The sequence below is a fragment of the Oncorhynchus tshawytscha genome, linkage group LG26 (genome assembly GCF_018296145.1).
Source record: "Oncorhynchus tshawytscha isolate Ot180627B linkage group LG26, Otsh_v2.0, whole genome shotgun sequence".
NCBI lineage: Eukaryota > Metazoa > Chordata > Actinopteri > Salmoniformes > Salmonidae > Oncorhynchus > Oncorhynchus tshawytscha.
Genome location: NC_056454.1, coordinates 26,353,559 through 26,497,737, shown reverse-complemented (window position 1 = coordinate 26,497,737; position 144,179 = coordinate 26,353,559). Strand labels below are relative to the sequence as shown.

General features: G+C 43.2%; 7 protein-coding genes across 15 annotated transcripts in view; 4 read left to right on the top strand and 3 right to left on the bottom strand.

The window, feature by feature from the left end:
• LOC112225447 (calsequestrin-2) overlaps positions 1-2,832 on the bottom strand; it is a 6,261-nt gene extending 3,429 nt beyond the window's left edge. The window contains exons 1-2 of the mRNA XM_024389428.2: positions 2,227-2,832; positions 9-93 (exon numbers count right to left, since the gene is read on the bottom strand). Of these exons, the coding sequence (XP_024245196.1) occupies positions 9-93; positions 2,227-2,463 (322 nt within the window). The 5' untranslated portion in view covers positions 2,464-2,832. The remainder of the gene's footprint in view (positions 1-8; positions 94-2,226) is intronic.
• Positions 2,833-9,920: 7,088 nt separating this feature from the next.
• Positions 9,921-31,136, bottom strand: LOC112225445 (potassium voltage-gated channel subfamily E member 2). Its single transcript, XM_024389426.2, has 3 exons — positions 31,037-31,136; positions 11,450-11,527; positions 9,921-10,412 (listed from the first exon to the last, which is right to left on the bottom strand). The coding sequence occupies exons 1-3, from the start codon at positions 31,109-31,111 to the stop codon at positions 10,074-10,076; spliced, it is 492 nt and encodes a 163-aa protein (XP_024245194.1). The 5' UTR covers positions 31,112-31,136; the 3' UTR covers positions 9,921-10,073.
• Positions 21,238-31,113, bottom strand: LOC112225443 (sodium/myo-inositol cotransporter). Of its 3 annotated transcripts, none has more exons than XM_024389424.2 (2): positions 31,037-31,113; positions 21,238-25,022 (listed from the first exon to the last, which is right to left on the bottom strand). In XM_024389424.2, exon 2 carries the CDS (start codon positions 24,965-24,967, stop codon positions 22,817-22,819), a length of 2,151 nt encoding a protein of 716 aa, XP_024245192.1. In that variant the 5' UTR covers positions 24,968-25,022; positions 31,037-31,113; the 3' UTR covers positions 21,238-22,816. The 3 variants fall into 3 exon arrangements, with proteins under 3 accessions (XP_024245192.1, XP_024245190.1, XP_024245191.1); XM_024389422.2 differs by lacking the exon at positions 31,037-31,113 and adding an exon at positions 27,393-27,644 and having other exon boundaries at positions 21,238-25,239; XM_024389423.2 differs by lacking the exon at positions 31,037-31,113 and adding an exon at positions 27,393-27,644.
• A 31-nt stretch (positions 31,137-31,167) lies between the features above and the next one.
• On the top strand, positions 31,168-41,978 carry LOC112225444 (ATP synthase subunit O, mitochondrial). Its single transcript, XM_024389425.2, has 7 exons — positions 31,168-31,279; positions 31,730-31,774; positions 31,971-32,081; positions 32,254-32,383; positions 33,052-33,164; positions 34,822-34,908; positions 41,755-41,978. Exons 1-7 carry the CDS (start codon positions 31,172-31,174, stop codon positions 41,863-41,865), a joined length of 705 nt encoding a protein of 234 aa, XP_024245193.2. The 5' UTR covers positions 31,168-31,171; the 3' UTR covers positions 41,866-41,978.
• A 2,767-nt stretch (positions 41,979-44,745) lies between these two features.
• LOC112225442 (carbonyl reductase [NADPH] 1-like) lies at positions 44,746-46,733 on the top strand. Its single transcript, XM_024389420.2, has 2 exons — positions 44,746-46,047; positions 46,480-46,733. Exons 1-2 carry the CDS (start codon positions 45,814-45,816, stop codon positions 46,492-46,494), a joined length of 249 nt encoding a protein of 82 aa, XP_024245188.1. The 5' UTR covers positions 44,746-45,813; the 3' UTR covers positions 46,495-46,733.
• Positions 46,734-47,360: 627 nt separating this feature from the next.
• On the top strand, positions 47,361-92,399 carry LOC112225441 (protein dopey-2). Of its 3 annotated transcripts, XM_024389418.2 has the most exons (36): positions 47,366-47,627; positions 53,226-53,400; positions 54,513-54,694; positions 54,873-55,043; positions 55,193-55,382; positions 55,734-55,832; positions 56,044-56,167; positions 58,281-58,390; positions 58,605-58,716; positions 66,230-66,350; positions 68,857-68,976; positions 69,098-69,209; positions 69,291-69,518; positions 70,062-70,405; positions 70,747-71,162; positions 72,972-73,243; positions 73,547-73,699; positions 75,858-75,958; positions 76,229-76,419; positions 76,538-78,213; positions 78,345-78,536; positions 78,666-78,791; positions 80,135-80,269; positions 80,386-80,441; positions 80,568-80,672; positions 83,016-83,082; positions 83,318-83,474; positions 84,309-84,391; positions 84,471-84,730; positions 84,857-84,918; positions 84,999-85,127; positions 88,753-88,889; positions 89,035-89,090; positions 89,241-89,381; positions 89,497-89,629; positions 90,913-92,399. In XM_024389418.2, the coding sequence occupies exons 2-36, from the start codon at positions 53,263-53,265 to the stop codon at positions 91,162-91,164; spliced, it is 6,951 nt and encodes a 2,316-aa protein (XP_024245186.1). In that variant the 5' UTR covers positions 47,366-47,627; positions 53,226-53,262; the 3' UTR covers positions 91,165-92,399. The 3 variants fall into 3 exon arrangements, with proteins under 3 accessions (XP_042162284.1, XP_024245186.1, XP_024245187.1); XM_042306350.1 differs by lacking the exons at positions 84,309-84,391; positions 84,471-84,730; positions 84,857-84,918; ... (4 more) ...; positions 89,497-89,629; positions 90,913-92,399 and adding an exon at positions 83,898-84,078 and having other exon boundaries at positions 47,361-47,627; XM_024389419.2 differs by lacking the exons at positions 47,366-47,627; positions 53,226-53,400; positions 54,513-54,694; ... (4 more) ...; positions 58,281-58,390; positions 66,230-66,350 and having other exon boundaries at positions 58,612-58,716.
• Positions 92,400-93,883: 1,484 nt separating this feature from the next.
• On the top strand, positions 93,884-142,303 carry LOC112225440 (MORC family CW-type zinc finger protein 3). Of its 5 annotated transcripts, none has more exons than XR_002949600.2 (19): positions 93,884-93,964; positions 112,562-112,634; positions 114,341-114,473; positions 114,879-115,117; positions 115,316-115,463; positions 115,729-115,888; positions 121,235-121,363; positions 121,725-121,844; positions 122,910-123,007; positions 123,188-123,295; positions 123,380-123,508; positions 126,671-126,745; positions 127,448-127,490; positions 128,781-128,883; positions 128,986-129,100; positions 129,272-130,076; positions 130,303-130,529; positions 130,687-130,888; positions 142,262-142,303. XR_002949600.2 is itself a non-coding variant. In XM_024389416.2 (18 exons), the coding sequence occupies exons 1-18, from the start codon at positions 93,932-93,934 to the stop codon at positions 130,832-130,834; spliced, it is 2,886 nt and encodes a 961-aa protein (XP_024245184.1). In that variant the 5' UTR covers positions 93,884-93,931; the 3' UTR covers positions 130,835-131,087. The 5 variants fall into 5 exon arrangements, 2 of the variants coding, with proteins under 2 accessions (XP_024245184.1, XP_024245185.1); XR_002949599.2 differs by lacking the exon at positions 142,262-142,303 and adding an exon at positions 138,516-138,683; XR_006080025.1 differs by lacking the exon at positions 142,262-142,303 and adding an exon at positions 132,575-132,690.
• Positions 142,304-144,179: the final 1,876 nt, after the last annotated feature.

Genomic DNA, 144,179 nt, shown 5'->3' with positions numbered 1-144,179 from the left:
TTCCTTACCCAGCTTCTTGGCAACCTTGGTGTCTTTGTGGGAGTCTACCATTCCAAACCCAATCTCCTTTTCCTCCATAACCTGAGCAGCCAGCTAGAGATGAAGACAAAAGTCAGTTAGTGACATTCTTTCAACGTCATCATAACACTTAAATTGGAACATTGTCCAATAGAGCCCTTGTTGTTCTACACTCAGGAACTATGATCCAGGTTGAAGCATGTTTGGCAGGGGGACAGACAAACAAACAGGGCTGAGATGAGGCTTAGTTGGAGTGACGTTATTGAGTAGATAATGGTCCAGAGAACAGAACAGCCCCAAGGCAACACACACACACACACACACACACACACACACACACACACACACACACACACACACACACACACACACACACACACACACACACACACACACACACACACACACACACACACACACACACACACACACACACACACACACACACACACACACACACACACACACACATCTATATATATATATATATGATGACTAGAAGTGCCATGCTCCATATCCATGCCAGAAACCTATCAGCCATTGTGGTCTCAATAGGTGAGGGTCTGCCAGCCAAGGCCTTGAGCTCTGACAGATACCAAGGCAAATTGAGGCTAAGAATACCCGACTGACCGAAATATCAGGAGGGGAACAGTGATTAGTCTGTCTTCATCCAGATAATACGTTGACAGGTGATCATTCAGGGCTTTGAACATCATGTTTGAAAACCACTTTATGAATACAGTTATCGGTGTTAACATTTAGAAGCATAGACTCTCCATTGGTTGTAGACAAGAAGAAAGTCTTTGTCATACTTTTGACAACTCAGCAAAGCGGTACATTTTTCAACCTTTAGCAAACCCAAACAAAGAACACATAGGCCTAGACAGAATACAACACAACATACATTACCACATGCAACATGGAACAAGTAGCCATTATCAAAGCATGAGTTACTGTATGTTGATGAAACACTGACAAAGTGATGAAGAAAGGCCAGAAGTGGACTTTTCAAACAAATCTCACTCTGTTGGCTCCTTATAAAATAATGGAACATGGATGCAATCCTATACAGATAACCTGTAGCGAAGCAATAGAGCAAGTAATTATGTTAATTATGATGACCCAGGGCCCTAACCCTAGTCCAGTCCACCTGTGGTGAGTTAAATATCTGGGGCTATTAGGAGTGAGAGACTGTGCTCAGGTTATCTGCTGCACATCATACTCTAACTCAACACAAGAGATGAGGAGCACAGGACAGCTAGAGAGGGGAGATTAGGCCATAGTAGTCCGCTGTCACAGCTCTGCTGAAGTGGGATAGTAACTGACACTTTACTTGAAGTAGCTTCAAATGAAGTACTCTTTACCTTATAAATGTATTCATAGCACATTATAATATAGATGCCGTCATAGAACATTAGCGAATGTTATAATCAGTTAGCCAACCTTCTAGTTAATAAATATAGCTGTCGTTGTCATAGTATTTTAAGACCGACTCAATCTAAGTGTAAAAGCAAAACAGGGAGAGAGACAGACCTACTGCATTGACCTTCACATGTATAGCTCAATAACATAAAGGGCATGTGTGCCGCTCCTATTTGTGCCTGTGGCAGAGAGCTGGGGTGAATGATATACATTACTATGGGAAGTGCCGAATGAACTCTCTCTCTCTCTCACACACATACCTTGAGAGCAACACACTGCACATAAACATTAGTATCTCAAAGTCATAAGAATCACTGATTGACTTGTGACGGGGTAGCTCAGCCTGGGTGTATGTATTCAATCAGAGTTGATCATGTTTAATTGAATGACAGTCATTTTTTGACAAAGTTTTATTACAGTCTCTCATTCTAGCTCTCCCTCTTAACCACTTCAGTAAATTGTGGGTTCTGTGCCCATTGGGACACTCTAATGTCTAGGGACTGTAATGATTTATGGAGTGGGTCTAGCTGACCCAGTGACCCCAGATTGTTAAATCACCTCAGTCCAGCCCAGGTGCTCCCCTCCCTAGTGACTCTTCTCTTTCTTCTCTACCCACCATCTCTTTCTTCTCCTCCTTATCTTTCTCTCTCTGCCTTGTCCTCCTTCATCTTTTCTTCACCATCTCGTTCCTAGACTCCTTCATCCCCACTTCCACCTCCCTTCATCTCTCTTCCCCTACCTCCCTCACCATCTCCCTTTTTCTCCCTTCCTCCTCCTCAGGCTTACCTCCAGCACCATCTCAGTCATCAGGTGTTGTTTCTGCAGCTCCTTCCCGTCAGGGATGGGTTTGTGGTACAGCAGACACATCATGGTGTACTTCTTCATGGCCTTCTGGTAGTTCTTGTTATTGATGTCGATGACTCTGTCTTTCCCGTCATAGCGAGGGAACTCCAGTCCCTTCTCAGTCTGAACGAGCGGCGACAGAGACAGGCACGGGAGCAGGAGCAGCCACAGGGCAAGCATGGTCTAGGGACGTGTTATGAATGACCACACACCCCGAGAATCACAGAGTAACCTTTAATCACTAGATACGGCCTCCACAAGAGTACTTAGGCTGAGGAAGGTCAATAAACTCCCCAAAATTGAAAAATACTTTTTTTTTTTAAACAATAGATAGAGAGGTGTAGAATAACACGTTGCTCTTAAATTATAGTATAAATCTCCTTGAGTCTCCTTCCAAGCAGTCCTCTATAGTCCAATGCCCAAAGCTTGTTTAGGAACCAGCGATCCTCTCTCTCCCTGTTTCACTCCCTTGCTCCCTCTCTCCAGCCGAGACAAAGGGAAAGAACAGACCTGACAGACTTGGAGCGCTGGGGGGCTAGATACCGTACATAGCAGCGACCCTCTCCCCCTGGCCACCACACACAGGCCCATTTTTAGGAGACCAGTTGTTTAGGTGCTAAAAATAAATAGGTGAGTGAAAGAGATAGAGAGAGAAAGAGCACGAGAGGAGAGAGGAGATAGTGGGTTTTAACAGGCCTCTGCTCTCTGCTCACACTCTCACACCATGGCGTTTCTACTTGGCATGTTGGGAGGAATGAGAGAGAGCTGTGCTGAGGAGATTTTGGGATGATAGCAATCTGGGGTCTGCATATCTACAGTTCTAACAGTCACTATAGATTGGGTTTGTAACCATGAGCATAAAAAGAGACTCCTGAACAGTGCTCAGCACCGTGAAACGGGTGTTCCCAACAGGTTAGCATTATGCTAACGGTGTCCCACTCCACAACGTCTAGTGTATGTTGATAGATGCATGCAGTGACAGGCTAATGGACAGCGCCTGAATGCAACTAGAATATAATTGCGATAGCTTTATAGTGGCTACTTTAACACTAGCTGTCCCATTGCTGTGGTAGTTGGTGTAGTTAGTTGTCTGTTAGAGCATACTGTTGGAATCAGACTAGGGTAGGGGGAGGTGTTGGCTGGGGGTTACAGTTACAGTCAAAAGGAATAATCAGACAAGGAGACTCTGACGTTGTGTGTGTGCGTGCGTGCATTCGTGTGCCTGTCGACAGCCTATGGAGGGAAGGTAAATGTACTCTCCTTTGAGAGGGTAGGCTTAGCTGGGATATTAGGCAGGGTTGGGTAGGTTACTTTCTAAATGTAATCCATTCCAGTTTCTAGTTACCGGTCCAAAATTGTAATTAATGACTTTCTCCATAAGAAGCATCATTAGTGGTTTCTGACTTGTGGTTAGACTTCAATGCTGAATTGAATGCCATTGAGAAAACAGAAAGGTGTCATATAATGTATTTTTCCCAAACATCCTTTCTGAATTTAAAAGTAATCCATAAGTAATCATCTAGTTTTTCAAAAGTGTCCCCCAAATGCTTTGACACTGAAACTTTTCCCCTGACCCTTGACCCCAGGGATGTGTTGACAATCACTGAAACAGCTGTGCATACATGTGTGCATATATCACAGGGGGTTGGTGGCACCTTAATTGGGGAGGACGGGCTCGTGGTAATGGCTGGAGTGGAATAGGTGAAATGGTATTAAATACATCAAACACATGGTTTCATGCATTTGATACCAGTCCATTTGCTCCATTTCAGCCATTATCATGAGCTGTCCTCCCTTCAGCAGCCTCCTGTGGTATGCATGTGTGAGCATGTAGTTTACCCGTTGCCAATGACCATATCCAAAGCAAAACAAAGGCTTGATCTCAGCAAAATATAAAACGTGTGACCCAGGCACCATTTTCTTTGAGTACACTGCCTGTGTGACTATGTGTGTCTCTGGGTAGTCTAACTGACGAGGACAGTAACATGAGTCTTTTTTGTCAAGGTTTGTTTTCAGCCTTGCAGAGACAGTAACCCGATCTCTCTGCTTTCTCATTGTCACTGGGGCTAAAATGGAACAGCCTGGGCTTACAGTACATTGTATGGCTCAGAGTCTCTGATGAAGAAGTAACCTGCTAGCAGGCCGTGCTTGGTGTTATCACAACTTCAATGTACTGTAAATGGATAGTGATTACTATTGCTAAGTTTTATACTGGCAAAAAAGGAAGGTTGTGTGTTTGTTGAGTTCACTTGCAGGAAATATCACAGAGTCAACTCCATACTTTACCATCCCTGCTGTAGGAAGAGGAGAATTGCAGCTTGTCTTCGTACTTGTGAAACCTGGACTCGGGGGTAGATATAACATAGTTAAAGTCAAAGAAATCAGCCAAGACCTCAGAAAAAGAATTGTAGACCTCCACAAGTCCAGTTCATCCTTCTGAGCAATTTCCAAACACCAGAAGGTACCACATTCATCTGTACAACCAATATAACGCAAGTCTAAACACTATGGGACCACGCAGCCGTCATACCACTCAGGAAGGAGATGCATTCTGTCTTCTAGAGATGAACGTACTTTTGTGCGAAAAGTGCAAATCAATCCCTGAACAACAGCAAAGGACCCTGTGGAGATGCTGGAGGAAACAGGTACAAAAGTATCTATATCCACAGTAAAACACGTCCTATATCGACATAACCTGAGAGGCCACTCAGCAAGGAAGAAGCCACAGCTCCAAAACCGCCATAAAAAAGCCAGACTACAGTTTGCAACTGCGCATCGGGACAAAGATTGTACTTTTTGGAGAAATGTCCTCTGGTCTGATGAAACAAAAATAAAACTGTTTGGCCATAATGACCATCTTTATGTTTGGAGGAAAAAGGGGGAGGCTTGCAAGCCGAAGAGCACCATCCCAACCGTGAAGCACGGGGGTGGCAGCATCATGTTGTGGGGGTGCTTTGCTGCAGGAGGGACTGGTGCACTTCACAAAATAGATGGCATCATGAGGAAAGGAAAATTAGGTGGATATATTGAAGCAACATCTCAAGACATCAGTTAAAAATTGGTCACAAATGGGTCTTTGAGAAATAAATCATTCTCTCTACTATTATTCTGACTTTTCACATTCTTAAAATAAAGTGGTGATCATAACTGACCTAAGACAAGGAATTTTTACTAAGACTACATTTCAGGAATTGTGAAAAACTGAGTTTAAATGTATTTGGCTAAGGTGTATGTAATCTTCCGACTTCAACTGTATTACGAATTGCAATTCAAATCAAATCACATTTTATTGGTCACAGACACATGTTTAGCAGATGTTATTGCGCGTGTAGCGAAATGTTTGTGTTTCTAGCTCCAACAGTGCAGTAATATCTAACAAGTAATATCTAACAATTTCACAACAATACACACAAATCTAAGTAAAGGAATGGAATTAAGAATATTTGGACGGGCAATCTCAGAGCGGCATAGACTAAGATACAGTAGAATAGAATACAGTGTTTACATATGAAATTGGTAAAGCAAAATATTTAAACATTATTAAAGTGACTAGTGTTCAATTATTAAAGCTGCCAGTGATTCCAAGTCTATGTATATAGGGCAGCAGCCTCGAATGTGCTAGTGATGGCTATTTAACAGTATGATGGCCTTGAGATAGATGCTGTTTTTCAGTCTCTCGGTCCCAGCTTTGATGCACCTGTACAGACCTTGCCTTCTGGATGATAGCGGGGTGAACAGGTAGTGGCTCGGGTGGTTGTTGTCCTTGATGATCTTTTTGGCCTTCATGTGACATCTGGTGCTGTAGGTTTACTGGAGGGCAGGTAGTCCCAGTGTTTAGGATCAGCAAAGTGGACGTGTTGTTTCCTACCTTCACCACCTGGGGGCGGCATGTCAGGAAGTCCAAGACCCAGTTGCACAGGGCGTGGTTCAGACCCAGGGCCTCAAGCTTAATGATGAGCTTGGAGAGTACTATGGTGTTGAATGCTGAGCTATAGTCAATGAACAGCATACTTACATAGGTATTCCTCTTGTCCAGATGGAAAGGAAAGGGATATGGCAGTGTGCAGTGCGAGGGTGATGGCATCGTCTGTGGATCTATTGGGGCGGTAAGCAAATTGAAGTGGGTCTAGGGTGTCAGGTAAGGTAGAGGTGATATGATCCTTGACCAGTCTCTCAAAGCACTTCATGATGACAGAAGTGAGTGCTACGGGGCGATAGTCATTTAGTTCAGTTACCTTTGCTTTCTTGGGTACAGGAACAATGGTGGCCATCTTGAAGCATTTGAGGACAGCAGACTGGGATAGGGAGAGATTGAATATGGCCGTAAACACTCCAGCCAGTTGGTCTGCGCATGCTCTGAGGACGTGTCTAGGGATGCCGTCTGGGCCGGCAGCCTTGTGAGGGTTAACACGCTTAAATGTCTTACTCATGTCGGCCACAGAGATGGAGGTTGAGTCGGGCTGCATTGTGTTATCCTCAAAGCAGGCGAAGAAGGTGTTTTTTGTCAATATTTTTTTATTTCACCTTTATTTAACTAGGCAAGTCAGTTAATTATAAACAAATGATGGTCTTCCAGAAGGCAAAAGGCCTCCTGCGGTGACAGGGGCTGGGATTAAAAATAAAAATATAGGACAAAACAAACATCACGACAAGAGAGACACCACAACACTGTCATCGACGTGGCTGGTTTTCCCTTTGTAGTCCGTAATTGAATGTACACCCTGCTACATACGTCTTGTGTCTGAACCGTTGATTGTGACTCCCCTTTGTCTCTATACTAACGTTTTGCCTGCTTGATTGCCTTATGGAGGGAATAACTACACTGTTTGTATTCGGCCATATTCCCAGTCACCTTGCCATGGTTAAATGTGGTGGTTCGTGCGTTCAGTTTTGCGTGAATGCTGCCATCTATCCACGGTTTCCGGTTAGGGTAGGTTTTAATAGTCAGAGTGGGTACAACATCTCTAATACACTTCCTGATAAACTCAGTCACCGTATCAGTGTATTAGTCGATGTTATTCTCAGAGACTTCCCAGAACATGTCCCAGTCTGTGTGATCAATACAATCTTGAAGCGTGGATTCCAATTGGTCAGTCCAGCATTGAATAGCACTTAGCACAGGTACTTCCTGTTTGAGTTTCTGCTTATAGGAAGGGAGGAGCCAAATGGAGTCTTGATCAGATTTTCCGAAGGGAGGGCGGGGAGGGCCTTGTAGGCATCCCGGAAGTTGGAGTAGCAGTGGTCAAGTGTTTTAACAGCGCGAATACTACAGTCAATGTGTTGATAGAACTTCGATAGGTTTTTCGTCAAATTTGCTTTGTTAAAATCCCCAGCTACAATAAATGTGGCCTTAGTTTGCATAAAGTCCAGTGAAGTTCTTTGAGGGCAATCAAGGTATCGGCTTGAGGGGGAATATACTTGGCTGTGACTAAACCGAAGAGAATTCTCCTGGTAATTTCGATTGGCATTTGATTGTGAGGTATTCTAGTTCGAGTGAACAAAAAGGACTTAAGTTCCTGTATGTTATCACAATCACACTATGAAACATACACCCCTGCCCTTCTTCTTCCCGGACAGATATTAATTCCTGTCTGCGCGATGAACTAAGACCCCAACTGGCTGTATGGACTCAGAGAGTATATCCAGAGAGAGCTTTGTTTCCGTGAAACAGAGTATGTTACAATCCCTGATGTCTCTCGAGAAGGAAATCCTCACCCTGAGCTCATCAACTTTATTATCCAGAGACTGAACATTAGCAAGTAACATACTCGGAAGCAGTGGGTTGTGTGCGTGGGTCCACTCCGAATATCTCTTCTCCACCGGCTGTGTTATGGATCAGCCTCTGGAATCATTTAAATTACCTGGGGGGTACGAACAAAGGGTCCAATTCGGGAAAGTCATATTCCTGGTCATAATGCTGGTAATGCTGGTGAGTTACCGTCGCTCTGATATCCAAAAGTTCTTCCCGGCTGTATGTAATAACACAACAAAATTCTGGGCTAATAATGTTGCCTAGGGGCTAGAATCTACCCTATCTATCTGCACCATTTTCCTGTTTCGTACAATATGTTAGGAATTTGCAATACATATGATATGTTAAGAATTCCAATTTGTTGTGGCTAACGTTAGCTAGGTGACTGATGTTAGCTATGCTAGTGGTTAGGGTTATGGGTTAAGGTAAGTGTTAGGGTTATGGTTAAGGTTAGGGTTAAGGGTTAGCTAACATGCTTCGATTTTATTAGGATCTCTTTTGGTCGTCGTTTGGACTAATTTTCCAAGAGTTCATGCTTAGTTGCTAAGTAGCTACAGTGCCTTCAGAATGTATTCACACCCTTTTGACTGTACGGGTTGCATTAACTATGCTGTGATATGCTAAATTGCTAATACCTGCATCAGTATTCTGTCAGTAAATCTCTCTCTCAAAACACACACATCCATGAGGGCAGTCAGAGCAGGCAGTGTTGTAGGGTAGCAGCTGCACCTCTATTTTATACTGCTCTTATTATTCCTCTTTCTCTCTACTCCTGTCTGTCACCCCTTTCCCGTCTCTCTCCAGTCTACCTCAGTCTCCCTCTCTCTTTGCTCTCAGTTTGTCTTTGTAAATATATTTTTATTCAGTGTGTGTGTGTGTTGCTCTCTACTGGGCACTTGTGGTTTGACAGCCCTGTTACTTTTCACCTACTTCATTAGCGCAGACATAATCTTAGTCAGAGGCCAGATAACCACATCAGTATTGATAGATCCACTTTTTTAATACAATCCATGATTAACCTATTAGTTATACATTGACTACAACACATTTGTTACTAATGGATACCACAAGATTATTTAACTTTTGGACCATAGAGCTCACCAGTTTTTAATCCCAAAACCCGGAAATTAGTTCCTCTGGTTCGTTCAGACATTCCTATGGGGGAAATTAAGGGGAAAGAATTGAGTTTTGGTATAAATGCCGAAATAAAAGGTCTGAGGTTAACAGATTTAGGAGATTTTATATGTTTTGTTCTATGAGATCATATTGTTTTACCTAAATGCTTCAAAATTCACAAAAAATGTTAGCTAATGAAGATTATCTCAGAGAACAAAACATATAAAATCTCCTAAACCTTATTTTTGGCATTTATCTAAAAACCCTACAAAAAACTAAATGTATTTTCCCATAGGCTTTGTCCAATACAAAAAGACAGTATTCATATTCCTCTCTATGTGCATGTGTGTGTGCCTGTGTGTTTGTCAGTGGTCAAAGTGCTTAAGTAAATATACTATAAAGTACACCTTAAGTAGATTTTTTGGGTATCTGTACTTTACTATTGATATTTTTTACTACATTCCTAAAGAAAATCATGTACTTTTTACTCCATACATTTTCCTTTTGAATGCTTAGCAGAACAGAAACATTGTCAAATTCACACACTTAACCTCTGATCTGGCAGACTCACTAAACACACGTGCTTCATTTATCAATTATATCTGAGTGTTGGAGTGTGCCCCTGGCTATCTGTAAATAAAAAATTAAAAAATGGTGCAGTCTTGTTTGTTAGTATAAGGAATTTGAAATGATTTATACTTTTACTTTTGATACTTAAGTATATTTTAGAAATTACATTTAGTTGTGATATTTAAGTATATTTAAAACCAAATACTTTTAGACTTTTACTCAAGTAGAATTTTACTGGGTGACTTTTACTTGAGTCATTCTCTATTAAGATATCCTTACTTTTACTCAAGTATGACAATTGGGTACTTTTCCACCACTGGTGTTTGTATATGGCGGGTGAATATACATTGGGTTAGTTGGCCGTGGGGTTGTTGATGACGAAGCTCTGCTGTTGGAGCTGGGCGGTCCAGTCTTCCTCAATGTATTTATGGTAGGGGTCGTTAGAATGCTCACGCCGCTTTGACTTCACCGTGCTCACCAGGATCGCCACGACGATGAAGGCAAACATTCCGATCATCACTATCAGATACCATATGACATTCCTGAAGTTCTCCTCTGCCAGAGTGTTGTCCAGAGCCTGTTCTGCCTTCGAGGAGTTCCGGCTCCAGTTGTCAAGATAATGGCCCAGGGCACGGGTCAGAGAGTCCTCCAGGTGGAGGGTCATGTTTGACCAATTAGGCAGCATGATCACCTGGTGGGCGGGGTAAAGAGAGTGAATTTGATCAGTGACAGGGGTGAAGACATTGACATTGTACTGTCTTCCTGTGATCTGTGCACTGAATCTGCATATGAGAATACACTACCAAGCACATACACAGACAATACAGTATATACAGAATCAGACAGTGAACCTTCATATTGCATTTACAGAATCAGACAGTGAACCTTCATACTGTACATACAGAATCAGACAGTGACCCTTCATACTGTATTTACAGAATCAGACAGTGAACCTTCATACTGTATTTACAGAATCAGACAGTGAACCTTCATACTGTATTTACAGAATCAGACAGTGAACCTTCATACTGTACATACAGAATCAGACAGTGAACCTTCATACTGTATTTACAGAATCAGACAGTGAACCTTCATACTGTATTTACAGAATCAGACAGTGAACCTTCATACTGTATTTACAGAATCAGACAGTGAACCTTCATACTGTATTTACAGAATCAGACAGTGAACCTTCATACTGTATTTACAGAATCAGACAGTGAACCTTCATACTGTACATACAGAATCAGACAGTGAACCTTCATACTGTATTTACAGAATCAGACAGTGAACCTTCATACTGCCCAGTTTACAGAATCAGAAAACCTTCATACCTGTTTTACAGAATCAGGTTTCATACTGTACATTCAGGGTCAGACAGTGAACCTGTCATACATTTACAGAATCAGACAGTGAACCTTCATACTGTAAGATACAGAATCAGACAGTGAACCAACTCAGCCAAACCTGCCTATACTGTACACAGAATCAGACAGTGAACATAACATACAGAATCAGACAGTGAACTTCATACTGTACATACAGAATCAGACAGTGAACTTGTGTGTATGAATCAGACAGTGAACTTGTGTGTATTTACAGAATCAGACAGTGAACCTTCATACTGTACATACAGAATCAGACAGTGAACCTTCATACTGTACATACAGAATCAGACAGTGAACCTTCATACCGCCCAGTTGTGACTTAAACAAGAAAATATCTGACCTGTTCAGGGTTTCCTGTATCGCTCCAGGGAGGTTGAGAAGATGTTACAATCACAGGCGTTGAGAAAGAGGCAGGGTCCTTGAGGGGGGAAGTAGGACGAGAAAGAGACAAATACCACACAATCAACCAACTAACCAGCCAACCTCAGCCTAGGACAGACAGAAAGGTACAAAAAGAAACACTGCTCATATTTGATCTACAGTGTTTGCTTGTGTGTGTGTTTGCTTGTGTGTGTGTGTGTGTGCAAGTGTTTCTGATGACCTTGAGAAAAGCATCAAGCTCAGCTGATATGGAAAGGGGAGTAGAGAGTTGAGGGTCACTCTCACCCTGCCACACAAACACACACTGTAGCCTATATTGGATTCCTAAACAGTGGCACTACTATCAATTGTGAAATAAGTTGTAATACTTGAAGTCATGTACTCAAAAAGGATCTCAAACATGCTAGTATTCAAAACAATAGTGTTAAGTGTAATAGTCTTTGCAAACATGTTTAGGTAAAGTTTAGTAGTGGGGCTGTTCTATAGCCTTTTGCAATTCACCTAGTACTGACAATGTTCCTGCTTGTGAAATTCCATAGCAGTACCCACATTTGCCACTAGATAGCAGACAACTTCTCCTGGTGTACTGTCACCACGTGTACCTCAGGGATTAAATTGGGCATTCGGAGGGTTTAGGGTTGAGCCAGGGTTAAACATACATTAAGGTTGAACATAAGAGTTCATATTATGGCTAGGATTGAATTGGGGCGTGGACATGAAGCTAGGGTTAGTGTTAGGGTTGAATTGGGGCGTGGACATGAAGCTAGGGTTAGTGTTAGGGTTGAATTGGGGCGTGGACATAAAGCTAGGGTTAGTGTTAGGGTTGAATTGGGGTGGACATGAAGCTGAGGGTTAGTGTTAGAAGCTGGGTTAGTGTTAGTTAAGGTTGAATTGGGGTGTGGACATGAAGCTAGGGTTAGTGTTAGGGTTGAATTGGGGTGGACATGAAGCTAGGGTTAGTGTTAGGGTTGAATTGGGGTGGACATGAAGCTAGGGTTAGTGTTAGGGTTGAATTGGGGCGTGGACATGAAGCTAGGGTTAGTGTTAGGGTTGAATTGGGGCGTGGACATAAAGCTAGGGTTAGTGTTAGGGTTGAATTGGGGTGGACATGAAGCTAGGGTTAGTGTTAGGGTTGAATTGGGGCGTGGACATGAAGCTAGGGTTAGTGTTAGGGTTGAATGAAGCTGGGGCATGGACATGAAGCTAGGAAGTTAGTGTTAGGGTTGAATTGGGGTGTGGACATGAAGCTAGGGTTAGTGTTAGGGTTGAATTGGGGTGTGGACATGAAGCTAGGGTTAGTGTTAGGGTTGAATTGGGGCGTGGACATAAAGCTAGGGTTAGTGTAAGGGTTGAATTGGGGCGTGGACATGAAGCTAGGGTTAGTGTTAGGGTTGAATTGGGGTGTGGACATGAAGCTAGGGTTAGTGTTAGGGTTGAATTGGGGTGTGGACATGAAGCTAGGGTTAGTGTTAGGGTTGAATTGGGGTGTGGACATAAGCTAGGGTTAGTGTAAGGTTGAATTGGGGCGTGGACATGAAGCTAGGGTTAGTGTTAGGGTTGAATTGGGGTGTGGACATGAAGCTAGGGTTAGGGTTGAATTGGGGTGTGAACATGAAGCTAGGGTTAGTGTTAGGGTTGAATTGGGGTGTGGACATGAAGCTAGGATTAGTGTTAGGGTTGAATTGGGGTGTGAACATGAAGCTAGGGTTAGGGTTAGGACTTTTATCCTACTTTCTATCCTACTCCTCTTTTGAGGTTCTGGAGCTTTGCTTCACCTATCTCTCTCTTTGACCCAAGGTGCAAAAGCCCAGAACCAGCTGTACCTCACCAGTTCCTCACAGATTTGTGTTAGGCCTTAAGCTGTTCACCTGAGGATGGTTATACTGTATTACTGTACATAACCAGACAGGACTCGGTGTTGTCCAGGGAAAAGAGTTGAGGAATGTTGCTGAACCTGTTCACACCCCTGCCACTCTTCTTGGGTGGAGGACATGGAACATGACAGGTACAGCACTAATACATCTGAGGTACTCTTTGATGTGGCTGAGAGCCAGCAAACGCACACACACTGTGAGTCACTCTGGTATGAGTTTGAGGCCTTTTATGTGAACAATGACACAGGTTTACCATCAGCTTAGTCTATGCAATCAGGGGAGGATCCAGAGAGCACCACTGTATAGTAGCTCCACTACATGGAAGGGCTAGCCCTCTCACCCTGCAAAACCACCACTATCTTTTATGTGCAAATTAAATATATCTACAGATATGCTAATGTTCAGTACAATACATGCATTCACAGTGTGCTCTATTCTCTCATCTCAAAGGGTCAGGTGTCTATCAGTGTGTCCAACAATCTGTTGGTGGGAATTGAGAGGTATAACAAGACTGGAAGGTCATTTGATGTGTCTTACCCCAAGATGACTGGAGGGACAATTAAGAGGTTGACCGGAATAACAGAGAAGAGCTGGAGGAAGGACTATGTTATGAGAGCAGCAACCCAGGAACCAATGTGTCATGGGCCTCCTATTAGAGACGCATGTTACATAATCCGATAAATGGATGCACCAACTCCACATGCCCACAAACACGCAGTTAACCATATGGTTGCCATAGTGATTATGCATAGTAGACCTTTTTAAATGTGCTTGGTTTGTGTATGAAGAGTTACAGATTGCGCGACAGAAACGTACATTTCCGATTTTGACAACTGAGCTGACATATGCAGCATTTACCATGAATACAGTCTCCTCTAACGCAGGAACATTGCCTTTAAATTGCAATCACACTGTAACGCTGAACTTCAGCAATGCAGATTGAATAGAGCCCTAAGTATGGTGTTGCTATTATGCTATTATTGTGCTCGCATAAACAGTAAACAGCTTTGAGGGTTGAGTGTCTGAGTCAAAGGTACCAATTATACAATCCCACATGGAATTATGCATGTCCTGTATCTGTGTACATATGTCTGTGTGTGTCTGTGTACGTGTTGAGACCTAACCTCGATTTATCAAACCCAATTCTTCCTGTGTCTCTGTCCCTTGTCCCTATTTCACAATGTCATTGCCTCACCACACACACACACACCACAACCCCCACCAATGTTAGGCACACAAGAGGAACTATGTACATTGTCAAAACATCATTGGCTGTGGAATCAAACAATACATGAAGAGGAATATGACTAGCTAAGTGTGCTGAGCTTATGATAAACCTCAATGACTGTCCACTGATTCCTATGTCCCTAATAGACTGCTCATTCCAACACCGATTCCAAAGAGAGAGATTTTTTTCCTTTTGCCATTGAGGTCTTTTTTCTGTGGATTAATTTTAGAATCTGCTGAATCCCAGACACACCGCCCATAGTTTGGTCAGGAGTGTGTGGTATGAGTGGAATGCGTTGGTTGTGTGTTTGCGGTATATTCCACAGCGTTAGTTAATGCTCGGACCACATTCCCGCCATGGTTGATTCCGGACTGTCACCCCCATGAGTGGGAATACCTGGGAATTGTTTATGTTCTAATAACCATTGATCAATGACTCACTCACTGGTGTAGGACATTCTCAATCACATAAGGAAGTTTACTGTACAGAGTACTGCATATCAAATTAATATTTATTTGATTTTATCATTCAAGTCACTGACTAACCAGGAAACACTGTTGATGTCATGTTCCCAGTGAATTTCCTTCTCAGTTTGGTGGGGAGTGGGCTCTGATGGGCTTTGACACACACATGTATTGTTAGGATGATGTGATGTTCCCAGTGAATTTCTCTCTAAGCTTGGTGGGGAGTGGGCTCAGATGGCTCTGCAGTTGAACCTCTGCTGAGCGACAGGCAGCAGGTAGAGCACCAACATCCATCCAGCTTTGTCGGTCTCTAACACATCATGGAAAGTGACTACTGCGTGAAAAAGTTCACCTTCACGCAAGAGATTTAGACAAGTTCAGAGGAGCTCTCTCTTATCCACGTCTGGCCCTGCTGTGACGTGATTGGTGTATTGTTGTCAGAACCAGACCTTGAGGCCATTCTTCTCAACCCTGTCATGGGCGTCTTCATGGAGGCAGAACAGAATTCCGGAGCTAGACTGATAAGTGGTGTAATTGACTTTAACATACTATAATGATTTCTTAAAACATTGTGTATTTAAATTTAATATACTTGTAATATTGGCTACCTATATTTTTACCAACAAGAATAACAGGAAAAAGAACGAACACTAATGTAATAAACAACAATAAACAAAGAGTGGCCTGATTGCCAGTACTTTTCCACTGAGGATGACGATATCATTGGTTTCTGCTGGGGAGGGGCAGATGACTGATCCCAACCAATGAGAGAAACAGTTACATCCTGTGGATTTCACTCACTTTGAGAATGTGAGACTGAGACACCATTGACACAGCAGCAGCAGAGGGTCAAATACCACCCTGCAGGCAGCATGTACACACTCAGATGAAACAGGGAGCTTAGTCAACCAAGAACAGGCATTCATTAGGCTAGCTGAGAATATTAACAGCAGTGTTGAAGCATGGCCAGCTAAATACAGATACTTGTAGGAATATCAGACAACGATATATTTATGTGAATAGTCCAATAGGTGAGGTTGTGGCTTGGTTTGGTTACGTTGTCACCTGTCCCCTTTCAGAATCCCTGGAGCATTACTTGTATTAGCGAGGCAGTGTTCATGTGTATCATCCCCGTCGCAATTTCCTGTGTGGCTTCCATAGAAATGAAATAGGCTTGAAACACATATGAGTGTGGTACAAAGGTGTTGATCATATGCATGGTGGTTTCTATGTGTTTGATGCAATTCCATCAACTCCGTTCCAGACATTATAAGCTGTCCTCTGGTTCATTCATTGAGCCATGGAACATAGCGTAGGACTCACTCATCAGGCCGTCCATTGACTGTGTATTCTATAATCATGGTTACAAAGTATGAAGCAATTTGTTTGACTTAAAAGCAGTGTTTTACTGCAAACGTCAGGAATGTCACTCTACTGTGGAAAAGTACAGAGGGAGAGGGAGAAGAAACAGTGGAGCATGATAAAGATATGGAGGAGGCAGGGAGAAAGCTGGCACTGTCCCTGTATATAAACTCAGTAACCAGGACCTGTCTTTCAAAGATAATTCGTAAAAATCCAATGAACCATAAACAATTAATGAACATGCACCTGTGGAAATGTCGTTAAGATACTTAAAAGCATACAGACGGTTGGCAATTAAGGTCACAGTTATTAAAACGTAGGACACTAAACGAGGCCTTTCTACTGACTCTGAAATACACCAAAAGAAAGATAGCCAGGGTCCCTACTCAACTGCGTGAACGTGCCTTAGGCATGCTGCAAGGAGGCATGAGGACTGCAGATGTGGCCAGGGCAATAAATTGCAATGTCCGTACTGTGAGATGCCTACGACAGCACTACAGGGAGACAGGACGGACAGCGTGGTGGCAGACCACATTTAACAACACCTGCACAGGATCGGTACATCTGAACATCACACCTGCAGGACAGGTACAGGATGGCAACAACAACTGCCCGAGTTACACCAGGAACGCACAATCCCTCCATCAGTGCTCAGACTGTTTGCAATAGGCTGAGATAGGCTTGTAGGCCTGTAGGTGATGTCTGGTCCTCACCAGACATCACCGGCAACAACGTCACCTATGGGATCGATTTGGAGGTGGAGGGTCCGTCATGGTCTGGGGCGGTGCTGCCATGGTCTGGGGCGGTGTCACAGCATCATCGGACTGAACTTGTCATTGCAGGCAATCTCAACGCTGTGCGTTATAGGCAAGACATCATCCTCCCTCATGTGGTACCCTTCCTCCAGGCTCATCCTGACATGACCCTCAGGCATGACAATGCTCCAGCTATACTGCTCGTTCTGTGCGTGATTTCCTGCAAGACAGGAATGTCAGTGTTCTGCCATAGCCAGCGAAGAGCCCGGATCTCAATCCCATTGAGCACATCTGGGACCTGTTGGATCGGAGGGTGAGGGCTAGGACCATTCCCTCCAGAAGTGTCCGGGAACTTGCAGGTGCCTTGGTGGAAGAGTGGGGTAACATCTTACAGAAATAACTGGCAAATCTGGTGCAGTCCATGAGGAGGAGATGCACTGCAGTACTTAATGCACCTGGTGGCCACACCAGAAACTGATTTACTTCTGATTTTGACCCCCCTTTGTTCAGGGAAACATTTCATTTCTGTTAGTCACATGTCTGTGGAACTTGTTCAGTTCATGTCTCAGTTGTTGAATCTTATGTTCATACAAATATTTACACACTTTAAGTTTGCTGAAAATAAACCCAGTTGTAGGTGAGAGGACATTTCTTTTTCCCCCTGAGTTTAGCTTCTGGTCTTATTTCTTGTGTTTTTTGGTTTGTTCTACTATTTTGATATTGAATACTGCACTGTTGGTTAGGGCTTGCAAGTTAACAATTTCACTGTACTTGTGAAAGATACAACTTGAAATTGGAGAGCTGATGAGAGACATTCCTGAGAAAATGATCATCTGTAAAGAAGCCTTGAATCATCAAATCCCCTCCAGCCTTGGAACAAATGACTAATAGGGTTACATAACCCGTCAGTCAGGTGCCACAGAGGTACTAAGCCCAAGGGATTCATGGGAAACACTTAAAAGACACACCCTATCCCCTCAGCCCTCAAATTAAGTGGACACATTTGATGACGTATCATGACATTTGACGAGTATACACTTGCAGGGCAAGGGAGGAATGAATGATTGAATGATCCATTGATGTTAAGTTTTCGCTGACTTTTCTTTGCGGATGTACAATCGTCGCGAATTGAATTATGGGGAGTTTCATGCCCCAGAGTGAACATAATTGTACACGCAAAGCCGACTAAAAACGAGGGCTGAGGGACTTACGAGGCAAACATCCCTTGCTCAGCTTATCATTTGGACCACCCGCCAAGATAGCGACGGGGATTCCCCCAAGGGCAAGTGGACGAGGGTGTGTCTAAGTGTTTGGACCGAAGACAGTGATTTATGAACTTGTCATATGACAACCATGTAATTTTTATACCCTTTACATTTAAAAGAAATACATTTACTTATTTTCCACAGGAACTTTATTTGTAGACGTCTAAAAATAAAACCCATAAAAATAAAATTTCTCGGAAAAAGAAAACGTTTTAAGCTATTTCGTCTCAATCCAGTTTTTCAAAAGTTAATCGAAAGATTAAATGCATCAATTATATTTCTAGCCATTTAAGCATTTTAGAATAATATATATATATATATATATATATATATATTATATATATATATATATATATAAATATTATATATATATATATAAATATTATATATATATATATATATATATATATATAATATATATATATATATATATATATATATATATATATATATATACACACACACACACACACACATATAAACACACACACACACATATATATAAACACACACACACACACACACACACACACACACACACACACATATATATATATATATATATATATATATATATATATATATACACACACATACACACTGCTCAAAAAAATTAAGGGAACACTTAAACAACACAATGTAACTCCAAGTCAATCACACTTCTGTGAAATCAAACTGTCCACTTAGGAAGCAACACTGATTGACAATAAATTTCACATGCTGTTGTGCAAATGGAATAGACAACAGGTGGAAATTAAAGGCAATTACCCAATAAAGGAGTGGTTCTGCAGGTGATAACCACAGACCACTTCTCCGTTCCTATGCTTCCTGGCTGATGTTTTGGTCACTTTTGAATGCTGGCGGTGCTTTCACTCTAGTGGTAGCATGAGACGGAGTCTACAACCCACACAAGTGGCTCAGGTAGTGCAGCTCATCCAGGATGGCACATCAATGCGAGCTGTGGCAAGAAGGTTTGCTGTGTCTGTCAGCGTAGTGTCCAGAGCTTGGAGGCGCTACCAGGAGACAGGCCAGTACATCAGCAGATGTGGAGGAGGCCGTAGGGGGGCAACAACCCAGCAGCAGGACTGCTACCTCCGCCTTTGTGCAAGGAGGAGCAGGAGGAGCAATGCCAGAGCCCTGCAAAATTACCTCCAGCAGGCCACAAATGTGCACGTGTCTGCGCAAACGGTCAGAAACAGACTCCATGAGGGTGGTATGAGGGCCCGACGTCCACAGGTGGGGGTTGTGCTTACAGCCCAACACCGTGCAGGACGTTTGGCATTTGCCAGAGAACACCAAGATTGGCAAATTCGCCACTGGCGCCCTGTGCTCTTCACAGATGAAAGCAGGTTCACACTGAGCACATGTGACAGACGTGACAGTCTGGAGACGCGGTGGAGAACGTTCTGCTGCCTGCAACATCCTCCAGCATGACCGGTTTGGCGGTGGGTCAGTCATGGTGTGGCATTTCTTTGGGGGGCCGCACAGCCCTCCATGTGCTCGCCAGAGGTAGCCTGACTACCATTAAGTACCGAGATGAGATCCTCAGACCCCTTGTGAGACCATATGCTGGTGCGGTTGGCCCTGGGTTCCTCCTAATGCAAGACAATATTGCTGGAGTGTGTCAGCAGTTCCTGCAAGAGGAAGGCATTGATGCTATGGACTGGCCCACCCGTTCCCCAGACCTGAATCCAATTGAGCACATCTGGGACATCATGTCTAGCTCCATCCACCAACGCCACGTTGCACCACAGACTGTCCAGGAGTTGGCGGATGCTTTAGTCCAGGTCTGGGAGGAGATCCCTCAGGAGACCATCCGCCACCTCATCAGGAGCATGCCCAGGCGTTGTAGGGAGGTCATACAGGCACGTGGAGGCCACACACACTACTGAGCCTCATTTTGACTTGTTTTAAGGACATTACATCAAAGTTGGATCAGCCTGTAGTGTGGTTTTCCACTTTAATTTTGAGTGAGACTCCAAATCCAGAACTCCATGGGTTGATAAATTTGATTTCCATTGATAATATTTGTGTGATTTTGTTGTCAGCACATTCAACAATGTAAAGAAAAAAGTATTTCATAAGAATATTTCATTCATTCAGATCTAGGATGTGTTATTTTAGTGTTCCCTTTATTTTTTTGAGCAGTGTATATATATATATATATATATATGATAACTGGCTGTGCATGTGCGCCATCGTGCATAAATGTATTTTGCCCCCCCCCACCCCAAACGCGATCACGACATGCAGGTTAAAATATCAAATTCTGAACCAATTATATTAATTTGAGGACAGGTCGAAAAGCATTAAACATTTATGGCAACTTAGCTAGCTAGGTGCACTTGCTAGCTAATTTGTCCTATTTACCTGAAATGCACATGGTCCTCTACTCCACCAGTTAATCCATACATAAAACATCAACCAAATCTAGTCATCTCTCACCCTTCCAGGCCCTTTCTTCTCTTGACTTTATATTGCGATTGGCAACTTTCATAAATTAGGTGCATTACCGCCACCGACCTTGTTCGTCTTCAGTCACCCACGTGGGTATAACCAATAAGGAGATGGCATGTGGGTACTTGCTTCTATGAACCAATGAAGAGATGGGAGAGGCAGGACTTGCAGCGTGATCTGCGTCAGAAATAGAACCGATTTCTATTTTAGCAACGCAGACGCTCGTTGGCGCATGCGAGCATTGTGGGTGCAATAATTGAATAATATAGATTTCAAAATATATTTTGCGACGTGAGTGGTGTAGTCAGCCTGTAATCATCCTTTTATCAGACTCGGAACAGGGATGGTTAGCGAAGCTTTAATTTTCAGCAAAACAACTACAGGTCTGAAATAGCATGTCTACTTTGCAAATGAATCTCCATTAGGTACGCTATTGAAGAGTTGCCACTATTTCACTACAAAACTTTATCCAATTAATAGTAAGGCTTAATAATAACCATAGCATTCACTGCTCAGATTGGCATTGTTTTGCCTTCTTGAAAAACAAAAACATTTTCTTCAGCATTGAACACTAAGACACATTTGGTAAGAGGTTTCACTCAAATGCATGTTGCGTTTAGTTTTATTTTACCTTTATTTAACTAGGCAAGTCCGTTAAGAACACATTCTTATTTATTTTCAATGACGGCCTAGGAACAGTGGGTTAACTGCCTTGTTCAGGGTTAGAACGACAGATTTTTACCTTGTCAGCTTATATTTTTGTTCAGTATAAATAAAGGTCAAACAAAAGACCCACAAAAAAACAGGGCTTGGTTTTAGTGTTGTCACTGAGTTACCAAAATAGCTTACTGAACAAATGTCATGACATTAACTGTGGAAGATACAACATTCAGACAAACAGTAAGAAATAGCAAATATTAACCTAATCATAAACACATGACAAACTACCAGCATTGATACTGTATGTTCAATTCTTGGAATGCTACAATATGTGTATAATAAAAAGTAGAGTTTTTCCAGTTGACAAACTGTCATACCTACTTTCATCTTTATACTTGAGAACATCATTTTTACACATTCTACAGCAACTCACCTGGGTATTCTTAAGAATTGGAAACGTCAGAAAATAATAAGTAATAGGACAAACATGAACTAAATAATTTGGTAAAAATTCTAAGCATTTGCAATCACCAACGATCACCAATCACCAATCAACAATGTATAATAGGAAAGGAAAACACTTATGATAGTGTATTCTCCATCTGTGGTAGAGGGTGATGGCTTTAGTGTAACTTTGAGGTAATCTCTGCATAACAAAAAGGCCTTAAAATGGTTTCTTAAACTTTCTCGATAGAAAAGCAGGTGGAATAACACAGCAGCACACTATTAAGCTGTACTAAACAAGGAATTCACCCAGCTTAACCACTTGTGCTGATATGGATATAGTAACATAGCAGTACATGGAAAGTCTGAACACACTATTCGTAAACCACATACAGTACATGTTCAGAGTACATAGACATTCAGATATATGGGTGTGCTATAGCTAACATCAAAGTCAATGGTCCCAATAACACTTTTAGCACAGGAACAACTGTTCAAGGAAATATAAAAAGTGAATATAAATAATGCTAATGTCACCAAACACATACCACAGTTCTATAAATCACAATAGATATGTCAGTCACATTAACAATAAGCACTTTACAAAAATGACAAGTACAGGATAGAGTTGAAGTGGTTCGGAGTTTTGTGAGACTAGACAGAAGATTCAATCGTTTCAAAAGAATGATTTCAAAAAGCTCAGTGAATCCTTGTTAGGAAGCTGCACTGTAAATATTACAAACTTCAGATTCATAAAATATTAGAAAATTGTAACTTCCCTTGAAACAATCCCCAACAACCCCTCCTTTGGCCCAGTCTATAGAGAGAAGTAGACAAATAGGAATATTCCCAATGAGCAGACGAGAAACAGGCCACAGTTGAGCAGCAGTTTGGTTCTGGGTGGCTCGTACAGCATCTCCATAACGGCTCTCTCGTCCTCCGCTGTCCTTTTGGGATGGGCATCATATGCCGCTTCCTTAAACCCACAGAACCACTCCAACAGCTGCATGCACCTCCCATCCTCCTCATCCCCACAACCTTCCTCTGCATGCACTAGACCTGGGTGCCCGTTATCAAACTGGGTGGTGGGCGTTGCTAGTGTCATTTCCGGGGTTGTCTCACCACTGGGAGTCGCGGGGTCAAAGTCAGAAGGCGGAGCTAGCAGCTTGACATCCTCCCCATCTAGACACCTAGCATTGCAGATGTCTGGGGGCAGATCCTTATAGAGGCCTCCATTCAACTGCAAAGGGCTCTTATCCGTCAGCTTGTACATCTCCTCACGGTCTTTGAGGAGAAGCTTTCCCATGTTACGCAGGCCCCATAATGTGGTTGTGCGGATCTGCTCCTTATCTGGAGGAGGGTTGCAGAGACTGACGACCACAGCCACCAGTCCAGACACCCAGAACAGCCCAGCAGCCACATACATGTAGTGGACATGTGTGATGAAGAAAGGCCTGTCGTCTGGCTGGTCACAGGGAGGCTCTCGGTAAATAAACGCCAAGGTCAGCCGGGTGGTACCCAGCGCAAACCCGGTCATACCGCCCCAGAATGCACCCCTTTCGTTGCAGCGCTTCCAGAACACACCCAGCAGGAAGAGGGCGGCAATGGGCGGGGTTAGGTATCCGGCTACTTCCTGTATGTACAGGTACATCTGGCCGCCCTGCATCTCGATGATGACAGGGACCCAGGCGATGCTGATAACCACCATGAACACCACGAACAGCCGGCCCACCAACAACAGTTCTTTATGGGACGCACCACGCCTAGCACTCTGGTAGATGTCCAGGGTGAAGATAGTGCTAGCACTGTTAAAGATAGAGTCCAGATCACTCATGAGAGCCGCAATCATCACAGCCATCATCAGCCCTCGCAGTCCCACAGGCATCACTGCCATGACCAGCCGTGGGTATGCAATATTGGAGCACCCCGCCTTAGAGCCACACACAGCCAGGCAGTGCTCTGGCCCAATGCAGGCAATCTCATCTGCAAACAAGATCCGGGATATCATCCCGGGGATAACAATAATAAACATGGGCAGGACCTTCAGGAAGCCAGCCATCAGCGTGGAGCCCTTGGCGTGGGCAAGGTTCTTGGCAGCCAGCACCCTCTGGACAATAACCTGGTCAGCACACCAGTACCAGATGGAAGCTGGGGTTTGACCTAAGAGGAAGCCAGGCCAGGGGATGTCCTCATCCAACGGGCCCCGGAGGATCCTCAGGGAGTCTGGCTTGGGCTCAATGCGGCAGGAGGGTGAGTGGGTGAAGTTCCCACTGGCCAGGATAGCTGTTACATTTGGGACAGCTAGCATGTACTTGGTCCGGACCCCTTCAAGACCACCGACCTTGATCAGGCTGATGATGGTCAGGCTGAGAGCTCCACCAATCATCAGCACGGCCTGGAGGGTGTCTGTGTACATGACCGCAACCAGGCCGCCGGTGACCGTAAGCAGTGCGGTCATACTAATGAGTAGAATGATGGACAGGTAGAGATTCCAGCCCAGTGACTCCTGGATGAAAAGCGCCCCAGCGTACAAGTCCACAGAGATCTTGGTGAAGATGTAGAGCAGCACAGAAAGCGAAGCAAAGTACACCTTTAGCCTATTGCCCCCATAGCGTTTGGACAGGTACTCCGGCATGGTGTACACACCAGAGTGGATATACACAGGTATGAAGACCCAGCCCAGCAGCTGCAGCAGGAGAAGAGCGTTAAACTCCCATGCTCCCACAGCAAAGCCGCTGGCTGCTCCCGACCCAGCCAGGCCTATGAAGTGTTCACTGCCGATGTTGCTGACAAACAGGGACGCTCCGATCACCACCCATGTCATGGAGCGTCCCGCAAGGAAGTATCCGCTCACCGTGCTGCGGTTGGCCTTCCACATGGCGAAGAACCCGATGCTCAGGACCAGGATGAAGTACAGCACCACCACAGCAATGTCTGCTGCCTCCATGACAGCCGTACCCATCTTCATTGTGAGTGCTAAACGGAACCACTGGTTCAAAACAGCTGAAAAACTCCCTTGAACCCTGCAAAAGTCAAAGCCAAGTTTTAGCGTAACAGAAGAGCAATAAAAATTCTCTATCCTTTGGTTTGCTGTCTGGATGGAAGCTGTAGTATCCACCGTCAGGTCAAATTCACTAGGGGTGTCTGCATTTGGGGGTGTAATCCACCTGCACTGAGAACACTAGTTTTAAGGGAGGATGCAGCAGGCCTCTGGTCTAGTATAGCCTAGAGTTTACATTCCTGCAAGACAGCAAAGACAAAGACAAACACCTGATTAGAGCCTGTGTCAGATGGGAACCAAGAAAGGTGACACGCATTCTAAAATTGATTAAATTGTCCCCCACTCTCAGTTTACACACAATATCCCATAATGACAAAGCAAAAACAGGTTGACATTTTGACATTGCAAATGTATTAAAAATAAAACTTTAATCACATTTACATAAGTATTAAGATACTTTACTCAGTACTTTGTTGTATCATCTTTGGCAGTGATTACAGCCTCAAGTCTTGGGTATGATACTATAAGCTTGGCACACCTGTATTTGGGGAGTTTCTCTCCTTCTCTGGAGATCCTCTCAAGCTCCATTAGGTTGGATGGGGAGCGTCGATGCACAGCTATTTACACATTGATTTGGACCTTCTATAGAAGGTGTGTGTGCCTTTCCAAATAATGTCCAATCAATTGAATTTACCACAGGTGTACTCCAATCAAGTTGTAGAAATATCTCAAGGATGATCAATGGAAACAGGATGCACCTGAGCTCAATTTTGAGTCTCTGAATACTTATGTAAATGTTATATTTCCGTTGTTAATTTTGAATACATTTGCAATAAAAAAATAAAAAATACGTTTTACTGTCATTATGGGGTATTGTGTGTCGATTGACGAGGAAAAATAACAATTTAATTACATTTTAGAATAAGGCTGTAACGTAACAAAATGTGGGAAAAGTCAAGGGGTCTGAATACTTTCCGAAGGGGACACACGCAACATTTCTGAGAAACAGGTCATCAAAACAGAGCTTGATCAGATGACTTTATTCACACTCAAACTGGGCATGGTAACAGATTTAAATACCGTATTTACAGTAACTTTCTCTAGCCCTCACCCCAATCTCTTAAATAGTGGCTAAACCTAAAAGAGAAAGAGCCATGTCCATCTCAGAGCTTCAAACCAAAAAGTCTAGCAGCTCAGTCCATGTGAAGAGATCAAAAATGCCTACATAGCCTAGTGGTAAAATAAGGAGTGTAATTATATATTTAATAAAAATATATATATATAAAAAAAATTAATAATGTTTTATTCATTCATTCATGTATTACACAATAATTTTCAATCATGACAGACGCATTATGATTACATCATCAGCCCCCAACCAAGTCATTATCCCAGAGGCAAGCTTTGCTAATTATTTAATAGAGAATACGATATTTTATATTAATATTTCTGGTCACCTCCAGCATCATCGTCTACAGCTAATGCTGACCGATTAACCAATTGTTGGTTTTGTTGCTGCAATATTGTTTGTTGTTATTAAACAGCTAATTGACCAATGTCGATTCAATTACTTGAAATACATTTTGTTTTTTGAGAGCCGAACGTGCCGTTCCTCTAGAAATAAATCAAATAATAAACGAGAAATGTAGTTTTCATTGGGCAAATATTCTACCAAGTTCAGCGCAGAAACGTGGTAATTAACTACAATGACCACAATCCATTGCGCTAGTTTTCGTCCCAGCTCAGAGAGGAGGTTTCACTCTTGTCAATATCTTTCCAAAATAAGCACAATGCATTTCTATGGCCTTATTTTAGACCTAAACTTGTTTTCCCGCCTTTGGGACGGCTCCCATTGTTATGGCATAGACATGAGCATCTTGTTATTATATACACAGATCTACGCTAAATAGACCGCATGAGAGAGGAATATGCACAACGACGAGGGACAAAGACAGCTCGTGAAAGTTGGCCTTATCTACTTTGAAGAAATGGTATCGACATGATACTGGTAAGAAAGATATGAGGATCAGTACAATGTAGTCAAAGTATAATCACGAAATGTGGCACGCTACACAACAGCTGCGGAATATTCTAGAAAAGAGTACGCGCATCTTCCGCAATGCCAAGGAGAGTATATCTAATTGAGGTAGCCGATATATGTAGTTTGAGTAAAACAAGTGGTTGAATTCGTCAAATAGAATAGTATATGACCCTGACCTAGTAGCCTACGTTCAATTAATTTACATCCAATGCACAATAGTAAATTAAGCGCTCGACCTGCTTTTTACATTTTCCCCATCACCATCTTTTGTCCCTTCTGCTTTTCTAGCGTCAGTTACATTATCTAGGCTACAATTTAAAACGGGCGGCCATCACAAAAATACACACTCACCATTGCAATTACAATACTCGCTATATTGTAGCTAATGTAGGCTACATCAAACCACAAGTTCAGGATGCGACTGTCTGAGCCTGCTTTTATGGCTACAATATGTATGCGTCTCTTCCTGCGTCAGTTCTTCCGATGTAGAGATAGTTCGTGTCCTCCGCTTCAGAGCAATTAGGTTTAAACACATAAGGTAGCTGCACTTTATAAGCATCGACTCTGCTTCTTCCCCATTGCCACGCCCTTCATGTGTAATATCAGTGAGGAAGCGGAAGAGAGAGGCCCAATTCGACGGATTTTTTTTTTTTTTCGTTGCTTCGGCCACCAAGCAAGGTTTTGTTTGTAGCTCAATGAGTGTCGAATTTGGTCAACAACAAAAAATAAATGGCTTATTTGCTACGTGATGTTTATTTGATTGAATAGAAGTTTCGTAATGCTTAAGTTGTTGCTGATGTACTGCTTTGGACACGTGACATCCCGGCTACTTTGAGAAAAACACATTTGAGTTGCCTCGAGATGTATATGCATATTCATAACATGCGGCTAGTGGTATAGCATCTCTCTCCATTGAATACAGACGGTTGACGTCAACAACCCTCGTCGAATATTTTTTTTAAATGACAATAATGAGATTTATCCACCAATCCAAAGAACGCATTGGCGGGCGCTAGACAGCCCGCCATGCCGCTTTGTGGACACCGACTCCCATTGTTAGGGTGAGGAGACATGTAGTATCTTGTTAGTTTATCCATAATCTTTGGTAATACACATGTGACGTTTCAAATGCAACACGCCCATTGGTTATTGTTCTAATTCTAGTAGCCTGGAATTGAAATACCGTATTGTTTTGAGGCACAAATGAATTTTTCGGATAACAACCGACTCAGAATGCATGCTACTGTAAGTGGACCTTTGTTTTAAAACAGGGGATTGGCTTTCCTCATGACATTCAACCTGTTAGGCTACTTGGGTCGAAATTGCCTTAAACCCCACTTTGCCTAATTAACTGACTAGTTTAAATATCCTGGTTGATAATGAGCTTTAACAGTGGAATGGTAATAACTGAACAATCTAGAAACGGGCACTTTTGGATATATTAACTTGTAAAACCCTTGTAATCTTCCTTCAAAGTGTTCAACTTTCCAGAAATGTATATTGGCATATAGCCTAATCTGACCTCCAAACAGGCTACATACAGCTCATGCATCTATCTAGAATGTAATGTCATAGCATATGGGGGAGATAAACAGGATGCATTTGATAAGTTATTAAAGTTATTTGGAGTCTCAATAACACAGTACAGTGACAGCTGGTGTGACAGCCCATTCAGTGTGTCCATAGTTTACGTCAATTTACAGTGTGAGGGTATTCAATCGTTGGGCACAGGCGTTGGGCACAGGAACCACACAGGTAACCTTACGCATTTTGATTAGTGACTAGCGCCTGCCATTCTCTCTGATAAATAAATAGGCTCTGTCTGATGTAGGATGTGACAAATGTAAGACTATTAAAAGTATACCTTAGTCAAGATATGTTGGCCTGTATGCAATGATAACCCCTTCAGTTCAGCGCACACATAAGTGGCATGTTTTATCATGGTGAAAGGTGCATAAGATGTCTGGAGAAGCCACTTTGGCTTTGTCACTGCGCATCTGTGAGAATGAAATGCATAAACAATGTGGATCAATCTACACTCAGACCCTAAACTACATACTGACACAGTCTGACAGTATCTTCATACAGGTGATGTTGGGACAACTAGGCCTGTGTCAATACATACTTGGTGTAATATCAGCAAGAATGCACTTATAAGCTTTATATAAAATGGAGCTCCTATTTTAATTACATAGGCCTAATTTTTAACACTTTCTGAGAACCTGATAAGTAGCCAACTATATGGCCTTGATGAGGAAATAGTATAGTCCCACTCATTTACATTTGAGTCATTTAGCAAACGCTTTTTGTCCAGACCGACTTCGTACATTTTTGTACTGGTCCCTGGTAGGGATCAAACCCACAACCCAGGCATTCCAAACACCATGCGCTACCAACTGAGCCACATAGCTTAAACCAATGAAATTGGTTGCTTGTCTGCCAACGTGTATCTGACAAGGACAGTGAATTTCCACTTACTATTTTTTTTAGGTCTAGGAAGTAAATTCTTCTTATTCTCTGTATTTTTTTTTATGGCAGTTGGCAACCAACTTTAAGGTGCCTTTACCGCCACCAACTGGACTGGAGTGTGGACCAGAGACAGGGAAGGTCTAAATCCTACCCAATATTCTCATCCCCCTAAGGAAACGAAATACATAACTAAATAGTACATCCCCTGAAGATTTCCCCAGCAGTTCACTTAATCTTGGCTCTTCAACCCCATCACTCCTTAAATCGAATAACAATCACTTAATTTCCCTCCCATATTGCTGGTACTGAAATAGAACGTGTTCCACTGTCTCCATCTCCTCCTGACAATGATCACACCTCCCAGTCTGCAGTTGTCCTACCAATTTCAAAGGTGGGACACACTATTGAGCCTTGTGTGTCCCAGTCTCTGATTACACACTCCTCCCTTCTCTCTCGACCTGAGGACCTCCCTGCCCCCACCTTTTCCTGTATCTTATACAGGTGTCTTCCCTTTCTCTCCCTTTTCCACAACTCTTGCCATTTCTTTTTAACTACTGTTTTTATCAACCCCTTGGCTTCTTCTTTACTGATTGACAATTCCATCTTAACATTAGGATGTTTAAGAGCCTGCTTGGCGATAACATCCACCTCCTCATTCCCCTCTACTCCCACATGAGCTGGTGCCCAGAGGAACATCACAAATACCACAATCTGTCTCACAAGCACTGCAAAACCTCATACAACACATCCTGTCTGCTCTGAGACACAAATTACTTTTATTTATCAGTGCTGCACAGGAGTCAGAGTAGATCACTACAATTTTTGGTCTCACCTCCTCCACCCACTCTGCAACCAAGAGTATGGCCAGCAACTCCATTGTGTAAACAGATAAATGATCCTTTGTTCTTTTTGTCACTGCCACCTTAGACTCAGGAACACTAAAAGCTGCATCTGTCCTCCCAATTTTAGGGTCTATAGATCCATTTGTGAATATATTCAAGAAAGCATAGTATTGTGTTTTTAAATGTTCACTTACAACAGAATCTACTCCTTCCTTAACAACTCTTGCCCTCTCAAGCAACCTAGATCTATCCCTAGCTGAGGGAGCAACCAAGCAGTGGAGGCTGCTGAGGGCATGACGGTTCACAATAATCGCTGGAATGTAACAAATAGGATGGCATCAAACACGTGGAAACCATGTGTTTGATGTATTTGATACCATTACACTTATTCCGCTCCAGCTATTACCACAAGCCAATTAAGGTGCCACCAACCTCCTGTGCAACCAAGGTGGGATAGCAGGAAGACACACAGAGGGGCTAAACTCCTTCCCAATCAACCCCATCTCTCTCGCCATGCCATTGCTTATCCACCCAAAACTTGTACTCAAATTTCGTTCATGTTCCCATTACTGTAGGAGTACCTTTTTTTGTAGGATATGCAACCTTATGTCCTTGTCAATTTACCCATATGTCATGGTTAGTTGCTGTCTATCTTAACTTTAACGGCATCTCTCCCAACTGTACCTGCATTGCTGCCACCGAGGAGGTCCTGAGTGCTCCACAGCATATTCGTAGCGCTTGTCTGAGCTGCTTCTCCATATGCTACACTTTCAGGAAGTACATTTCCACTACATCGACATACAAACTACGTTTCCCATAATGCTTCTCGCTTCAGAATATACGTGTTTCTTTTGCGACCAGCTTTCATGCGCAGAAGTTGACCTACAGTCTCTGAAGAAAATGGCAGCATTAGGACTGGGGCTGCAGGTATGACTTTCGGATGAACGTGAATATTATGCGATTCATGGCTGGGTTTTTAATTTGAGAATGTATGTATATTATTAATTGGCACAAAATGGATCAGTGTGCATTGTTTTGATGTCGCGCAGAAATAGTTTTCAACGCACAACACGCGAGGCCTTCTGTGAACTTGACAAGCCCGCTCCGCTACTGTTAACTAGTTAATGTTAATTACAGCCCGCTAGCTTGTTGAATATAGCTAGCTACCTAGTTATGCTTATTTGTCATTTTGCTACGGAGCAATAACATGACTATTTACTGTTGTCCATAAGACAGGCGCATGACATTTTAGAACATGTGGTCAAGATTTTTGCTAGTTCAAAACGATTTTGATAGCTTGCTAACTAACAGCTACTGCACTCCAGACGTCACTGTTATATATTAATCATTTCCTTTATCATCTCTATCCTTTTTCAGGTGCGTCAATTCAGCACGTCGGTTCTCCGACAAGCTTTGATCAGGGTAAGAATTATGAAGTTCAACTTCAAATTACCCTTGTCATTTGATCAGTGCAATATTCTGTTCTATGGTTGATCACGTCCTTTGGTAATATGATTCTCACGCACGCTACAGCTTGAGCAATGTCAGTGTTCACTTGCTCTGTGGTTCAAGTACGTGGTTGGTTATTCCTTATGTTTGTGTCCGTTTTCTATTTTAGCCCCCTATCGACGTGTATGGGGTCGGAGGTCGCTATGCCACAGCCCTGTTCTCTGCTGCCAGCAAGCAGAAGAAACTGGAACAAGTAGAGAAGGAGATGAGGACGTTGTCGGTGAGTTATCCACTGCACCTCTCTCTCCTGTCTTAGTACTCTGTCCACTTGTGTGTAATGTGTATATACACTCTCTATTAACTAGGGAAACATTCATTAGTTTGTTAGGCACTGATGCGGCCACTATCATTTTTGACCAGCTCTCTTTCTCTCTTTTCATTCTCTCTACCAGGCTCTGATCAAGGACCCCAAGCTGTCCAGTATTGTGATGAACCCTCATGTCAAGCGCAGCCTCAAGCTGAAGTTCTTTGGTGATGCCATGACGAAAGCAAATCTTTCCCCAATATCAGTTAACCTCATCAGTGAGTCGCCCAGCCTAACTAAGTCATACTCCACAGTGCACTCTTGTTCTGGAAACAGCTGTTGTGTAAGAAAAATAAATGTGGCCGGTTTGGGGAGGATGACATTGTTTTTCTGCTGTCAAGAGCCTCATCTACCAAGCTTCTTAATTTCCTTGTCTTCTGACTCTCTTGACCATCTGAAATGGAAAAAGTGATATGGATGTCACTCCATACCTTTTTTTTTTGTTTCCACTAGTTACCACAGACACAGTCAAAATTGTGTAAATTCATGAAAACAAAAAATGTGCTTTTGGTCTACATTTAAGGTTGTAGTTAGTCATGAGGTTAGCAATGTGGTTACATTTTAGGTTTAAAATCAAATTAAGAGAAATTGTAGTAATGATTTTTGCTGTGGTAAGTAGTGACAACCTACCCTTTTGGTTGGCTAGTTGTAACCGGAATATAAAGTAAACGTCAGCTAAGAGTACTGTTTACTGCTCACTAATGATCTTAATTAATTAGTGATACAAATGAGAGATTAGGAGAAATAGTTGAGTATTTTTGCTTTTGTTATGAGTACATCCTCACCCTTACTAATGTTACTGAATGCAGATGCAGTTCGTGCAAATATTATTTGTGGCTGCTGGCTAAGCCACTGAGGTTTCATTGTTCCCCTCTCTCCTCCTCAGCTGTGTTGGCAGATAATGGCCGTCTGACCCTGACCGCAGATGTAGTTGGCGCCTTTGCGAAAATGATGAGCGCTCACCGTGGCGAGGTCATCTGCACAGTCACCACCGCACATGTACGGTGACCCACCACCATACACACTGTGGTTGTACAGTTGAAGTCAGAAGTTTACATACACCTTAGACAAATACATTTAAACTCAGTTTTTCACAATTCCTGACATTTAATCAGAGTAAAAAGTCCCTGTTTTAGGTGAGTTAGGATCACCACTTTTTTTTTAAGAATGTGAATTGTCAGAATAATAGTAGAGATTTATTTCAGCTTTCATTTCTTTCATCACATTCCCAGTTGGTCAGAAGTTTACATGCACTCAGTTAGTGTTTGGTAGCATTGCCTTTAAATTGTTTATCTTCGGTCAAATGTTTCTGGTAGCCTTCCACAAGCTTCCCACAGTAAGTTGGTTGAATTTTGGCCCATTCCTTCTGACAGAGCTGGTGGAACTGAGTCAGGTTTGTAGGCCTCCTTGCTCTCTCACACTTTTTCAGTTCTGACCACAAATATTCTATATGATTGAGGTTAGGGCTTTGTGATGGCCACTCCAATACCTTGACTTTGTTGTCCTTAAGCCATTTTTGTCTTGAGATGATGTCTTGAGATGTTGCTTCAATATCCACATAATTTTACTTTCTCATGATGCCATCTATTTTGTTTAGTGCACCAGTCCCTCCTGCAGCAAAGCACCCCCACAACATGATGCTGCCACCCCTGTGCTTCACAGTTGGGATGGTGTTCTTTGGCTTGTAAGCCTCCCCCTTTTTCCTCCAAACATAAGGATGGTCATTATGGCCAAACAGTTCTATTTTTGTTTTATCAGACCAGAGGACATTTCTCAAAAAGGTCGATATTTTTCCACATGTGCAGTTGCAAACCGTAGTCTGGCTTTCTTATGGCGGTTTTGGAGCAGTGACTTCTTCCTTGCTGAGCGGCCTTTCAGGTTATGTCGATATAGGACTCATTTTACGGTGGCTATGGATACTTTTGTGCCTGTTTCCTCCAGCATCTTCACAAGGTCCTTTGCTGTTGTTCTGGGATTGAGTAGCACTTTTCGCACAGAAGTACTTTCATCTCTAGGAGACCGAACATGTCTCCTTCCTGAGCGATATGATGGCTGCGTGGTCCCATAGTGTTTATACTTGCATACTATTGTTTGTACAGATGAACGTGGTACCTTTAGGCATTTGGAAATTGCTACCAAGGATGAACCAGACTTGTGGAGGTCTACAATTTTTTTTCTGAGGTCTTGGCTGATTTCTTTTGATTTTCCCATGATGTCAAGCAATGAGGCACTGAGTTTGAAGGTAGGCCTTGAAATACATCCACAGGTACACCTCCAATTGACTCAAATGATGTCAATTAGCCTATCAGAAGCTTCTAAAACCATGACATAATATTCTTGAATTTTCCAAGCTGTTTAAAGGCACAGTCAACTTAGTGTTTTTAAACTTTTGACCCACTGGAATTGTGATACAGTGAAATAATCTCTGTAAACGATTGTTGGAAAAATGACTTGTCATGCACAATATAGATGTCCTAACTGACTTGCCAAAACTATAGTTTGTTGACAATACATTTGTAGAGTGGTTGAAAAACGAGTTTTAATGACTCCAACCTAAGTGTATGTAAACTTCTGACTTCAACTGTATATAGTTGTCAACCCGAGTTCCATATTAGTTTTTATAGTGTTTGATTTGATCTTTGTGTGTATGACACAGCCCCTGGATGAGGCTAACCTGGCAGAGCTGAAGGTGGCTCTGAATGGCTTCCTGGCAAAGGGAGAGACACTCATATTAGAGACCAAGGTGAGACCATACTCAATTCGTGTCCTCGTTGGCACAATAAGGATTTATCTGCTGTCAACTCCTGGTATGGCAAGGCGGTAAACTGTTAAATATATATACTGGTATTCATTCACAGACAGTTCTTTTTTCTCCCAACAGAGATGTGTTTAAATCAAATTGATTAGTTGTGGCTAAAAGGCTGTGCATGATGACGTAGTGCACATAAATAACTTTTGCGGTTACATTCTCATGTAGTGACTAGAAAATACAAGTTAAATGGGTTTCCATCGCATTTTAAACTACTGATGGTTTTGTCATACACACATTTTTAGTTATATAGTGAAGGTGCCCACTTTGGTCTTGGCACATGCTCTCCAGCCACAACCAAGCAAGGCTAAGGCTGTACGATGGCTCGGTTATTTCAGCAGTAGGGGAGTGTGAACTACAAGCCAATCATGATGCGGAAACCTATGTGCTAAAGTTCCAAATGGTGAAAACCTTGCAAAAGCTTCTCCTTTCAGCAGAAACATGTGAAAAGCTTAAGTTAATACTGCTCAACCAGTGTCAGCACTAAAGGAAAAACTAAATGTCCCATCACACTTGAACACCTCCGAGGCAATACTGAAACAGTTTGAGGACATTTTTGAAGGGTTGGGGGCTCTGTGAGGTGAGCTCCACCTAGTGTTGGATGTGTCTGTCAGACCAGTTCAACAGCTTCCCCGCCAAATCCCCATTCCACTGAAGGCTGTTGATTCAATGGAGGAACAGGGTGTCAATACGAAGGTCAACAAACCTACTAAGTGGATAAGCAACATGATTGTGGTGGAAAAGCCAGGCAAAATAAGTCTGCCTTGATCCAAGTGCCCTGAACAAAGCCTTATGTAGGGTACATTACCAAATACATACTATTGATGAGGTACTGCCTAGCCTGGAAAAAGACACATCTTTGGGAATGGATGCAAAAAAACGAGTACTGGCAGGTATGTTGTTTGGATGAAGAGAAAAGTTACCTCACCACATTTTGGACCCCCAATGGTAGATACCGATGGACACGGTTACCTATTTGGAGTGAAACCAGCTGCAGACTAATATCAGCAAAGGCAACAGGATGCACTTCAGGAATAAGTGTTATGGCTGATGACATCGTGGTATACGGCTGTGGTGCTACATTGGAAGAAGCCGTGCAGGACTATGACCACAACCTGACTCACCTCTTACAAAGAGCAAGGGAGATGGATCTAAAGGAGGATATGCCCAAATTCAAATCAAATCAAATTTTATTTGTCACATAGACATGGTTAGCAGATGTTAATGCGAGTGTAGCGAAATGCTTGTGCTTCTAGTTCCGACAATGCAGTAATAACGAACAAGTAATCTAACTAACAATTCCAAAAAACTACTGTCTTATACACAGTGTAAGGGGATAAAGAATATGTACATAAGGATATATGAATGAGTGATGGTACAGAGCAGCATAGGCAAGTTACAGTAGATGATATCGAGTACAGTATATACATATGAGATGAGTATGTAAACCAAGTGGCATAGTTAAAGTGGCTAGTGATACATGTATTACATAAGGATGCAGTCGATGATATAGAGTACAGTATCTACGTATGCATATGAGATGAATAATGTAGGGTAAGTAACATTATATAAGGTAGCATTGTTTAAAGTGGCTAGTGATATATTTACATCATTTCCCATCAATTCCCATTATTAAAGTGGCTGGAGTAGAGTCAGTGTCATTGACAGTGTGTTGGCAGTAGCCACTCAATGTTAGTGGTGGCTGTTTAACAGTCTGATGGCCTTGAGATAGAAGCTGTTTTTCAGTCTCTCGGTCCCAGCTTTGATGCACCTGTACTGACCTCGCCTTCTGGATGACAGCGGGGTGAACAGGCAGTGGCTCAGGTGGTTGATGTCCTTGATGATCTTTATGGCCTTCCTGTAGCATCGGGTGGTGTAGGTGTCCTGGAGGGCAGGTAGTTTGCCCCCGGTGATGCGTTGTGCAGACCTCACTACCCTCTGGAGAGCCTTACGGTTGAGGGCGGTGCAGTTGCCATACCAGGCGGTGATACAGCCCGCCAGGATGCTCTCGATTGTGCATCTGTAGAAGTTTGTGAGTGCTTTTGGTGACAAGCCGAATTTCTTCAGCCTCCTGAGGTTGAAGAGGCGCTGCTGCGCCTTCCTCACGATGCTGTCTGTGTGAGTGGACCAATTCAGTTTGTCTGTGATGTGTATGCCGAGGAACTTAAAACTTGCTACCCTCTCCACTACTGTTCCATCGATGTGGATGGGGGTGTTCCCTCTGCTGTTTCCTGAAGTCCACAATCATCTCCTTAGTTTTGTTGACGTTGAGTGTGAGGTTATTTTCCTGACACCACACTCCGAGGGCCCTCACCTCCTCCCTGTAGGCCGTCTCGTCGTTGTTGGTAATCAAGCCTACCACTGTTGTGTCGTCCGCAAACTTGATGATTGAGTTGGAGGCGTGCGTGGCCACGCAGTCGTGGGTGAACAGGGAGTACAGGAGAGGGCTCAGAACGCACCCTTGTGGGGCCCCAGTGTTGAGGATCAGCGGGGAGGAGATGTTGTTGCCTACCCTCACCACCTGGGGGCGGCCCGTCAGGAAGTCCAGTACCCAGTTGCACAGGGCGGGGTCGAGACCCAGGGTCTCAAGCTTGATGACGAGCTTGGAGGGTACTATGGTGTTGAATGCCGAGCTGTAGTCGATGAACAGCATTCTCACATAGGTATTCCTCTTGTCCAGATGGGTTAGGGCAGTGTGCAGTGTGGTTGAGATTGCATCGTCTGTGGACCTATTTGGGCGGTAAGCAAATTGGAGTGGGTCTAGGGTGTCAGGTAGGGTGGAGGTGATATGGTCCTTGACTAGTCTCTCAAAGCACTTCATGATGACGGATGTGAGTGCTACGGGGCGGTAGTCGTTTAGCTCAGTTACCTTAGCTTTCTTGGGAACAGGAACAATGGTGGCCCTCTTGAAGCATGTGGGAACAGCAGACTGGTATAGGGATTGATTGAATATGTCCGTAAACACACCGGCCAGCTGGTCTGCGCATGCTCTGAGGGCGCGGCTGGGGATGCCGTCTGGGCCTGCAGCCTTGCGAGGGTTAACACGTTTAAATGTCTTACTCACTTCGGCTGCAGTGAAGGAGAGACCGCATGTTTTCGTTGCAGGCCGTGTTAGTGGCACTGTATTGTCCTCAAAGCGGGCAAAAAGTTATTTAGTCTGCCTGGGAGCAAGACATCCTGGTCCGTGACTGGGCTGGGTTTCTTCCTGTAGTCCGTGATTGACTGTAGACCCTGCCACATGCCTCTTGTGTCTGAGCCGTTGAATTGAGATTCTACTTTGTCTCTGTACTGGCGCTTAGCTTGTTTGATAGCCTTGCGGAGGGAATAGCTGCACTGTTTGTATTCAGTCATGTTCCCAGACACCTTGCCCTGATTAAAAGCAGTGGTTCGCGCCTTCAGTTTCACACGAATGCTGCCAACCAATCCACGGTTTCTGGTTAGGGAATGTTTTAATCGTTGCTATGGGAACGACATCTTCAACGCACGTTCTAATGAACTCGCACACCGAATCAGCGTATTCGTCAATGTTGTTGTCTGACGCAATACGAAACATCTCCCAGTCCACGTGATGGAAGCAGTCTTGGAGTGTGGAGTCAGCTTGGTCGGACCAGCGTTGGACAGACCTCAGCGTGGGAGCCTCTTGTTTTAGTTTCTGTCTGTAGGCAGGGATCAACAAAATGGAGTCGTGGTCAGCTTTTCCGAAAGGGGGCGGGGCAGGGCCTTATATGCGTCGCGGAAGTTAGAGTAACAATGATCCAGGGTCTTTCCACCCCTGGTTGCGCAATCGATATGCTGATAAAATTTAGGGAGTCTTGTTTTCAGATTAGCCTTGTTAAAATCCCCAGCTACAATGAATGCAGCCTCCGGATAAATCGTTTACAGTTTGCAGAGAGTTAAATAAAGTTCGTTCAGAGCCATCAATGTGTCTGCTTGGGGGGGGATATATACGGCTGTGATTATAATCGAAGAGAATTCTCTTGGTAGATAATGCGGTCTACATTTGATTGTGAGGAATTCTAAATCAGGTGAACAGAAGGATTTGAGTTCCTGTATGTTTCTTTCATCACACCATGTCACGTTGGCCATGAGGCATACGCCCCCGCCCCTCTTCTTACCAGAAAGATGTTTGTTTCTGTCGGCGCGATGCGTGGAGAAACCCGTTGGCTGCACCGCTTCGGATAGCGTCTCTCCAGTTAGCCATGTTTCCGTGAAGCAGAGAACGTTAGTCTCTGATGTCCCTCTGGAATGCTACCCTTGCTCGGATTTCATCAACCTTGTTGTCAAGAGACTGGACATTGGCAAGAAGAATGCTAGGGAGTGGTGCACGGTGTGCCCGTCTCCGGAGTCTGACCAGAAGACCGCTTCGTTTCCCTCTTTTTCTGAGTCGTTTTTTTGGGTCGCTGCATGTAATCCACTCCGTTGTCCTGGTTGTAAGGCAGAACACAGGATCCGCGTCGCGAAAAACATATTCTTGGTCGTACTGAATGAGGAGTGCCTAGCCATTGTGTTAGACTGTGACCGTTTTGATCAATACCTTTTATGGTAGGTGCGGGTATCGCCTACATGAGAATTTTGATGAATCAACAATGAATCTTTTTTCCCCTCTATTTTTTTAGGTGAAGCCTTTCACTGTTGGTGAACACCTGTTTACGAATCATTTAACAAATAACATTTTATTTCATATTATGGACGAGCGAGATTTATTTTATTTTTAAACTGCAGCCAAGCGTTGATCATGTCACCAGAATAAGACCCCCAATATTTATTGGGAAGGAGCATCAAGCTCATCACCTTGCACTTTCACCACCCTGTGAAGTTCATTTATTTTAGCTGTAGCCTAATAAACTGCATCCTTTCCTGAGTCCGTCAGAGGACCACACAACATAGTGTGACTCCAAGTTTATTTTGATATGATTATATCAACATTTGTGCATGAAAGCATTTCTTGCATTTTACAGACACAAAAAAGATCCCACCTTGTCTACTGTGTTTTGTTGACATTTGGAAAGTTAACCAACATTTGCTATTTCCTTCAGGCCTGTCATGACATTTTCTTATTGTGCCTTCAGAAAGTATTCACAGCCCTCAACATTTTGTTTTTACAAAGTGGGATTCAAATGGATGTCATTTTTGGTCAACGATACACAAAATACACAAAAATACTTGTCAGTGGAGGAAAATTCAAACATTTTCAAAAGATGTAAGGAAAATAAAACTACACTGAACTAAAATATAAATGCAACAATTTTTGTGATTTTACCAAGTTACAGTTCATATAAGGAAATCAATCAATTGAAATAATAAATTCATTAGACCCTGATCTATGGATTTCACATGACTGGGAATGCAAATATCTTTAAAAAATATATTTTTAAAATAGGGGAGTGGATCAGAAAACCAGTCAGTATCTGGTGTGACCACAAATTCCCTCATGCAGCGCAACACATCTCATTCGCATAGTTGATCAGGCTGTTGATTGTGGTCCCACTCCTCTTCAATGGCTCTCTGAAGTTGCTGGATATTGGCGGGAACTGGAACACGCTGTAGTACACTTCGATCCAAGCATCCCAAACATGTTCAAGGGGTGACATGCCTGGTGAGTATGCAGGACATTTCCAGCTTCCAGGAATCGTGTACAGATCCTTGCGACATGGGGTTGTGCATTATCATGCTGAAGCATAAAGTGATGTCGGCGGAAGAATGACACATCAATGGGCCTCAGGATCTTGTCACGGTGTCTGTGCATTCAAATTGCCATCGACTATAATGCAATTGTGTTCGTTGTCCGTGGCTTATGCTTGCCCATACCATAACCCCACAATGGGGCACTCTGTTCACAACGTTGATATCAGCTAAATGCTCGCCCACATGACACTATACACACTGTCTGCCATCTGCCCGGTACAGTTGTAAATGGGATTCATCCGTGACGAGGCCACTTCTCGGTGGCCATCGAAGGTGAGCATTTGCCCACCGGTTACGCCGCCGCAATGCAGTCAGGTGAGGACAACGAGAGCTTCCCTTAGACAGTTTGTACAGAAATTCTTCAGTTGTACAAACCCACAGTTACATCAGCTGTCTGGGTGGCTGGTCTGATGATCCCGCAGGTGAAGAAGCTGGATGTGGAGGTCCTGGGCTGGCATGGCTTTGATAGGGTTCTAAACATATTTGTGCACAACATCTGAGAGAGAAGCTTTTTGTGCATCTGAAAAAATGTGATCTTTAAATTTAGCTCATGATACATGGGACCAACTCTTTGCATGTTGCGTTTTATTTTTGTTCAGTGTAATAAGAAATTGGTGCAGAAAATTTAAGAAATTTATAAATGCTGGAAGTGAATGCAGAAATGTAATAAATAACTATACAAATTTGAACCGTTGGTCGAGTAGCAGAGTTGGAGGCTACCAAAGAGGATTTTTGATTCCTGTGCAATGTTCTACAAATGGGACTACTTTGCTGTCAGATTTGTCCTGTTATTTTTGGTTGAAGCAATCAGGATGGAGAAAGCTCATTTATAAAAACAACTTTGAATTCATATTTTGCCATTCTAGGGTCATGCACTACCCATAAAGCATAGCCTAGAACTCTTATTATGCAGAAACATCAAATACCTTCAAATGAGAAATACTGTGATGTATTATGTCGATATTGCCCTGCCCTACCTAACACCTGGTATATGCAAAGGCTTAGGACTGTCAGGCTAGCACTAATCTGGAACATGCTGATATGCCTATGGTTTGAATGGTGCTTTAACTTGTATTACTTTTCTCTTTCCTCCAGTCTGATGCCTCCATCCTGGGTGGTATGATTGTCAGCATAGGAGATAAGTATGTGGACATGTCCACCAAGACAAAGATCCACAAACTGACCAAGATCATCAGAGATAGTTAAGTCCATTGCCCCGTCCAGAGAGGGAATGTTTCTCTGCTTCCTGCCACCTATAAAGCGCTTTGTCCGCTAAAATCCTGTCTAGTTGTGTTCGTAATAAAATATTCTGTAACATACAAAGTGTATTTGTAATGCCTTTTATTTTAATTTTTTAATTCACCTTTTATATAACCAGGTAGGCCAGTTGAGAAGAAGTTCTCATTTACAACTGCGACCTGGCCAAGATCGAGCAAAGCAGTGCGACACAAACAACACAGAGTTACACATGGGATAAACAAACATACAGTCAATAACACAATAGAAAAATCTGTATACAGTGTGTGCAAATGAGGTAAGGCAATAAATAGGCCATAGTGGCAAAGTAATTACAATTTAGCATTTAACACTGGAGTGATAATGTGCAGATGAAGATGTGCAAGTAGAAATACTGGTGTGCAAAAGAGCAGGGGAAAAAAACAAGTATGAGGTAGGTAGTTGGATGGGCTATTTACAGATGGGCTGTGGACAGCTGCAATGATCGGTAAGCTGCTCTGACAGCCGATGCTTGAAGTTAGTGAGGGAGATATGTCTTCAACTTCAGTGATTTTTGCAATTTGTTCCAGTCATTGGCAGCAGAGAACGGGAAGGAAAGGCGGCCAAAGGAGGTGTTGGCTTTGGGGATGATCAGTGAAATATACCTGCTGGAGCGCATGCTAAGGGTGGGTGTAGCTATGGTGACCAGTGAGCTGAGATAAGATGGTGCTTTACCTAGCAAAGACTTATATTTCTGTGTCCATGCAGACTGGTTGTTGCTGGTGGAGGGAATATAAAATGCCTGTTTATCAGCTTGGATCATTTATGATGCAGTTGATGTACCACATTAGTGCCATAATCTCAATTATAAACTGGGTGGTTCGAGCCCTGAATTCTGATTTGGCTGAAAGCCATGGTATATCCTACTGTATAACATGGGTATGACCAAATATTTATTTTTACTGCTTACGCTGGTAATCCGTTTATAATAGCAATAAGGCTCCTCGGGGTGGGTCCGTGTACCAAAGCCACACCGCGTTGCGTCTTACATAAGACCAGCCCTTAGTCGTCGTATTTTGCCCATATACCGCACCACCTCAGGTCCTATTGCTTAATTATAAACTGGGTAGTTTGATGCTGGTATGATGCAAATGTATTTGTTTACGTTTTTTAATTATGATGGTAACCAGTTTATAATAGCATGGCACCCTGGGGGGCTTTGTGGTAAATGGCCAATATACAGTACCACAGCTAAGGGTGGTATCCAGGCACTCCGTGTTGCGAGAACAGCCCTTAGCTTTGGTATAACCCCACGGCCTTATTGCTTAAATGTATTCTCTCTTTTGACTTCAAAAGATATTAATATCAGAATGTAGCAATTAGTGTTTCCTCTCATTCATGGAAATATGCTCTGCCACTTCTTGGTATATCTGTCCATACTATGCTCTTAATAGAGGAATTAAATTCCTATATGTTTAATACCCAATTAAATTAATACACTCAGCCCATTTCTAAGGATTTGTGAGAAACTTATTTGCATAAAATGGGCGGAGACCAGTCTCAAAATCAAGCACTAGCGTTTATTCTCGAGAGTACTGAACATGATACAATTTACAACAGGTTATAAACTGAAAATGACGTCATTAGGTTTCAAACTGTCCCATCTCTCCTCCACTCCGGTACAATAGCAGTATAGTTCTCAAGCCTTCCTACATCGTCTCCCACCAATTTAGATAATTTATGACCAAGCCAAGGTCTTCCTGTGTAGATAAGCATTCTAGCCAGTCTGACGATAAGTTTATTAGTTTCTACCAAGGAACAGGCAGTCATTGTTCTAATTCTTGATTATAATTACACACATTATATTCAGTACTAGGATTAAAAGACAATTCATACATCTATACAGTAACATAATAGTATTCTGATTAGTCAGTCCTGATTGAAATGTATACATAATTAGTCATTATTGATTTAAAAAAATCCCTTAACAGCTCTGCATAGCCGGGGGTGTGCTCCATACTACTTTAACAATTTTACATTCACACTGGTGATGCAGTGATTTCGGAAAGTATTCAGACCCCTTTATCCACATTTTGTTACGTTACAGCCTTATTCTAAAATGTATTTAAAAGATTTTCCCTCTCAATCTACACACCCCATAATAACAAAGCAAAAAAGTTTTTATTTTTAGAAATTCTTACAAATGTATTCAAAATAAACATATCACATTTACATAAGTGTTCTGACCCTTTACGCAGTACTTTGAAGTACCTTTGGCAGTGATTACAGCCTCGAGTCTTGAGTATGACGCTACAAGCTTGGCACACCTGTTTGGGGAGTTTCTTCCATTTGTCTCCTCAAGTTCTGTCAAGTTGTTTGATCAGGTTCAAGTCCGGGTCACTCAAGGACATTCAGAGACTTGTCCCGAAGCCACTTCAGCGTTGTTTTGGCTGTGGCTTAGGGTCATTGTCCTGTTGGAAGGTGAACCTTCGTCCCAGTCTGAGATCCTGAGCGATCTGGAGCAGGTTTTCATCAAGGGTCTCTTTGTACTTTGCTCTGTTCATCTTTCCCTCAATCCTGACTAGTCTCCCAGTCCTTGCTGCTGAAAAACATCCCAACTGCATGATGCTGCCACCATGCTTCACCGTAGGGATGGTTCCAGGTTTCCTCCAGACGAGATGCTTGACATTCAGGCCTAAGAGTTCAATCTTGGTTTCTCCAAGCAGGCTGTCATGTGCTTCCGTCTGGCCACTCTACCACAAAGGCCTGATTGGTGGAGTGCAGTAGAGATGGTAGTCCTTCTGTTTTCGCTTTGTCATTATAGGGTATTGTGTGTGGGTTGGGTTGGGGCAATTTAATACATTTTTAGAATAAGGCTGTAATGTAACAGAATGCCAAAAAAGTTGAGGTTTCAGAATACTTTCTGGATGCACTGTACATCTGAATGATAAATATTCTTTATTCACTGGTGACCACAAGGTCATGTGACTGTAGACTTTAGGGGTCACCATACTCCTACAATATAGCCTACTGCTTAAATTCCTCTGGTAATTCCGTTTTAATGTATGTTTAGATTATGTGGATGTGTTAGAGGATTCATTTTGTACTGCATAGCTGCATACCCCAACAAGTCCTCTCGAGTTTCAGGGCGTGCCGGCTAATGTTATAGGCCATCACTAAAACAACTGATTAAACTACCATGAACCTTGATTAAAGTTTAAAAGTTTATTCACAATGTGCACAGGATAGAGTCCGTGTGGATACTCTGAGAAGGAGATTTTTTTTGTTAGCCATTAACAGTTTTATGGCGAGGGGATAAGCACTGTTTAGGAGTCTGTCTGAGCCTTGATGCACCAGTACGGCCTGCCGGATGGTAGCATGTAGAACAGTCCATGTATTGGGTGGCTGGAGTTGAATAAGGTATGCTAATGCTGGGTCAGAGCAACAGCTGACAAACTAGCTCTCTGGATTTGTGATCACTGGAGCGGCAGGTAGCCTAGTGGTTAGAGCGTTGAGCAAGTAACCAAAAGGTTCTGCCCCTAAACAAGGCAGTTAACCCACTGTTCATAGGCTGTCATTGTAAATAAGAATCTGTTCTTAACTGACTCGCCTAGTTAAATAAAATAAAAAATCACTGCTATAAAGTGTTTCATACCTTTTAATTGATATTGAGGACATAAACGTTTAACTCGGGAAATGTGTTTCCCGGTGGCTCAGAATCTATGGCCTTCAAATTCAAATCTGGACCTTGAAGCCAGTTCCACAGTTTTTTTCCCCCTTTCTAATCAGGGAAGGGTTTAGAACTGGGACACCAAGGTGTGGTGTGCAATTAATTATCGGGTATAACAGAAGTCTGAACCTCATAGGGAAAGATCTGAATACCCCTGCTCTGTAGCTTTCAGAATCTATTGTTTTTGATTTCTTTCTCTTTTTGAGGTGATGTCTGGCCCACAGGTGGCTCTGGTCACTGGTTCCACGTGGGGCCTGGGGTTAGCCATAGTGCAGGCACTGTGCCAGGGCTTTAAATGGGATGTGTATCTGAGCGCCTGGGACGTCCAGAGGGGAGCCGTGGTTGTGGAGGATCTGCAGAGGGAGGGACTCAAGCCCAGACTCCTCCAACTGGACATTACAGACCTGGCCGACATCCTGGCGGCATGGCAGCATTTCATGAAGGTATACGGGATGGATGTGCTAATCAACAACACACGCATCACCCCAAGACGTAACTGCACATTATTAATGCCTTAACATTCACTCACACAGTCTGACACACTGGCTGCTTTCATACAGGCAGCCCAATTCGGATTTTTTTTCCCACATCAGATTTTTGTCAGAGCTAATTTGATTGGTCAAAATACAATTAGTAAAAAAAGAACAGAGTTGGGTTGCCTGTCTAAATGCAGCCATTGTGCAATAGTTATTGTGTGTCAGCTGGCCTGGGAATCAGTAACATTTAAAGTAAACTAATAGCTCCCTCTATGTCCAGAAGGTGACCCTGCATCCTTCGACAGCCAAGTAGAACACATTCTCTAAACCAAATTCTTCGCCACCAGTAACATGTGCAATGAGCTTCTTCCTCTCCATGTGTGTTCTCTGGACCTCCAGGCCCTGCAGAAATGACATCGCAGAGGAGGAGCTAGTGGCTCTGATGAAGTGCTTTGTTGCCGAGGCCAAAGCTGGAGACCACGTCAGCAAGAGCTGGCCAAATTCTGGCTATGGGTTGTCCAAAATAGGCCTGATGGCTCTTAGAGACACCCCAGAGAGGATCCAGCTAAACCCCTGCTGCCCGGGCTGACATTACCTATACCAATGGGACTAGGACTCCAGCGGAGGGGTTGGACACACCTGTACACCTTATTACAGGTGCAGTGAAATATGTTGTTTTACTGGGACAGCCATAGTAGTATGGTGCAAATTATATATTTTTCACCTTGTTGGCTCAAGTATTCAAACCAGTGACCTTACTTACTGGGCCAACGCTCTAACCATTAGGCTCCTTGCCACCCTACATTAAACCACCATGTTAATGTGTCTCATTTGTTTACAGGGCCAGAGGATAGGTTGTGCACTGAATAGCTAGTATTATCTTTGATTAAACAAGTCACTTCATTGTCTCAAAAAGGACTGTTCAATGTAATACATGATTATTAAATAACAAAGAAACAGATACAGTATGTTTGCAGTTATTTTTGTTAATGCTCTTTACCCCAGCTTTGACCAAATATCTGACAGTGAAGTGAGAGGTTTGTAAACGTCGCATATCCTGGAATGTACCAACACCGGGGGTGCCAGTGAAAAAATATACATAATTTCTGATTTGAACGCTGAACTCAAGAAACAGGCTTACCTAATTCTGCTGAATCGCTTATTCGTTAATTGTGAATACTTTTAACTGACATTGTGAGCGGCTTTTAGCTTGTGAAGATAAATACTGCACCTAAACTGTCAAGGATCTCCACATTTCACCCCTCCGAAGATCAGGAAGTGCGCTCTCCGTGCTCCAATCGCTCTCTGTGAATCAGCTGAGTTTGGGCTTTCCACCCTGTTGCGTTTAGTTTAGCATGATCTGCACGATAGAAATTGGAAACTCACCCCCCCCCCACCTAACGGTTGGTTGACCGTTTCTCAAAGCTTCAGTTACAGAACGGACGCTACACCCAGAACCGTTAACATTCGCCGGTTTCCCAGGATTTAGTAACATTTGTTGGACGCACGCGAATGGTCAGCTCAAACCCGAGCTTGTTTTGCAGTTGGTGAGTCATTGATGCACCCATATGATGCACCTTGTGTTTTTTTGTTTACCGCAACATTAGGTGCCGGTTTGGTGAGAATAACAATTGACGGGGTGTAGCTAATAATATAGGCCTATAAATCACTGGATATAGCACATTGAAATCACCATATTTCAATTTTAATTGGCTTGTGTTTTCTCCCCAGTTCACGTTTTCCTGTTGTGAATCAATATTATCTTAATATAGTGTTACCCTAATTCCTTTGACTCGGTGGACAATGGGGACATGATGCAGTGCCGCGTTCACGCTATTGTAATTATTTCTCTGCAACATCAACAACCATTCAATCTCAGTTATTGTAACATGGTTGCACTGAGTCTGGAGCTTTATAAACAACATTGGAAAGATGAAGAAGCAGCAGAATATTGGGTGGGCCTGGGAGCCAGACTCAGCCAATCAGAATGAGTTTTTCCCCACAAAGGGGCTTTAGTACAGGTAGAAATACTCGTCAGTATCATCTGTTGTCCGGGTAGCTGGTCTCGGACCATCCTGCAGGTGAAGAAGCAGGATGTGGAGGTCCTGGGCTGGCATTGTTACACGTGGTCTACTATTGTGAGGCCTGTTGGATGCACTGCAAATTTCTCTAAAACGACGTTGGAGGCAGCTTATGGTAGAGAAATGAACATTCACTTATCTGGCAACAGCTCTCATGGACATTCCTGCAGTCAGCATGCCAATTGCACACTCCCTTTAATCTTAAGACCCGTGGAATTGTGTTGTATGACATTTTAGAGTAGCCTTCTATTGTAACCAGTATAAGGTGCACCAGTGTAATGATCATGCTGTTTAATCAGCTTCTTGATATGCCACAACGGTCAGGTGGATTATCTTGGCAAAGGAGAAATGCTCACTAATAGGAATGTAAAGAAATTTGTGCAAAAAATATGCTTTTTGTGTGTATGGAAAGATCTTTTATTCAGCTCATGAAACATGGGACCAACACTTTACACGTTGCATTTATATTTCTGTTCAGTATACATTGCCAACAACATCTAATTGGATGAAATCGTTTCTCCTTCTCATTCTCTTTCTCACACACAGACAGATGGAAATCCCTGATTTGCTCTTTGACGAGGCCATCTTACATAATGCAGTCAGGTCTATAGAGTCACATTCAGAGTCATAGCGCTGCCATGACTCAGTCTTTAACAGCAGTGTCTGTCCCATCCTAGAAGTTCTAGCCTGTCCTATTCATTTTATAGGCCTAGTCTCACAAGGCATAGTCATATGCTATATGGTAGTCAGTTTCATGGTGTCACAATCAGGTGACTGATATCTCTTTGCATTGCCTATTGGGTTTGTGTCCCTAAATCAGCTGGTAGTGAGTCCACCCTCTAAACACACAGTCTCCTTTCCCCTTCAGGAGCAAACGTTGCAGACCTACCACAAGCACTCCCAGCTCCCTATCAGCATGTTCATGAGATGGAGAATGAGTGTCTGATAGGCCGCTCCAGGTATTATTGTGTGTTGAAATGCAACTTTGGGCTACACAGCAATGCGTTTCAGTATTAACGCGATGTAGGCCTAAATATCTACATTTCCTTGTTTGAATTCAAACATTAGTTTATGACAAGATAAATATTCCAGGAAGCTAATAAAATCAGTTTTGTGAAAGATATTTGTATCCACAGGGTAATGTGTTTGCAGAGGGTTTTAGTAGGTCACTTGACAGGCTTGAGGTTGTGCTATGCAGGCAGCCTGTATTTCTGCACCTGACGTTCACATTGCATACAAATCGGGTAGCCTGGCAGGTAGGAGTGTTGGGCCAGTGGATCAAATCCCAGAGCTGACAAGGTAAAAATCTGTAGTTATGCCCCTGAGCAAGGCAGTTAACCCACTGTTCCCCAGGCGCCAATGTTGATTAAGGCAGCTCCCAGCACCTCTCATTCAGAGGGGTTAGGTTAAATGCGGAAGACACATTTCAATTGAATGCATTAAATTGTACAACTGACTAGGTATTCCCTTTTCTTCTTCACTTCTCTGTCAGGAGAGAACATACCACATTAGCAGAAGGTGGGAGAGTGAGACAGAAAGGGGGAAAATGAACCTGACTGAAGATGTGTGGATGTGTCAGCAGCTGTAATGATGCTGGCCTTTTCACTCAGTTTGGGGATAGTACTGACCCAGCCTCTTAAAGGAGATGTTCTGATCCAGAATCTGTATTAAAGTGGAGCTCAACCAATCAACCAGTTGACTAATTGGGGTCTTCCCTAGTCCAATGGCCACAGCTGTGATAGAGAATATTCAATTCACATCTTATCTGTTCTGATATCTGACCAGAGCTAGACAGACTATAGTCAGTCAGTTCACGTACATGCTAAAGTCATACTGTGTGTGTGTGTGTGTGTGTGTAGGTGTATGTACCAAAGTAGTAAGTCAGTTAATCTGTGTAATGCGTTGAGTTTGGGAGTGATTTAGTGGGTGAGGGTGTGTTATTCAGGTCGGTCAGGAGATGAGGACATGATGTGTTAAGTTTCTGTCAATGCCACTTCTGCTTACTCATAAGCCAGGATTCCCCTCTCAGTGATATAATTACTCCTCCTTATAGCTCTCTCTCTCTCTCTCTTACTCCAATTCAAATTACATCTCATTTTATTTGTCACATGCTTTGTAAACAACAGGTGTAGACTAACAGTGAAATGCTTACTTATGGGCCCTTCCCAACAATGCAGAGAGAAAGAAAATATAGGAATAATAATAGAAAAGTAAAAACCCGTAATAATCGATAGACAATGAGTAATGATGATCTTGGCTATATACTAGGGATACCAGTACCGAGTCGATGTGCAGGGGTACGAAGTAATAGATATGTACATATAACTAGGAATGACGTGACAGATAGTGAAAAGTAGCAGCAGTGTATGTGATGAGTCAAAGGAAGTTAGTGCAAAAAGGGTCAATGCGGACAGTCCTGGTAGCTAGTTGGTCAAAGTGGCAATATCTAACTTTTTGGGTGACCCGACCAAATTGATATAGAAATGTGAGTTATAATTCCACTTGAAAGCAAGTCTAAGAAGCGGTAGATCTGTTCTATTTGCACTGTTACTGTGCTTCCCCTTCTTAAGTTTTGTTTTTGTGTCTTTTACTTTCGGTTTTATACACCAGATGAAACAACAATATTTTTGGTTATGGAAAATATATTTCGCAGTGGTTTAAATGGTACAATGATTCTCTACACTATACTAGCTTATTTTGTCACATAAACTGAAAATAGGCAAACTATTAGTTTTAGCAACCACGAAATGGCAGCGTGATTTCTGCATAGTGCAACTTTAACTATTTAACTATTTAGCAGTTTTATAGCTTGTGGGTAGAAGCTGTTCAGGGTCCTGTTGGTTCCAAACTTGGTGCATCGTTACCGCTTGCCTTACGGTAGCAGAGAGAACAGTATGACTTGGGTGGCTGGAGTCTTTGACAATTTTTAAAGGCCTTCCTCTGACACCGCTTGGTATTGTGGTCCTGGATGGCAGGTAGTTCAGCCCCAATGATGGACTAGACCAGTCAAGATTCTCTCAATGGTGCAGTTGTAGAACATTTTGAGGTTCTTAAGGTGTTGTCGTGGGGGAAGAGGTATTGTCATGCCCTTTTCATGACTGTGTTGGTGTGTTTGGACCACGATAGATCCTTAGTGATGTGGACACAGAGGAACTTGATGCTCTCGACCTGCTCCACTACAGCCCCGTCCATGTGAATGGGGGCGTGCTCAGCCCTTCGGGTTCACGTAGTCCACCATCAGCTCCTTTGTCGTGCTGACGTTGAGGGACAGGTTGTTGTCCTGGCACCACACTGCCAGGTCTCTGACCTCCTCCCTATATGCTGTTTCATCATCGTCGGTGATCAGGCCTACCAACGTCGTGCCATCGGCAAACTTTCCCGTCTGTCTCTTTGTCAACCTTTCTGTCTACAAATCCCTAAGCTTGTCTGAGATAAAGGTTTAGAGAGAAACAGAGACAGAAATAGGCCTAGATTTAAAGGAGATAGTCCTAGTCAATTATCAAGTCAATCCATGTGTGTCAGTGTGTCTGCTCATTTTGTTTCCAGGAAACACATTGCAGATCAATGTTGTGGAGTCAGACAGATAAAGAATGCTAAGGCTGGCAAACAAACAAAAGCAGCCCCTAGCTAGCTCCTGTCCATTAGAACCCAGACTAGACATGTTGACCTGAGATGGCCCTAATTTAATCAACCGACTGAGTGTGCCTGTGATCTCACTATACACACAGCCTCTAACACACAGACACAGAGAGCTAGGTTATTACACATATATACAGGGGAGGGATATGGGTTCTGAGCTTGGGGTGTGTGCAGGTATACCCCAGACAGAGTGATTAGGGTAGAGCATGTATTGGTAGACCATTTTGTCGTTGACATTTACTCTGACTTGGTTACTGGCTGCCATGTTATTGTTGCTCAGCAGCACCATGGTCTCTCCTGTTTCCATGGCTCAAGGCATTGAGTTTTTATAGTGCTTCCTCACTGTTATTCTGTTAATGGAGGAATTATTTCCAGAGGTAAGCTGACCTGCTACTGTACTGACATATCGTGACCAGAATGAGACTCCTCCCATGTGGCAGTGCTCGTGTCTTTAACGAAACAACCAGGGAACTCATGATATTGTGTTTTTATAAGCATAATATTGTGTGTGTGTGTTGTCAGGCACGTGTTGGGCAGGCTTGCCCATGTTAAAGCCTCTCTCTCTCTCCCAAAGTAAGTCCAGATGTCTCTGTTGCTCTAATCCTGTCCTGTCTCTGTTAGTCCCTCTCTCTCTGCTCTATTACATTGGCATAGTACATAGTACACACACACACAAAACAACTATGCCACTGCAGAAGAGCCATCTGATCATAATACAGTTAAACCAAATATTTTTGCTAGCTGAAAAAATGGTTTTATTGACTTTAAGCCTAAGCATATCGAGGATGAGGTTTCCATTTGAGATCTTTCAAAGGACTCGTTATCCCACTGGTTGTCATAGCAAGCATCTGTGGGCGTTATTTGCTCCAGTATTCACAAATCATCTCAAGAGTAAGAGTGCTCCCATCTTATTCATCATGATTTAAAAGGCTAAACTTCTCCTAGATCAGCACTTCTATCTTGAGACACTTTGTGAATATGGGCCCTGATGTTTATTCCTCCGGGAGCACGTGTAAATGGGGTAAACAGGAATTATTCGCCTTGTGTCCTAAATACCAGTTGTCTATTGTACACACTCCTCCCTCTCCCATCTTTCTCAGAATTCAAGACAGGCCAGGCAGACCAGCACAGAGCAGACCCAATCATGATTGAGCACATTGTGATTCCTGCATGTGTGTGTGTGCATGTGTGACTGTGAGCATATCAAACCACGTTTGCAAGAGAAACCCCTCTGCAACATGCTACAAACCGAGATCTGGGTTCAGGGTTGTGTTCATTAGGTTACACCGTATCAAAACATTTCAAGTACATGTAGCCTATTGGACATGATTTTTGTGTAGGGATTCATATCTGACAACAATTCTCTGTTCTGTCTCCCCCTCTCTCTCTATCCTCCTCTGCTCCCCTTCCTCCCCCTTTCCCCAGACTCAGGCTGAGTATGCTGGGGTGTGAGTGAGGCATCATGGATCCCGAGGAGCAGGAGCTGCAGAATGACTACCGTTACCGTAGCTACGCGGCGGTCATCGAGAAAGCCCTGCGGAACTTTGAGTCGTCCAGCGAGTGGGCTGACCTCATCTCCTCTCTGGGCAAACTCAACAAGGTATGGATGGCAAGGCTGGTACAATATATTGAGTCTGGAGGTCAGACATCCAGACACTCTATACTATTGAGTTGCACCCTTGGTGTGACAGATGAAATTACTCAGTGGTGCATTCAGTTGTATTTCCATCCTGGTTTGCATTTCCTCAGTGTGTTCGTGTCGTGTCAGAGTAGAAGAGCACTGCTTATTTTTTTGCATTGATGAGTTAGACAGGCCATTGGTCTCTTGATCAGTGTATTGCCATTCGTGTTTTATTAGTTATTTTGTGTATGTTGGTTTGCATTGAGAGCATTTGCATGTGGAAGTGTCAGTTTAAACGTTCTGTAAACAAAGCAGGAAATTGTTTTTGCTACTTTCAGCAATTTTAAACTCAACAGCATGCATATTATATGTATGTAAGAGTTCATAGGCATGTGTCTGTGTGTGAGTGACTCTCTGGCTCTGAGCCCAGTCACTACCTGCAGTCCCTTATCTGGCCTTGCTGGCATTGCCATGGTTGCATCTGGTTCTATCTGGCTCCAGGATCAGTGGACTGGGAGATGGAAAACATTCCAAATCTATCAATTGAGTTTCTAAAACTTATCCTACATCAGTGTTGATTCACTTATCCCCCAATCATTCAATGGAGAGGATGATAGACTATCCCTTTCACTGAATAATGTATTTACCAAACACATTATTCAAACTCTTATTGACCTAAAACATAGTGTGTATGAGATTGCTTTTGCAGGCACTCCGTTTCAAGTTTCTCATAAATTGTTCTACTTCAGTAGCCCAGAATACATGGCCTGACTCTCTGTCCCCTGCTCCACCCAAATGGGACTTTGGACACTAGTAGGTCCCTGCTTGTGACACATTTAGGAAGAAGGATGTTTGCTAAGGAGTGTTATGGTAGAATGGCCGTGTCTTGATCTGTGTGTGTCTAGGTGCTGTGTGTGAATGAATGAGGATTCTTTCAGGCATATTAATCTGTCAAGTAAACAAAGCAAATTACAAAGTAGCATGGTAACTATACAATAATTACCAATGATTTACGTATTTCTTTGATATTCATTAAAAAACATACCACTAACACGCACCACTGGCATATCTCTCACTGTCCGTCCCCCTAGGCCCTGCAAAGTAACCTGCGCTACTCTCTGCTGCCTCAGAGGCTGATCATTGGGAAGCGTCTGGCGCAGTGTCTGCACCCGGCCCTGCCCAGTGGAGTGCACCTCAAGGCCTTAGAGACCTATGAGATCATCTTCAAGATCATCGGCACCAAATGGCTGGCCAAGGACCTCTTCATCTACAGGTGTGGCACTTGTGTGAACCAGGCTAACCCATTTTGTGTGTGTGCATGCCTGTCTATTGTCCTGATTTGTTTGAAGGCCTATTGAACAATGTTAGTGTGTTTTGGGGGTATTTGTGTGTTGTTCACCTGTACTGTATGAGTTAGTGTGTTGTATTGATCTCTGTCATGTGTGTTTTAGCTCAGGACTGTTCCCGTTGCTGGGCCATGCTGCGATGGCGGTGAAGCCAGCCCTGTTGACGCTGTATGAGCGCTACTACCTCCCTCTACAGAGGGCCTTACTGCCCAGCCTACAGGCCTTCATCACTGGACTACTGCCTGGCCTGGAGGAGGGGGCTGATGTCTATGACAGGTACACACACACACACACACACACACACGTACCTGTGTATCTAAACAGAGCTAAAAATAGCTCTCCCATAAATATTTGCATAATATAACATATCCTCTTCCTTTTCCCACTATCTTAAACTTTGATCTCTCTCTCCCTTCTCTGTCCAGGACGGATGCGTTGCTATTGAGGCTGTCTCTGTTAGTGGGCCAGCAAGTGTTCTATGGGGCTCTGTGGGGCAGTGTGTTGGTCAGCCCTCTTGTCCGGCTACCCGCCTCTCTCTTCATTGTCACACACTTCGATCGCTTCACCCCACCGCGCCAGCAGAGGTGCATGCTGGGCTATAACAACCGCTTGGTGGTGAGTTGATGTGTGTTTCCACATGTTAATATGAGTATGAGTGTCGTGGATGTGTCTGCCATGTTGGATATGTTGTAGAACCTGTCTCTCCCTCTAGTGGTTAGAGCGTTGGGCCAGTAACCGAAAGGTTGCTGGATCGAATCCCCGAGCTGACAAGGAAAAAATCTGTCGTTCTGCCCCTGAGCAAGGCAGTTAACCCACTGTTCCCCGGGCGCCGAAGACATGGATGGCAGCTCCCCGCAACTCTCTGATTCAGAGGGGTTGGGTTAAATGCGGAAGACACATTTCAGTTGAAGGCATTCAGTTGTACAACTGACTAGGTATCTCCCTTTCCTTTCCTCTCTCTTCCAGATGAAGGCGTTGTGTCTGTCTCTGCAGGACTCTAATGTTCTGGTGCAGAGGAACATGTTGGAGATCCTGCTATACTTCTTCTCCTTGGCCACCTGCCTGGTGAGTAACTTTTCCTCCTCCTCACCTCCTTCACCACCTCACCTTTTTCAGCTTATCCACCCTGTCCTGCTCCTCCACTTCCCCTCGCTCCTCCTCCAACTCTTCCTTCTCTGCCTCTCTATTATCTTCATCCACTACTGTTTCCTTCTCCCTCTTCATTAACTCCTTCTTCCTCCTCCCTGTGCCCCCTCTGTACCTGTTGTTCTCTCAGGATCCAACAGAAGGCAGTATTCCTATGACCAGGGAGGACACGATCACAGTGGTGTCTGCTGCTTCCCTCACGCTGCTCCGCAGAGACATGTCCCTCAACAGACGCCTCTACGCCTGGCTGCTAGGTAGCTACTGTGGATAGACATGCACCACACACACACCCACATGCAATGAAGTTATGGCTTTGAGTCCTATTCTAGCAATAGGCCTGAATATAGTTCACTGTGTAGCTAATAATAGCTTGAGTTGCTTTAGTAGCTAATGTCGTTAAAGTCTAGGTAATACATTTATCCATATAGCTTCAATTCTTTACCCCTTGCCTTTCAGAGACAAAAATGTATGACTTATTATACAGTGTCTTCAAAAAGTAACTTGGCCACTCCAGAACTTTCACTGTCTTCTTGGTAAGCAACTGGTGTAGATTTGGCCTTGTGTTTTAGGTTATTATCCTTCTGAAAGGTGGATTCATCTCCCAGTCTCTGGTGGAAAGCAGACTGAACCAGGTTTTCTGCTAGGATTTTGCCTGTGCTTAGCTCCATTCAATGTATTTTTTTTTTTTATCCTGAAAAACTCCCCAGTCCATGACGGTTGCAAGCATACCCATAACACAGTGGTGGGCCGTCAGGGCCAGCAAGGCCTTCTCTGCTGGCCTAAACATAATCCGAATACAATTTAAAAATATATATATTTTCCCACAAATATGTATTAAATTATTCCCCAGAGTAAGAGTTATACTCTTCATTTCATAGCTTTCCTCTTGGTTGCACTGCTTCCAGCCCCAGGTTGAGATTTGGAGGGCTGGTCTTTATGTTAGATCTTTTATCCAATCATATTCAGCCATCATGAGTTGCCAGGGGTCTAAAATCTGTCCTCAGGCCTTCAGAATCAACAGTGCAGGCACTTGTAGCTTGAAGTGAATGGAAATGAAAATTTAGTGTCAACCAATCAGCTTTAGAGTTGGCTATTGTACGCCTGCTGGCTGGCTCCAGTGTTACACAGGAGCCAGCTAGCAGGCGTAGTGCGTGCACGTCTTTTGATTGGATTACCAATATTGAGAGGCAGGTCTATGCAGAACTTCAGAACTAGGAAACTGAATTTGATAAATGAATTAATTTGCGTACTACTAAGCTGTTTTTTCAACCCACAATGGCGGAAGGAGGAGAAGATATCGACTTGGTCGAGGATATAATTTAACGCCATTCTCAAGACGAACTTTTCAAGAAAAGTTAGACATTGTAAGGAGAGGTCGCCCGACGCTACAAAGCCTGTCACAGGTGGGAAAGGGGTTCGTTCGCCACTTTCAAAGTTCCAACTACGAGCGCTATCAATGGCTCACAGGCTCCGAGAAGCACTGTAAATTGTACTGCTGGGAATGCCTATTATTTGCAAGTGATGGATTTGGTGTTTGGAGCCACACTGGCTTTGCAAAGTTGAGTTGTCTAACCAAGGCAGTAACGAGACACCAAAGTACGGCTGGGCACTTACAAGCAATGGTGCTTTTGAAAACTTTTGGGGACACCCGAGTGGATCTACAGCTCAACGAACAAGCGCTCAGGGCAACGGAGCCGCACAATGAAAAGGTGAAGAAAAATAGGGAAATATTTAAAAGACTCATTGATTGTGTCATGTTTTTGGGTGACGCCGGGTTATACTGCGTTTCTGTCTAAATGTATAGTGTCTAGAGCCATGGCATCATAATGATGGTAATAAGAGGTGGATTAATTCGGGTGGGACTGTGTAGGACCTCACTGAAGGCTCAGGCCCACGGCACGCCACTGCCATAACATGATACAGCCACCACTTTGCTTGAAAATATGGAGAATTGTACTCAGTAATTTTTTGCAGTTTTTCTTTAGTGCCTTGTTACAACAGGATACATGTTTTGGAATTAGTTTAGTATTTTGGAGTAACTACAATGTTGTTGATCCATCCTCACCCTTGGCATCATGGTGAAATCCCTGAGTGGTTTCCTTCCTCTCTGGTAACTGAATTAGGAAGGACACCTGTATCTTTGTAGTGACTGGGTGTATTGATACACCATCCAGTGTTATTAGTAAACATTTTGAAAAGCATAATTCCACTTTATGGGGTGTTGGTCAGTGTAATTATTTTTATTTTTTAAAGCAATTTTTTTATTTAGGCTGTAACAACAAAATGTTGAAAAAGTCAAGGGGTGTGAATACTTTCTGAAGGCTCTGTAAATTACTATCTGTCTGTGTGTGTGTTGCTGTTCGCCAGGCACAGACATTAAGGGAGGTATGATTGCTGCAGACCCTGACCTCTCCATCTCCATGGAGGAACACACAGCCTTCTACTTCAACACCCACTCCAGAGAACTCCTAGTGCAGGTCAGACACACTAACACTACTGTTGAGCAGTTATATAAATCATACTGTTACAGAGGATTAAACCTCAAAGGACTTCTTGAAAAACACCTGCCCTTTAAATGCAAGTCACTCATTCAAATACGAAAACATTGAATCCAAGGTCATATTGTTTCTGTCAATAACCGGTGGTGTAACCTTGTGTATGTATGTGTGTACTCTGTCTCTCTGTACTTAGGCTTTGATCAACATCCTGAATCAGAAAGATGTGGAGGCAGACCCGGAGAGCGTGATTGGTTATCTCCGACCCTTCCGCATCATCATCAGCCTAATGGATAAGCCAGAGATAGGTAGTCACACACACACACCTCCTGCATTCATCTTCAGATAGCTAGGTGAGACAACCACATATCACATTCATAATTTGGAGGGCCAAGAGACCAGAGGTGGCAGAACAGAGTGCTCGGGTTGGGGTGTTTGAGCATAGCCTAAAGGTATTGAGTGGCAGTGCCTCTTGCTGCTTCGTAGGCAAGTACGATGGTCTTGTAGTGGATGCGAGCTTCGACTGGAAGCCAGTGGATTGTGCGGAAGAGTGGGGTGACATGGGAGACCTTTGGAAGGTTGAACACCAGGTGGGCAGCAGCGCTCTGGATAATTTGCAGGGGTTTGATGGCACAAGTGAGGAGCCCAGCCAACAGCGAGTTACAGTAGTCCAAACGGGAGATGACAAGTGCCTGGATAAGGACTTGCGGCACTTCCTATGTGTGATAGGCTCATACACTATGGATGTTGTACAGCATGAACCTGCAGGATGCGAGTCACTGCTTTGATGTTGTCCAGGGTCACGCCAAGGTTCTTTGCACTCTGGTAGGGGGACACCATGGAGTTATCAACGGGGGAGTGTATCTGCCAGGCACGCAGAGATGTGTGTCGCCACCTGGTGCAGACACAGATCCTCTTCACGTCACCTGGTAGAAGCAGCCTGCCAGGTAGGATGCAATCCAAGAGTGTGCAGCGCCTGAGACGCCCAGCTTGAGAAAGTGGAGAGGAGGTCTAATGGTTCATGGTGTCAAAGGCGGAAGAGGAGAGAGAGTCAGCTTTGGCAGTGCAGAGAGCCTCTGTTACACAGAGGAGCAGTCTCGGTTGAGTTACCCATCTTGAAGCCTGACTGGTTAAGGTCAAGAAGATCATTCTGAGAGAGATGGCAAGAGAGTTGGTCAGTGATCGCACACTCAATGTTTTGAAAATAAAATAAAGAATACCGGTCTGCAGTTTTTGACATCAGAGGAGTCACGAGTGTTGCTTTGAGGAGGGGAGCGACTCAGGCCATTTTGAAGTCCGGTGGGACGCAGCCAGTGGTCAGGGATAAGTTGATGAGGAATGGGAGAAGGTCTCAAGAGATATGGAGAGGGGATGGGATTGAGTGGGCAAGTTGTCTGGTGGCCGGACTTCACTTGTCTCAGGATTTCACCCTGGAAAGAGAGGGGATAAAGAGGTCAAGGCGTAGGGTAGTTGTGTGTGAGTGGGACCAGTGAACTCAATATGCTGAGTGAATGTGGAGCGGATGTCGTCAACCTTCTTTTTAAAGTGGTTGACAAAGTCCTCCATGTAGGGGAAGGGGGTGGAGGATTAGGGAGGGAGGAGAAGGTTGAAAAGAGTTTCCTAGGATTAGAGGCAGAAGCTTGACATTTAGAGTGATTGAAATTGGAGTTCACAGTGGATACAGAGGAAGCAACGGTAGAGAGGAGGGAGTGAAAGGCTGATAGGTCGTCCGGAAGTTTAGTCCCCTTTCCTCCCAAGCCAACCGGGAGGAAAGGGTACAGTGCAAGTTAGAGGTTGACCGATACCGATTATTGGAGGGCCAATTAATCGGCCGATTTTAAAATATGTATGTGTGTAATAATGACAATTACAACACTACTGAATGAACAATTAACACTTTTATTTTAACTTAATAAAATACATAAATAAAATCTATTTAGTCTCAAATAAATAATGAAACATGTTCAATTTGGTTTAAATAATGCAAAAACAGTGTTGGAGGAGAAAGTAAAAGTGCAATATGTGCCATGTAAAAAAGCTAACGTTTAAGTTCCTTGCTCAGAACATGAGAACATATGAACGCTTCCTTTTAACACTTCCTTTTTTCGTTTTAACATGAGTCTTCAATATTCCCAGTTAAGAAGTTTTAGGTTGTCGTTATTGTAGGAATTATGACGTGTCGACTACTTCTCTTTATACCATTTGTATTTCATATACCTTTGACCATTGGATGTTCTAATAGGCACTTTAGTATTGCCAGCCTAATCTTGGGAGTTGATAGGCTTGAAGTCATAAACAGGGCTGTGCTTCAAGCATTGCTAAGAGCTGCTGGCAAACGCAGTAAAGTGCTTACCACCGCTCAGACTTCTATATCAAATCATATACTTAATTATAATGTAATAAACACACAGAAATACGAGCCTTTGGTCATTAATATGGTATTTTTTCAGTGAAATACGGAACCGTTCTGTATTTTGTCGAACGTGTGGCAACCCTAAGTCTAAATATTGCTGTTACATTGCACAACCTTCAATGTTATGTCATAATTATGTCAAGTTCTGGCAAATTAATTGGTCTTTGTTAGGAAGAAACGGTCTTCACACAGTTCGCAACGAGCCAGGCGGCCCAAACTGCTGCATATACCCTGACTCGGCTTGCACTGAACGCAAGAGAAGTGACAATTTCTCTAGTTAATACTGCCTGCTAACATGCATTTCGTTTAACTAAATATGCAGGTTTAAAAAATATATACTTCAGTGTATTGATGTTTATGGTTAGGTACATTTGTGCAACGATTGTGCTTTTTTCGCGAATGTGCTTTTGTTAAATCACCACCCGTTTGGCGAAATTGAAGTAGGCTGTGATTCGATGATAAAATAACAGGCACCGCATTGATTATATGCACGCAGAACAAGCTAGTTAACCTAGTAATATCATCAACTATGTGTAGTTAACTAGTGATTATGTTAAGATTGATTGATTTTTATAAGATAAGTTAATGCTAGCAAGCAACTTACCTTGGCTCATTGCAGCCACAGGTCCTTTTGATGCTGCACTCGCGTAACAGGTGGTCAGCCTTACATGCAGTCTCCTCGTAGATTGCAATGTTATCGGCCATAATCGGTGTCCAAAAAGGCCGATTACCGATTGTTATGAAAACTTGAAATCGGCCCTAATTTATTGGCCATGCACTAGAGGTCGACCGATTTATCGGCAAGTAATAGGATGCGGGAAAGGGAGGAGAGTTGGGTTGAAGAGGTAGAATCAGGAGACAGGAGGGAGAAGGATTTAGCAGAAGGGAAAGATGAGAGAGTGCAAAGATTGCGATGGCGCATGATCATCTGGGTAGGTGCTGGGTGGCTATGGTTGGAGGAAAGGGAGACAGAAAAGGAAACTAAGTAGGGATCAGAGACCTGGAGGGGGATTGCAGTGAGATTAGTAGGCAAACAGCCTCTAGTAAAGATAAGGTCAAGCATATTGTCTGCCTTGTGAGTGGGAGGGGACTGGGAAAGTGTGAGTTCAAAAGAGGCAAGGAGGGGAAAGAGAGAGTTGGAAAGAAATTAGGTTGAAGTAGCCATCGTCAGGAAATTAGCTTAATCAAGGTGTCAAGCTCATTGGGGAACTATTTAAGGACACCTGGTGGGCAATAGGTGACATCATTGTAAAGCTTGAGTGAACAAGTGACAGTGACCGCATGGAATTGAAATGATAGAAAGTCTCCACTTAGGAGAAATTAGTAGTCCTGTGTGATGACCAGATGCTCTCGAACTATGAAGAGAGAGGAGCTGGAGTAGCAGTGTTCTCTGGGGGGATCCATGTCTCCGTCAGGGTCAAAAAGTAAAAGGACTGAAGGGCAGCATAGGCTCTGGTAGTTCCAAACGCTGCCAGAGACCAGGGTTGTGCGTGCAGGGTACACCAAATTAGATGGGTTGTAGCCAAGGGGTGGGGAGCATCTGTAAAGCCTCCAGGAAGAGGAGCGAACAGGTATAGAAAACACACACATATTGTAGTTGTCAAAGCTACAAAAGAGCAAAATTAGATCTGAAAATAACTAGGTAAGATACTTAAGTGAGATAGTGGTGTGGATGGATCCTTCCTCTCTTTCCTTCCTCAAACAACTCAGCAGAACCGTTTTTGTTTCGGTGACCATCTTCGTTTTGCGACTAGACCGCTGCTTAGAAATCAGGGGAGTCTGAAGTACTAATACTAATTGCTTGCAAAGGTGAAGAGCACACATCCCGGTACTAATCTCTGACTGCCTAGGAGAGGAGAAACCACTCCCTCCAATACAGCCACTGATTATGAAAACAACAAGAGTCACAAATTGCCTTGCCCCTTAATCCTGGTTTATGTGTCAATCATCATCTTCAAGTTATGAGCAGTCAGCAGTTCACACACCAAGTAAGCTACTGGGAAGACAGGCAGCACTTAAAGTAAATGGCCCTAGCTAGCAAAAAGACGGTACTAGACAACAACAGATAAAGAGAAATATTATACTCATCACTCCTGGAGATATCAGGAGTCCTCTAGCTATAGAATGAAGCACACCCTTAGGTCCAAACACACTCACCTCCCCTCCCACAGGCCCAAACACACACACCTCCCCTCCCACAGGACCAAACACACACACCTCACCTCCCTTAAGCCTTCCGAATGCTTCGGTTCGGCTGGTGCCTAGTCGAATGAGTGTGCTCGCATACTCCCTTAAAAGACCGCTTGAAAAACGAGAAAAAAGTTGCAATAGTATTTACTAAAAATAGATAACTCAAGAAATGTCATTAAAGTTTTTGCTGAGGAGATCTTACATCTAACTAAGATGTTTGTTGCGGTACAAGTGAAAAATTAGCATGAAAAATATTTGTCTCTCATTGAATGACAACATTGAAGAATTGAAGAATTCTACTGTTGACCAACCACCGACGAAGGCAAGTAGACCTTGGCTTGCCTATAAAAAAAAAAATTGTGTGCACGAACAGCCGAAAAAACACTTTCCGAAGACCAAAACGAACAGAAAACGTCACAAAATCTCATCATAATATACAGTGCATTCCGAATGTATTCAGATCCCTTGACGTTAAAGCCTTATTCAAAAATGGATTAAATCGTTTTTCCCCCCCCTCATCAATCCTCACACAATACCCCATAATGACAACGCAAAAACAGGTTTTTATACATTTTTGCAAATTTATAAAAAAAATATATAAATATTGCATTTACATAACTATTCAGACCCTTTACTCAGTACTTTGTTGAAGAACCTTTGGCATTACACCAGCGAGTCTTCTTGGGTATGATGCTATTTTTTATTCTTTATTTTATTTTACCTTTATTTAACTAGGCAAGTCAGTTAAGAACAAATTCTTATTTTCAATGACGGCCTAGGAACAGTGGGTTAACTGCCTGTTCAGGGGCAGAACGACAGATTTGTACCTTGTCAGCTCGGGGATTTGAACTTGCAACCTTTCAGTTGCTAGTCCAACGCTCTAACCACTAGGCTACCCTGCCGCCCCTATAAGCTTGGCACACCTGTATTTGGGGAGTTTATCTCATTCTTCTCTGCAGATCCTCAAGCTCTGTCAGGTTGGATGGGGAGCGTCGCTGCACAGCTACTCTTAGGTCTCTCCAGAGATGTTCGATCGGGTTCAAGTCCGGACTCTGTCTTGGCTGTGTGTTTAGGGGCGTTGTTCTGTTGGAAGGTGAACCTTCGCCACCAGTCTGAGGTCCTGAGCAGGTTTTCATCAAGGATCTCTCTGTACTTTGCTCCGTTCATCTTCCCCTCAATCCTGACTAGTCTCCCAGTCCCTGCTGCTGAAAAACTTCCCCACAGCATGATGCTGCCACAACACATCACCGTGGAGATGGTGCCAGGTTTCCTCCAGACGTCACGCTTGGCATTCAGGCCAAGAAGTTCAATCTTGTTTCTCATGGTATGAGAGTCTTTAGGTGCCTTTTGGCAAACTCCAAGCGGGCTGTCATGTGCCTTTTACTGAGGAGTGGCTTTCATCTGGCCACTATACCATAAAGGCCTGACTGGTGCAGTGCTGCAGAAATGGTTATCCTTCTGGAAAGTTCTCCCATCTCCACAGAGGAACTGTGGAAGTCTGTCAAAGTGACCATCGGTTTCTTGGTCACCTCCCTGACCAAGACTGAGTAGGGCCCCGATTGCTCAGTTTGGCCCGGCGGCCAGCTCTTTAAAGAGTCTTTGTAGGTCTAAACTTCTTCTTTAAGAATGATGGAGGCCACAGTGTTCTTGGGGACCTTTAATCCTGCATAATTGTTTTGTTACCCTTCCCCAGATCAGTGCCTCGACACAATACTTTCTCGGAGCTCTACCGACAATTCCTTCGACCTCATGCCTTGGTTTTTGCTCTGACATGCACTGTCAACTGTGGGACTTTATATAGACAGGTGTGTGCCTTTCCAAATCATGTCCAATCAATTGAATTTACCACAGATGGACTCTAATCAAGTTGTAGAAACATCTCAAGGATGATCAATGGAAACAGAATCCACCTGAGCTCAATTTCGAGTCTCATAGCAAAAGGTCTGAATACTTATGTAAATAAGGTATCTGTTTTTAATACATTTGCAAAATTGTCTAAACTTGTTTTTGCTTTGTCAATATAGGGTTTTGTGTGTAGATTGAGGGAAAAACAAATATTTTATCTGTTTTAGAATAAGGTTGTAACATAAGAATATGTGGAAAAGGGGAAGGGGTCTGAATACTTTCCGAATGCACTGTATGCACAAACTGTTTCGGATGGGAAGCATGCAGACACCTTCAGGCCTAAACACACACACCTCCCCTCCCTCAGGCCTTATCTCTCTCCCCCCCACCCCTTCCCTTCTATCTCTCTTCATCTGTCTCAATCCCTCTGCTCGTAGATAGTGTAGTGGTGATGAAGAGGATGATGGTGGTGGTCCCTCTCAGGCCCTCTGGTAGTGTGTAGTGATGATGATGGTAGTCTCTCTAAGGACCTTTGGTAGTGTGTAGTGATGATAATGATGGTAGTCTCTCTAAGGACCTCTTGGTGGTGGACAGTGTGTAGTGATGATTGTGGTCTCTAACAGGTCCTCTGGTGGTGGTCTCTTTCAGGTCCTCTGGTGGTGGGCAGTGTGTAGTGATGATAGTGGTCTCTTTCAGGTCCTCTGGTGGTGGGCAGTGTGTAGTGATGATAGTGGTCTCTTTCAGGTCCTCTGGTGGTGGGCAGTGTGTAGTGATGATAGTGGTCTCTTTCAGGTCCTCTGGTGGTGGGCAGTGTGTAGTGATGATAGTGGTCTCTTTCAGGTCCTCTGGTGGTGGGCAGTGTGTAGTGATGATAATGATGGTCTCCAACAGGTCCTCTCGTGGTGGGCAGTGTGTAGTGATGATAATGATGGTCTCCAACAGGTCCTCTGGTGGTGGGCAGTGTGTAGTGATGATGGTGGTCTCTTTCAGGTCCTCTGGTGGTGGGCAGTGTGTAGTGATGATGGTGGTCTCTTTCAGGTCCTCTGGTGGTGGGCAGTGTGTAGTGATGATGGTGGTCTCCAACAGGTCCTCTGTGGTGGGCAGTGTGTAGTGATGATGGTGGTCTCTAACAGGTCTTCTGGTGGTGGACAGTGTGTAGTGATGATGGTGGTCTCTAACAGGTCCTCTGGTGGTGGGCAGTGTGTAGTGATGATGGTGGTCTCTAACAGGTCCTCTGGTGGTGGGCAGTGTGTAGTGATGATGGTGGTCTCTAACAGGTCCTCTGGTGGTGGGCAGTGTGTAGTGATGATGGTGGTCTCTAACAGGTCCTCTGGTGGTGGACAGTGTGTAGTGATGATGGTGGTCTCTAACAGGTCTTCTGGTGGTGGACAGTGTGTTATTGGAGGCAGTGAGAGCGTTCTACAGCTACTGCAGAGAGATGCTGGGAGAGGAGTCTATCACCAGCACTGGCCTGACGGGCAAACAACTAACCAGGTGAGAAGACCGGTGCGGAAGAGATACTGTGCCTTCAGAAAGTATTCACACACCTTGACTTTTTCCACATTTTGTTGTGTTACAAAGTGAGATTCAAATGGATTTAATTGTCATTTTTTTGTAAACGATCTACACAATACTCTGTCAAAGTGGAAGAAAAATTATAACATTGGTAAAACATTTATGAAAAATAAAACCCTGATATGTCTTGATTAGAGAACTAATCAACCCTCTGAGTCAATACCTTTGGCAGCAATTACATCTGAGTTTTTATGGGTAACTCTTAAGAGCTTTCCACACCTGAAATGTGCAACATTTGCCCATTATTCTTTACAGAATTCTTTAAGCTCTGTCAAATTTGTTCTTGATCATGGCTAGACAACCATTTTCCTGTCTTACCATAGATTTTCAAGCAAATTTATGTCAGAACTGTAACTCGGCCACTCAGGAACATTCCCTTTCTTGGTAAGCAACTCCAGTGTATATTTGACCCAGTGTATATTTGTGTTTTAGGTTATTGTCTTGCTGAAAGGTGAATTCATATCCCAATGTCTGGTGGAAAGCAGACTGAACTAGGTTTTCCTCTTGCCTGTGCTAGGCTCCATTCCATTTATTTTTTTACCCTGAAAAACTCCCCTTGCTTCTACATCTGTATTGCTTCCTGTTTGGAGTTTTAGGCTGGGTTTCTGTATAAGCACTTTGTGACATCTGCTGATGTAAAAAGGGCTTTACAAATACATTTGATTAATTAACGATTACAAGCATACCTATAACATGATGCTGCCACCACTATGCTTGGAAATATGGAAAGTGGTACTCAATATGTTTTGGGCAAATCCAATACAACACAACACTTTGTATTCAGGTCAAAAAATGAATTGCTTTGCCACATTCTTTGCAGTATTTAGTGCCTTGATGCAAACAGGATGCATGTTTTGGAATATTTTTTATTCTTTACAGGCTTCCTTCTTTTTACTCTGTCAATTAGGTTAGTATTGTGGAGTAACTACAATGTTGTTGATCCATCCTCAATTTTCTCCTATCACAGACATTAAACTGTTTTAAAGTCACCATTGGCCTCATGGTGAAATCTGAGCGGTTTCCTTCCTCTCCGGCAACTGAATTAGTAAGGACGTCTGCATCTTTGTAGTGACTGGGTGTATTGATACACCATCCAAAGTGAACTTATTTAGGCTTGTCATAAAGGGTTTGAAAACTTATTGCCTCAAGACATTTCAGCTTTTCATATTTAATTAGCCCAACTAACCAGTGCCCCCGCACGTTGACTCTGTACCGGTACCACCTGTATATAGCCTCGCTACTGTTATTTTCACTGTCATTTTACTTATCTATTGTTTACCTAATAACTATTTTTTACTTACAAATTGCACTGTTGGTTAGGGCTTAAGCATTTCACCTGCTGTATTCGGCGCACGTGACATACACTTTTATTTGAATTACACTGAACAAAAATATAAACGCAACATGTAAAGTGTTGGTCCCATGTTTCATGAGCTGAAATAACAAATAGCAGAACTTTTCCATATAGTATGCACAAAAAGCTTATTTTGCTCAAATTTTGTGCACAAATGTGTTTACATCCATGTTAGTAAGCATTTCTCCTTTGCCAAGATAATCCATCCACCTGACAGGTGTGGAATATCCAGAAGCCGATTAAACAGCATGATCATTACACAGGTGCACCTTGTGCTGGGGACAATAAATGGCCACTTTAAAATGTGCAGTTTTGTCACACAGCACAATGCCACAGATGTCTCAAGTTTTGAGGGAGTGTGCAATTGGCATGCTGACTGCAGGAATGTCCACCAAAGCTGTTGCCAGAGAATTGGATGTTAATTTCTCTACCATAAACTAGCTCCAATGTCGTTTAAGAGAATATGGCAGAACTTCCAAACAACCTCACAACCGCAGATCACGTGTAACCATGCCAGCCCAGATCCTCCACATCCGGCTTCTTCAACTGATGGACTAGGAGTATGACTGTCTGTAATAAAGCCCTACCAGACTCATTCTGATTGGCTGGGCCTGGCTCCCCAGTGGGTGGGCCTATGACCTCCAAGGCCCACCCATTAATGCACCCCTGCCCAGACAACTGAAATCCATAGATTAGGGCCTAATGAATTTATTTCAATTGAATGACTTCTTTATATGAACTGTAACTCAGTAAACTATTAGACATTGTTCCGTTTACATTTTTGAACAGTATAAAAAAAAAACATTCCACTTTGACATTATGGGATATTGTGTAGGCCAGTGACACAATCTCAATTGAATCCCTTTTAAATTCAGGCTGTACCCAAACAACAGTTGGAAAAAGTAAATGGTTGTGAATACTTTCTGAAGGCACTGTAAGTGGAGAATAAACTGATATATAAATGAATGTTATTTATTGGGAATTGTTGTCCTTATATCCTATGATTTTTCTAAAAAGAGAGTGACATGATAGTGACTTCGAGGATGTATTTGTATTGTGTTGTCTGTGCAGTAAAATAAAAGAAAACAAGAATGCGTCAGAGATCATAAAGACAGTGAACATGCTGGTGAGCTCCATGAACAGTGATTTCCTGTGGGATTACATGACCTGCCACTTCTGCACTTGCCTCAGGTAACACCTCTACTAACCCTTACTGTACCTCCTCTGGAATAGTCATAGTAGCTTTAATGTTATAAAGCATATTTTTCAAACATTGTTTAACTGCTCTCTCTTCCTGTCTCTGTCTCCATAGTGACCTAGCTGACCTGCCGCTACCCACTCTGCAGTATCAGAGTGCCTCTCCTGCTCCCTCTGTCACAGAGATCTCCACCCTCATCATATTTCTAATGGATGTTATCCCTCTGGTACTCTCTCTCTCTCTCATTGGTCTGTTTCTCTGTGTCTCTCTCTTTGATTGGTCCGTTTCTCTGTGTCTGGTCCAATAGGAGCTCCATGCTGACATCCAGTCTCAGTTCCTGCCCCAGATGTTGTGTCGCATGCTGCACACGCTCTGCACCCACATGAATACCCTGGACTTATTGGAGCTCACGCAAGGCCTGGACGCCTGCTTCAAGGTGCTCAGTAAGATCCAGATGCCTGTGGCTTATATGGACATGGAGGAGTCACAGACACAGGAAGTGGAGGCACAGGAGGAGAGCTTTGAATATGTTCAGGTCAGACGTGTGTGTGTGTGTGTGCGCAGTGGTTCAGAAAAGCTATGACATGTATTGAGAGTAGAAGAAAAATGGGTGTTAAGGATGCAGCATTACAGAGGTACTTCAGAAAAGACATGCCTTTAGGTCAGGATGCTGTGCCCTTAGGTCAGGATACTGTCTGGGAGGTGATCTGTCTGACCAAGGGATAACATTTCTGGTAGAGTACTGTACTACTTTTGTCTTGATCTTCGATCCTGACTGTACACAGGCCGGCCAATCACATGCTTCACTGTCCATTCAGATGTAATAGTTTTTTTTTGCCAAGGTCTGGAGTCCAGCTGTAACATTGACCTGTCTATCTGTCACATAGAGATCAGTGGGAGCTGTGTCTATCTTTGTTCAGTCACTGACTGGACCGTGATGGGATTTCTCCTTGAAAATTAATGGATATTTGAGAAGTTTAAGGACAAGGAGATGGTTCTTTAACAGTCTTTTTAGGTCATACTACACTCTCCCTCAATGGTGATAATCTGGTTGGATCATACATTTTCTACCCTACAGTACAATGACAAGGAAAGTGATGAGGAGGATAACGATGAAGATGCTGGTAAGGTCAATGGTAACCATGACAACACAGAACCAGAGGAAGAACCTAAACTGAATGGGGTTATGGAGCACGAGATTGGTCCAGGAGAGGGAGAAAGCCCCTTCCTACCCCTTCGGTCTGAAGACAGCGGATTGGGCATCAGCGCCTCGCCGTCAGAGCTGCACCTCCTACCAGGGGCGGGCCTGGGCCCTGAGGAGGCAGGGATTGTGAAAGAGGGCGAGGGTGTGTGGAGGAAGGGGGGCAGTGTGGAGACCATTACCCAGTATCTGCAGGATATCCTGGCCTTCATCATCAGCAGGTAGAGAACAGTATCACATCAGGGAAACATAATAATCAACTCTAACAAACTTTATCTGTCTCTTTCTCTCGCTATACTGGATTCGCTAAATGTACAGTAGCCCTTATCCAGTTAGCTAAACACTAACTGCAACGAACACAAAAGTGCATGTTTTCAGTTACAGTAGTATAGAGCACAGAATGTCTTCCACAATAACTGCACTAAATGTATGAAATAAGGAATAAGAGTACTCAATCTAGAGCCAAATATAAAATAAAAGTTACGAGAATGCTCTCTGTCTACCTTGCTCTCTCTCCAACTCTCTTTCTCTCTCTGCCCTCCCACCTTCTCTCCCCTCCCAGGTACCTGCTGGTTCAGGTGGAGGATGTCAGGGGGCAGGAGGAGGCTGTACAACCCGACCCCGCTGCCCTCTCCCCTGGTCGGAAGTCCTCGTTCCGGGAGGGCCCTCAGATCACCACCACCCAGATCAAAGACAAGCTAGCCGAGCTCTTCACCCCCAACAAACACAAACCACGTGCCACCTCAGACCCCCCTGTCCCAGACCCCCCTACAGAGAGGAAGAAGGGGCGAAGGTGTGCGGGAGGAGGGGTGGACTGGGGGGCAGGGTACATGCCCCGGAGCAGAGCGGAGATTTCGGAGGAGTGTCGACAGGCGTTCACGGCAGCGTGCCACCTTCTGTTGGAGTCTACCACCTTCCCCCTGTACCTGAGTGAGGGGGAGAGCCATGGGCTCTATAATGACATGTTCAACCATACAGGTGAGGTCACTGTATGAACTTTTACCCAATAATAGTTGTTTAGCCATACCCGAATACGGCTTTACTAATAGGGTTGATTTGACTACTTTATGATGCACCCTGATATACTTTCCTAATCGTTATCGTTACTTTCCTAATCATATTGAATGTGAAGTCACCAACATGTTTTTTGTTTTTATCTTACAGGTGAAGTCAGAAGTTTACATACACCTGAGTCAAATACATTTAAACACAGTTTTTTACCATTCCTGACATTTAATCCTAGTAAAAATTCCCTGTCCTAGGTCAGTTAGAATCACCACTTTATTTTAAGAATTTGAAATTGTCAGAATAATAGTAGAGAGAATGATTGATTTATTTCAGCTTTTATTTCTTTCATCCCATTCCCAGTGGGTCAGAAGTTAACATACACTCAATTAGTATTTGGTAACATTGCCTTTAAATTGTTTAACTTGGGTCAAATGTTTCGGGTAGCCTTCCACAAGCTTCCCACAATAAGTTGGGTGAGTTTTGGCCCATTCCTCCTGACAGAGCTGGTGTAACTGAGTCAGGTTTTAGGCCTCCTTGCTCGCACACGCTTTTTCAGTTCTGCCCACAAATTTCCTATAGGATTGAGGTCAGGGCTTTGTGATGGCCACTCCAATACCTTGACTTTGTTGTCCTTAAGCCATTTTGCCACAACTTTGGAAGTATGCTTAGGGTCATTGTCCATTTGGATGACCCATTTGCGACCAAGCTTTAACTTCCTGACTGTGTCTTGAGATGTTGCTTCAATATATCCACGTAATTTTACTTTCTCATGATGCCATCTAGTTTGTGAAGTGCACCAGTCCCTCCTACAGTAAAGCACCCCCACAGCATGATGCTGCCATCCCCGTGCTTCACGGTTGGGATGGTGTTCTTTGGCTTGCAATCCTCCCCCTTTTTCCTCCGAACATAACAATGGTCATTATGCCCAAACAGTTCTATTTTTGTTTCATCAGACCAGAGGACATTTCTCCAAAGAGTACGATCTTTGTCCCCATGTGCAGTTGCAAACCGTAGTCTGGCTTTTTTATGGTGGTTTTAGAGCTGTGGCTTCTTCCTTGCTGAGCGGCCTTTCAGGTTACGTCGATATAGGACTCGTTTTACTGTGGATATAGATACTTTTGTACCGGTTTCCTCCAGCATCTTCACAAGGTCCTTTGCAGTTGTTGTGGGATTGATTTGCACTTTTTGCACCAAAGTACGTTCATCTCTAGGAGACAGAATGCGTCTCCTTCCTGAGCGGTATGACGACTGCATGGTCCCATGGTGTTTATACTTGCACACTATTGTTTGTACAGATGAACGTAGTACCTTCAGGCATTTGGAAATTGCTCCCAAGGATGAACCAGACTTATGGAGGTCTACAACTTTTCTTCTGGGGTCTTGGCTGATTTCTTTTGATTTTCCCTTGATGTCAAGCAAAGAGGCACTGAGTTTGAAGGTAGGCCTTGAAATACATCCACAAGTTCACCTCCAATTGACTCAAATGATGTCAGTTGGCCTATCAGAAGCTTCTAAAGCCATGACATCATTTTCTGGAATTTTCCAAGCTGGCACAGTCAACTTTGTGTATGTAAACTTCTGACCCACTGGAATTGTGATACAGTGAATTATGTGAAATAATCTTTTCAATTGTTGGAAAAATTACTTGTCATGCACAAAGTAGATGTCCTAACCGACTTGCCAAAACTATAGTTTGTTAAGTGGTTAAAGAGTAGTTTTAATGACTCCAACCTAAGTGTATGTAAACCTCCGACTTAAACGGAATGTGTTTCTCTTCAGGCAGTGACGTAGACAGCCTGCCTGTGTGGCTGAGGTCCTTGATGACTCTGTGTTGCCTGTCGAGGGACTACCACGTGCAGCACACGGCCATGTCGTCTCTGCTGGAGCTCATCAACCACTCACGGTCCCTGGCCCTGGTCATTCAGGACAAGACCAGGCGCTACCTGGCCAGCGATGCTAACCCTCTCAGTGGGCGGCTGCAGATGGTCACTATGCCCCCCATCTACCCAGGTCTGCTAAGCACCATCGAGCAGGGCACAGACTTCTACCAGGTTAGGAAACAATTGTCTGTCATGGCAGGTGGCTTGTATTACTGCCACGTGAAGAGGGAACATATAAGGGGGCCTTGCTGGTCTGACGTGTTACTGTATAATATGATGAAATATGTCAATTTCCTTACTGAAGATGTCATCTGTAAAACTCACTTGTACAACAGCATCATCACCTTTTATGTCCGCTGCATGTTACCTCACCAGATCAAGAATGTTCGTCATATAATGCTGCTGCCTTCAGTTGATCCAAATGAACACCAATCATCCTCACCTCTAACCTTAGAACTCTGTGACCCCATGCAGCGGGTGGCCCAGGTGTTGTGGGGTCAGCTGGACGTGGAGCGTCGAGAGCAGCACACCTCCTGTGTAGAGCTCTTCTATCGGCTCCACTGCCTGGCCCCCTCCGCATCCATCTGTGAGGACATCATCTGCCAGGCTTTATTGCACAGAGACAAGGTACAGAACACACACATACACACACTAACAAGATTTTTCTGTACTATCAAGACAAACTGTGCACTACACGCCTACAGCAAAGATCCATCCTATACCACTATAGCAGGGGTCGGCAAAAGGCAGCCCACGGGCCAAAACCCGCCCACAAGTGAATTGTTTAGGCCCCCCAAATGTTTTTGTTAAAGAAATAATATATATGTTTTGGTAAGAAACTGTAAAATCTCCTGGAATTCATCTAAAAATGTGTTTAATTTAGGAAATCTTTTCCCAATAGAGTTTTCCCGGTGTTTTACAAATGTTCCATCCCGGGGATAAATCAGTTTTCTCCCAGGTAATCTGGTATTTCCTGCCAAAACCGGAAGTGCCATTCTAAAGCATATAAATATGTCTGGATTTCATTCAAGCTTTGATCAGCATGAAAATTCAAGCCTGATGCTACCTGAGCCTGATGAGTCATACACTAAAGACATTTTATGTACCCTAAATTAGACATTTTATGAGCCCAAAGAAGCCCAAATTATTGTGCCATCATCCAAAACATAGCCCATGGTGACTCCCTGCTTAGTCTAGCTTTTCCCGGGACTCCGAGCTAAGGAGTGTTTTTTAAGGAGAGGCCAGCAGAGCACAGGTGCGTATTGAGCAAGAGGCTATAAGTTATAGCTGTATGCATAACCTTTCATTCATGAGCTAAAAATAAGGCTTCATTGAATTTATTACCTGAAAGAGGTAGGCTAGGACATCTATATATTTATATTTCTATCGTGAAAAGGAATATCTATTTTGATTAGAATTGAAGGAGAGAGAAAACGACAGAGAGTGCTCAAGTGCGCACTGATTTAAAGCAATTATATTAGAGTGTTAGGCTGTTTTAAAACTCTGCAGATGCAAATATCCCAAAATGATCTTTAGGCTACAATTAAAAAGTAAGGTGACCCCTTGGTGATGTGTAAATGAGTCCTTATATTATATACTGTAGCATAGGCTTTGCTGTAGCAAATGTAGGCTTGTCACAAGAAAATAAGTTACTATGAGAAGATGATACATGTTTTGTGAACTGCGCTCCATAGCTTAATGAGATGCACTGTCTGTCCCCACCCTGAGCGTTGATGATCGATAATGCAGATGATTATTTTCATTAATTTAACTTTATTTAAGTCGGTTAAGAACAAAATCTTATTTACAATGACAGCCTACCAAAAGGCCTCCTGTGGGGACGGGGATTAAAAATACAAAATAAACTAAAAAATATAGAACATAAACACACATCACGATAAGGGACACCACAACACTACCTAAGACAACAACATGGCATTGTAGCAACACAACATGGCAACAACATGGTAGCAACACGGTAGCTACACAACATGACAACAACATGGTAGCAACACAACATGACAACAACATGGTAGCAACACAACATGGCAACAACATGGTAGCAACACAACATGGCAACAACATGGTAGCAACACAACATGGTAGCAACACATCATGGCAACAACATGGTAGCAACACAACATGGCAACACAACATGACAACAACATGGTAGCAACACAACATGACAACAACATGGCAGCAAAACAACATGGCAGCAACATGGTAGAAACACAACATGGCAACAACATGGTAGCAACACAACATGACAACAACATGGTAGCAACGCAACATGGCAGCAGCACAACATCGTAGCAGCACATCGGGTATAATTTACCAGTTTCTCGCAGTTATTTATTCTTTGACAAGGTAACCCAGTTCCCGCTAGTCAACCCTAGTTCCCAAGCATCGCCCTCCCCAAAAAAAGAGAGACGTGATCAATGTAATCAAGGTGTGAAATAAAATCTCATTTTGTGAACTAGGGTTGAATAGATTTTCAAATACAATCTCATTTTGAGCTCTGTTGTGGTCAATTTGTTGTGCATCATTTATCATTTTGTTCCGGCCCCCCAAATATCCACTCCGACAGAAATCTAGTTGCCTACCCCTGCCCTACAGCATCCCTAACACATTTAAACAAGGCCCTGTAACTAAGAAACCCAGTTTTACACATATCCACCTTACATTGACTAGGAACAAATTCTCGAAGCCATGCTCATATGATATGACTAAGAGCAAGTTATCCTGTGTGTTTAACTAACATGTAAATGACGTGTGTGTCCCTCAGGCTGTACGGTTGGAGGCCCTACACAGGTTCTCAGTGCTGTGGCACCTGACCAGGGACATCCAGTCAAACCGGACCATGTCTCTGAACCGCTCATTTGACCGGTGAGTACACAGCTGAGGTGCGGTCAGTGGTTTACTACAACATCACTCTTTACTACCATGGTGAACCTGTTCTCCTTTTCCTTAGATTGCGGAGATGGGATGTGTATCTATCTCCTTATCTCTTACTCTCTCTCTCTCTCTCTCTCTCTCTCTCTCTCTCTCTCTGTCTCTCTCTGTCTCTCTCTCTCTCTGTCTCTCTCTCTGGTCACCATTTAAGATTGTGCGTGTGTCTCTCAGCTCTCTATGACTGACTGTGTATCTCTGTCCCAGGTCTCTGTGTGTGGTGGTGGACTGTCTGAACAGCCCAGATGGTTCTGTGAGTGCTGCAGCCCAGTGCTGGCTGGTCAGGGCTCTCTCCCTGCAGGACGTGGTCCGCATCCTGGAGCCTGTTCTGCTGCTGCTGCTCCACCCCTCCACCCAGCGCTGCACCATCCAGAGTGTCAAACAGAACCTCACCGCAGGTATGTGTGTTTTGATGGGTGAAGTGGAGATTGTTGGAGTGTTTAGGGATGTTGCTCTCCTAGTGTGTTTGTTTGTGTGTGTGTTTTGATATGCTCAGAAATATCTTTCTCTCTGTAGGTATTCTGAAAGATTTAAAGAGCAGAATTCGAAGCACTACCAACGGTTACACGAACGCCATAACAACCAGCACCCAAACAGATGAAGGTACACTGGGTCACATGATCCTGGTGGACCGGGAGGCCCTGTGGGGGGAGTTAGAGCATGACCCGGAGACAACCAAACCACCGGCCGACTCCACGGGGGTGTCTTGCAGCGATAGCGAAGCTACAGAGGAAGAAGACGAACCGGAGGAAGTGGAGGAGGAGGAGAGTGTACACACCGAGTCGAGCTGCGTCCAGGTCTCCACTGAGAACTCTAGCTCTGGCTCCGCCCCTTACGGTAGTAGTGTAGAAGAAGGAAGCATGGTCAACGGCCTGAGGAGGATGGAATCGGAACACACGCAGGCGTCAGATTCGCTGTCGAGCGAGGAGGAGGAGGACTTGGAGCTTGAAGCCATGGCTCGGTCACGTCTCCTCAAACAGGAGCGTGAGAAGCGGGAAGCCATCGACTCTATGTTCCGCCATGTTCTGCTGTACTCTGTGGCCGGCGGCTGGCCCCGTCTGCTCCACGGCCTGGCCCTGCTAGACAGCCTGTTGAGGAGCAGTGCCCAGCAGCCTCTAGTGAATGCCCTCTCCTCCACCTCCCTGGACACCAGCTCAGCTGCACACCTCAATCTGGTCTCCAACCTGCTCCAGCGCCACCAGCAGGCCCAGGACGGAAGAGGCTTCTATGGACGCCTACTCTCGCCCTCCAGTCCTCTCTCGCTGCTCATCGAGCTGATGGTGTCCCTGTGCCTGAAGTTCCTGCGCTCCCACTACCCATCCTACCTCACTCTGGACCCCAGGGAGCTGCAGGGGAACAGGGAGGTCCAGGTGAAGAGCGTGGGGGTGCTGACCCGCCTGGTGACCCAGCTGGGGATTGTGGCGCGGGGCCAGGGAGACACCTCCACGCAAGGGGAGGCTGGCGTCAGCCCAGAGCCCATCTGTAAGCTGCTGGCCAGGTGTAAGGTGCAGCAGTACGCCCTCCTCACCCTCTCAGCCTCCATGTACATTAGCCAGAGAGGAACGGAGAAGGGCTCTGCCATGGGGGGTGTAGATCTGTTAGATGAACAGGTAGGTCTGTCTGAGGAGAGCCTGGTGAATCTGGGAGGGGCAGGGGGACAAGAGCAGTACCCCTTACAGATGGAGCTGCTCAAGCTCCTACAGGCCCTCATCGTCCTGGAGTACCACGTGTGGCCAGGGGAGTCTGGTTCGACCCTGCACTCCGATGAGCCCCGTGACTCCCCTGCCCCCTCAGCACTAGCACGGGAATGGCAGACAGCGGTTCTGTTCCAACAGTCCATCAAGGCAGCTCAGTACGTTCAAACCCAGCCCATCACAGCCCAGGGGATGTTTGTGTCTGCTGCAGCCCGGGCTTTGCAGCCGCAGTACGGCTATGCCATGCACCCCCACTGGGTGGCGCTGCTTTGCTCGTCTCTGCCCTACCTGGGGCGCTCGCTGGGCATCATCGTGGCTCCTCTCATCACTCAGATGTGCAGGAACCTGGACGAGCTGGTCAAACAGTACGATCACGATGGGGGGAAGGCTACACAGAGTCTGATTGGCAGGAAGGAGAACATCGCTCCTGATTATCCTCTCACCCTACTGGAGGGACTGACCACACTCACTCACCACTGTCTACTGGACAACAAGAAGGTGAGGCACACTCACACATATCCATGCAGTCTGCTGATTTGGCTACATGTAGGTGGATCACTGTGCCACACACTTAGACACACAGAGTTGAATGCAGAAAACTTTAAAATGTTTCTCTCCCGCCCTCTCAGTCCCTGGTGGCTTGTGACCCTGCAGACGTCCGGAACGCCCGCAACGCTGTGATTGAGGAGCTGCCGCACATGCTCAGTAGCATGGCTCTGCTGTGGGGTGTGGTCAAGAGGGAGGAGTCCCAGAGTAGGGGCTCAGACTATTCCCAGACCGCCAGACACACCTCTACTTCTGTCTACTTCAGGAGCTCCAAGGTATGTATGTGTGTGTGTTCGTGTGTGTGTACATTCTTATGGACACTAGTGCTATGATGTGTTTTGCATGTGCATTTGTGTGTCACTCTCTGATGGTACTACTCATTGTGTGTGTGTGTGTGTGTATAGACCCTGAGACAGCGTGTGATGGAGTTCCTGACTCCTCTGACGGGGCAGTACGGGGTGCAGCTAATGGCCTCAGTGGGAGCTGTGTGGAGCAGCCGGAGGAACAGGAGGAGACACACCAAAAACAAAGTGAGTGCTTTAAAACATCATTATTTATTTAGTAATAAGCAGGTGGGACATGTAGGCTACACACACACACACACACATACACACACTACATGGCTAAAAGTATGTGGACACCTGCTCATCAAACATCGCATTCCAAAATCATGGGTATTAATATGGAGTTGGTCACCGCTTTGCCGCTTCACTCTTCTGGGAAGGCTTTCCACTAGATGTTGGAACATTGCTGCAGAGACTTGCTTCAATTCAGCCACAAGAGCATTGGTGAGGTCGGTCACTGATGTTGGGCGATTAGGCCTGGCTCGCAGTCTGCATTCCAATTCATCCCAAAGATGTTCGATGGGGTTGAGGTCAGGGCTCTGTGCAGGCCAGTCAAGTTCTTCCACACCGATCTCGACAAACCATTTCTGTATGGACTTTGCTTTGTGCACAGGGGCATTGTCATGCTGAAACAGGAAAGGGCCTTCCCCAAAATGTTGCCACAAAGTTGGAAGCACAGAATTTTCTAGAGTGTAATTGGATTTTGTAGCGTTAAGATTTCCCTTCACTGGAACTAAGGGGTCTAGCCTGAACCAAGAAAAAACACCCTAGACCATTATTCCTCCACCAAACTTTACAGTTGGCACAATGCATTCAGGAAGGTAGAGTTCCCCTGGATCTGCCAAACCCACATTCTTCCGTTTGCCACATGGTGAAGCGTGATTCATCACTCAGAGAGTGCTTTTCCCCTGCTCCAGAGTCCACTGGCGGCAAGCTGACTCTTGGCATTGCACATGATGATCTTAGGCTTGTGTGCGGCTGCTCGGCCATGGAAACCCATTTAATTAAGCTCCCACCGAACAGTTCTTGTGCTGACGTTACTTCCAGTGGCAGTTTGGAACTTGGTAGTGAGTGTTGCAACTGACGACAGACCATTTTTACCCGCTTCAGCACTCGGCGGTCCCGTTCTGTGAGCTTGAGTGGACTTCTCAGCAGAGCCGTTGTTGCTCAAAGGCATTTCCACTTCACAATAACAATACTTACAGTTGACCAGGTCAGCTCTAGTAGAGCAGAAATTGAACGAACTGACTTGTTGGAAAGGTTGCATCCTTTGACGGCGTTACATTGAAATTCACTGAGCTTTTCAGTAAGGCCATTCTACTGTCAATGTTTCTATTTGGAGTTTGCATGGCTGTGTGCTTGATTTGAAATTTCAGAATCCACTAATTTGAAGGGGTGTCCACATATTTTTGTATATATAGTGTACCTTCCATCACACACCCCTGTTTACATGACAACAAGAAGGTGACACACAAAGTCATTCCTCTCTCTCTCCCTCTCTCTTTCTCCCCCCCTCTATCTCAATCTAGATCTTACCTGTGGCCAGTGAGTCTCGTCTGACCATCGTGGATCTGGTGAAGTCCCTGGGCACTCTCAGTACAGAACATATCCTGCAAATGGTCAAAGAGGTGGTGAAAAAACCCCACCAGATCAAACGAGACCAGGTACACACACATACTACTAAACATTTGACTGTTTAACCCAGAGATAAATGACACGGTGGTAATGTGAAGGTCATAGTTGATGCAAGTCCCTTTTGTTTCCTTCCTCTGTGTGGCAGAAGTCCACCCTGGTAGACATCCCCATGCTACAGTTCAGCTATGCCTACATTCAGAGGTAACAAACTACAACAACAACACAGAGATTCACAGTGTCATGTAGTTAGTAATACACTTTAGTTCTTGCCTATATGTGATAGCATTTAAAAGTGTTTCACCTTCCTCCTCTCCCTGTGTGTGGTAGTATTCCGGCACAGGCGCTCCAGGAGAACATGGCGCCCCTCCTCACTCTTCTCAGAGAGTCTGTGCAGCTCAACCTGGCCCCGCCCGGACACTTCCTGCTGCTGGGGTGAGTCAGCAACTTCCTGTCTGTCTGACACGTACTGTTATTTGTTGTCCAATGTCCATAAACCGTTATCAGCAGTGGTTGTAAAAGTACCCAACTGTCATACTTGAGTAAAAGTAAAGATACCTTCAAGTAAAAGTGAAAGTCACTCAGTAAAATATTACTTGAGTAAAAGTATTTGGTTAAATAAATTCAGCAAAAAAAAAAATGTCCCTTTTTTTAGGACCCTGTCTTTCAAAGATAATTCATAAAAATCCAAGTAACTTCACAGATATTCATTGTAAAGGGTTTAAACACTGTTTCCCATGCTTTTCAATGAACCATAAACAATTAATGAACATGCACCTGTGCAACGGTCGTTAAGACACTAACAGCTTACAGACGGTAGGCAATTAAGGTCACAGTTATGAAGACTTTGGACACTAAAGAGGCCTTTCTACTGACTCTGAAAAACACCAAAAGAAAGATGCCCTGGGTCCCTGCTCATCTGCGTGAACGTGCCTTAGGCATGCTGCAAGGAGGCATGAGGACTGCAGATGTGGCCAGGGCAATAAATTGCAATGTCCATACTGTGAGATGCCTAAGACAGGACGGACAGCTCCTTGTCCTCGCAGTGGCAGACCATGTGTAACAACCACTGCACAGGATCGATACATCCAAATATCACACCTGCGGGACAGGTACAGGATTGCAACAACAACTGCCCGAGTTACAACTGGAACGCACCATCTCTCCATCAGTGCTCAGACTGTCCTCAATAGGCTGAGAGAGGCTGGACTGAGGGCTTGTAGGCCTGTTGTAAGTAGGGTTTCTCACCAGACATCACCGGCAACAATGTCGCCTATGGGCACAAACCCACCATCGCTGGACCGGACAGGACTGGCAAAAAGTGCTCTTCACTGACGAGTTGCAGTTTTGTCTCACATGGGGTGATGGTCGGATTCTCGTTTATCGTCAAAGGAATGAGTGTTACACCGAGGCCTGTACTCTGGAGCGGGATCGATTTGGAGGTGGAGGGTCCATCATGGTCTGGGGCGGTGTGTCACAGCATCATCGGACTGAGCTTGTTGTCATTGCAGGCAATCTCAACGCTGTGCATTACAGGGAAGACATCGTCCTCCCTCATGTGGTACCCTTCTTGCAGGCTCATCCTGACATGACCCTCCAGCATGACAATGCCACCAGCCATACTGCTTGTTCTGTGCGTGATTTCCTCCAGTGTTCTGCCATGGCCAGCGAAGAGCCCAGATCTCAATCCCACTGAGCACATCTGGGACCTGTTGGATCGGAGGGTGAGGGCTAGGGCCATTGCCCCAGAAATGTCCGGGAACATGCAGGAGCCTTGGTGGACGAGTGGGGTATAATATCACAGCATGAACTGGCAAATCTGGTGCAGTCCATGAGAAGGAGGTGCACTGCAGCTGGTGGCCACACCAGACACTGACTGTTAATTATGATTTTGACCCCCCCCCCCTTTGTTCAGGGCCACATTATTCCATTTCTGTTAGTCACATGTCTGTGGAACTTGTTCAGTTTATGTCTCAGTTGTTGAATCTTGTTATGTTTATACAAATATTTACACATGTTAAGTTTTCTGAAAATAAACGCAGTTGAGAGTGAGAGGACGTTTCTTTTTTTGCTGAGTTTATACTTCAGTATCAAATGGAAAAGTAGTTGCTAAAATATACTTAATATACTAATATACTTAAGTTAAAGTATAAATAATTTCAAATTTCTTATATTAAGCAAACCAGATGGCACTATTTTTTTAAAGATATTTTTTTACAGATAGCCAGGGGCACACTCAAACACTCAGACATTATTTACAAACTAAGTATGTGTGTTTAGTGAGTCCGCCAGATCAGAGGCAGTAGGGATGACCAGCGATATTATTTTCGTACATGCGGGAATTTGACAATTTTCCTGCCCTGCTAAGCATTCAAAATGTAACGAATACTTTTGAGTGTCAGGGAAAATGTATGGTGTAAAAAGTACATTATTTTCTTTAGGAATGTAGTGAACTAAAAGTAAATAGTATAGTACAGATACCCATACAAACTACTTAAGTAGTACTTCAAATTATTTTTACAGAAGTACTTTACACCACTGGTTATCAGTCATTCATCTCTGGTCATACTGATTTATTACTATAGATATTGTTCCTAGCATAACACTCCCTGTTGGAAACAAAGTTTCTCCTATATGTTTTTACCAAACATAAGTAGAACGTCACACATCTCTCAGATGTGCTTTGGTTTGATACTGTATCATAATCAATAAGATATTATTGCACTCTGGTCTACCAATCTATAATTGTACTGTTATTTTAATTCTCTCCTACCACAGGATCCTCAATGACTTTGTAAACCGGCTCCCCAACCTAGACAATAAGAAGTACACTAGGGATATGCAGGTAAGACATGGGTCACAGTATCACCATCCTGGCTTCAGCCTAATTTTCACCTTTCTTTTCCGCATCATCCGCTAGGTCTCTCCTCACGGATTCAGAAACCCCACTTTGCACACCTGTGCGAAAGGGAGCGGACATTTGATTGAAGTGAAAGGTGTAAATTAGGCTTCAGTGTGAGATTGAAAGGGTACAGTGTGAGATGCATGATGATGGTGGTAATGATGGTGATGCCATGTAGGAGGTGACCCAGAAGATCCTAGAGGCTGTGGGCGGCGTGGCGGGGTCGTCTCTGGAGCAGACCAGCTGGCTCAGCCGTAACCTGGAGGTCAAGAACCAGCCTCAGGTGTGTCCTGAGACAGAGGAGCCATCCGACGAGCTGGACCTGGACCTCTATGGTAACCATGGATACCACACATCCACTCACCTGTAGACATCCCTGGTTTCTATCAAGTACAGACTCAAGTCTAGTTTACACCTTGGGGGTCTGATAGGTCCGCTCTAACGAAATGATGCAATATCAAATGTCCACTCCTGTCTCTATATGGCCACACTTTTCCAAGAAGGTGCGGACATTCAATTGACCTTCGATTGAAGCAGAAGATTAGGCTTCAAACTAGCTCAGAGATGCTCACATCCTAAACCCTCAGGGCATGACACTCCTCTGTAACCGTGGCAACCAAACCCTGACCCGCTTATGCACGTTCCACATTAGCTGAGAAAGGGCCCACCTCAACCAACCTTTCCTTTCCTCTCTTCTCATTTTTTTTTATTTTTTAATTGAACCTTTTAACCTTTATTCTGTCGTCATCTCTCTTCAGGTCTACATTAGAGTGGACTGAGAGAGTCCACAGACCCATACTGTAACCATGGAAATACAGCACTTCCCCTCTTAGTCCCCCAGTGTAGTGATCGAGGGAGGAAGAAGGACACTTCTTCCAAAAGTGCATTGGGAGTACTTCTCTCCTCTGCTGTTACCATGGCAACCAGCCTAGTTCCTCCAGTGACGTAAGAGCACTGCAGCTTCACTGGCATCAGTACTTCATGGGTAGACTCAGGATGTGGTCTAAAGTATGAGATAGAGTTCCTTCCTGATACCCTGAGAAGGTTAAGCCTTGGGTCTGTCCTCAGGGCACGCACTAAAGAAGAAAGTCATAAATATTTATGAGTAACATCACTTCTGTCCCCATCTCCTTCTTTCCCTTTCTCCTCAATTGTCTTCTCTTCTCCAGACTCTGAGGCTCAGGCCAGCACCATGGTCTCTTCCTCAGCCCCTTCTGTGTACAGTGTGCAAGCCCTAGTGCTATTGGCAGAGGTAAGTATGTTTGTGTGCAACTATGGTTTTCACGCCTATGTATGTGTTTCTGTATATGACAGACCCTCCTCCTCTGCAGGTTCTAGCCCCTCTCCTGGACATGGTGTATCGCAGTGATGAGAAGGAGAAAGCCGTCCCTCTCATCTCTCGCCTCATGTACTACGTCTTCCCCTACCTGAAGAACCACAGTGCCTACAACATGCCCAGTTTTGGTGCAGGTGCCCAGCTTCTGAGCAATCTGAGTGGGTACGCCTACACCAAGAGGGCCTGGAGGAAAGAGGCCTTCGAACTCTACATGGACCCCCTCTTCTTCACCATGGACGTCTCCTGCACCCCCCAGTAAGATTGGATTTGTGTGTGCGTGTGTACATTACATGTACATTACATGTAAATATTGACATTATTATCATCAGATAAAATGTCAAAAGAAATTGATTGTTTGACCTCCTGACCTGTTTTCTATAGCTGGAGGTCTATCATCGACCACCTGCTGACCCATGAGAAGACCATGTTCAAAGACCTCATGAGTAAGTAGAGCCACCCAACCCTGTGTGTGTGTTTGTGTGTTTGTACGCACGTGCGTGTTAACTCTGTGTGTGTATTGCAGGCATGCAGAGCAGTTCTCTGAAGCTGTTTCCCAGTGTAGAGCAGAAGCCCATGTTACTGAAGCGTCAGGCCTTTGCTATGTTCAGTGGAGAGTTAGACCAGTACCACCTCTACCTGCCCCTCATCCAAGGTGGGTGTGCTTTTTGTGTATTTATGCATTTCTTTGTGTGTGTGACTGAATGCTTTGCATGAACATTGCTGCTGTGTGTCTGAGTTTGTAGAGAGTGTGTGTGTGTGTGTGTGTGTGTGTGTGTGTGTGTGTGTGTGAAATGTTATAAGGTCAATATGATTAGGGATGGGCATTTTAAATTATTTCAGTATTCTAATATCTTTATTTTTTCAGATTTCCGGACAGTCCAAATACATGTACAATTTTGTTAACTTGGCAAAAATAAATAAATTAAGACTTGCTCGTGCAACTCGATAGAGCCGGTTTGCTGTGCTCTGCTTGTTTCAGCAGAAGGGTAGGGCGAGAGAGGAGCAGGGGCCAGTGTGTGTGACAGCAGAGATCTGTATATAATGACGAAGGTGGGCGACCAAGCTTAGGTCCAAAATAAGCCCATAGAAACGCATTGGGCTTATTTTGGACAGATTTCAGCGGGTGTGTTCCAAACCGAGTTACACTAGTTTGACAAACTTGTTGCTGCCATAGATTACCTATCATACCAGCTGGTAGTGCCTGTCTTGACTACATCAAATAGTTGTAAAGAAGCTAGCTACATTAGCCAGCTACACTATATATACACTCAAAAGTATGTGGACACCGCTTCAAATTAATGGATTCGGCTATTTCAGCCACACCCGTTGCTGACAAGTGTATAAAATCAACACACAGCGATGCAATCTCCATAGACAAACATTGGCAGTAGAATGTTCTTACTGAAGAGCTCAGTGACTTTCAACGTGGCATCGTCATAGGATGCAACCTTTCCAAGAAATCAGTTTATCAAATTTCTGCCCTTGCTAGAGCTGTCCCGGTCAACAATAAGTGCTGTTATTGTGAAGTGGAAACATCTTGGAGCAACATCGGCTCAGCTGCGAAGTGGTAGGCCACACAAGCTCACAAAACGGGACCGCTGAAGCGCGTCACATGTAAAAATGGTCTGTCCTCGGTTTTAACATTCACTACAGAGTTCCAAACTGCCTCTGGAAGCAACATTAGCACAATAACTGTTCATCGGGAGCTTCATTAAATGGGTTTCCATGTCCGAGCAGCTGCACACAAGCCTAAGATCACCATGCGCAATGCCAAGCATCGGCTGAAGTGGTGTAAAGCTTGTCGCCATTGGATTCTGGAGCAGTGGAAACGTGTTCTCTGGAGTGATGAATCACGCTTCACCATCTGGCAGTCCAACGGACAAATCTGTGTTTGGAGGATGCCAGGAGAACGCTACCTGCCCCAATGCATAGTGCCAACTGTAAAGTTTGGTGGAGGAGGAATAATGGTCTGGGGCTGTTTTTCATGGTTCAGGCTAGGCCCCTTAGTTCCAGTGAAGGGAAAGCTTAACGCTATAGCATACAATGACATTCTAGACGATTCTGTGCTTCCAACTTTGTGGCAACAGTTTGGGGAAGGGCCTTTCCTGTTTCAGCCTGACAATGCCCTCATGCACAAAGAGCGGTCCATACAGAAATGGTTTGTCAAGATCGATGTAGAAGAACTTGACTGGCCTGCACAGAGCCCTGACCTCCACCCCATCGAACACCTTTGGGATGAATTGGAACTCCGACTGCGAGCCTGGCCTAATCGTCCAACATCAGTGCCAGTCCTCACTAATACTCTTGTCAATTTAGTGTATATAAGCTTCTGACCCACGGGAATTGTGATGCAGTGAATTATTAGTGAAATAATCTGTCTGTAAATAATTGTTGGAAGAATTACTTGTGTCATGCACAAAGTAGATGTCCTAACTGATTTGCCAAAACTACAGTTTGTTAACAAGAAATTTGTGGAGTGGTTGAAAAATTAATTTTAATGACTCCAACATAAGTGTATGTAAACTTCCGACTTCAACTGTATGTGAGAATGCTATTCATTGACTACAACTCAAAATTCAACACCATAGTGCCCTCAAAGCTCATCACTATGCTAAGGACCATGGGACTAAGCACCTCCCTCTGAAACTGGATCCTGGACTTCCTGACTGGCCGCCCCCAGGTGGTAAGGGTAGGTAACAACACACCACTCTGATCCTCAACACGGGGGCCCCTCAGGGGTGCGTGCTCAGCCCCCTCCTGTACTCCCTGTTCACTCTTGACTGCACGGTCAGGCACGGTCAGGCCTGATCACCAACAACGATGAGACTATGGGAAGGAGGTCAGAGACCTGACCGTGTGGTGCAAGGACAACAACCTCTCCCTCAACGTGATCAAGACAAAGGAGATGATTGTGGACTACAGGAAAAGGAGGACTGAGCACGCCCCCATTCTCATCGACGGGCTGTAGTGGAGCAGGTTGAGAGCTTCAAGTTCTTTGGCGTCCACATCACCAACAAACTAACATGGACCAAGCACACCAAGACAATCACCCTCAGGAGACTGAAAAGATGTGCATGGGTCCTCAGATCCTCAAAAGGTTTTACAGCTGCACCATCGAGAGCATCCTGACGGGTTGCATCACTTCCTGGTATGGCAATTGCTCGGCATCCAAACGCAAGGCACTACAGAGGGTAGTGCATACGGCCCAGTACATCACCAGGGCCAAGCTTTCTGCCATCCAGAACCTCTACACCAGGCGGTGTCGGAGGAAGGCCCTAAAATATCAGAGACTCCAGCCACGCTAGTCATAGACTGTTCTCTCTGCTACCGCACAGCAAGCGGTACCGGAGCACCAAGTCTAGGTCCAATAGGCTCCTAAATAGCTTCTACCCCCAAGCCATAAGACTCCTGAACAGCTAAGCAAATGCCCCCCCGGAACGCTGCTGCTACTCTCTGTTATTACCCACAAGTACATAATTACCTCGACACAGGTGCACCCGTACATTGACATTATCTCTGTACCGATACCCCCTTTATATAGCCCCACTCTTGTTATTTACTGCTGCTCTTAAATGCTGCTGCTCTTATGAAATCTCTCTCGATCTCTCTATGGCTTCTCCTTCATTTTGGAACACTGTTCAACTATTTTCTTTCTCTCTCTGAGTCAGCTACTCACCATATTTTATGCTCTGCAGTGCTAGCTCTGTACCTAATGCTTTCAGTACTAGATTTATTCTCTGATCCTTTGATTGGGTGGACAACATGTCAGTTCATGCTACAAGAGCTCTGATAGATTGGAGAACATTCTCTGGAAGTTGTCATAATTACTGTGTAAGTCTATGGAAGGGGGTGAGAACCATGAGCCTCTTGGGTTTTGTATTGAAGTCAATGTACCCAGAGGAGGACGGAAGCTAGCTGTCTTCCGGTTACACCATGGTGCTACCCTACAGAGTGATGTTGAGACTACTTTAGACCTTAATTGCAAAAATTTGTATTTTAATCAATTATTTGGTGGTGTGAATAGTTTTATCAAAAAGGATAACTTTTTTAACGTTCAATTTATTTTTATGTTTTATGGATCTCCCCTTCCTCCTCTGGGTAGCTTCCACTGATTTTATTTAAATTTCAGACAAGGCCTTTAAAAAAAAAGCCTATTTAAAAAATGAATACTCTCTTACTCAAGTAATCGAATACCTATGTTTGTTCAGATATGAATATTCAAATAACCGTACCCATCCCTAAATGTAATGATGATCTCTCCTCCCATCCTCACTCAGAGCGGCTGACAGAGGCTCTGCGTATGGGTCAGACGCCCTCCCTCTCTGCTCAGATGTTTCTGACATTCCGTGTTCTTGTGCTGCGGATCTCCCCCCAGCACCTCACCTCCCTCTGGCCAATCATGGTCACAGAACTGGTGAGGAACAACCCCACATTGATGACATCACTTCCGGTCACTGTTGATTTCCTGACATGTACACCTACATGCATATTGGCAAGTGTTTGTTAGTGTTTGTCCAGTCCTGTCTTCTAATGGTGTGTCTCTTCTCTCCGTTTGTCAGATCCGAATATTTGTTCGGCTGGAAAAAGCCTTGTTGGCAGAAAAAGAGGTGTCAAAGTGAGTCAGTCTACCCCATCCATTATTTTATCTACATATATAACGTCAATGTATCAGGCAGTGTATCATGTTGACTATGTTTCATTCAGACTTATTGTGTTGTCTCTTGCTTTTTCTCTGTTCTCCTTCTACTCTGTCTTTCTCTGTCAGGTTGACTAAAGTTGTACGTGGGGCCATTGGGAATGGGCCATTGGCTTTCCCCCAGCCAGAGTTGGACATGTACCTGTCTGCCTGCAAGTTCCTGGACACCGCCCTGGCCTTCCCCACAGAGAAGATGCCCCTCTTTCAGATGTAAGAGCCTCACCGGCTTAGTATCTGCTTAGCATGTATGTAGGGTGTGCTTAGAATGATTACAATTGCATTCCATTCTCTCTGCTCGTGTGTGTGTGTGTGTGTGTGTGTCTAGGTATCGCTGGGCCTTTGTTCCAGAAGTGGATATGAGCTGCTACAGTGGCCCGGAGAATAGTCTACTGGAGGGAGAGCAGGAGTGCAAACCCCATATTGTCAAAGTACTAGAGGCACTACACCAACGCTACGGAGTAAGGGAACACCCTATCTTGCACTATGCACACTCACACACACATTCTTGTACGACTAACCTTGTGGGGACACACAATTCAGTACAATTCAAAATCATATTTTCCCTAACCATTGCTCTTACCTTAACCTGAAAACATAACCCTAACCCTAGTTCCTAACCCTAAAACGAACCCTAGCTCCTAACCCTAAACCTAATTCTATCCTTAACCCCCTAGAAATAGCATTTGACCTTGTGGGGACCAACAAAATGTCCCCAGTTGGTGAAATGTTTGTTAATTTACTATTCTTGTGGGGACTTCTGATCCCCACAAGTATAGTTAAACATGTCCACACACACAGACACTCTCACACAAAACTCACACACACATGCATATCGACAACGCAAACACACATACACACACGCATAACAACACAAACGCACACACACACTTTTACACTCATCATATGCTGCTGCTACTCTATTCTTTATTTGACTCTTATTATCTATCCTGATGCCTAGTAACTTTACCCTGCCTTCACATACATACAGTATCTACCTCAAAAACACTATATATACAAAAGTATGTGGACACCCCTTCAAATTTGTGGATTTGGCTATTTCAGCCACACCGGTTGCTGACAGGTGTATAAAGTCAAGCACACAGCCATACATTCTCCATAGACAAACATTAGCAGTAGAATGGCCTTACTGAAGAGTTCAGTGCCTTTCAACGTGGCACTGTCATAGGATGCCACCTTTCCAACAAGTCAGTTTGTCAAATTTCTGCCCTGTTAGAGCTGCCCCAGTCAACTCTTAATTGCTGTTAATGTGAAGTGGAAATGTCTAGGAGCAACAACAGCTCAGCTGCAAAGTGTTAGGCCACACAAGCTCACAGAATGGGACTGCCGGGTGCTATGTTTTTTTCCTCAGTTGCAGCACTCACTACCGACTTCCAAACTGTGCCTGGAAGCAACGAGCAGGTGTCAACATACTTTTGGTCACCTCTCACCTCTGCACTTTGATCTGGTTCTGGTACTCACTGGATATACCTCCATTCCTGTGTTACTATTTTATTATTTATTATTATTTCTTAACTATGCATCGTTGAAGGGTTTGTAAGCAAGCATTTCATGGATAAGTCTACACCCATTGTATTCGGCGCATGTGACAATTAAAATTGGATTTGAGCACACACACTGTTATCGAGCAAAATATCACGTCCTTATATACACTGTGATAACGAGCTGACTCAATCATGCAGTCCCATCGTCCCTTTCTGATGAGCACGTCTTTTCATTCCAGATGCTGAACGGGCTGAGCGAGGAGTCCTCTACGGAGCGTCTGGAGTTCCCCCTCCTCACCTGTCGCTTTCTCACCTCCATCACCCAGCTTGCTCCCTTCCTCCATACACTCTGCTGTTCCTTCCAGGGCACATCACCCAGCAGCCCTCCAGATTACCCTGTGACAGACTACCCTGCAGCCAGCGCTGACCAAGTCCTGAAGAGACTGGAGCACATCACTGAGGAAGAGTTCCTAGACTCCATGGAGAGTTAGAACTCCACCAAGGATCTAGATCTTAGAACGTAGAGGAAATGAGAACTAGAACCATAGAAATGGAATGTGTAGAATGGGCACAACCACTGAAAGCGATGTTGTATTGTAGGCATATGCCAGCTAAATGGTCATCTTTTGGGATGTTCTTTTGAATTTTGAATTGTTTACCTTACCTGGTTGAGATTTAACATGTCTATATAGGATATTCTACATTTGAGATACTCTAAAATAATCTAGAATTAACTGACACAAACTGGAATGGCAGTTGGGGCGGCAGGTAGCCTAGTGGTTAGAGCGTTGGACGTGTAACCGAAAGGTTGCAAGATCGAATCACCGAGCTGACGAGGTAAAAATCTGTCGCTCTGCCACTAAACAAGGCAGTTAACCCACTGTTCCTAGGCCGTCATTGAAAATAAGAATGTGTTCTTAACTGATTTGCCTAGTAAAATAAAGGTGAAATACATTTAGAAAATTAGGCTCTCTCTGAGTACAAGTCTGAATGTGCTGACTTAAAATAAGAGTAGTACTGATACTAGCTAGCTTTTCGAGGTGACACTGGTCATAAAAGAAGCACCACTGTAACCAAAGAGTGGGACAGCAGTACTGACTACTAATTGCTCTACAACGCTCTCCATAAACCTGCTCCCTACTATTAGCATATGTTGTAATATATTCCAATGAGACAAGAGTAGATGAGTATACCTGCTGGTCAGTGACTATGGGACCTCTAAGGCTTTTAATAGAGGATGGTTGATTTTTTTATGTTTAAAAAGCTCTGCTTGTCATCAATCATGTCACAGTTTTATTTGTGGGTAAATTCTTGAATGTGATTTGTGTGCACAGTAATACCTCTAGATATCTAATAAGTTAAATAACGTGTGGTATCTGTTCATGGGGAGTCTCTATTTTTAGGTGTTTTGTGGAATGTTTGGACATATGGTGCTTTCAAAGCAACTCAGAATCTCTGAAATTTGACTTGGAAACTAGTTGTAGAATGATGAGGCCCAAGTTTCTAGAATCAACCAATAGGAAGCTCTATGCAAACAAATGTAAATTGACTCAGAGGTTCAGTTTACCACTTGTCATGAATACACCATTACCACTCAATGCAATTTTATTCTTCAAATGTGAATGCTTAACTAAACTATGTAAATGTTTGACCTCCTGAAAATGATTACTTGTTAATATCCAAATTAATATATCATGGTCTGCAAATAAAAACATTTAAAAATGTCCACCAGACTATTTACATTGACACCCTACCCCCCTTTGATTTTATACTGCTGCTACTCACTGTTTATTATCTATGTATAGTCACTTTACCCCTACGTACAAACTACCTCAACTAACCTGTATCCCCTAACCCGGATGACTCTAGGCCAATTGTGCGCCGACCTATGGGATTCCCGATCACGGCCGGTTGTGATACAGCCCAGGATCGAACCCAGGTCTGTAGTGATGCCTCTAGCACTACGATGCAATGCCTTAGACTGATGCGCCACTCAGGATCCCAATAGCATAATGTATGCAGGTTTTATAACTTTATCAAAGCCAATGATTCCTTTGGCCGGCTTTCCTTCCAGTTCTCTGCTGCCAATGACTGGAACGAACTGCAAAAATCACTGAAGCTGGAGACTCATATCTCCCTAAATAGCTTTAAGCACCAGCAATCAGAGCAGCTCACAGATCACTGGACCTGTACATAGCCCATCCAACTACTCCATCCCCATACTGTATTTATTTATTTATTTATCTTGCTCCTTTGCACCCCAGTATCTCTACTTGCACATTCATCTTCTACACATCTAACGTTCCAGTGTTTAATTGCTATATTGTAATTACTTCGCCACCATGGCCTATTTATTACTTCCCTCATCCTACCTCATTTGCACACACTGTATATAGACATTTTCTACTGTATTATTGACTGTTTGTTTATTCCATGTGTAACTGTGTTGTTGTACGTGTCGAACTGCTTTACTTTATCTTGGCCAGGTCACAGCTGCAATTGAGAACTTGTTCTCTAGCCTACCTGGTTAAATAAAGGTGGGAAAAAATAAAATAATCTAGGGAGGCAGGTGTTTGTGTTCCGGGTCAATACCAGCATCTCTCTTTTAAATTAATATCAATTGGTTCATGAATAAACAGATAAATTAAGTTATTCAACACTCCAAGGAGTGTTCAGTTACACCCACCAAATGGAGCAAACGTACCTCAAAGTCTGTTCCAGAACATTTTGGGGAAACGTGTAGTTCAGTACAAACTGTTCCGCAACGTAGCAATTGTTCCATCGAACTAAAAGCACCCCTGACTTGTCCCACACGCTGACCTCTGACATCTACTAAAGAAATTACCTAGATAATAGCATTTTAGTCAGTTAAATACAAAACATTGTTTATAAAAAGCAATATTAATGTTTTTGTAACACTATGTTGTTTACAATCATGATATCTGTACTTTTAGTTTATGGTTGAGCTTGTGTGAATCAGCATTTTTCAACGTGTTCAAAGGAAGTGAATACATTTAACTGGTAATTATCACCTTCCCACTTGGCTATGAATGCAGCATTATTATTCAAAACACCCGCTCGGCCCAGCTGGATGGTGCCCTCGCTCTAGACTTGTTCATGTATACATTTAACTTGTAATTACCACCTCACCACTTGGTTATGAACGCAGCATTATTATTCAACACACCCACTTGGCCCAGCTGGGTGGTTCCCTCGCGCTAGACTTGTGCATGTTTTCCCTTCTACATTTCAGAGAAGATGGCGTCGCAGAGAGGAGTCCCTATAAGTAAGGTAGGCGTTAACATGATATTTTACTTTTACAGTATCTAGCCACAACCTGTTGACATTGTGCTATGTAGAAGTAAATTATGTGCAGTTGCTTCTGATTATAGTGATTAAACTAATCATCGAAATCATAGCACGTTTTTGGTCTCGATCAGTAGTTTTTACCTGATAAAGTAGAATCCTGTTGAAAAAGTATGTAAAGTACCGTTTATATTCCTAAAACATATATACAATTATACTGTTGCTTTTTTATACTGTTGCTTTTTTATTTATGGCCCACTGTCCAAGCGCCGGTTTTATTAAATATCCAAATGAATAATCAATATGTTGAAATAAATTGTGATATTTTGAAGACGAATACGTAAAAGTTACTGCCTACACACACACACGTATCACACTTGTGTTTAGATTATTTGTATTTGGCAAAGTCGTAGCCTACCTTCTAACCTGCACACGCAGCAATATTTACGGAGCGGTCACTCAAGACGGGAATTGGTCGCTTGTTCTACTGTAATAAATCACGCGCGCAAATATACCAGTCACGTCGATATTGTTTAAGTCAATAGTACTGGGACAATAACCGCTGGGACATGTACGGTTTGCACACATCTAAAAGACAAACTCAAAGCACTTTGGTATAGGCTACTACTTCTGTCTGTCAAGATATGACAACCTGTCGTAGCCATGTATCAACTTATATTTCTGTGAGAACGTTATTTCGATAGATGGCAAGGAAACAACACGTTTTTACTGGATAATTTAAACAAATAATGGTTTCTAGATAGTGATAGGGATTGGCATTCATTTCAATGATAAACCCTTAAGTCCATGACTTAAAAGTCCTCGCATCACATTAAGGGAGGATCGCCCGATTTTGTTTTTCTAGCCACGGTGGTCTGAAAATGACAGCTCCATTTCCAATGCCGCATTCAAAACAACTTGGAACTCTGAACTGGAACATTCCCGACTTCCGAATTCAGTGCGTTCAAGACAACTGGGAAGTCGGGAAAAAACGAGCTCCGACTGGGAAAATCGTAAAAACCGAAAACTCGGAATTCCAAGTCGGGAATACGGGCCTCTTTCTGGAACTCCTTCTTTCCGACCTGAAGATCACTGACATCATGATTCGACCTCGTTTTTTTCCCCGAGTTCCCAGTTGTCTTGAAAGCGTATTCTGACAAAAACAGTGGTACTAAACCAAAGATATTGATATATTTTAAGCAATCGATTTTGTGAGATCGTGATGACTATAAACAGTAATACTAACAACATAGCCCCCTGTATATAACCTCGTTATTGTTATTTTGTGTTAAAACATTTTTTTTATTAAACTTTATTTGATAAATATTTTCTTAACTCTTTTTGAACTGCACTGTTGGTTACGGGCTTGTAAGTAAGCATTTCGCGGTAAGGTCTACACCTGTTGTATTAAAGTTGGATTAGATCACCAATCTGAGGTAAATGGGATGTGTTTTTCCTTTCATTTGTGTGTGGTGAAAACGTTCATCTGTGTAATGTAGTAACACGTTCTGACTACTATAGGGAAATGAGCGTAATATAGAATAATCAAATCAAATGTTATTGGTCACATACACATGGTTAGCAGATGTTATTGCGTGTGTAGCGAAATGCGTGTGTTTCTAGCTCCAACACTCACTTCTCCAAATCAAAGCGCCAGATTTGTTCCCACTACTAGACAGTCCAGAGGCAAAGTCAAAATTGATGAATACAAAATGTTCCTTTTTGGTCTTAATTCAAGGTAAAGGTTAGTATTGCGGTTGATGTTAGGTTTAAAATCGTATTTGAAGAGACAAATTGTAGATATAGGCGTATTTACAGATTTTCTGCTTGCCCAGATAGTGACAAACCTCCAGATTGGCAAAGCATCCAGCTACAGATTATGCATGCTGACGCTGCTTGGTCTGCGAACTTCAAAGTGCATGCAGGTGCTTCTCAGATGGTATTTTTGCTTCTCAAATGGTATGTGCACACGCAACCTGTAGATATTTGTTGGTTGAGTGTTTTGCTTTAGTCGGTAGCTTTGTTCCAAGGCATCAGTGTGCTACCAGTCGGCGTACAAGCTCTGGTCCAGGGCGTTATTCTAACCACTGTTGATTGTGCAGCTAGCTAGTGCACACTTCTTAGCTAGCTAGTGTAGCCGGTGCTATACTGCACCGCTGTAACTCTGCGTTGTGTGTGGTTGATTGAGACTATAAACGTGGACTTTGGAGATCAGGTAGTTTTAATCAAGCAGAACTGACTCTCTGCATCCTGCATCCAAAAGGAAATAAAACATTTGTAGAGCACATATGTTCTGAGAATCGTCACCTCTTTCTCTCTCAGTGCATCAAAAATTATTTTCGAATACAAAAATTAATACACTCTCTCCTTATTATACTTAACATATTTTACATAGATAAAACCACATACTGTTGGTGTTTCATACTGGAGAGGAAATGCAAAACAACGACGCTGGACAGAGTGGAATCAGGTGTAGCAAAAAGGCAGTTTATTTTAAGATCAGAGATATCTTTGTTCTGCACCGTGCACGGCCCTAAGCAATATGACCCTGTGAGGAGTCAGAAAAATTAGGCAGCTCAGCCAGAGTTTACAGCAGAATGTATACACAGAATAATGTAGGTGGAGTCTCGTCGTGTTGGTCTTCTGACTGGTCCTGAAGAGTTGGAGGCGGGCCTTGCTCTAGCCAGAGCGGGCCCCATTGGTGCACAGCAAAGTCCTTTGCTCTTGGCACCCGACCAGTAGGGGGTAGAGTGTGAGTGTACAGTGCTTCATGAGATGTATGTGTGTCAAGGAACCGTGGATATTGGTAATGTCTGCTTTAGGCTCAGGTGTTTCCTGTTTATGCAGGAGTGCATGTAGGGTTCAATGTCAGTGAGATAGCTTGGCACTTCTAAGCTCGTTAGTGTTGCAGGCTGCTCTTTGTAGTTTTACAGGGGAGTATATTTGCGTGATGGCAGCTGTGTGTCCTTCGGATAATCATGTTATTGCACGTAGGATCTAAACTTGACTGAGGACACTGGGCCCAGAGTTATCTGAGGGCATCCGGTTTAACCAGAGTGTTGGTCTGCTAGTAGTGCTCGATATTAGAATTATTTATATAACAATACCTGCATCCAAAAGGAAATAAAACATTTGTAGAGCACATGTGTTCTGAGAATCGTTGCCTCTTTCTACAACAGATGCACAATAGGAGGGACTGGGATCATTCGAGGAGCTAGCCATCGTTCACACATACAATAGCCTGCTAATACCTTAGCTAGCTATTAACCACATGTTGAATTCAGAATATTGATATCATCCTAAAAAAGTTCAATTACAAGTGCATCTTAACAATACCATCCACTTATGAGTAACCTCTAAATAATACATCATTATTCATGAACAAAACACTGTGTGTATGACTTTGTACTTAAAAGAATCCAACTTTTCTGAAGACAGAAAAAGCGTGCCTACCTCTCTCAGTGCATCAAAATGATTTGAGCACGAGCACGCAGGGCAAAACGTAAGTACACACTCCCCTTCTCCCAGGATGCAGGCATGCATAACAAATCAACACAACATATTGATATATGAACCTGGTGAAATTCACATAGTACTTTAACAACTGTTACATTCACCCCTCCTGAATTTCACCAACCTTGTAAAACAACAAAATAACCTACCAAGCTCAAGGCTTAATTCTGAATTCAGATCAAAGCTACCCATAGGGTTCAGGGCAAGTGAAAGTTGGTCAGGCCTTCAACTGCCCCTAGATGCATAGTGCCTCTTACACTATATCTACATTCTTAGCCTTAAAAAAAGAATCCTGTACTAAATCATCTCTCTGTACTTTGTTAAACTTACACCTTCTGGTGGATTGACTCTATTAGTCTCTTTACTGGTTTAACTACCCTCCCCGCCCTTGTGCGACCTGCCACTGGGCTAGGGGCCATGGTAACTAACGGTGGCTCTGCCCTTAGATCATTGATCAGAGGTGGGTTTGAAGGAATCAGCTCCAGAATCTCAGAGGTGCTTCCCCGGTCATTTTCCTCAAGCAAACAAGGTTCTTCTGGCTTTGACTTTCCATCCGATGTCCAGAGCTCGGCGTAATCGCTTGAATCCTCCGCCAGCCAGGATGCACTTTCCTCCCCAGAGACCTCCATGTATTCCCTGTCCAGTCCATCGCCGGAGTGGGTGACCTCTCCTGCATCTACATTGATTGAAGGCCCTGCAGCATCACTGTCATTGAAGTGCACTGAATCATCAATTTCAGATGGCAGGAAATTCACCTGCAGCAGTAGATTCCTGTGAACCACTTTCTCTCTGCCGTAACGGTCTTGGATTATGTACGTGTGAGTTTGTGGATTGACTGAAGTCACTGTGAAAATCTCGGGGTTCCACTTGTCAGCCAACTTGCGGCGGCCCCTTTCACCCTTGTTGGCGATGAGGACACAATCCCCCATGGATAAACCGATGCCTTTAACCCGCTTGTCATACTCCCGACCTTGTCGTCTCTGTTGCTTGTCAGTGTGCCTTTGGGCAACACTCATAGCTTCCTTCAGCCCAGTGATCAGAGTCTCGACATACTTGTTGCAATCCACAACACTGGAGTCGTCCAAAACATTGCGGAACATGACATCCACTGGTAGCCGAGGGACTCTACCAAACATGAGAAAGAATGGAGCCTAGCCCGTAGTCTCGTGAACAGTGGCATTGTAGCCAAATGTTAATGACTGGATTTGTTCAGGCCAATGTTCTTTGGTTTTCAAGGTCAGACTCCTGAGCATGCTACCTAAAGTCCTGTTGAAGAGTTCAGTTTCTCCATTCCCCATTGGGTGATATGCTGTGGTTCTTGACTTTTGGACAACGGAGAGCTTAAGCAGTTCTGCTATTAGCTCACTCTCAAAATTTGCGCCTTGATCAGTATGGATCCTTGATGCAAAGCCATAGACACAGAAGACCCACAGTTTACGAGCTACTTGCTTGGCTGTCTGGTTTCTGCATGGCCATGCATGGGCAAGTTTAGTGAAGTGGTCAGTCACCACCAGAACATCAACTGAGTTCTTCTTACTGTCTTCCGCTGTCCAAAAATCCAAACACACCAACTCCATGGGAGAGCAAGTTTTGATGCTCTCTAACGGGGCTCTAGCCGCTGGCTCTGGAGTCTTTGCTAGAATGCATCTCTGGCAGCAGCGCACATACTCCTTGATGTCTCTCTCCATTGCAAGCCAGAAAAATCTCTGTCTGGCCAGAGCTAGAGTTCTAGCTTGGCCTTGATGTCCTGCAAGGTCGTGAATGCCAGTCATCGCTTTGAGTCTCAACACCTCTGGCAAGACATACTGGAACTTTCTCCGGTTTGTGTGACTCTCCTTAATGACACGATACAGAACTACCTCTCTTAGGATCAAGCGATCCCAATGTTTCATCAGCAACAACACTTTAGAAGAAACATTGTATCGATCTCGTCTGGTGGGCCGTTTCTTATTGAAGACGAAAGGGATGACCTTGGAAGTCACAGAGTCTTGCAGCTGGAGATCTCGAAGTTCCTCGTGCGAGAGTTCAGGCAAAGTGTCAATAACAGGAGAAAGCAGCCGTTGGGTGTTGGAACCAAGCTGGATTGCTTGCATCTCTGTTGAACATTCCCAGTCAATATGGAGCTGACATATGGCCTTCACTTCAGCAGTGGTCAAAGAGGTTATCTCCTGGGGATAAGAAGCCCAACGGAAGGCATCTTGGACATCATCATTCAGCGTCCCAACAGCCTCAGACAGAAGTGCTAGGTAGGACTCCCCCATCAGTCTCTGCGCGAAAGTCACTGCAAAGGGGTCGCGGCTCAGTGCATATGCTACTGTATTCTTGCTGCCTGGGATACGCTTCAAATCAAAGTTGTACGGTGCCAGCTTGGCAACCCATCTTTGCTCGCAAGCGTCCAGCTTGGGTTTTGTCATGATGTACGTTAACGGGTTACTATCTGTCCAGACAGTGAACTCGTGCCCCTTAAGCCAGTGACTGAATTTCTTACACACACTCCATTTCAGTGCTAGAAATTCAAGTCTGTGTGCCGGATACCTTCTCTGCGACTTACTCAGGGTCTTGCTCGCAAATGCTATGGGCCTTGCCTTATCTTCACCTTCAGGTACTTGGCAAAGCACAGCCCCAAGACCATCCAAGGAAGCGTCAGTGAAGAGAATGAACGGCCTCTCGAAATCAGGGTGAGCTAGCACGACACAATTCAAAAGAGGATCCTTCAGCTTCTGGAATGCAACGACACACTCCTCAGTCCAATCCGATAGCGTCAGTTTCCGGAAAATCCCACTGTTGCCCTTCTTCCCATCTCTTCCTCTTCTCTTTTGACCCCCAGTGAGTGCAAACAAAGGTCTGGCTATAGCAGATGAAGGAATGAAGTGCTGGTAATATAATACCATACCCAAGAAGGATTTCAGCCTCCGAGCAGAGGGAGTGCATCCATCTGCCTCCATCAGCTGAGCTTGGCTCATCTTGGCAATGGCCTCCACCTTCTCAGGATCCACTGACACACCGTCCTCTTTAATGATATGTCCGAGGAATTTCACTGTTCTTCGTAGAAAGTGTCATTTTTTGGGTGCTAGCTTGAGATTGTTGGCTCTTAGACGGCTAAACACAACTTCAAGTCGCTGTAGAGCCTGTTCCTCGGTGGGTGCAAAGACCAACAAGTCATCTAGGTAACAAAGGAGATTTGAGAAGTTTAGGTTCCCAAATATACTCAACATCATTCTCATGAAAGAGGCCGGGCTGTTACACAGACCTTGTGGCATGCGATTGTACTCATAAAGTCCCATCGGTGTGGTAAAGGCTGTGTACTTCTTGTCCTCTTCGTGAACTGGAATGTTATAAAATCCTGAGGTCAAGTTCATGGTGCTGAAAAATGCACTGCCACCAAGGGCTGCGAGGCAATCTGCTTGATGAGGAAGGGGATGAGCGTTCTTCACCGTTCGTGCATTCATCCACCTGAAGTCAGTGCATAACCTCAGACTCCCATCTTTCTTCCATACCATGACTAAAGGGGAGGCATACTCACTAACTGACTTGCGTAGGAAGACCTACTTCTTCCATATCTGTCAATACCTTCCTCAGCTTCAGGTAATGAGCAGGCGGAACTCTTCTGTATGGTAGCCGGAAGGGTCTGTCATCAACCAGGTGGATACGGTGAACATAACACCTGGCTTCTACGCAGTCCAGATTATGTCTTGAGAAGATGTCTTCATATTTTGTGATGGTATTCACAAGCTTTTCCTTCCACTGGTCAGCTACCTGGCATCCATCAATGTCAATGTCTACTAATCCTAGATCAGACAGTCTTTGTTTCAGATTGTGGCAGCCATTGTCATCCTGCTTCTGTTCCATTGGGGTTTTCCTCACTTCATGAAGGCCCTGAAAGATTGTTGCATCCTCAACAGCCAAGCATGTAGACACATCTGCCAACTTCATGTTACGTCTTAGGGTGAGATGTTTGTCAGAACAGTTTACTACATTTAAAGGGACCCAGCCATCTCCCCACATGGGTGTAATAACTCTACCCACGAGTATGTTTCTGGGCATGACCTTTGACCTGGTAGGTTCGACTATTACAGTGCTGCCTGGAGACAATGCCACATTTTTAGGAAGTTTACCCCAAACTAAGTGTTCAGTCTTGGGCGAAAGAGTCACAGCTTGAGTGAGCTTCACTGTCCCAATCTTGCCATCGACTTGCTGTCCCTTCCATCTTGTGACACTTGTCATCATCTGCAGAAACGGCTCACCCTCTGGTGAGTGGGTCTGGCCATCCATGTTGTTCACAAGCTTGTTGTTCACGTCAGTGCCTTTCATCTCATGCAATAGATGCTTAATGACATTTGATCCCAGAATGAGATCATCACGCTGTCCAGGAACAAAATGAGTGGGCACTTTAACATCAATCCCATAGATTTGCATCTCCAAATCATAGAAACACTTTGTTGAGGTCTTCTTCCCCCCACACCCCACTAATACTAACTCTGTGGGAGGCTGATAATGCTGAGGAAGGGCACCTGCTTCCAAAAGTCTCTGCTCCGCATGTTCACTCAATATACAGGCCATAGACCCAGTGTCAAGCATGCCCTTAAGCTGCACTTTCCCATGTACAGACACAGAGGTGTAAAACAAATCTGAAAAAGCCTCAAGTTCTTGTGAACCTAACATAACAATTTTCTCTCCTTCTTTCGCATCAGAGCACAAAATCTCATATGTTTTCTCGAGATCATCAAATTCTTTCTTGGGGGTAGACAGTTGAACACCCACATTCCCCCCCCCCCTTCACCTGTGGGCGTGTCAGTTTAATGGTTGCTGCTGTGGTGGTGAGTTTCTCTGCCGTTGTGGTGGGCGTCTCTCACCACCCGGATTGGCATAGCGTTCCCCCGGTTTAGGACAATTTGACTTCCAATGATCTGGGGAAAAGCACCGGAGGCACAGGTTCTCATGTCTACAGTGCATCACAGTGGAGTGATCTGTTGAGCCAGAAACCCTGCATTCCCTACGCCTGAAGGGCTGGGTGGGGAAAGATGGTGCCTTGGCCTGTGTCTATGAAACCATAATGGGTGGTATGCTCTTCTCTCAGGTATGTTCAAGCAGGTGAATGAGTCTCTCGATACTTGCACTCTGCCCATCTTGTTTGGCGCTTGATGTGAGAGAAGTGTCACTGCACGCACCAGCATTGACCCCGCCTTCACATTGAGTTATCTGGGGATGTACTGTTACTTGCTTTGAGGATACAGCGGTAGATTGACACATGGTGGCCTTCCTGCGGCGTTCATGTTCATAGATTCTCTCCTGTACTTCACTCGCAGTCCATTTCTCAGCAGACTTGTATTGGAATACTGCTGCCAGTTTAGGGTCAGGGCAGTATGTTACAAACATCCTAACGACATCAGAGTTGGAGCCGTCAATCTTCTTACCTTGTCTCTTAAGGCCCTCGTCAGCGACATCTACGGCCTTGTTCAATCGAACCCAGTACTCCATAACAGCCTCTCCGGGTACAGGTTTAGTATTGTAAAAATCAGCCAAGGGCATGCATGAATAGGCCAATTCGCTGAAATTCTGTTTCAGAATGTCAAATACAATCTCTGGCTTCTCTGTAGGATCAACTGTTGTCTCATTGCGTAAATTTATCTTTACCATGTCTCTTGCTTTGCCAGATAATCGACTAATCATCTCATCTGATTGTTCCCCAACAGGACATCCCTTCCTCCTCAAGTATATTCTCATCAAATCCTCCCATTCATGAATGGAGCATTTGTCTGTACCATCTCTATATGTAGGAGGTTCCTTTATGTCTGATTGCATGATGAACTTAATTTGACTGAGATCTACATATCCTACTGACTCTGAATGATGATCACTTATCTTTTCTGTACTTACTGGTGGCTCATAAGTACTGGACCTGCCACTCTGTAGTTCTTCCCTAATGGAGCTCCCTATTTCCCGGGCTAGCTGAGTGACCAGCTCAGCTAGACCATCTACAGGGGCATTTGGATTAACACTAGATGAAGGGCTTTCATCCAATTTTTTTGTGGAGCAAAACATGGGGGAACCTCCTGCACCTACACACTTTACAGGGGTTTGATCAGAGTATGAGAAAAACCTCCCCCTCCCAGCAGTGAATTTGGGTTCATCACCATTATAAGATGCCATGCCACTAAAGTTACGTTAAAATGTCTGTTGATGAACACACTTCTATGTTGGTTAACGATAAACAGCGTTCTCAATACATCAGAAAAAAATAAACAAGAAGTTAGTTCCGATTTTTGCCACAAGGCGGCAAGAGTACCTCAATTACATAATTAGTCTCTAGAGCAGCAGCACCGCGGTGATTGAGCTGACGTCGATCAACGATGAATCCGGGTCATGGCACCAATGTAGCCGGTGCTATACTGCACCGCTGTAACTCTGCATTGTGTGTGGTTGATTGAGACTATAAATGTGGACTTTGGAGATCAGGTAGTTTTAATCAAGCAGAACTGACTCTCTGCATCCTGCATCTGCATCCAAAAGGAAATAAAACATTTGTAGAGCACATATGTTCTGAGAATCGTCGCCTCTTTCTACAACAGATGCACAATAGGAGGGACTGGGATCATTTGAGGAGCTAGCTATCGTTCACACATACAATAGCCTGCTAATACCTTAGCTAGCTATTAACCACATGTTGAATTCAGAATATTGATATCATCCTAAAAAAGTACAATTACAAGTGCATCTTAACAATACCATCCACTTATGAGTAACCTCTAAATATACATCATTATTCATGAACAAAACACTGCGTGTGTATGACTTTGTACTTAAAAGAATCCAACTTTTCTGAAGACAGAAAAAGCGTGCTTACCTCTCTCAGTGCATCAAAAAGGATTTGAGCACGAGCACGCAGGGCAAAACGTAAGTACACACTCCCCTTCTCCCAGGATGCAGGCATGCATAACAAATCAACACAACATATTGATATATGAACCTGGTGAAATTCACATAGTACTTTAACAACTGTTACACTAGTACTCACTTCTTAGCTAGCTAGTACTCACTTCTTAGCTAGCTAGTACTCACTTCTTAGCTAGCTAGTACACACTTCTTAGCTAGCTAGTACACACTTCTTAGCTAGCTAGTACACACTTCTTAGCTAGCTAGTACACACTTCTTAGCTAGCTAGTACACACTTCTTAGCTAGTACACACTTCTTAGCTAGTACACACTTCTTAGCTAGCTAGTACACAATTCTTAGCTAGCTAGTACACACTTCTTAGCTAGCACACACTTCTTAGCTAGCTAGTACACACTTCTTAGCTAGCTAGTACACACTACTTAGCTAGCTAATACACACTTCTTAGCTAGCTAATACACACTTCTTAGCTAGCTAATACACACTTCTTAGCTAGCTAATACACACTTCTTAGCTAGCTAATACACACTTCTTAGCTAGCTAATACACACTTCTTAGCTAGCTAGTACACACTACTTAGCTAGCTAGTACACACTAGATAGGTAGTAGGCCTACACCACTAGCTAGCTAGTACACACTAGCTAGTACCTAGCTTCTAATTCTACAAGTAATTTCACCACTACTGCGGGTTGGTGGCGGTAAAACACCATCCTTTCTGGAATCATTAGACCTATCTGAGCTGGTATGTCTCACAGTCTGTGTTCTGAGAAAGTATCTGCTGGAGCCAGACCCTATTGCCAGATTGCTTGAAACCAATAACTGAATGGACAAAGCCACCGATCACTTGACACCATTAATTTCTATGTGAGGACTCATCACCACCTTGAAATGTATCCCAATTTTTATTCATTATGCACCAATTAAGACTTTACACACAATGACTGTTCTGTTGTACTAGCAAATGAGTGACAATACACTTTGTTCTGTTTACTCTATAACTAGACCAGATCCAGTTGACAAATGCATGTAGGCCAATGAACAGTTTAAATGTAGTGAAATACAGGGGATTCTATTAATCTGACCGGGTAGGCGTAGTTTGCACCGGGTGAAAAATGATTCTATTCATTTTGGAACCAGGCTGCCATGCAGGGCTGAGCACCCCTGACTTGTCCCACAAGCTGACCTCTGGCAGACTACAAAATCAGCTCAAAACAAAAATGATGTAGGTTAAGCACATGGAGTAATGAGTAGGATTCAGGATTTTTCACATGCAAAAGTGATTGCTTTTGATAACTCTTATCTAGTTTGAAAATTGAAATATATTTTATGGAAAAGATATGTTTCTGAATGATGGATCAACCACCCAACTTTGGAGTAGTTAGGTATATTTCCCTGCTTGAAAGGAGCTAGCTAGTAGTTCCTGGAGACTTCTAGCAATTGTGCTTAGCTAAAACTACACACAGAGACATAAAAATGGTATCATTGTGTGACTTTGGGTAAGTTGGAAAAATGGCTTAAGTATCCCTTTTAGTAGACCGGAACTGTGACCATTTTTTACAATGGTAAACGGACAGTGTAAGACATCTTCAATTATCCACCATCTTTGAATGCATTTGAAGCCAAGGGAGTCGGCAATGATGGCGTCTCAGAGACATAAGTCACGTTCCTCTGCCCAGGAGTTGCTGACACATGCCAGATTTAAACAATGTCTGGATAGGTATTTTATATGTCAGCTAACCACATCATATGCTTTAGCAATCTGGTGCCCAACAGCACACACAACCATTGGTTGATGCAGGCAATGTCTGAGTGTACTGGTGTGAAATTCCTAGCTAGTTAGCGGTGCACGCTAGTAGTTTTTCAATCAGTGACTTCACTCACCCTGAGACCTTGAAGTGGTTGTTTCCCTTACTCTGCAAGGGCCACAGCTTTTGTGGAGCGATAGGTAATGATGTTTTGTCGGAGCAAGTCGTGTTCAGAGAGTCCGTGGTACAAACCCAGGTTGGGGCGAAGGACAGAAGCAAGACTGTTACATTGATGTTGTTGACCCTGATTACTTATTGCAGAGAACTAGGAGGTTAAAAGGGGGAGGAAGGGGGGGTGTAACCAGTGTGAAATGGCTAGCTAGTTAGCAGTGCATGATAGTAGCATTTCAATCAGTGACTTCACTGGCTCAGACCTTGAAGTAGTTGTTTCCGTTCCTCTGTAAAGCTTTTGTGGAGTAATATTGATTTAAGGACATTAGTGTAATAGAAGCAACTATTGGTACGATGATTGTATTTGATTTATAGATTTTTACACAGATTGGCCACGAATATTGCTAGTGCATCTTTCGTATTTCCAAAACCGTATCGCAAGCGTAGAGCGTTTGGGAAGCGTCTGATTATTTGCGTCTGACGGCATGTAGGAACATGGAATGATGTAATGCAATACAGTTGGAGTCATGATAGGCACGTCCCCATCAGAACGCGTGACAGAGCTGCATTTGAGCTCTCACATTTTTCAACAAGTTTTTTTTTAAAGGATAGATTTGAAGTTAGATAAACTTGGATTTTTCAGCAGGTACATGTGCAGGATGCTACCCTCCACAGCATGGCCTTCGCTCCAGATCAAAACTGAATGCCGAGTTAAGGCTCCCAGGCTTGCAAGGACAGACCAGATACAAATCCAATTAGCACTAAGGTGTGAAGTAAATGGTGTCAAGGCCTTTGAAGCGTCCTCTGAAGCCCTCTCCTACTGTTCAAAGACCATTCACTGGCATTTTCTACAAGAAATCTGCCTCCAGAAATTAAGGCTTGGGTTAAGGTTAGGGTTAGCTTGTATTGTGCATGGGACTCCGACTATTGTTTACACTGACATTTGGCCCCCCATCCTATTCTAGCCACCACCGGCTTTGAATTCATGTTACCTGATGAAATTGCTATACAATATGATCTTGTTGCCATCTGATATCATACGTTCTTACGTACACCTCTAGGAAGAGGGAATGCAACACTCTGCTACAACGCAACTCCCCGTGGAGTGAAAGAGGTATGGACTGTAGGTGCGAGGAAGGATGACAAAGGCAGAGATTAGTACCGTTTACAGGGAATTTATTCCATCACACAATAAATTTGGGGTAAAGGGGCTGAACGGAACCAAAGCAAAGAAAGTAAAATGTCAAAGGCCCCTCTCCTACCTTAACTGCCTACCCACTACTTACCTAACTTTGCACCACCTGGTGCGCTAACCAAAATACAGGGGGTGGTCTGCCCAGGTCTTACCTAGTGTGTATAGACAGTAAATACTACAGGTTATGCATGCCCGCAGGCCTCTTGCCTATGCACTCCCTAGGTGCCTTCCACCCTGGGAACAAATGAAACAGAATACAAACAATTACTATAATCAAAAAGTCCTTTTGTCATAGATATACCTTAGCAGGACCGACTAAAATACTGCCAACAAATTATACCTCTGCAACAACCAACACATGATATAACAATAAGCTCTGAGAAACAATCAACACAGGATATACTAATCAGCGCTCTCTCAGCAACAACCCACACAGGATTTACTAATCAGCTCTAGTCTCTCAGCAACAACCAACATAGGACATACCAATCAGCTCTAGTCTCTCAGCAACTACCAATCAGCTCTAGTCTCTCAGCAACAACCAACATAGGACATACCAATCAGCTCTAGTCTCTCAGCAGCAACCAACACAGGACATATTCATAATCTCTCTCTAACAAAGGAACACTGGCTTTTTCCAGCTGGAGAAGGAGTCTGTAATTGGATACAGCTGTATCCTCTGACGAGAGGGCGGGGTTAGCTCCAATTAGCAATGGGGCCGACCAATCAGCTGCTTGGGGGAATTTCAGGAAGCCATCCTGAAACACACACATACAAACAAAACCACAACACAAGAACTGGGGAACGTAACATACATCAGCAATGCAGAGCTCTCCCTGTCCTATGCCGTGCCTTGATTATATTACTGTTGGAAATGTGCAACGTACACCCTGGCCCACCTAACCCTGGCCCACCTCATGTTGCTAGCCCCAATTCTGACTTGTGCTCTGATATCTGATTCACTGATTTCTGCTCTCATAAAAGCCTGGGTTTTCTGCACGTTAACACTAGAAGCTTATTACCTAAAATGGATCAAATGAAAGTGTGGGTTTACAGCTCCAATCCAGATGTTGGGTATTACTGAGACGTGGTTAAGGAAGACTGTTTTGAACACTGATGTTAACCTTTCTGGTTATAACCTTTTCGGCAAGACGGATCTTCCAAAGGTGGGGGAGTGGCAATCTTTACCAAGGATCACCTTCAGTGCTCGGTTGTCTCCACCAAGTCTGTCCCCAGACAATTTGATTTGTTGATTTTAAGCATTAAACGTTCAAATAGCACTTTGTTGGCTATTGCTGGGTGGTATTTTCAATCCATCAGTTTGGCCTGTACCCAACCTGGTAGGCTCTGATTGGCCCCTTACACAAAGTCTGAATTTCTTCTGCTTGGTTACCTTAATTAGGACATGCTTAAACCACAATGGGACTCCCTAAATCTTTCTCATATTATTACCAATCCCACAAGGTATGACACCAAACACCCAGAAAAGGCTACTCTCCTCAATGTAATCCTTTCAAATAATCCTGATAGGTATCAGTCTGGTGTTTTCTGTAATGACCTTAGCAATCACTATTTTACAGCCTGTGCTCGTAATGGCTGCTCAGTGAAATGACCTGCCCTGATTTGTCATAGACGCTTGCTAAAAAACTTTTATGAGCAAGCCTTCCTTCATGAACTGGCATCTGTAAAATGGTATAGAATCCTGGCGGGCTGATCCCGCCTGTCGAAGACAAGGGACCTTCCTTTTGATATTTTCAGTGGTAATTGTTAGCAAACATGCCCGGGGGCAAAGAAAATGAGAATTAAAAACAGGACAGCCCCTGGTTCACCGTGATCTTGCAGGAAGGCCATAAAGATCATTTGGCATCAACCACTCGAGCACATGCATACTCAGGCTGACTGGCTATCCAGTTCAGGCAAATATGAAATAAGTGCACTCAGGCTATCCGGAAGGCCAAATTTAGTTACTTTGAGGAGCAGTCTCTCTGTTGGTCAACCCCAGTTCTGGAAAATTAAAGACCTGGAGAATAAACCCTCCTCACAGCTGCCTCTGTCCCAATGTTGATGATGTGGAAATGATGACAAGAAGCACATGGCTCACTTAATCACCACTTCATTAATGTCAGGATTCCTATTTGTCTCAGCCATGCCTCCTTGCCCTGTACAACATTTCCCGTCCCACCCCTTCTAATGCGACTATCACCCATGCTTCTCCCTCTTTTTACTCCTGCCCCCTCAAATGTTTCTCCCTGCAGGCAGTCACTGAGTCTTGCTAAAGCTCCTTAAACTGTAACCCCTCAAAAACATCTGGGTCAGATGGTTTATCCCCTTTCTTCTTTAAGGTTGCTGCCCCTGTTAGTTAGATTACCTATCTCCAACCTTTTTCGGAACCTGTCTCAAGCCTTTCTGGGGAGGTTCCCATTGCTTAACAGCCAACCACGGTTCATCCTTTATTTAAAGGGGAGATCAAGCTGATCCTAAATGTTATAGGCCTATTTCTATTTTGCCCTGTTTATCAAAACCGTGTTGGAAAAACTTGTCAATAATCAACTAACTGGCTTTTTTGATGTTTATCATATTCTCTCTGGTATGCAATCTGTTTCCTTCCGGTTATGGATCTGTCACTGCAACCTTAAATCCTCTTGATGTCACCATTGCCCTTGATTCTAAGCAATAAAAGTTGCTATTTTTATTGACTTGGCAAAGCTTTTGATAGGTTCCATTCTTGTGGGCTGGCTAAGGACCTTGGTGTCTCTGATCTTTGGACTGGTTTGCTAACTACCTCTCTCAAAGAGTGCAGTGTATAAAGTCAGAAAATCTCCTGTCTCAGCAAGCTGCCTGTCATGAACTGGCATCCAAAGGCTATAGAATCAGGCCCCCACTCTTCTCAGTTTACATCAACAACATAGCTCAGGCAGTAGGAAGCTCTCTCATCCATTTATATGCAGATAATACAGTCTTATACTCAGCTGGCCTCTCCCCGGATTTTGTATTAAATACTTTCTTAGTGTCCAACACGTTTTCTCTACCCTTAACCTCTCTGGGATATGTGGGACGCTAGCCTCCCACCTGGCCAAAAGCCAGGGAAAATGCAGAGCGCCAAATTCAAATAAATTACTATAAAAATCTAACTCATTAAATCACACATGCAAGATAGCAAATTAAAGCTACACTTGTTGTGAATCCAGCCAACATGGCAGATTTCAAAAAGTATTTTCGGCGAAAGCAAACGATGCTATTATCTGAGGATAGCACCTCTGTAAACAAAGAGAGAAAAGCATATTTGAACCCTGCAGGAGTGACACAAAACGCAGAAATAAAAATATAATTCATGCCTTACCTTTGACAAGCTTCTTTTGTTGTCAATCCAATATGTCCCATAAACATCACAAATGGTCCTTTTGTTCGATTAATTACGTCGATATATATCCAAAATGTCCATTTATTTGGCACGTTTGATCCAGAAAAACACCAGTTCCAACTTGCGCAACGTGACTACAAAATATCTCAAACGTTACTGTACCTGTAAACTTTGCCAAAACATTTCAAACTAGTTTTGTAATACAACTTTAGGTATTTTTTTACGGAAATAATCAATAAAATTGAAGACGGGATGATCTGTGTTCAATACAGGAAGAAAACAAACTGTAGCTAGCTTTCTGGTCACGCGCCTCTATCTAACAGTACACTTCAAGTGACCCTCGTTCAAGATGGCCGTACTTCTTCATTACACAAGGAAAAACCTCAACCAATTTCTAAAGACTTTTGACATCCAGTGGAAGCGATAGGAACTGCAAGAAGGTCCCTTAGAAATATGGATTCCCAATGAAAACCCATTGAAAAGAGAGTGACCTGAAAAAAAAAGTCTGAATGGTTTGTCCTCGGGGTTTCACCTGCTAAATAAGTTATGTTATACTCACAGACATGATTCAAACAGGTTTAGAAACTTCAGAGTGTTTTCTATCCAAATCTAACAATATGCATATCTTATCTTCTGGGGATGAGTAGCAGGCAGTTGAATTTGAGCATGCATTTCATCCGGATGTGAAAATACTGCCCCCTGTCACCAAGAAGTTAACCTTGTTCTGAACACCTCGAAAACAAAGGTCTTGGTTTCCTCTATTGTAATCGCTCCTCTTTCACCCAGCTGCCAAACTAACCCTGATTCAGATGACCATGCTAGATTACGGAGACATCATTTATAGATCGGCAGGTGAGGGTGCTCTCAGCGGCTAGATGTTCTTCACCGTTCGGCCATCAGATTTTCCACCATTGCTCCTTATAGGACACATCACTGCACTATATACTCTTCTGTAAACTGATCATCTCTGTAGACCCGTTGCAAGACCCACTGGTTGATGCTAATTTATAAAACTTAGGCCTCATTCCCCTTATCTGAGATATCTACTGCAGCCCTGATCCTCCACATAGAACACCCGTTCTGCTAGTCACATTCTGTTAAAGGTCCCCAAAGCACACACATCCCTGGGTCGCTCCTTCTTTTCAGTTCGCTGCAGCTAGCGACTGGAACGAGCTGCAATAAACACTCAAACTGGACAGTTTTATCTCCGTCTCTCATGGACACTCTTACTGACAGTTGTGGCTGTTTTGTGTGATGTATTGTTGTCTCTACCTTCTTGCCCTTTGTGCTGTTGTCTGTGCCCAATAATGTTTGTACCATGTTTTGTGCTGCTACCATGTTGTGTGCTACCATGTTGTTCTGTTGTGTTGCTACCATGCTGTGTTATCATGTGTTTCTGCCTTGCTATGTTGTTGCCTTAGGTCTCTCTTTATGTAGTGTTTTCTCTATTGTTGTGATGTGTGTTTTGTCCTATATTTATTTATATTGTATACATTTTTTATCCCAGGCTCCCGTCCCCGTCATTGTAAATAAGAATTTGTTGTTAACTGACTTGCCTAGTTTTATAAAGGTTAAATAAAAATACAATCAAACTAAGGGCAAGAGTAGGCCTAACTTGACCCAGGAATACGCAAAAATAAAATCCCATTTCATGTTGTCAGCATTTGTATAGTGTAACTCTAATCCTCTGCCCCTTCCTTTACAGCTATGTCCAATGTTCCTCCACACAAACTCCACCAGCCACACCTGGCCCTTCAGCGCCATCGCTGAACTAATAGGTGAGTCATCGTCATATTGTCCAATCACAAAACCAGTGTTTTCCTACCTTTTTTAACCCTGATATGCATTGATGGGATCACCTAAAATGTCCCTATTCATTTATTTAGTGGTAATGCCCTCCCTGCAGACAATAATGATTCGTTAGGAAATGGTCACCTAAAATCATCAGGATGTTGTGTCAGGGTCCCCTGGAGGTTTTGTTTATTTCTAGCTTGGTCCCGGGGATGTCCCCAAGGACTTTTTAGGATGTTCTTGGGACGTTGTGTCATGGTCCCCTGGTGGATTTCTCTAGTTCCCGGTTGGTCCTGAGTATGTCACCGAGGACGTTCTTGGGATGTTGTGTCATTGTCCCCTGGAGGTCCACCGAATGTTATTTAGACGTTGTCATGGACCCCTGGAGGTTTTTGACTAGTTTCCGGTTTGTCCCAGGGATGTCATCTGATGGTCGCAAAATGGAAATCAATGAGCGAATACTCCGATTAATTGATGACTAAAATAGCAGTGCAGATGGCACTCTTTTGCTAAATGCAGAGATTAATAAATGTGTCCATCAATCTCTCCTTCTCTTATCTCCATCTTTCTCTGTGTCCCTGTATCTCACACTCTTGATTTCCTTCCATATCCTCACTATTCTTAACCCATCACACTATTTCTGTCTTTTACCTCTACCTGGAGCAATAAATGCTTTGGATATATTCATATATTTCATCAGCCAGTGTCTCCCATCTACGCAGTATACATACACACACACACACACACACACACACACATATTGACAACCCTCCCCACCCCTACCATTATGGCTTTGGACAGGCCTTTGGATTCAAGCCTACTACTCCAGACAGAATAATGGAGAGAGGGTGGGCTCGGCAATAAAATATAGTAGTACAAAAATTGCAGTAGGGAGGAAATGTGAAAAGGAGATGGCTGGATTAATAGAGGGATTTGATTTGAAAATAGTTGGAGAGAGTGGGAGACCAGACCACATGTTTGTGTTAGCCTGATGTTACAGTGGTGTCTTGAGGATATAGTATCAGTATAAGAGGCTGGCGTTGCATCCTCCGTGACAGCTGTCCCAGACAGGCTGTTCTAAAGGAGAAAACACATTGCACCGAATGACGGTTTGCCTTTTGTTTCCCAGTTTCTTTCAGCTTTTTGTGATTTTGGGACCAACCCCCAGTAGGCGTCAACATTTCTAGATAACGAATTGATTTGCAGTCAATATGCAAATGAAGGCTGTCACTTTGTTCAGCGGTATGTACTCTTGGTCTGCAAATGCTACCGGTGTGTCCAAGCCTTAATGGTTCACATTGCACAATCAACAAAGGGGGACATGTTCTATCTATCACACTTTACATGACACCATTTTGAATGTTGAATTTCTGGGGGGTCTAAACCCCTCGTGGTGTGGTAGTTTTCCACAGCAGTAGCAACACAGCTGGTAGGTGGATGGTTTGGCTTGGACTGCTAGGCGGGTTTGGCGTGGATGTGCCGGCTTGGCCATAGTCTTGTTCTCATTGAAAAGCAATAACAAGGTGGCATGGGTAGTCTAGTATAGGGTTTTATCATCTACACTATGAAAGGGACCGGTTATTTGCATAGCAACATACTGTAATAACAATACTCTTTATGTGCCAAAGTAATTTTCAGTGTATTCTGTGTATGCACCTATGCTTACATCCTCTATCTCTATATCTTTCACCAGACAATGCCTATGATCCTGATGTTAATGCCAAGCAGTTCTGGATTGATAAGACCCAGATCAAAAAGCAAGACTGCCTCATCTTCATGGACAATGGAAATGGATTGGACTATGAAAAGATGCACAAGATGCTCAGGTATGGACAGTTTTTCAACGACTACCACTACTATAGCAGGGTAAATCAGGTTAGATCTAGACAAAAGTCCTGCAGAGACCTTCCTTGGGACCATCACAAGACATCCTGACAACTGGTATATTGATGAATGTTCTGAGAAGGTCCTAAAAACGCTCTGACACAGTCCTCCATAATGTCAGGGGAACTTACAGGGAACTAGGTAAAAGTCCCCTAGAGAATGTTCCTTTAGGACCATTATTTTATGTTTTAAAGACTGGAAAAACAGATGTTCATAGCACGTCCTTAAAACATCCTAAGGGATGTCCCTGGAACAAACCAGGGACAAGTCTTATGCTGTACTATAAGAATGCACGTTTACGATTTATGTACACAAAAATAGCATGTTTCTCTCTTTTTCTCTTTCAGCTTCGGTTACAGTGATAAGAGAGTCATAAATGGCAAGCACCCGATTGGTCTCTATGGTAACGGCTTCAAGTCCGGGTCCATGCGTCTGGGGAAAGATGCCATTGTGTTCTCGAAGTCGCAAGACGGAGACACCATGCAAGTAGGCATGCTCTCCCAGAGCTACCTGGCACAGATTAAAGCAGACGAGATCATTGTGCCCATCATCTCCTTCCAATGTGTCCCACACAGCCAGTATAAGTATATCCTTTTATAGAAAGACTATACACATACACATAGTGCCCAAACTGTCATCACCTCCAAACAGGTTGGATTTAGATCCCTCTATAGATGTGTATATACAGTGTTATTTTATAGTGCCAACCTTAAATACTGTTAGCTATTTGTCTATCTACCTTTTGTGTTGTGCCTGTGTGTGTTGTCCTTGACTTCCGGTGCACTCAATGTGAATGAGAAGCACAAGGCTAGTCTGCAGGACATCCTGCACTACTCTATCTTTAATACAGAGAACGAGCTGCTCGAAGAGCTCAAAGCCATCAGCTCCACAGGCTCCTCGGGAACACGTATTATCGTCTGGAACCTACGCAGGTCAGACACACACACACATTCTCTTCCTTTTCCTTCTCCCACATCTATTGGGTTTTGCTATGTGGGATTTTACTTTCAAATATCACTTCTCCCTCTGCCTCTATGAATGCCCTTGATCGAATTTTCAGTTTCACTTCTGTTTTCTCCATAATCAAAACCTAAAATTCCACCATTAGGGGTCGGCAGAGAGGCCTTTTTTGAAGTGTGGAGCAAGGTCAGCTGTTGAGTAAGAGTCTATACAGTAAGTGTTTGTTATTGTCCACAGGACGATAACACGACCGACAGAATTTGATTTCACGACATTCAGCGACGACATCAAAATCCCATTAGATGTCCCATTGGATGGGTTGGAGAGCACCAGTGAGCAATACAGAGTAATACAGTCAGAGCTGCTCACAAAACCAGAGAGTTACTACTCGCTACGTGTAAGTGATGACTGAGTATACTGATTATAATGTTATTGATTTACCATACAGCATTTTGCATTTTGTCAACCTTAGAACTTCTAAGATTGACTCAAATACAGTGCCTAGTGAGTCTACACACCCCTTGTACAGTCTTCACATTTTGCTGCCTTAAAATTCAATCTGACTGATCTTCACAACCCACTCCAAATTTTCTCAGTGTAAAGAAAATTATAGAAACATTCCCAGATTAACCCTATATGCATAACCATGCTAGCGTTTGAAAGGGAAAAGTTAGGAGATTATGGGAAAACTATTAGACCAAAGTTGAGGACACAACATTTCACCTGACACAAGACTGAATCCAAACATTGCGCTTTAAACCTAAACTTAGAACGTACACTCTCATCAAAGAGAACGACACCCCTGAACCATATGTTTGCCTGAACCTAACAAAAATCTAAAGGTCAGTTTGTGCTGATCCGTCACCCTCCCTCTGGCTATAGAGATGGGTAGATTTAACAGAGTGCCTGAACCTGACAAACATCCTAAGGTCAGTTTGTGCTGATCCGCCACCCTCCCTCTGGCTATAGAGATGGGTAGATTTAACAGAGTGCCTGAACCTGACAAACATCCTAAGGTCAGTTTGTGCTGATCCGTCACCCTCCCTCTGGCTATAGAGATGGGTAGATTTAACAGAGTGCCTGAACCTGACAAACATCCTAAGGTCAGTTTGTGCTGATCCGTCACCCTCCCTCTGGCTATAGAGATGGGTAGATTTAACAGAGTGCCTGAACCTGACAAACATCCTAAGGTCAGTTTGTGCTGATCCGTCACCCTCCCTCTGGCTATAGAGATGGGTAGATTTAACAGAGTGCCTGAACCTGACAAACATCCTAAGGTCAGTTTGTGCCGATCCGTCACCCTCCCTCTGGCTATAGAGATGGGTAGATTTAACAGAGTGCCTGAACCTGACAAACATCCTAAGGTCAGTTTGTGCTGATCCGTCACCCTCCCTCTGGCTATAGAGATGGGTAGATTTAACAGAGTGCCTGAACCTGACAAACATCCTAAGGTCAGTTTGTGCTGATCCGTCACCCTCCCTCTGGCTATAGAGATGGGTAGATTTAACAGAGTGCCTGAACCTGACAAACATCCTAAGGTCAGTTTGTGCCGATCCGTCACCCTCCCTCTGGCTATAGAGATGGGTAGATTTAACAGAGTGCCTGAAGAGGAAAGACTTTGCCTGCTGTGTGATCTTGGCAAAATTCGAAAACAAAGTCAATTTAGTGTTTTATTGCCCTCTGTATAACGATCTGAGACATGTTTTTAGTTGTTGATAACCCTGAAGGATTCTGGTTACGAGACGAGCAGAGGCTTGAATTTTGTTTCAGACAAGGCGTGCTTGAGATTGCTCAGTTTGTTAACAATGCCTGGAGGAGAATGAGAAATGTACTGTTTGTGAAGTGTGGCTAGATGATAGCTGTACTTGCCATGATCATTGTATGCATATCATTTGTAAAATGACATTTTGTTCTGTAGTGTCTTGGAAGCCCATTTGGGCTGGGCACCGGTAGGGGTATGACACTTAAATATCATATCAATACACTTACATTTACTACATTTACATTTACTGTACTTTTTCGCCGCATTTGTTGAAAACCAAATCAGAAAATACTCTTGATATATTTAGTAACATGATAAGAAAATTCCTGGAAAATCTGGGGTAGGTGCAAAAGACAAAAAAAATGATGAGGGTTTGAGTGAAAGGACAAAAACAATGAATAAACTGATATATATATATATATATATATATCTACATATATATATACATATACATACAGTTGAAGTCGGAAGTTTACATACACCTTAGCCAAACACATTTAAACTCAGTTTTACACAATTCCTGACATTTAATCCTCGTAAAAATCCCCTGTTTTAGGTCAGTTAGGATCACCACTTTATTTTAAGAATGTGAAATGTCAGAATAATAGTAGAGATAATGATTTATTTCAGATTTGATTTCTTTCATCCCATTCCCAGTGGATCAGAAGTTTATATACACTCAGTAAGTATTTTGTAACATTGCCTGTAAATTGTTAAACTTGGGTCAAACGTTTCGGGTAGCCTTCCACAAGCTTTCCACAATAAGTTGGGGGGATTTTGGCCCATTCCTCCTGACAGAGCTGGTGTAACTGAGTCAGGTTTGTTGGCCTCCTTGCTCGCACATGCTTTTTCAGTTCTGCCCACAAATTTTCTATGCGATTTAGGTCAGGGCTTTGTGATGGCCACTCCAATACCTTGACTTTGTTGTCTTTAAGCCATATTGCCACTATTGTTTGTACAGATGAACGTGGTACTTTTTAGGTGTTTTGGAAATTGCTCCCAAGGATGAACCAGACTTGTGGAGGTCTACAATTTATTTTTTTTTAAATCTGATTTCTTTTGATTTTCCCATGATGTCAAGCAAAGAGGCACTGAGTTTGAAGGTAGGCCTGAAAGGCTTGAAATACATCCACAGGTACACCTCCAATTGACTCAAATGATGTCAATTAGCCTATCAGAAGCTTCTAAAGCCATGACATAATTTTCTGGAATTTTCCAAGCTGTTTAAAGGCACAGTCAACTTAGTGTATGTAAACTTCTGACCCTCTGGAATTGTGAATTATAAGTCAAATAATCTGTCTGTAAACAATTGTTGGAAAAATTGCTTGTGTCATGCACAAAGTAAATGTCTTAACCAGACTTGCCAAAACTATAGTTTGTTTACAAGAAATGTGTGGAGTGGTTGAAAAACTAGTTTTAATGACTCCAACCTAAGTGTATGTAAACGTCCGACTTCAACTGTATGTACTTATACAGTGCATTCGGAAGGTATTCAGACCTTGACTTTTTCCACATTTTGTTACATTACAGCCTTATTCTAAAATGGATTAAAGAAATGTTTATCAATCCCTTATCAATCTACAAACAATATCCCATAATTACAAAGCGAAAACAAGTTAAAAACAGGAATACCTTATTTACATAAGTATTCAGACCCTTTGCTATGAGACTTGAAATTGAGCATCCTGTTTCCATTGAGATGTTTCTACAACTTGATTGGAGTCCACCTGTGGTACTTAAATTGATTGGACATGATTTGGAAAGGCACACTCCTGTTTATATAAGGTCCCACAATTGACAGTGCATGTCAGAGCAAAAACCAAGCCATGAGGTCAAAGGAATTGTCCGTAGAGCTCCGAGACAGAATTGTGTCGAGGCACAGATCTGGGGAAGGGTACCAAAAAATGTTGCCAACATTGAAGGTCCCAAAGAACACAGTGGTCTCCATCATTCTCAAATGTATGAAGTTTGGAACCACCAAGACTTTTTAGAGCTGGCCACCCGGCCAAACTGAGCAATCATGGAGGAGGGGCCTTGGTCAGAGAGGTGACCAAGAACCCGAAGGTCACTCCGACAGACCTCCAGAGTTCCTCTGTGGAGATGGGAGAAACTTCCATAAGGACAACCATCTCTGAAGCACTCCAACAATCAGGCCTTTATGGTAGAGTGGCCAGACAGAAGCCACTCCTCAGTAAAATACACATGACAGTGTTACGCTATGAATATTTCCTTTAACCTGTCACAACAGCCTGCTTGGAGTTTGCCAAAAGCCACCCAAAGGACTCTCAAACATGAGAAACAAGATGCTCTGGTCTGATGAAACCCAGATTGAATTATTTGGCCTGAATGCCAAGCATGACGTCTGGAGGAAACCTGGCACCATCCCTACGGTGAAGCATTGTGGTGACGGCATCATGCTGAGGGGATGTTTTTCGGTGGCAGGGACTTGGAGACTAATCAGGATCTAAGGAAAGATGAACGGAGCAAAGTAGAGACAGATCCTTGATGAAAACCTGCTCCAGAGCCCTCAGGACCTTAGACTGGGGCAAAGGTTCTCCTTCCAACAGGACAACAACCCTAAGCACAAAGCCAAAACAACGCATTAGTGGCTTCGGGACAAGTCTCTAAATGTCCTTGAGTGGCCCAGCCAGAGCCCAGACTTGAACCCGATCGTACATCTCTGGAGAGACCTGAAAATAGCTGTGCAGCGACGCTCCCCATCCATCCCAACAGAGCTTGAGATGATCTGCAGAGAAGAATGGGAGAAACTCCCCAAATACAGGTGTGCCAAGCCTGTAGCGTCATACCCAAGAATACTCAAGGCTGTAATCGTGGCCAAAGGTAATTTAACAAATTACTTAGTAAAGGCTCTGAATGCCTATGTAAATGTGATATTTCAGCTTTTTATTTTTTATAAATTTTCTAAAATGTCAACCTGTTTTTGCTTTGTCATTATGGTGTATAGTGTGTAGATTGATGAGGAAAAAATATATTTAATCAATTTTAAAATAAGGCTGTAACGTAACAAAATGTGGAAAAAGTCAAGGGGTCTGAATACTTTCGAATGCGCTGTATATGTTGCCCAAAGAGTTTTGCAAGATTGGTAGATTCTTATCTAAAATTGTTCACAGCTTGTAATGGCTGCTAAAGGTGCTTCCACCAAGTATTAACTCTGGGTTGTGAAGACATATGCAATCAATTATTCATTTGGAAAATTGTAATGTCCGAGGTGTAGTGGGTGAGAAGTCAGGCGCAGGAAGCAGAGTTCAGGGTAGTGCTAATACCTTTTAATGCACAACAACGGTGAACATACGCCAACCCCACAAAACACGGGGCGCCCACCAAAACAAATGCCCCAAACACGGGGGACTTGAACAGTCCAGCAAAAACCCAAGCAAATGGGAAAGCCATGACACACAGACGTGTACACACGTACATATTGTAATTGTTTTTAATAACCTGCCCAGGGACTGCGGTTGAAAATTAGCCGGCTGGCTAAAACCGGCACTTTTACTGAAACGTTGATTAATGTGCACTGTCCCTGTAAAAATAAACTCAAACTCAAACATCAAACAATCCCGCACAACCAGGCAAGCCTGCTGGTAAATAAAGCCCGACCAATCAGCCTAAAACAAACACAGGTGAAACCAATAAACAGAAAAGGGGAAAAGGGATCAGTGGCAACTAGTAGGCCGGTGACGACGACCGCCGAGCGCCACCCAAACAGGAAGGGGAGCTACCTTCGGTAGGAGTCGTGACAAATGTTCTATAATTTTTCTTTCGCTTTGAAAATGTAGTGTAGGTTGTGTAGATCGGTAGCAAGAAATATCTAATTTAATCCCATTTTATTTAATTCTAAGGCAGCAAAATGTGAAGACTATGCAAGATGTGTGAACCTCGTCCTTTGACTAGTTTTATCATTTTGTATGTGTGAAATATTTCATATTTTGATTGTTTATCAAAGTGTTGTTGTGTGCTCAGGCATACTGCAGTATTCTGTACCTGAAGCCCCGGATGCAGATCATAATTCGAGGTCAGAAAGTGAAGACTGAGCTCATCTCCAAGAGCCTGGCTTGCATTGCTAAGGACCATTACAAGCCCAACTTTGTGGTATCCTTCCTCACCCCGGAGCCTCTCTGGATGGATTTAGTCTGTGTGCGTGCGCATGTTGTCATGTCCTCGAGACGACACAACTTTTGTTTGCATTTGGAGGGAAATTAGAAATCGGAAAATATGGGTAGTATGCTCTATATACAAGACATACCATCAGTCACTGCTATAGACGCAATACATTATAAGCTTGCAATAATCAGTTACCTATCGTTAGCTAATTATAAGTTAAATGTATTCCATAGTTGGATGTTCATGTTCAACATAGTGATACAATATGGTATTTTTCATAAAGGGGAAAAGGATATATATATGCCACTGCTCTCCTTTCTGTTTGAGTTGTCCTTAAGTCCTATACCAGAACAGACGCATCCCTGTGACCTTTGGGTACAACACCAAGTGCAAGGACCAATACGGCATCATGATGTACCACAAAAACCGCCTTATCAAAGCCTATGAGCGAGTGGGCGTTCAACTCAAGGTATAATAGTGAATGTGCATGTGCATAAGAAAAATGACTGCCATCCATTGTGGTACTCAGATGCTTCTATTGTGGGACTTGTATTCGGAAAGTTTTCAGATCCCCTTGACTTTTTCCCCCAAAAATATGTTACAGCCTTATTCTAAAATGGATTAAATTGTTTTTCCCCCTCATAAATCTACACACAATACCCCATAATGACAAAGAAAACACAGGTTTTTATTTTTTCCAAAGAAATAATGAAATATCACATTTTACATAAGTATTCAGACCCTTTACTTAGTACTTTGTTGAAGCACCTTTGGCAGCGATCACATTCTTGAGTCTTCTTGGGTATGACACTACAAGCTTGGCACACCTGTATTTGGGGAGTGTCTCCCATTCTTCTCTGCAGATCCTCTCAAGCTTTGTTAGGATGGATGGGGAGCGTCACTGCACAGCTATTTTCAGGTCTCTCCAGAGATTAGATCGGGTTCAAGTCCGGGCTCTGGCTGCGCCACTCAAGGACATTTAGAGACTTGTCCCGAAGCTACTCCTGCGTTGTCTTGGCTTTGTGCTTAGAGTCGTTGTCCTGTTGGAAGTTGCCCCAATCTGACGTCCTGAGTACTCCGCAGCAAGTTTTCATCAAGGATCTCTCTGTACTTTCCTCCGTTCATCTTTCCCTCGATCCTCAATGGACAATTCCTTCAGCCTCATGGCTTGGTTTTGTGCCTTACCAAATCATGTCCAATCAATTGAATTTACCACAGGTGGACTCCAATCAAGTTGTAGAAACATCTCAAGGATGATCAATGGAAACATGATGCACCTGAGCTCAATTTCGAGGCTCATAGCGAAGGATCTGAATACTTATGTAAATAAGATATATTTTATTTTTAATAAATGTGCAAAAAAATTATACAACCCTGTTTTCGCTGTAGATTGTTAAGGGAAACAATTTAATCAATTTTAGAATAAGGCTGTAACGTAACAAAATGTGGAAAAAGCGAAGCCGTCTGAATACTTTCCGAATGCACTGTATATCCTGTCACTGACCCCATAACCACCTCTATCCCCCTCCCTCAGGCCAACAACCAAGGTCTCGGGGTTATAGGGGTCATCGAGTGTAACTTTCTGGAGCCCACCCACAACAAGCAGGATTTTGACAATACTGACAAATACAGGTAATGAGGAGAGTGCTCCATTCAAGAACATGTCCTGAGGAACTGTTTTCCACTCAATAAAACAAAACTATTTATCATCAATCTGCCCACACTCACTTTAAAGATGGTGTACTTTCAATAATCTAGTTGAATAAATCAGCACTAGGTGAACTGTGTTTATTTCTTATTTTCTATGTGTAGGAAAACCATCAACAACTTGGGGGTAAAGCTGGAGGACTACTGGAAAGAGATACGTTTTAAGAGAAACAAAGAAGATCCTAGCAGCACCACACCAGTGGAAGACACCATGTAAGTAAAACACTCCTCTGTTTTCCTTTCTCCTCTCTCCATCCCTCCTCTAACTGGTTCTTCTGTGTATCTCTACATCCATAGGAAACGTCCAGACCAGAACTGGGTGCAGTGTGACACCTGCCTGCGCTGGAGGAAGCTGCCAGATGGAATTGATTGCAAACGGCTCCCAAAGGAGTGGTTCTGCCACATGAACCCTGACCCCCAGTTCAGGTGAGTCCCACCTAGATCAAACAATAATACTTATAACAGGTGTTATAAAATACACTGAGTATGCCAAACATTAGGAACACCACAGGCTTGTAATTTACCATTTCACGGTAAGGTCTACACCTGTTTTATTTGGCACATGTGACAAATACAATTTGATTTGATTTAAGAGTTGCACCCGCCCATTTTGCCCTCAGAACATCTTCAATTCGTCATGGTATGGACTACGTGTCGAAAGCATTCCACAAGGATGCTAACCCATGTTGACTCCAATGCTTCCCACATTTTTTTTACGTGAAAATCCTTGGTTTCTCTCAGTGGACAGGGCCTTTTCGCGGCACATTTGTAAGTCTCTGATTGTCCAAAAGGGGTTTCTCTGTTGTTCTCCTCTGCAGTCGTCTGGTATCCGGTGACTTGTCGTGTAGTCCTGAACAGAACTACACATTTATTCTCCTTCCATTCGCTCTGGAAGATGCTTCTTTGAAGATAGGCTAGCCAGCCGTGTCGATGGTTCCCAGTGGGGTGATGAGAGTAGTGTACTACAGTACTACAGTGGTTTGAGCAGAGTAGTAGAATGGTTCCACTTCAATTCGCGTTTCTAGATACTTTACTTAGGACAGCTAATCAGCCGTACCAGTGATTGTCCGGGAGGGGACTTTATTGTCTCTACCCCGTGTTGAGATTCAGAGTTCAAACCACTTTAAACGTAAAGCTGCAGTCTCTCTGGTCTGGTATGTTAATTCTTAACCCATCATTTTATACAGTTTGTTCAAAATGAGCAGTTCCATCAACTTGACACGCTCTCTGACCACACTACTTACTGTGGACGGTTATAGAAACAATTTCCTCCTATAGTTTCTCAAATCACATCCCTTTCCTAACAAAAACACTTTCATCATTTTCATATAGCAAACACAACACAGAGGATGGAAACTTCATACATGTAGTGAATATACTTTAAGTTACAGTATTTCCTTTATAACATATTTAATGACATCACAAAAAGTACTACCAAAAAAGATATTAGTGGTAACCTGTCTGGGAATGGGGTTCCGCTAACCCCGTTCTGCTAGCGGAACCCCTCGCCAACAGCCAATAAAATTGCCATGCACCAAATACAAATCAACAGAAATCTCATAAACCAAATTTCTCAAATATACAAGTATTCAGCACCATTTTAAAGATACAATTCTCATGAATCCAGCCACAGTGTTGATTTAAAAAATGCTTTACAGCGAAAGCTCCACAAATGATTATGTTAGGTCACGACTAAGTCACAGAATAAACCTAGCCATTTTTCCAGCCAAAGAGAGGAGTCACAAAAAGCACAAATAGAGATAAAATGAATCACTAACCTTTGATGATCACTCATAGGACTTCATGTTACACAATACATGTATGTTTTGTTGATAAAGTGCATATTTATATCTAAAAATCTCATTTTACATTGGCATGTTATGTTCAGTTCCAAAACATGCAGTGATTTTGCAGAGAGCCACATCAATTTACAGAAATACTCATTATAAATGTGGATGAAAATACAAGTGTTATGCATGGAACTTTAGATAAACTTCTCCTTAATGCAACCGCTGTGTCAGATTTCAAAAACACTTTACGGGAAAAGCATACCATACAATAATCTGAATACGGAGCTCAGAGCCCAAACCAGCCAAAATAAATATCTGCCATGTTGCGCAGTCAACATTAGTAAGAAATAGCATTATAAATATTCACTTACCTTTGATGATCTTCATCAGAATGCACACCCAGGAATCCCAGTTCCACAGTAAATGTTTGATTTGTTCGATAAAGTTCATCATTTATGTCCATATACCTCCTTTTGTTTGGGCATTTGGTAAACAAATCGAAAAGCGCATGCAACTTCCAGCGGAAAGGTCGGACGAAAATTCCAAAAACGTATATTACTGGTCGTAGAAACATATCAAATGATGTATAGAATCAATCTTAAGGATGTTTTTATCATAAACGTTCAATAATGTTCCAACCGGAGAATTCCATTATCTGTAGAAAAGCAATGGAACGAGAGCTAACTCTCTCATGACCGCGCATGGTCAGCTCGTGGGACTCAGGCAGACCTCTGACTCATTCCCCTCTCATTCAGCCCCCCTTCATAGTAGAAGCATCAAACAACGTTCTAAAGATGGTTGACATCTAGTGGAAGCCTTAGGAAGTGCAACATAACCAATATCCCACTGTATCTTCAATAGGGGCTGAGTTGAAAAACGACAAACCTCAGATTTCCCACTTCCTGTTTGGATTTTTTTCTCTGGGTTTTTTCTGCCATATGAGTTCTGTTATACTCACAGACATCATTCAAACAGTTTTTGAAACTTCAGAGTGTTTTCTATCCAATATGCATATATTAGAATATATTAGCATCTGGGACTGAGTAGGAGGTAGTTTACTCTGGGCACGCTTTTCATCCAAAAGTGAAAATGCTACCCCCTATCCCAATGAAGTTAAGTTGCCTCAGATCATTCCCAACGTTCTATGTTAGAAATATTGTTCCAGTATTTACTTTTGAACGAGTTAAGAGTTTTGGTGGGAAAAAGTATTCTTGAAACAAAGAACATTCCTTGGGTGATTTGGATAGGGAAGGTCTGAGTGTTCTGTCCTTGATTTACAACAGGGTGTGAGGTGTTAACCCCCACCAGTCTCCCCCTCTGCGGGTGAGAGGTAGTCTGGTTGAAGTTATTAATTGCAAAGCTGATCTGACCTATTTGGATTCTCACAGGACAGTCATGACAAAACTGTTGAGTGTAAAAAACCCAGCAGCGTTACGGTTCTTAGTTGCCTGGCAACTACTACCATGCCCTGTTCAAAGGCACCTAAATCGTATGTCTTGACCATTCACCCGCTGACTGGCACACATACATAATCCATGTCTCAAGGCTTAAAAATCCTTCTTTAACCTGTCTTCTCCCCTTCATCTACACTGATGAAGTGGATTTAACAAGTAACAACAGTAAGGGGTCATAGCTTTTACCCGGTCAGCCTATGTCAAGGAAAGAGCAAGTGTTCTTAATGTTTTGTATACTCAGTGTATATTGTCTGTGCATGCCTACTTGCCAACCAGTGTGCATGCATTTGTGTGTGTTGACGTTGCCACTATAGTATATAGACATTCAGTATCCCCTATTCCAGAAGCTGCACGGTAGAGGAAGAACCTGAAGACTCCGATGATGACCAACCTTCATACCAGAAAACCTACAAGCAACAGTGAGAACCCAACCATATACTGTATCAATGATGCTGCATCTAAATATATTTGTAATGCATAACTGAACATGTAGGCTATTTGCAGATAATGAACCTTGAGGCTGAAACATGGATCGTTATTTTGTCTATGCATGGAGTGAAAAAACAACGTTAGGCCTTGCACAAAATGTGCTTTGTATGATTTATTGATGGAGGCAAAATAATCGTGACATGTTTACCATGCTGGCTCGCGGCACAAGTTGCTTGAGTTTTCATGATGCTGAGAGTTTTCCCACCACAATACTTGCATTTGGTAGAAGCTGGGCCGTTTACGTTTTACTCGACGCAGGTAAAACATTTTTTGTGTAACATGTTAGACAAAAAAATGGCTTACTATCAAACGCAAAATAGCTAGCTGGCATAGTCAACTGCATGCTTGCAGTCACATGTCAAATGGCATTTTCATATTTATAAGGACAAATGAGCTGGTGTTCAGACTAGAAAAGTGTAAAACCCAAAGAAAACTGTTGACTTGACAGATTCATATGCAAGTGAGATTTTGCCTTAATTTAGCAGCACAGTAGTCAAGGCATTAACATTGTATATAGGCTATTTTATAGAATGTATAGGAGGTGAGATGAATGCAATTACTGATTTTCATGTTCAATCGAATCTAGATGGTGCCAGTGTTTTTTAATATGTCATCTGTGTTCTGTTTCACAGTGAAAGGAACACCAAAATGAAGCAGGATAAGAAACGACAACAGGTTAGCTGTCTGTGTGTGTCTGTCCGTCAGTGTATACACTACATAAGCAAAAGTATGTGGAAACCCCATCAAGTTAGTGGATTTGGATAGTTCAGCCACATCCATTGTTGACAGGTGTATAAAATCGAGCACACAGCCATGCAATCTCCAAAGACAAAAATTTGTTGTAGAATGGCTCGTACGGAAGAGCTCAGTGACTTTCAACGTGGCACTGTCATAGGATGCCACCTTTACAAAAAAAGTAAGTTTGTCAAATTTCTGCCTTGCTAGAGCTGTCCCGGTCAACTGTATTGCTCTTATTGTGAAGTGGAAATGTCTAGGGGCAACAATGGCTCAGCAGCGAAGTGGTAGGCCAGACAAGCTCACAGAGCGGGACCGTCGAGTGCTGAAGTCTGTCCTCGGTTGCAACACTCACTACCGAGTTCCAAACTGACTCTGGAAGCAACGTCAGCACAATAACTGTTCTACGGGAGCTTCATGAAATTGGTTTCCGTGGCCGATCAGCGGCATACCAGCCTAAGATCACCATGCACAATGCCAAGCGTCGGATGGAGTGGTGTAAAGCTCACCGCCATTGGACTCTGGAGCAGTGGAAACACTTTCTCTGGAGTGACAAATCACGCTTCACCATCTGGTAGTCCGACGGATGAATCTGGGTTCGGCAGATGCCAGGAGAATGCAACCTTCCTGAATGCATAGTGCCAACTGTAAAATTTGGTGGAGGAGGAATAATGGTCTGGGGTTGTTTTTTATGGTTCGGGCTAGGCCCCTTAGTTCGAGTGAAGGAAAATCTTAACGCTACTGCATACAATGACATTCTAGTAGATTCTGTGCTTCTAACTTTGTGGCAACAGTTTGGGGAAGGTCCTTTCCTGTTTCAACATGACAATGCCCTGTTCACAAAGTGAGGTCCATAGCCCTGACCTCAACCCCATCAAACACCTTTGGGATAAATTGGAAAGCTGACTGCGAACCAGGCCTAATCGCCCAACATCACTAATGCTCTTGTGGCTAGAATGGAAGCAAGTCCCAGCAGGAATGTTCCAACATCTAGTGGAAAGCCTTCCCAGAAGAGCGGAGGCTGTTATAGCAGCAAAGGGGGGGACCAACTCCACATGAATGCCCATGACTTTGGAATGAGATGTTCGACAAGCAGGTGTCCACATGCTTTTAGTCATGTAGTGTATGTCACACCCTGGTTCATGATAATGTTATGCCCACAAATGTTTTGTTCTCCCTAATATGTTGTGTACCCTACCCAAACTACCCTGGTGTTTGTGTGTGTGTCAGAATGAAGATGAGCAGAGGAAGGCAGAGCAGATGCAGATTAAGGCTCTGGCTCAGAAGAACAAGACTCTGAAGCACCAGAGGATCTCTTGCCTCGCCAAAGCATGTAAGTCTACTGTACGAGCTGTGTGTGCATGTGTTATGTTGATGGGGACCTCCAAAAACATTTCCCTAATCTCTACCGTGTGCTTTCTATCAACCCCTCCAGCTCCTTCAACCCCTCCAGCCCCGTCAACCTCTCCGGCCCCGTCAACCCCTCCGGCCCCGTCAACCCCTCCAGCCCCGTCAACCCCTCCGGCCCCGTCAACCCCTTCAAACCCAAGGTAGACCCACTGTCTGAGTGGTAGGGTCTCTCCTCCCTTGAATTCTCTCTCTCTCTCTCATAGTGTTTGTAGTTCATATCATTGCCACAGGGGACAGAGATTTTCTGTAAATAATCATCATTATTCATTCAATAGTGCATCAAGTGATAAGCCCCCATATCCTCTCTACAGAATGAAGAGAACCCTGGCCATGACCCCTGAAAGTGAGACAAAAAAACCCAGGTTGAATGGTTTCCACAACAACACCCCCATGGAGACTGTATCACCGGCTGCTGAAACAACCATGTCATCCACGTCAGTCATCATCCCTGTTGATGATGACGACGATAACATCATGGATGACGATGACATTATGATCTTGGAGATCAACAGCACCCCTATTCAGAAGAAGGCAACATTTGACCTTGCCATGGTAAAATCAGAGAGCAGGGCCATGGAGACACCTTCTGGCACTGGCAATGTTAAAACTAGCTGCACAGGAACAAGCTCTGTGGAGACGGGAACTGCAGCGACCAGCTACTTCCCTCCACCACCTTCTTCAGAGCAGGTGAGCATCACCACCCAGACAGAGATCAGGAGCAAAGTGAAGGATGAAGATGAGGAGCACAAGGGGAAAAGGGAGAAGGAGGAAAAAGTTAGGGACAGAACCGAACCAGGCCCTTCCACACCAAACCCACCCTCTGCTGGCCCATCCTCTTCTGGTTCATCCGCCCCAGACCCATCAGACCATCCTATGATTGACTTTCGTAACCTGTCAGAGGCCCAGGAGCAGCAGGACCAGCTGCTGGAGCTCATGCAGGCTGCAGCCCACGAGAGGGACCAGTTCAAGGAGCAAGTCAACAAGTTGACCTCCCAGCTCCATAACCTGGAGGGCAGTATGCAGGAGCTCTCCCAGGCCACTGTGAAGAGAGAGCACTGCCACCAGGCCTGTCAGACTGGAGGAGGGGAAGAAGGAGAGCAGTCGGAGAGGATTAAGGTCAGTCACCAGCTGGCCATCTTGTAGCCTCATATATATTTGTATGCTGTTAATATTTAATGAGTAAGATTTGCCCAGCAGCTGTCGGTACAGTTAGTATTTGTTAAATGGACAATGCAGTGTGCGAAAGAACATTGCCAGGGTGTCTATCTGATATCTCCTTCCTCTCCCCATAATCCTTTGTCATCCATCCCCTCTGTGAACCTGCTTGCTCCCCAATTTACAGGTTGAGATTATAGAGGAGGAGAGGGGCAACCTCTGGTCTCTTTGTGAGACACTGCAGCAGGACGTGGTGGAGCTGAGGAGGGAGAAACAACAGTGGGGGAGAGAGAAACAGGAGAGAGAGAAACAGGAGAAAGAGAAACAGGAGAGAGAGAAACAGGAGAAAGAGAAACAGCTGAGAGAGAAACAGGAGAGCGAGGGAGCTCAGACATCAGCTGACCAGGCAGAGAGGTGAGACGGGGGGGCCACTAGTGCTGCTAATGGCTCGACCTCGGATACGCCCCAGTCGTGAGGATAAGATTGTTTCCTTCAGTATTCATTTCTGACAGTGTACATGTTGACAATCTGTTTTTCTGTCTGTCTGTCTCTCTCTTTCTCTCTCTCGCAGACTGAGGGAGCTTCGGAGGAGCGTTGGTCGTCTCCTGGTCACGTTTGTCCCAGCGCTGGACCTCGAACAAGTAAACTATGACTGTTCAGTCATTGACGAAATCCTCGACCAGGTTCTTACTGACGTGGAGTCCATGGGGCCTGTGTAGGTGCCTGTGGGCGGGACATGGATGGACGGGTTGTCATCCATCTTACTCTGTAAGGTGAGGCAAACTTGGGGATAGTCACAGATAATTCCTGCCTACCTTTTTACACTTTTAAAAATGGTTTTATAGGTATGTTTTTACAAACAAAAAAAGGAAATGAACACATAATACCCCATAATGACAAAGTAACAACAGGTTTGTAGAAATTTTTGCAAATCTATTAAAAATAAAAAACAGATACCTTATTTATATAAGTATTCAGACCCTTTGCTATGAGACTCAAAATTAAGCTCAGGTGCATCCTGTTTCCGTTGATCATCCTTGAGATTGATCATCCTTGATTAGAGTCCACCTGTAGTATTTTAAATTGATTGGACATGATTTGGAAAGGCACACAACTTTGAAGGTCCCCAAGAACACAGTGGCCACCATCATTCTTAAATGGATGAAGTTTGGAACCACCAAAACTCTTCCTAGAGCTGCCTACCCGTTCAAACTGAGCAATCGGGGGAGAAGGGCCTTGGTCAGTGACGTGACCAAGAACCTGATGGTCACTCTGGCAGAGCTCCAGAGTTCCTCTGTGGAGATGGGAAAATCTTCCAGAAGGACAACCATCTCTGCAGCACTCCACCAATCAGGCCTTTATGGTAGAGTGACTGGACGGAAGCCACTCCCAAGTAAAAGGCGCATGACAACCCGCTTGGAGTTTGCCAAAAGGCACTCCAAGGACTCTCAGACCATGGTCTGATGAAACCAAGATTGAACTCTTTGGCCTGAATGCCAAACGTCACGTCTGCAGGACACTTGGCACCATCCCTACGGTGAAGTATGGTGGTGGCAGCAACATGTTGTGGGGATGTTTTTCAGTGGCAGGGACTTGGAGACTAGTCAGGATCGAGGCAAAGATGAACGGAACAAAGTACAGAGAGATCCTTGATGAAAACCTGCTCCAGAGCCCTCAGGATCTCAGACTGGGGCGAAGGTTCACCTTCCAACAGGACAATGACCCTAGGCACAAAGCCAAGACAATGCAGGAGTGGCTTCGGGACAAGTCTCTGAATATCCTTGAGTGGCCCAGCCAGAGCCTGGACTTGAACACGATCAAACATCTCTAAAGAGACCTGAAAATAGCTGTGCAGCGATGCTCCACATTCAACCTGACAGAGTTTGAGAGGCTGTAATTGCTGTCAACAAAATACTGAGTAAAGGGTCTGAATACTTATGTAAATGTGATATTTCCTTCTTTTTTTCATATAAATTTGTACACATTTCTAAAAACCTGTTTTTGCTTAGTCATTATGGGGTATTGTGTGTAGGTTGATGTGGGGGGGACTATTTAATCAATTATAGGATAAGGCTGTAACATAAGAAAATGAGGAAAAAGTCAAGGGGTCTGAATACTTTCCGAATGCACTGAGTATACAAAACATCAAGAACACCTGCTCTTTCCATTACATAGACTGTCCAGGCGAATCTAGGTGTAAGGTATGATCCCTTATTGATTTCAGTTGTTAAATCCACTTTGTTTATTGTAGATGAAGGGGAGAAGACAGGTTAAAGAAGGATTTTTAGCCTTGAGACAATTGTGATATAGATTGTGTATGTGTGCCATTCAGAGAGGGGGGAGGGGTGTTCCTATTAGAAAGGTATTCCTAATGTTTTGTATACTTTTTGTATACTTTTTTAAATATACTTTTTTTAAACTTTTATTTTGTTCCATGACCATGGTGGTGTCTTGCACAGGGACACTCCAGGTCAATCTGGAAGCTGGTTGAGAGAATGCCTAGAGCGTGCAAAGCTGTCATCAAGGCAAAGGGTGGCTATTAGAAGAATCTCAAATATAAAATATATTTTGATTTGTTTAACACTTTTTTGGTTACAACATGATTCCATATGTGTTATTTCATAGTTTTGATGTCTTCACTATTATTCTACAATGTAGAAAATAGTAAAAATAAAGAAAAACCCTTGAATGAGTAGGTGTTCTAAAACTTTTGACCGGTAGTGTACATCAAACTCCACTGATAAGACATGTTATCATCATATAATCAAAATGAGTCATGTTACCCTCAGAGGTGTTATCCTTGTTACTGATCGAGACATGTAATCTAAACATGTTTTCCTTGTTACTAATCGAGACATCCCCTGAGACATGATGTCTCTTAAGAGATTTCTGACACATGTTATCCTCTACTGTAGATAACGTTATAGATCAGCTCACACAGAACTGGCAAACTCAGCTCACATTCACTCCATATTCACACTTACTAGTCCCCTGACAGCTCTCATTCACTAAATACTTAATAGCTCAATTTCAATCCTCTTATTGTCCAAATTTCAATCGGCTTATTATCCAGATGTCAATCTTAATACTAATAATTTCAATCTATTTCTTATCCACATTTCTATCAGCTTGATATCAAATGTAAAACTTATTATCCAAATTTCAGTTTAATATGTAATTTCTCACAATCACACAACTTTCACATTCACCTAGTACTATTACCCATGTGCATCTTCAACGATTCTCTTGTCATTACTTGCTATACACCTTATGTATCGTCAACGGTTCTCTTGCCACTACTTGCTATACATATAAATAACACCCCATATTCAAAAACGCCTTGTGTTATTTTGTAGTGGCTGCAGACCACATAGACATTTCTTCTAAATGCCTAGAGTCAGCAGTCAGTGGGGCTTTCCATGGTACCGTTACGCCCTCGTCCTAGTTCTCATAAGACTAGTAAATAGCCTCCTATCTATAAGACTGGGTACCTTTTTTTGTGTTACTCGCCCTGATTTTATTCTATATCATTTATTTTTATACTGATTTATTTAAATTTACTTACCAGTTGCCGTCCCTCAATTGTTTGTGAATGATGTGTCTCCTCCTGGGCAGCTCACAGCCAAATTCAAATTAAATTACTAAAAATATTTAATTTTCATGAAATCACAAGTGCAATATAGCAAAACACAGCATAGCTTGTTGTTAATCCACCTGGCGTGTCAGATTTCAATAAAGCTTTTCGGCGAAAGCATACCAAGCATTTATGTAAGAACATCTCTCTCAGTACACAAAATATTACAAACAGCTAGCAGCCAAGTAGATTGGTCACGAAATTCAGAAGAGCAATAAATTAAATCACTTACCTTGGATGATCTTCAGATGTTTGCACTCACGAGAATCCCAGTTACACAATAAATGTTCATTTTGTTCCATAAAGATTATTTTTATATCCAAAATACCTCCATTTGTTTGGCGCGTTATGTTCAGAAATCCACAGGCTCGAGGGGTCCCGACATCGCAGATGAAAATTCCAAATAGTATCTGTAACGTGCGTAGAAAGATGTAAAATGTTTTTTATAATCAATCCTCAGGTTGTTTTTACAATATATAATCGATAATATGTCAACCGGAATGTAGCTTCTTCCATAGGGGAAAGAGAGAAAATGGCTGTTGCGCATGAAAAACTCTGCTGGCACCCAGCCATCCACTGACGTGATGGGTTCTTTCTCGCTCATTTTTCAAAATAAAAGCCTGAAACTATGTCTAAAGACTGTTCACACCTTGAGGAAACCATAGGAAAAGGATTCTGGTTGATATCCCTTTAAATGGAGGCAAGGCATCCAATGGAACAGAGAGCTTTCGGGAAAAACAGCACTTCCTTGTTGGATTTTCCTCAGGTTTTCGCCTGCAATATCAGTTCTGTTATACTCACAGACAATATTTGGACAGTTTTGGAAACTTTAGAGTTTTCTATCATAATCTGACAATTATATGCATATTCTAGTTTCTGGGCCTGAGAAATAGGCAGTTTCAAATGGGTGTTTTTTTAGCCAAAAATGAAAATATAACTCAAGAAGTTATGGGTGGAATGTTATTATAAGTGTAATATTGGGATGCAAACTCAAAATAAAATACATTTAAACTCTGACACGGTACATGTGTTCTCTTTTTATAAGGCCATAACCATGTGTATGAGGTGTATACTTTTGTCTCAAAGTAGATTTGTTTAAGACTACTAAGAAACACTGTGACCGTGATTTAGCCCACTGCAGGAAAAGGTTTAAACTGTGGGGCTACTGAGAGAGAGAATACAGTAGACAGAACGGGTCAAAAAGTGATTTTTGACCTATTTTATGTGTCACGTGATTATGGCCATATACAGTGTGGGAAAAAAGTATTTAGTCAGCCACCAATTGTGCAAGTTCTCCCACTTAAAAAGATGAGAGAGGCCTGTAATTTTCATCATAGGTACACTTCAACTATGACAGACAAATGAGAAGAAAATCCAGAAAATCACATTGTAGGATTTTTAATGAATTTATTTGCAAATTATGGTGATAAATAAGTATTTGGTCACTTACAAACAAGCAAGATTTCTGGCTCTCACAGACCTGTAACTTCTTCTTTAAGAGGCTCCTCTGTCCTCCACTCGTTACCTGTATTAATGGCACCTGTTTGAACTTGTTATCAGTATAAAAGAAACCTGTCCACAACCTCAAACAGTCACACTCCAAACTCCATTATGGCCAAGACCAAAGAGCTGTCAAAGGACACCAGAAACAAAATTGTAGACCTGCACCAGGCTGGGAAGACTGGATCTGCAATAGGTAAGCAGCTTGGTTTGAAGAAATCAACTGTGGGAGCAATTATTAGGAAATGGAAGACATACAAGACCACTGATAATCTCCCTCGATCTGGGGCTCCACGCAAGATCTCACCCTGCGGGGTCAAAATGATCACAAGAACGGTGAGCAAAAATCCCAGAACCACACGGGGGAACCTAGTGAATGACCTGCAGAGAGCTGGGACCAAAGTAACAAAGCCTACCATCAGTAACACACTACGCCGCCAGGGACTCAAATCCTGCAGTGCCAGACGTGTCCCCCTGCTTAAGCCAGTACATGTCCAGGCCCATCTGAAGTTTGCTAGAGAGCATTTGGATGATCCAGAAGAAGATTGGGAGAATGTCATATGGTCAGATGAAACCAAAATAGAACTTTTTGGTAAAAACTCAACTCGTCGTGTTTGGAGGACAAAGAATACTGAGATGCATCCAAAGAACACCATCCCTACTGTGAAGCATGGGGGTGGAAACATCATGCTTTGGGGCTGTTTTTCTGCAAAGGGACCAGGACGTCTGATCTGTGTAAAGGAAAGAATGAATGGGGCCATGTATCGTGAGATTTTGAGTGAAAACCTTCCATCAGCAAGGGCATTGAAGATGAAACGTGGCTGGGTCTTTCAGCATAACAATGATCCCAAACACACCGCCCGGGCAACGAAGGAGTGGCTTCGTAAGAAGCATTTCAAGGTCCTGGAGTGGCCTAGCCAGTCTCCAGATCTCAACCCCATAGAAAATCTTTGGAGGGAGTTGAAAGTCTGTGTTGCCCAGCAACAGCCCCAAAACATCACTGCTCTAGAGGAGATCTGCATGGATGAATGGGCCAAAATACCAGCAACAGTGTGTGATAACCTTGTGAAGACTTATAGAAAACGTTTGACCTCTGTCATTGCCAACAAAGCGTATATAACAAAGTACTGAGAAACTTTTGTTATTGACCAAATACTTATTTTCCACCATAATTTGCAAATAAATTCATTAAAAATCCTACAATGTGATTTTCTGGATTTGTTTTCCTAATTTTGTCTGTCATAGTTGAAGTGTACCTATGATGAAAATTACAGACCTCTCTCATCTTTTTAAGTGGGAGAATTTGCACAATTGGTGGCTGACTAAATACTTTTTTGCCCCACTGTATGTACATCCTGTCCTTCCGTTCTCACGCTAGCGAGTGAGTGCTTATGTAACTTGATAGTGCATCTGTTTATGGTAAAGTATGTGTTTGCATTAAAGCTGTCAATAATTGATGTGTAGTGAACTTGTTGAACTGTGGAATGTGTTTGAACATTTTAAAGAGTAGAGTAGTGAGTCTCTGCTATTTAGTAATAATGTATATGAAACAGTAATTTCCGGGGGGGGGTATTGGTCAGTATAAGTAAAGAGCTGTGAACACTACGAGTGACAAGAAACCTCAAGAGATAATCCACAGAAGACTCTAAATAAATAAAACCTGTCTCCTAGACCAATTGTCAGTGTGTTGTGTCCCTGTCATGAACACAATGACAAAACCCTCGAAGCCATTCTTTGTGAGGCCTCTGATTGCGTTAATGGTGTGGTGGATATGAGTGACAGACATATGGGTTACATTTTCCAACCCGACGATTCAACGGTGAAGATTTTCACAAACGACAGCCTCAACACCCTTTTTCAACCAAAAACGGGGTGTTTTTCTCCTGCGTTGCGGATGAGAGAATGGCTTAAGACTTGCTCTATCTCAGATCGAACAGGCCCTCGGGGGAACAACCCTGCCGGGGTACGCATTGGAAGAGGAAGTCTGCAGGCGAGATGATTTGAAAGCCATAAGAATCTCTTCAGTGGCATATAGTCCAGACTCCAAAATTACCATTTTCAAATAGTTTAAATGCCACCAAATCAGTTAGTTCGTATGTTTTTTCAAAAGCCTACACAGAGGTCAACTATTTTGTGCCCTTTTCCAAAATCGTGAACTTTTGCATTGATTGGCGCTTCTGTCCTCAAGACATAACCTGGGCCTAAAGGCAAGAAGGCTGATATATCCAGGGAATGAAAACATGCGAAACCTGGAAGGCGCTGGAGATCATGGGGGGAAGAGACAGTGTCTGAACCGGCCACATCTTGATGATGGGGATTTAGAGACAGATCGAGGTGTTGGTTTACCACAGATAATTCCCAATGCCTTTTTTTCTTGAAGAAAGGAATTACTTATAAAACATGTATATGAAGGATTGTTCAATAATAACGTGTAAAATGTATGCATTTAGGTACTAAAGATTTAAAAATGTAATTTACATAGCCTGATATTTCATTTAATCTCTGTCTCTTGCTCTCTCTCTGTGTGTGTGTGTGTGTGTGTGTGTGTGTGTGTGTGTGTGTGTGTGTGTGTGTGTGTGTGTGTGTGTGTGTGTGTGTGTGTGTGTGTGTGTGTGTGTGTGTGTGTGTGTGTGTGTGTGTGTGTGTGTGTGTGTGTGTGTGTGTGTGTGTGTGTTGACAAGGATCTGTCGCGTCAGGGGTGGGGCTAATGACATATGCCACCACCCAACAGGTGGTTGTGTGTGAGATGTCTGTTGGTTACAAGCAAAGAACAATGCTGATAACATCATTTTTTAATAAAGGAATAATAATTATACATGTAAACATTTAAAGGATATAAATAGCATTTATGTATTAACATTTTATAATAATATGAAGTTTAAAAAAATAACTAAAGTGTATTTATCTTCAATGAATGAAATCTCTGGCTCTCTCTCTGTCCCCCGATATGTTCCTCTCTACACAAGAGAAGTGGTTCAGGGAAGATGTGTGTGTGCAAGCACATGCTTTACCATAAACAGATACACTATCAGGTTATATAAGCACTCACTCATAGGAGAACGGAAGGACATGATGTACATATAAGGGCATAAGCACGTGACACATAAAATAGGTCATCAATCACTTTTTGACCCATGCCGTCTACTGTATTCTCACTACTGAGTTTAACACCTCGTTCTCACACAGACTTACTACTCCAATGTGGATGGAGGCTCTGGAATCGTGTTAGTTTTTTCCCGGGATGATGATTTTCTCTTTGATTACAGGGGACCACAGTGAACTTTCCTGGAATGACGTCAGGAACAGGAATTCTCAGATTAGTGTAGGGATGTAAGCTCTGCAATTAACAGCTATGTTTACAATGCAACTGTTTTGAATGTATTATTTATTTGGGAATTTTTTATATTTATTCAAATTAAAAACGTATCACTGTTCTGTGTTGTGATTTTATTTCTCTCAATTAATAGAAATAACTCCTTGCTTCATATATCACTGGCAACAAAAGATACACATATTAATGCTGTAATGCATTACCAACAGCTTCTTAAAGTTTATGAGAAGAAAATATGCAGGTTGTCATTTATTGAGATGACTCGTGTACTGGAGGCAGCTCTGCATAGTGCTTACTAGCTGGCACAACCACAAAGTCATAAAATCTGATTTTCAACCTATCCTTAATGCCTAACCTTAAATTAAGACCAAAAAGCGAAATGTTGTTTACATTAATTTTTGCGATATACTGTGGACAATTTTGACTGTACAGCCAATCTTTTGGAAACTGCTCAGTTCTGACTCATAACAATAAATGTCAACCTGCAGAAAATAAATAGACATAGAAAACCCAATAACATTTACTGACTAAGGAATCCTCAATATGTCACTTTCACAATTCCATACACAATTAGTAATCATTTCTTTGTTTGGGAAGGCATCAAAAACAAAACGGAAGCAGAAATGTCATTCAGTGTATTAGAAGGGCACATAGTATCAAAGCAAGTGCATATTTGATGATTGGCAGGGCAATAGAAAATACCTACTCTTTGCCTGATGCACTTTAGGGGGGGGGGGTGGAATCAAACCACAACCACATGCTCATCCCTGACTCCTGCAATACATAGTGCCATCAGAAAGTATTCACACCTTTTGACTTTTCCACATTTGTTTTGTGTTAGACTGAATTTAAAATGGATTACATTTAGCTTTGTTGACTGGTCTACACACAATACCCAATAATGTCAAAGTGCAATTGTGTTTGTCATTTTTACAAATGAATGAACAATGAAAAGCTGAAATGTCTTGAGTCAATAAGTATTCAACCACTTTGTTATGGCAAGCATAATTTCAGGAGTTAAAATGTGCTTAAGTCACATAAGTTGCATGGACTCAGTGCAATAATAGTGTATAATTTTATTTTAAAATGACTGCACCCCACAAAAATCTATGCACCCCACATATACAAGTATCTGTAAGGTCGCTCAGTTGAGCAGTGAATTTCAAACAGATTCAACCACAAATACCAGAGGTTTTCCAATGTTTCGCAATGTACCTATTGGTAAACCAAAAAAAACAGACATGGAATATCCCTTTGAGCATGAAGTTATTAATTATACTTTGGATGTTGTATAAATACACCCAGTCACTACAAAGATACAGGTTTTCACAAAAAATATATGGAAATGTCTGCTCTATCCAAAATTATAACCAACTAATTGCAGCATTACCGCAAAAAATGGAAGAGGAAAGTGGATATAAGGGCACAGGGTGAGACCCAGATGCAGACATGGGAGGCAGATGGTTTGAGTCTCTGATATTTATTAGTATCCAAGGGGCAGGCACGAGAATGGTCGTGGACAGGCAAAAGTTCATAACAAGGTCAGAGTCCAGGAGGTACAGTGGCAGGCAGGCAGTATGGTCAGGCAGGTGGGTTCAGAGTCAAGGCAGGCAGTATGGTCAGGCAGGCGGGTTCAGAGTCAAGGCAGGCAGTATGGTCAGGCAGGCGGGTTCAGAGTCAAGGCAGGCAAGGGTCAAAACTGGAATGACTAACAAAAAATAGAGAAAATTAAAAAGCAGGAGCACGGAGTAACACTCTGGTTGACTTGAACAAACAAGACGAACTGGCACAGAGACAGAAAACACAGGTATAAATACCCAGGGGATAATGGGGAAGATGGGTGACACCTGGAGGGGGTGGAGACAAGCACAAGGACAGATGAAACAGATCAGGGTGTGACATTGGAAGGGGGAAAAGTAGGGAACTTGTCTGTCAGCCCTGCATTAAAGGCCATAATTGGTTAAGAAAAATGGACAAATAAAAAAGTATACCAGTTTCATTTAAGGACCAAAAAATTTGACAGCCGTGCCATATAGATTGCAAAATAGTTGGGAAGAGATTTTCGAAGTACCGATTCCATGGCACATGGTTTATGAACTGATACACAAAACAACTTCAAAACTTTACTTTTTTCATTCAAATTATTATACAAAATTCTTGCAACCAATAGATTGTTATATATATGGGGGGGATACAACCTTCCCAGAGACAGAATCATTAGATCATTTGTGTTGGTACTGTCCATATGGAGCTTGTTTTTGGTCACAGGTCCAGGAATGGCTGAAGAATTGCAACATTTACCTGAAGCTCACTCTGCAGATAGCACTCCTGGGTGATCTGAAAAGTCATAGTCAATCGATCAATAATATAATAATACTTTAGCAAAAAAAGTATTTTTAATGTACAATCTGTGCAAATTATGAGAATAGAAAGGTTCAGAACTTTTGTGAAACATCACAGCACAGTTGAAAAATAGATGGCAATTATAAATCCAATGTGGATGGTGTTAAGAGATAGATGGGAGGGGTTGAATGGAGCTGAAGGTTGGTAATAATAACACCTAATAACAACAGGATAGCTAATGTAAAACATACTGTGTCCATAAAACGTATATAGGTTCATAACTTTTGTGAAATAAATAGATGGGAGAGGTTGAGGTTAGACGAAGGACAGGAGTAAAAACAAACAAAAGATAACTATTGTAAAATAGACTGTGCCATAAAAAGTGTATGGTTTGTATAAGCTGGAAGTAGAAGTCTAAGCGTTGTTCACTAGTTTACTCCAATTAGGGAGGGGTGGTAGGGTTAGAAAGTAATTGTCACGACTTCTACCGAAGTCGGCTCCTCTCCTTGTTCGTGCGGCGTTCCGCGGTCAACGTCGCCGGCTTTCTAGCCATCGCTGCTCCATTTTTCATGTATCCATAATTCTTGTGACTGTTTTGCGCGTTTTGCACTTTTGCCTAAACAAAGTGTGCGCCTGTTAATAAATCTTTGCTCTCCTGCACCTGACTTCGCTTACCAGTAAGCACACATTCTGACAGTAATAAGGGGGGTACAGAATATAGCCCTATTTGGTAAAATAACAAGTCAATAATATGGCAAGAACAGCTCAAATAAGCAAAGCGAAACGGCAGTCCATCATTACTTTAAGACATGAAGGTCAGGCAATACAGAAAATGGAAGACCTAAAGTTACCTCTGCTGCAGAGGATAAATTCATTAGAGTTACCAGCCTCAGAAATTGCAGCCAAATAAATGAGTTTAAGTAACAGACACATCTCAACATCAACTATTCAGAGGAGACTAGCTACAAAGAAACAACTACTAAAGGACACCAATAAGAATAAGAGACTAGCTTTGGCCAAGAAACATGAGCAATGGACATTGAAATCTGAAATCTGTCCTTTGCTTTTATGAGTCCAAAATGTGAGATTTTTGGTTCCAAACGCTGTGTCTTTGTGAGAGGCGGTGTGGTTGAATGGATGAACTCCGTATGTGTATTTCCCATCTTAAAGCATGGAGGAGGAGGTGTTATGGTGTGGGGGTGCTTTGCTGGTGACACTGTCTGGGATTTATTTAGAATTCAAGGCACACTTAACCAGCATGGCTACCACAGCATTCTGCAGCAATACCCCGTCCCATCTGGTTTGGGCTTAGTGGGCCTATCATTTGTTTTTCAACAGGACAATTACCCAACACACCTCCAGGCTGTGTAAGGGCTATTTGACCAAGAAGGAGATTGGAGTGCTGCATCAGATGACCTGGCCTACACAATCCCCCGACCCTAACCAAATTGAGATGGTTTGGGATGTGTCAGGCCTCAGAGTGAAGGAAAAGCAGCCAACAAGTGCTCAGCATATGTGGGAACTCCTTCAAGACTGTTGGAAAAGCATTCCAGGTGAAGCTGGTTGAGAGACTGCCAAGAGTGTGCAAAGCTGTCATCAAGGCAAATGGAGGCTATTTGAAGAATCTCAAATATAAAATGTATTTTGATTTGTTTAACACTTTTTTCTTTACTACATGATTCCATGTGTGTCATTTCATAGTTTTGATGTTTTCACTATTATTCTGCAATGTAGAAAATAGTAAAAATAAAGAAAAACCCTTTAATGAGTAGGTGTTCTAAAACTTTTGACCGGTAGTGTATATGTATGTGTGTATGTGTGTATATGTATGTATATGTATGTATTTTTGTGTGTATGCATTTGTATGTATATACAGTGTATATTTGCAAAAAAATATATGGGGGATTAGCATTGATGCAGACAATTACATTTCGATCATACAATATTGTTTTTGCGCAAAATAGTACGCAGCATCATCTGGATATGTATGCAACAAAAGTTCAACATTCAACTTCTGCTACCATTTCACATCCAGTTTGATGAATATATTAGATAAATCCAACGTATGCACTACACCGAACGCACTGCAACTGCCTCTGCAACGCAATGCTGCAAGGCAAACGTATCGTTAAATTGGAAATGAATGTTATTCTGGTGTTGTAACGGAATTCTTCGTCTTCCTCTGAGGAGGATAAATGAAATGTCGGACCAATGCGCAGCGTGGTATGTGTTCATGGTTGTTAACTGAACAAAATAACATGAAATAAACAAAACCGAAACAGTCCGGAAAGGTGCAGAAAACACTAGACAGAAAATAATCACCCACAAAACACAGGTGGGAAAAGGCTACCTAAGTATGATTCTCAGAGACAACGAACAACACCTGCCTCTGATTGAGAACCATACCAGGCCAAACACATAACCACAACATAGAAGAAAGAACAGACTACCCACCAACTCACACCCTGACCATACTAAAACAAAGACATAACAAAGGAACTAAGGTGTAAGGTGTACCAAAATTCAATGACACTATCGGTGTGTTCGAAGTATTACATTGAAATGTTAACGTTGATCTACTCCCTAAATATATATATATATACATTTTGAAGATAATGGTGTCCTTCCTAACTGTAACTGCTGTCTTGGGAAGAAGGTGAGGACCAAAGCACAGCAAGTGTTCAGTTTTTTTTTTAATGAAATAAGATGAACATTGAATAACAAAGAAACAACCAAAACAGTTCTGTCTAGTGCAGACACACAAAGACTGAAAATAACCACCCACAAAACACAATCGAAAACAGGCTACCTAAATATGGTTCTCAATCAGGGACAACGATTGACAGCTGCCTCTGATTGAGAACCATACCAGGCCAAACACAGAAATAGAAAATCGTAGAAAAACTAACATAGACAACAGACCCAACTCACGCCCTGACCATACTAAAACAAAAGACAAAACAAAGGAACTAAGGTCAGAACGTGACACTAAGTTGTCAGAGGAAGAAAATCACTCAGGGATTTCACCATGAAGCCAATGATATCAATATCAAATACCGCCTGATGTGCTGGCATCGCTGAATTCAACATCAATTGTGGCGTGACCAACTGTTCGGTTTTCAGCGCGCAGTGGAGGGAAAGTGCACAGACACATGCCACAGTCCTAGCTATCAGTGGTGTAAAGTACATAAGTAAAAATACATTAAAGTACTACTTAAGTCGTTTTTTGAGGGTATCTGTACTTTTTTAATGACTT

Bases quoted from the DNA above. Each gene is read 5' to 3' on its own strand.
- LOC112225443 (XM_024389424.2), bottom strand. From the start codon at position 24,967: ATGAAGATGGGTACGGCTGTCATGGAGGCAGCAGACATTGCTGTGGTG.
- LOC112225445 (XM_024389426.2), bottom strand. From the start codon at position 31,111: ATGGAGAAGCAGCTCAGACAAGCGCTACGAATATGCTGTGGAGCACTC. The intron at 11,528-31,036 runs GTACAGTTGGGA...TCCCCCCTCAAG, and splicing joins CCTCGGTGGCAGCAATGCAG to GACCCTGCCTCTTTCTCAAC. The intron at 10,413-11,449 runs GTCAGATATTTT...CCCGCCCACCAG, and splicing joins ATACAGGAAACCCTGAACAG to GTGATCATGCTGCCTAATTG.
- LOC112225444 (XM_024389425.2), top strand. From the start codon at position 31,172: ATGCTTCTCGCTTCAGAATATACGTGTTTCTTTTGCGACCAGCTTTCA. The intron at 33,165-34,821 runs GTACGGTGACCC...TGTATGACACAG, and splicing joins GCACAGTCACCACCGCACAT to CCCCTGGATGAGGCTAACCT. The intron at 34,909-41,754 runs GTGAGACCATAC...TCTTTCCTCCAG, and splicing joins CACTCATATTAGAGACCAAG to TCTGATGCCTCCATCCTGGG.
- LOC112225442 (XM_024389420.2), top strand. From the start codon at position 45,814: ATGTCTGGCCCACAGGTGGCTCTGGTCACTGGTTCCACGTGGGGCCTG.
- LOC112225441 (XM_024389418.2), top strand. From the start codon at position 53,263: ATGGATCCCGAGGAGCAGGAGCTGCAGAATGACTACCGTTACCGTAGC. The intron at 56,168-58,280 runs GTAGCTACTGTG...GCTGTTCGCCAG, and splicing joins CCTCTACGCCTGGCTGCTAG to GCACAGACATTAAGGGAGGT. The intron at 68,977-69,097 runs GTAACACCTCTA...CTGTCTCCATAG, and splicing joins CACTTCTGCACTTGCCTCAG to TGACCTAGCTGACCTGCCGC.
- LOC112225440 (XM_024389416.2), top strand. From the start codon at position 93,932: ATGGCGTCGCAGAGAGGAGTCCCTATAAGTAAG. The intron at 93,965-112,561 runs GTAGGCGTTAAC...CTTCCTTTACAG, and splicing joins GAGGAGTCCCTATAAGTAAG to CTATGTCCAATGTTCCTCCA. The intron at 121,845-122,909 runs GTATAATAGTGA...CCCCTCCCTCAG, and splicing joins GAGTGGGCGTTCAACTCAAG to GCCAACAACCAAGGTCTCGG.